The sequence below is a fragment of the Oncorhynchus clarkii genome, chromosome 31, assembly GCF_045791955.1.
Source record: "Oncorhynchus clarkii lewisi isolate Uvic-CL-2024 chromosome 31, UVic_Ocla_1.0, whole genome shotgun sequence".
Lineage (NCBI taxonomy): Eukaryota > Metazoa > Chordata > Actinopteri > Salmoniformes > Salmonidae > Oncorhynchus > Oncorhynchus clarkii.
The window spans coordinates 2,443,935-2,588,113 of record NC_092177.1 but is presented as its reverse complement, the minus strand read 5'-3'; the positions used below and the strand labels follow the sequence as shown (position 1 = coordinate 2,588,113).

General features: G+C 47.8%; 2 protein-coding genes across 2 annotated transcripts; both read right to left on the bottom strand.

The window, feature by feature from the left end:
• Nucleotides 1-24,255: 24,255 nt before the first annotated feature.
• LOC139391043 (vesicle-associated membrane protein 7-like) lies at nt 24,256-90,924 on the bottom strand. Its single transcript, XM_071138525.1, has 8 exons — nt 90,779-90,924; nt 90,574-90,631; nt 87,885-87,893; nt 28,851-28,979; nt 24,783-24,846; nt 24,597-24,664; nt 24,406-24,498; nt 24,256-24,331 (listed from the first exon to the last, which is right to left on the bottom strand). Exons 1-8 carry the CDS (start codon nt 90,922-90,924, stop codon nt 24,263-24,265), a joined length of 636 nt encoding a protein of 211 aa, XP_070994626.1. The 3' UTR covers nt 24,256-24,262.
• A 27,638-nt stretch (nt 90,925-118,562) lies between these two features.
• Nucleotides 118,563-125,888, bottom strand: LOC139391088 (cysteinyl leukotriene receptor 1-like). The gene is made up of 3 exons (XM_071138600.1): nt 125,808-125,888; nt 119,630-119,815; nt 118,563-119,396 (listed from the first exon to the last, which is right to left on the bottom strand). The coding sequence occupies exons 1-3, from the start codon at nt 125,886-125,888 to the stop codon at nt 118,563-118,565; spliced, it is 1,101 nt and encodes a 366-aa protein (XP_070994701.1).
• Nucleotides 125,889-144,179: the final 18,291 nt, after the last annotated feature.

The following is a 144,179-nucleotide window of genomic DNA, read 5'->3' as shown; positions in this document are numbered from 1 at the left end:
ATTTTCTCTTGTGGACCCGAATTTTGACCCAACCCAATTTTGATCTCCAACCTCCACAGGCAGGCAGTCGGGGTCCTCACCTAGTACCTCCTCCTGAGCTTTCCTAGTGTGAGAGTGCGTGAGATCTGACAATAGTAGTTCGCTCTTTCACGTACTCCCAAGTGTTCAACTTCAGCTAGTGAGGTCTATTTGTCTGTCAGTCATGGGTCTGTGTGCGGGAACATTCATGGGTCTTCCTGTCAACATTTCATGTGGTGTAACACCCCAGGCCTTTAATAACACCCCAGGCCTTTAATAACACCCCAGGCCTTTAATAACACCCCAGGCCTTTAATAATACCCCAGGCCTTTAATAACACCCCAGGCCTTTAATAACACCCCAGGCCTTTAATAACACCCAGGCCTTTACTAACACCCCAGGCCTTTAATAACACCCCAGGCCTTTAATACCACCAGCGGTAAACAATCCACCCAAGATGTCTTGGTGGATTGGCATGCCTTAGCTAAACCTTGTTTAATGGATTGGTTAGCTCTCTCGGTAACCCCATTACTCTGGGGGTGGTAGATGGACACAAATGTCTGGTCCAGTCCCATCATTATGGCTAACTGCTTGACTACATCACCAGTGGAGTGGGTAACATTGTCTGCAGATAAAACCTCAGGAACAACAAATCTAGGTATTATCTCCCTCACTAGTAGCTTTGCTACTGTCTTAGCATCACAGTGTGTGGTGAGAAATGCCTCCACCCACCTGGTGAACCTGTCAGTAAGGACTAAACAGTACCTTTTCTTTTCTCATCTTTCTGAAAGATCTATACAATCCATGGTAAGATGGGAGAATGGTCCTCTTGACGTAGGGACATGACCTGGTTTCAGAGGTGTCCCTTTGGCAATGTTAAATTGCATGCACATCGAAACAGAAACTGTTTCACATGCTGAGTCAAAATTTGGACAAAACAAATCCAAAGAAATTGCCTCTATCATATCCCCCCTTGACAAATAAGCCATACCATGTGCCATTTGGCAATCAGAGGCGATAAGACAAGCGGTCTGCCAGACAGAGTCTGTCTCAAATTTTTTTGAAACGGGGTCAAATTTCCCCGCTGTTGCCATACCAAATGAGAACCAACATCTAAAGCCTATTTAGATGCCAAATCATCAGTGTCTTTTCCAACAGTAGCAGAGAAGAACATGGAGTGGCTATGACACTTGAAGGCAGCCAATTTAGCAGCCTCATCTGCCATGGTGTTACCCATACTGACAAAATCTTTCCCCCCAGTGTGAGCAGCAACCCTGTCAAAGCAGAGGGCAGCATCATAGCCTCCAAGAGATCTAAAACCATAGTTCTATTACGAATAGGACTTTTACAAGAATTGTGAATACCCCCACTCTTCCACACACACCACACAGGAGAGGCAAACCCCCTACTCCTCCAGACACGACAACAGGAGAGACAAATCCAAAAGTCCTCCACATACCACACTAGGAGAGAGAAACCCTTACTCCTCTAGACACCACACCAGGAGAGACAAACCCCTACTCGACTAGACACCACACCAGGAGAGACAAACCCCCTACTCCTCCAGACACAACACCAGGAGAGACAAACCCCTACTCCTCCAGACACCACACCAGGAGAGACAAACCCCCTACTCCTCCAGACACAACACCAGGAGAGACAAACCCCCTACTCCTCCAGACACCAGGAGAGACAAACCCCTACTCCTCCAGGCACCACACCAGGAGAGAAAAACCCCTTACTCCCCCAGACACCACACCAGGAGAGACAAACCCCTACACCTCCAGAAACCACACCAGGAGAGACAAACCCCCTACTCCCCCAGACACAACAACAGGACAGACAAAACTCTACTCCTCTAGACACCACACCAGGAGAGACAAAAAACCTTACTCCTCTAGACACCACACCAGGAGAGACAAACCCCTACTCCTCCACACCAGGAGAGACAAACCCCCTACTCCTCAAGACACCACACCAGGAGAGACAACCACCTACTCCTCCAGACACCAGGAGAGAACATCCCCTTCTCTTCCACTCCAGGAGAGACAAACACCTACTCCTCCAGACACAACACCAGGAGAGACAAACCCCCTACTCATCCACACCAGGAGAGACACACCCCCTACTCCTCCAGACACCACACCAGGAGAGACAGACACCTACTCCTACAGACACCACACCAGGAGAGACAAACCCCTACTCCTCCAGACACCACACCAGGAGAGACAAACCCCTACTACTCCAGACACCACACCAACTCCTCCAGACACCACAGCATGAGAGACTAACCCCCATTCCTCCACACCAGGAGAGACACACACCCTACTCCTCCAGACACCACACCAGGAGAGACAGACATCTACTCCTCCAGACACCACGCCAGGAGAGACAAACCCCCTACTCCTCTAGACATAACAGCAGGAGAGACAAACCCCTACTCCTCTAGACACCACACCAGGAGAGAGGAACCCCTACTCCTCCAGACACCACACCAGGAGAGACAACCCCCTACTCCTCTAGACACCACACCAGGAGAGAAAAAAAACCCTACTCCTCTAGACACAACACCAGGAGAGAGAAAACCAACTCCTACACACCAGGAGAGACAAACCGCTTACTCCTCTAGACACCACACCAACTCCTCCAGACACCACACCATGAGAGACAAACCCCTATTCCTACAGACACCACACCAGGAGAGACAACCCCCCTACTCCTCTAGACACCACAACAGGAGAGAGAAACCCCTACTCCTCCAGACACCACACCAGGAGAGACAAACCCCTACTCCTCTAGACACCACACCAGGAGAGAGAAACCCCTACTCCTCCACACCAGGAGAGACAAACCCCTACTCCTCTAGACACCACACCAGGAGAGACAAACCCCTACTCCTCCACACCAGGAGAGAAAACCCCCCTACTCCTCCAGACACCACACCAGGAGAGACAACCAACTACTCCTCCAGACACCAGGAGAGACAATCCCCTTCTCTTCCACTCCAGGAGAGACAAACACCTACTCCTCCAGACACAACACCAGGAGAGACAAACCCCCTACTCCTCCACACCAGGAGAGACACACCCCCTACTCCTCCAGACACCACACCAGGAGAGACAATCCCCTACTCCTCCAGACACCACACCAGGAGAGACAAACCCCTACTCCTCCAGACACCACACCAACTCCTCCAGACACCACAGCACGAGAGACTAACCCCTATTCCTCCACACCAGGAGAGACACACACCCTACTCCTCCAGACACCACACCAGGAGAGACAGACACCTACTCCTCCAGACACCACACCAGGAGAGACAAACCCCCTACTCCTCTAGACATAACAGCAGGAGAGACAAACCTCTACTCCTCTAGACACCACACCAGGAGAGAGAAACCCCTACTCCTCCAGACACCACACCAGGAGAGACAACCCCCTACTCCTCTAGACACCACACCAGGAGAGACAAAAAAAAACTACTCCTCTAGACACAACACCAGGAGAGAGAAAACCCACTCCTACACACCAGGAGAGACGAAACCACTTACTCCTCTAGACACCACACCAACTCCTTCAGACACCACACCATGAGAGACAAACCCCTATTCCTCCAGACACCACACCATGAGAGACAAAACCCCTACTCCTCTAGACACCACACCAGGAGAGAGAAACCCCTACTCCTGCAGACACCAAACCAGGAGAGACAAACCCCTACTCCTCTAGACACCACACCAGGAGAGACAAACCCCTACTCCTCTAGACACCACACCAACTCCTCCAGACACCACACCAGGAGAGACAAACCCCTACTCCTCTAGACACCACACCAGGAGAGAGAAACCCCTACTCCTCCACACCAGGAGAGACAAACCCCCACTCCTCTAGACACCACACCAGGAGAGACAAACCCCTACTCCTCCACACCAGGAGAGAAAACCCCCCTACTCCTCCAGACACCACACCAGGAGAGACAACCACCTACTCCTCCAGACACCAGGAGAGACAATCTCCTTCTCTTCCACTCCAGGAGAGACAAACACCTACTCCTGCAGACACAACAGCAGGAGAGACAAACCCCCTACTCCTCCACACCTGGAGAGACACACCCCCTACTCCTCCAGACACCACACCAGGAGAGACAATCCCCTACTCCTCCAGACACCACACCAGGAGAGACAAACCCCTACTCCTCCAGACACCACACCAACTCCTCCAGACACCACAGCACGAGAGACTAACCCCTATTCCTCCACACCAGGAGAGACACACACCCTACTCCTCCAGACACCACACCAGGAGAGACAGACACCTACTCCTCCAGACACCACACCAGGAGAGACAAACCCCCTACTCCTCTAGACATAACAGCAGGAGAGACAAACCCCTACTCCTCTAGACACCACACCAGGAGAGAGAAACCCCTACTCCTCCAGACACCACACCAGGAGAGACAACCCCCTACTCCTCTAGACACCACACCAGGAGATACAAAAAAAAACTACTCCTCTAGACGCAACACCAGGAGAGAGAAAACCCACTCCTACACACCAGGAGAGACGAAACCACTTACTCCTCTAGACACCACACCAACTCCTTCAGACACCACACCATGAGAGACAAACCCCTATTCCTCCAGACACCACACCATGAGAGACAAACCCCCTACTCCTCTAGACACCACACCAGGAGAGAGAAACCCCTACTCCTGCAGACACCACACCAGGAGAGACAAACCCCTACTCCTCCACACCAGGAGAGACAAATCCCATACTCATCCAGACACCACACCAGGAGAGACAACCACCTACTCCTCCAGACAGCAGGAGAGACAAACCCCTACTCCTCCAGACACCAGGAGAGACAAACCCCTTCTCTTCCACTCCAGGAGTGACAAACACCTACTCCTCCAGACACAACACCAGGAGAGACAAACCCCCTACTCCTCCACACCAGGAGAGACACACCCCCTACTCCTCCAGACACCACACCAGGAGAGACAGACACCTACTTCTCCAGACACCACACCAGGAGAGACAAACCCCCTACTCCTCCAGACACAACACCAGGAGAGACAAACCCCTACTCCTCCAGACACCACACCAACTCCTCCAGTACTACACCAGGAGAGGCAAACCCCTACTCCTCCAGACACCACACCAGGAGAGACAAACCCCTACTCCTACAGACACCACACCAACTCCTCCAGACACCACACCAGGAGAGGCAAACCCCTATTCCTCCAGACACCACACCAGGAGAGACAAACCCCCTACTCCTCTAGACATAACACCAGGAGAGACAAACCCCTGCTCCTCTAGACACCACACCAGGAGAGAGAAACCCCACTCCTACACACCAGGAGAGACAAACCCCTTACTCCTCTAGACACAACACCAGGAGAGAGAAACCCCTACTCCTCCACACCAGGAGAGACAAACCCCTACACCTCCAGAAACCACACCAGGAGAGACAAACCCCCTACTCCTCCAGACACAACAACAGGACAGACAAACCCCTACTTCTCTAGACACCACACCAGGAGAGACAAACCCCTACTCCTCTAGACACCACACCAGGAGAGACAAACCCCTACTCCTCCAGACACCACACCAGGAGAGACAAACCCCTACTCCTCTAGACACCACACCAGGAGAGAGAAACCCCTACTCCTCCACACCAGGAGAGACAAACCCCTACTCCTCTAGACACCACAATAGGAGAGACAAAAAAAACCTACTCCTCCAGACACCACACCAGGAGAGACAAACCCCTACTCCTCCAGACACCACACCAACTCCTCCAGACACCACACCAGGAGAGGCAAACCCCTATTCCTCCAGACACCACACCGGGAGAGACAAACCCCCTACTCCTCTAGACACAACACCAGGAGAGACAAACCCCTGCTCCTCTAGACACCACACCAGGAGAGAGAAACTCCACTCCTACACACCAGGAGAGACAAACCCCTTACTCCTCTAGACACAACACCAGGGGAGAGAAACCCCTACTCCTCAACACCAGGAGAGACAAACCCCTACACCTCCAGAAACCACACCAGGAGAGACAAACCCCCTACTCCTCCAGACACAACAACAGGACAGACAAACCCCTACTTCTCTAGACACCAAAACCAGGAGAGACAAACCCCTACTCCTCTAGACACCACACCAGGAGAGACAAACCCCTACTCCTCCAGACACCACACCAGGAGAGACAAACCCCTACTCCTCTAGACACCACACCAGGAGAGAGAAACCCCTACTCCTCCACACCAGGAGAGACAAACCCCTACTCCTCTAGACACCACAATAGGATAGACAAAAACCCCTACTCCTCTAGACACCACACCATTAGAGACAAACCCCTACTCCTCTAGACACCACACCAGGAGAGAGAAACCCCTACTCCTCCACACCAGGAGAGACAAACCCCTACTCCTCCAGACACCACACCAGGAGACAAACCCCTACTCCTCCACACCAGGAGAGACAAACCCCTACTCCTCTAGACACCACACCAGGATAGACAAACCCCTACTCCTCCACACCAGGAGAGACAAACCCCTACTCCTCTAGACACCACACCAGGAGAGACAAACCCCTACTCCTCCAGACACCACACCAGGAGAGACAAACCCCTACTCCTCTAGACACCACACCAGGAGAGAGAAACCCCTACTCCTCCACACCAGGAGAGACAAACCCCTACTCCTCTAGACACCACACCAGGAGAGACAAACCCCTACTCCTCCAGACACCACACCAGGAGAGACAAACCCCTACTCCTCTAGACACCACACCAGGAGAGAGAAACCCCTACTCCGCAACACCAGGAGATACAAACCCCTACTAGTCTAGACACCACACCAGGAGAGAGAAACCCCTACTCCTCCACACCAGGAGAGACAAACCCCTACTCCTCCAGACACCACACCAGGAGAGACAAACCCCTACTCCTCCACACCAGGAGAGACAAACCCCTACTCCTCTAGACACCACACCAGGATAGACAAACCCCTACTCCTCCACACCAGGAGAGACAAACCCCTACTCCTCTAGACACCACACCAGGAGAGACAAACCCCTACTCCTCCAGACACCACACCAGGAGAGACAAACCCCTACTCCTCTAGACACCACACCAGGAGAGAGAAACCCCACTCCTACACACCAGGAGAGACAAACCCCTTACTCCTCTAGACACAACACCAGGAGAGAGAAACCCCTACTCCTCCACACCAGGAGATACAAACCCCTACACCTCCAGAAACCACACCAGGAGAGACAAACCCCCTACTCCTCCAGACACAACAACAGGACAGACAAACCCCTACTTCTCTAGACACCACACCAGGAGAGACAAACCCCTACTCCTCTAGACACCACACCAGGAGAGACAAACCCCTACTCCTCCAGACACCACACCAGGAGAGACAAACCCCTACTCCTCTAGACACCACACCAGGAGAGAGAAACCCCTACTCCTCCACACCAGGAGAGACAAACCCCTACTCCTCTAGACACCACAATAGGAGAGACAAAAAACCCTACTCCTCCAGACACCACACCAGGAGAGACAAACCCCTACTCCTCCAGACACCACACCAACTCCTCCAGACACCACACCAGGAGAGGCAAACCCCTATTCCTCCAGACACCACACCAGGAGAGACAAACCCCCCTACTCCTCTAGACATAGCACCAGGAGAGACAAACCCCTGCTCCTCTAGACACCACACCAGGAGAGAGAAACTCCACTCCTACACACCAGGAGAGACAAACCCCTTACTCCTCTAGACACAACACCAGGAGAGAGAAACCCCTACTCCTCCACAACCGGAGAGACAAACCCCTACACCTCAAGAAACCACACCAGGAGAGACAAACCCACTACTCCTCCAGACACAACAACAGGACAGACAAACCCCTACTTCTCTAGACACCAAAACCAGGAGAGACAAACCCCTACTCCTCTAGACACCACACCAGGAGAGACAAACCCCTACTCCTCCAGACACCACACCAGGAGAGACAAACCCCTACTCCTCTAGACACCACACCAGGAGAGAGAAACCCCTACTCCTCCACACCAGGAGAGACAAACCCCTACTCCTCTAGACACCACAATAGGAGAGACAAAAAAACCTACTCCTCTAGACACCACACCAGGAGAGACAAACCCCTAATCCTCTAGACACCACACCAGGAGAGAGAAACCCCTACTCCACAACACCAGGAGATACAAACCCCTACTCCTCTAGACACCACACTAGGAGAGACAAAAAACCCTACTCCTCTAGACACCACACCAGGAGAGAGAAACCCCACTCCTACACACCAGGAGAGACAAACCCCTTACTCCTCTAGACACAACACCAGGAGAGAGAAACCCCTACTCCTCCACACCAGGAGAGACAAACCCCTACACCTCCAGAAACCACACCAGGAGAGACAAACCCCCTACTCCTCCAGACACAACAACAGGACAGACAAACCCCTACTTCTCTAGACACCACACCAGGAGAGACAAACCCCTACTCCTCTAGACACCACACCAGGAGAGACAAACCCCTACTCCTCCAGACACCACACCAGGAGAGACAAACCCCTACTCCTCTAGACACCACACCAGGAGAGAGAAACCCCTACTCCTCCACACCAGGAGAGACAAACCCCTACTCCTCTAGACACCACAATAGGAGAGACAAAAAACCCTACTCCTCCAGACACCACACCAGGAGAGACAAACCCCTACTCCTCCAGACACCACACCAACTCCTCCAGACACCACACCAGGAGAGGCAAACCCCTATTCCTCCAGACACCACACCAGGAGAGACAAACCCCCTACTCCTCTAGACATAACACCAGGAGAGACAAACCCCTGCTCCTCTAGACACCACACCAGGAGAGAGAAACTCCACTCCTACACACCAGGAGAGACAAACCCCTTACTCCTCTAGACACAACACCAGGAGAGAGAAACCCCTACTCCTCCACACCAGGAGAGACAAACCCCTACACCTCAAGAAACCACACCAGGAGAGACAAACCCACTACTCCTCCAGACACAACAACAGGACAGACAAACCCCTACTTCTCTAGACACCAAAACCAGGAGAGACAAACCCCTACTCCTCTAGACACCACACCAGGAGAGACAAACCCCTACTCCTCCAGACACCACACCAGGAGAGACAAACCCCTACTCCTCTAGACACCACACCAGGAGAGACAAACCCCTACTCCTCCACACCAGGAGAGACAAACCCCTACTCCTCTAGACACCACAATAGGAGAGACAAAAAACCCTACTCCTCTAGGCACCACACCAGGAGAGACAAACCCCTACTCCTCTAGACACCACACCAGGAGAGAGAAACCCCTACTCCACAACACCAGGAGATACAAACCCCTACTACTCTAGACACCACACCAGGAGAGAGAAACCCCTACTCCTCCACACCAGGAGAGACAAACCCCTACTCCTCCAGACACCACACCAGGAGAGACAAACCCCTACTCCTCCACACCAGGAGAGACAAACCCCTACTCCTCTAGACACCACACCAGGATAGACAAACCCCTACTACTCCACACCAGGAGAGACAAAGCCCTACTCCTCTAGACACCACACCAGGAGAGACAAACCCCTACTCCTCCAGACACCACACCAGGAGAGACAAACCCCTACTCCTCTAGACACCACACCAGGAGAGAGAAACCCCTACTCCTCCACACCAGGAGAGACAAACCCCTACTCCTCTAGACACCACACCAGGAGAGACAAACCCCTACTCCTCCAGACACCACACCAGGAGAGACAAACCCCTACTCCTCTAGACACCACACCAGGAGAGAGAAACCCCTACTCCGCAACACCAGGAGATACAAACCCCTACTACTCTAGACACCACACCAGGAGAGAGAAACCCCTACTCCTCCACACCAGGAGAGACAAACCCCTACTCCTCTAGACACCACACCAGGAGAGAGAAACCCCTACTCCTCCACACCAGGAGAGACAAACCCCTACTCCTCTAGACACCACAATAGGAGAGACAAAAAACCCTACTCCTCTAGGCACCACACCAGGAGAGACAAACCCCTACTCCTCTAGACACCACACCAGGAGAGAGAAACCCCTACTCCACAACACCAGGAGATACAAACCCCTACTACTCTAGACACCACACCAGGAGAGAGAAACCCCTACTCCTCCACACCAGGAGAGACAAACCCCTACTCCTCCAGACACCACACCAGGAGAGACAAACCCCTACTCCTCCACACCAGGAGAGACAAACCCCTACTCCTCTAGACACCACACCAGGATAGACAAACCCCTACTACTCCACACCAGGAGAGACAAAGCCCTACTCCTCTAGACACCACACCAGGAGAGACAAACCCCTACTCCTCCAGACACCACACCAGGAGAGACAAACCCCTACTCCTCTAGACACCACACCAGGAGAGAGAAACCCCTACTCCTCCACACCAGGAGAGACAAACCCCTACTCCTCTAGACACCACACCAGGAGAGACAAACCCCTACTCCTCCAGACACCACACCAGGAGAGACAAACCCCTACTCCTCTAGACACCACACCAGGAGAGAGAAACCCCTACTCCGCAACACCAGGAGATACAAACCCCTACTACTCTAGACACCACACCAGGAGAGAGAAACCCCTACTCCTCCACACCAGGAGAGACAAACCCCTACTCCTCCAGACACCACACCAGGAGAGACAAACCCCTACTCCTCTAGACACCACACCAGGAGAGAGAAACCCCTACTCCTCCACACCAGGAGAGACAAACCCCTACTCCTCTAGACACCACACCAGGAGAGACAAACCCCTACTCCTCCAGACACCACACCAGGAGAGACAAACCCCTACTCCTCTAGACACCACACCAGGAGAGAGAAACCCCTACTCCTCCACACCAGGAGAGACAAACCCCTACTCCTCTAGACACCACACTAGGAGAGACAAAAAACCCTACTCCTCTAGACACCACACCAGGAGAGACAAACCCCTACTCCTCTAGACACCACAACAGGAGAGAGAAACCCCTACTCATCTAGACACCACACCAGGAGAGACAAAAAACCCTGCTCCTCTAGACACCACACCAGGAGAGAGAAACCCCACTCCTACACACCAGGAGAGACAAACCCCTTACTCCTCTAGATACAACACCAGGAGAGAGAAACCCCTACTCCTCCACACCAGGAGAGACAAACCCCTACACCTCCAGAAACCACACCAGGAGAGACAAACCCCCTACTCCTCCAGACACAACAACAGGACAGACAAACCCCTACTTCTCTAGACACCACACCAGGAGAGACAAACCCCTACTCCTCTAGACACCACACCAGGAGAGACAAACCCCTACTCCTCTAGACACCACACCAGGAGAGACAAACCCCTAATCCTCCAGACACCACACCAGGAGAGACAAACCCCTACTCCTATAGACACCACACCAGGAGAGAGAAACCCCTACTGCTCCACACCAGGAGAGACAAACCCCTACTCCTCTAGACACCACACTAGGAGAGACAAAAAACCCTACTCCTCTAGACACCACACCAGGAGAGAGAAACCCCTACTCCTCCACACCAGGAGAGACAAACCCCTACTCCTCTAGACACCACACTAGGAGAGACAAAAAACCCTACTCCTCTAGACACCACACCAGGAGAGAGAAACCCCACTCCTACACACCAGGAGAGACAAACCCCTTACTCCTCTAGATACAACACCAGGAGAGAGAAACCCCTACTCCTCCACACCAGGAGAGACAAACCCCTACACCTCCAGAAACCACACCAGGAGAGACAAACCCCCTACTCCTCCAGACACAACAACAGGACAGACAAACCCCTACTTCTCTAGACACCACACCAGGAGAGACAAACCCCTACTCCTCTAGACACCACACCAGGAGAGACAAACCCCTACTCCTCTAGACAACACCAGGAGAGACAAACCCCTACTCCTCCAGACACCACACCAGGAGAGACAAACCCCTACTCCTCTAGACACCACACCAGGAGAGAGAAACCCCTACTGCTCCACACCAGGAGAGACAAACCCCTACTCCTCTAGACACCACACTAGGAGAGACAAAAAACCCTACTCCTCTAGACACCACACCAGGAGAGACAAACCCCTACTCTGCAACACCAGGAGATACAAACCCCTACTACTCTAGACACCACACCAGGAGAGAGAAACCCCTACTCCTCCAAAAGGAGAGACAAACCCCTACTCCTCCATACACCACACCAGGAGAGACAAACCCCCTACTCCTCTAGACACCACACCAGGATAGACAAACCCCTACTCCTCCACACCAGGAGAGACAAACCCCTACTCCTCCAGACAACACACCAGGAGACAAAAACCACTATTGCATAAGCAGAATCAGAGAAAATTGTATTTTCCCTTCTCCCATTTTACAGGCAGTGGTTTGTGTCAGTATTTCAGCCTGTTGAGCTGAGAAAGTATCTGGTTGTTGTGTTTGAGTGGTTCTATCAACTGTCACAATACCAAACCCTGCAGTTTGATCTATATATATATATATATATCTATCTATCTTTCCATCTATCTCAGTATATTGACCTAGTGGTACTATCTATCTATCTATCTATTTATATATATATATATATATATATATATATATATATATATATATATATATATATATATATACATATATACACTGCTCAAAAAAATAAAGGGAACACTTAAACAACACAATGTAACTCCAAGTCAATCACACTGCTGTGAAATCAAACTGTCCACTTAGGAAGCAACACTGATTGACGATAAATTTCACATGCTGTTGTGCAAATGGAATAGACAACAGGTGAAAATTATAGGCATTTAGCAAGACACCCCCAATAAAGGGGTGGTTCTGCAGGTGGTGACCAGGCCACTTCTCAGTTCGTATGCTTCCTGGCTGATGTTTTGGTCGCTTTTGAATGCTGGCGGTGCTTTCACTCTAGTGGCAGCATGAGACGGAGTCTACAACCCACACAAGTGGCTCAGGTAGGGCAGCTCATCCAGGATGGAACATCAATGCGAGCTGTGGCAAGAAGGTTTGCTGTGTCTGTCAGCGCAGTGTCCAGAGCATGGAGGCGCTACCAGGAGAAAGGCCAGTACATCAGGAGACGTGGAGGAGGCCGTAGGAGGGCAACAACCCAGCAGCAGGACCGCTACCTCTGCCTTTGTGCAAGGAGGAGCAGGAGCACTGCCAGAGCCCTGCAAAATGACCTCCAGCAGGCCACAAATGTGCATGTGTCTGCTCAAACGGTCAGAAACAGACTCCATGAGGGTGGTATGAGGGCCCGACGTCCACAGGTGGGGGTTGTGCTTACAGCCCAACACCGTGCAGGATGTTTGGCATTTGCCAGAGAACACCACAATTGGCAAATTCGCCACTGGCGCCCTGTGCTCTTCACAGCTGAAAGCAGGTTCACACTGAGCACGTGACAGACGTGACAGAGTCTCGATACGCCATGGAGAACATTCTGCTGCCTGCAACATCCTCCAGCATGACCGGTTTGGCGGTTGGTCAGTCATGGTGTGGGGTGGCATTTCTTTGGGGGGCCGCACAGCCCTCCATGTGCTCGCCAGAGGTAGCCTGACTGCCATTAGGTACCGAGATGAGATCCTCAGACCCCTTGTGAGACCATATGCTGGTGCGGTTGGCCCTGGGTCCCTCCTAATGCAAGACAATGCTAGACCTCATGTGGCTGGAGTGTGTCAGCAGTTCCTGCAAGAGGAAGGCATTGATGCTATGGACTGGCCCGCCCGTTCCCCAGACCTGAATCAAATCAAATTCAAATCATCTCAAATGTATTTATATACAGTGCCTTGCGAAAGTATTCGGCCCCCTTGAACTTTGCGACCTTTTGCCACATTTCAGGCTTCAAACATAAAGATATAATTGTATTTTTTTGTGAAGAATCAACAACAACTGGGACACAATCATGAAGTGGAACGACATTTATTGGATATTTCAAACTTTTTTAACAAATCAAAAACTGAAAAATTGGGCGTGCAAAATTATTCAGCCCCTTTACTTTCAGTGCAGCAAACTCTCTCCAGAAGTTCAGTGAGGATCTCTGAATGATCCAATGTTGACCTAAATGACTAATGATGATAAATACAATCCACCTGTGTGTAATCAAGTCTCCGTATAAATGCACCTGCACTGTGATAGTCTCAGAGGTGACCGGGAGGTCCGTGGGGCGACGCACAATTGGCCTAGCGTCGTCCGGGTTAGGGAGGGCTTGGTCGGTAGGGATGTCCTTGTCTCATCGCACCCCAGCGACTCCTGTGGCGGGCCGGGCGCAGTGCGCGCTAACCAAGGTTGCCAGGTGCACGGTGTATCCTCCGACACATTGGTGTGGCTGGCTTCCGGGTTGGAAGCGCGCTGTGTTAAGAAGCAGTGCGGCTGGTTGGGTTGTGTATCGGAGGACACATGACTTTCAACCTTCGTCTCTCCCGAGCCCGTACGGGAGTTGTAGCGATGAGACAAGATAGTAGCTACTACAACAATTGGATACCACGAAATTGTGGAGAAAAAAGGGGTAAAATTTTATTTAAAAAAAAAATTAAAATTAAAAAAAAAAAAAAAAAAAAGCGCAGAGAACAAGGAACACACCAGGCAGGTCCGAGATACTGTTGTGAAGAAGTTTAAAGCCGGATTTGGATACAAAAAGATTTCCCAAGCTTTAAACATCCCAAGGAGCACTGTGCAAGCGATAATATTGAAATGGAAGGAGTATCAGACCACTGCAAATCTACCAAGACCTGGCCGTCCCTCTAAACTTTCAACTCATACAAGGAGAAGACTGATCAGAGATGCAGCCAAGAGGCCCATGATCACTCTGGATGAACTGCAGAGATCTACAGCTGAGGTGGGAGACTCTGTCCATAGGACAACAATCAGTCGTATATTGCACAAATCTGGCCTTTATGGAAGAGTGGCAAGAAGAAAGCCATTTCTTAAAGATATCCATAAAGTGTCGTTAAAGTTTGCCACAAGCCACCTGGGAGACACACCAAACATGTGGAAGAAGGTGCTCTGGTCAGATGAAACCAAAATTGAACTTTTTGGCAACAATGCAAAACGTTATGTTTGGCGTAAAAGCAACACAGCTGAACACACCATCCCCACTGTTAAACATGGTGGTGGCAGCATCATGGTTTGGGCCTGCTTTTCTTCAGCAGGGACAGGGAAGATGGTTAAAATTGATGGGAAGATGGATGGAGCCAAATACAGGACCATTCTGGAAGAAAACCTGATGGAGTCTGCAAAAGACCTGAGACTGGGACGGAGATTTGTCTTCCAACAAGACAATGATCCAAAACATAAAGCAAAATCTACAATGGAATGGTTCAAAAATAAACATATCCAGGTGTTAGAATGGCCAAGTCAAAGTCCAGACCTGAATCCAATCGAGAATCTGTGGAAAGAACTGAAAACTGCTGTTCACAAATGCTCTCCATCCAACCTCACTGAGCTCGAGCTGTTTTGCAAGGAGGAATGGGAAAAAATGTCAGTCTCTCGATGTGCAAAACTGATAGAGACATACCCCAAGCGACTTACAGCTGTAATCGCAGCAAAAGGTGGCGCTACAAAGTATTAACTTAAGGGGGCTAAATAATTTTGCACGGCCAATTTTTCAGTTTTTGATTTGTTAAAAAAGTTTGAAATATCCAATAAATGTCGTTCCACTTCATGATTGTGTCCCACTTGTTGTTGATTCTTCACAAAAAAATACAGTTTTATATCTTTATGTTTGAAGCCTGAAATGTGGCAAAAGGTCGCAAAGTTCAAAGGGGCCGAATACTTTCGCAAGGCACTGTATATATTTATCTATGTGTATCTATCTCAGTGTATCTATCTACCTCAGTATATAGACCTAGTGGTACTATCTATCTATCTATATATGAGGTCAGGCTGAGCAAAAACAGTGGGATCCAGTGTCAATGGGATAGTTCTTCCATGTACCTGAAGTTTGATTTTTGGGTCCATCTTTCCCATCTTTGAATATGTACATGGGGACGTTGGAGAAAAAGTTCCTGGCCTCTTCATTGCTGATCGTCAGGAAAATAGGAACTGTTGGTGTTCTGATTTCCTTGTGGCCAGACACCTCCTCTTCCCCCTCTCTGTGGTTGATTTCCTCTGTGTCCTTCTTGGTGGCCAGGACCAGGCTGGTAACCTCCTTGTGCCTGCTGGGGAGGTCCTCCATAGGTTAGGGTTGCTGCTGATATCCACCTTGTTGTTCTCCTCTATGTCCTACTCTGAAATTTCCTCTCCCTCTTCGGTTCACTCCAGGTGTTGTGGCCCATACTTGATATTGAGGATTTTGTGGACATTGATTCCTCATGTGTCCACACCCTCAACATTGCATAGGTGGCATTCTGGGTGAGCCCCGTGGTTGTGGGTTCCAATACGTCTGAGGGAGAAATTGTACATAAGGCACTGGCTGGCTGGCTGTGGACTCAGCGCAGGTCCACTTGGGGGCGCTGTAGGAGCAGGAGTGTTCATCACCATGTCAGGCTCACCTCCTTTATTCTATATTCTTGTTTGTTTGTAGACCCCTCCTTCATAAAACTCTTTAGTAATAAAACGCAATTGCAGACAGAGATTCACATACAGAGTAACTCAGTAGTCTAAAGTAAAGATCTGTGTGGTGAAACAGGAGACAACGCTCTTTATACAACCTACCGTCAATCATATCTTAACATTGTTGCATTGGATCAGAGACAAAGTATCTAAGTTGAGTAAAACATGTGCAGACTGGTTTCTCTCTCTGCTACCTCGTCCTTGAGGCTGGGTGACTATCAGCAGGTGCAGGCAGCTCTCAGCCTGAGAACTGAAGCAGTACATCTCCATTTCACAGTACTTTTCCACCATTGCAAGCATACAAATGTTATCACATTTACAGTTGAAGTCGGAAGTTTACATACACTTAGGTTGGAGTCATTAAATCTAGTTTTTCAACCACTCCACACATTTCTTGTTAACAAACTATAGTTTTGGCAAGTTGGTTAAGACATCTACTTTGTGCATGACACAAGTCATTTTTCCAACAATTGTTTACAGACTTATAATTCACTGTATCACAATTCTAGTGGGTCAGAAGTTTACATCTACAAAATTGACTATGCCTTTAAACAGCTTGGAAAATTCCAGAAAATGTCATGGCTTTAGAAGCTTCTGATAGGCCAATTGACATAATTTGACTCAATTGGAGGTGTTGGATGTATTTCAAGGCCTGCCTTCAAACTCAGTGCCTCCTTGCTTGACATCATGGGAAAATCCAAATAAATCAGCCAAGACCTCAGAAAAAAAAATTGTAGACCTCCACAAGTCTGGATCAATTTCCAAAAGCCTGAAGGTACCACATTGACCTGTACAAACAATAGTACGCAAGTATAAACACCATAGGACCATGCAGCCGTCATACCGCTCAGGAAGGAGACGCCTTCTGTCTCCTAGAGATGAACGTACTTTGCTGTGAAAAGTGCAAATCAATCCCAGAACAACAGCAAAGGACCTTGTGAAGATGCTGGAGGAAACAGGTACAAAAGTATCTATATCCACAGTAAAACAAGTCCTATAATCGACATAACCTGAAAGACAGCTCAGCAACGAAGAAGCCACTGCTCCAAAACCGCCATAAAAAAAAGCCAGACTACGGTTTGCAACTGCAGATGGGGACAAAGATCGTACAATTTGGAAAATGTCCTCTGGTCTGATAAAACAAAAATTGAACTGTTTTGCCATAATGACCATCGTTATGTTTGGAGGAAAAAGGGGGAGGCCTGCAAGCCGAAGAAAACCATCCCAACCGTGAAGCACGGGGGTGGCAGCATCATGTTGTGGGGGTGCTTTGCTACAGGAGGGACTGGTGCACTTCACAAAACAGATGGCATCATGGGGAAAGAAGATTATGTGGATATATTGAAGCAACATCTCAAGACATCAGACAGGAAGTTAAAGCTTGGTCGCAAATGGGTCTTCCAACTGGACATTGACCCCAAGCATACTTCCAAAGTTGTAGCAAAATGGCTTAAGGACAACAAAGTCAAGGTATTGGAGTGGCCATCACAAAGCCCTGACCTCAATCTTATAGAACATTTGTGGGCAGAACTGAAAAAGTGTGTGCGAGCAAGGAGGCCTACAAACCTGACTCAGTTACACCAGCTCTGTCAGGAGGAATGGGACAAAATTCACCCAACTTATTGTGGGAAGCTTGTGGAAGGCTACCCAAATAGCTTGACCCAAGTTAAACAATATAAAGGTAATGCTACCAAATACTAATTGAGTGTATGTAAACTTCTGACCCACTGGGAATGTGATGAAGGAAATAAAAGCTGAAATGAATCATTCTCTCTACTATTCTGACATTTCACATTCTTAAAATAAAGTGGTGATCCTAACTGACCTAAGACAGGGAATTCTTACTAGGATTACGTGTCAGGAATTGTGAAAAACTGAGTTTAAATGTAGTTGGCTAAGATGTATGTTCCGACTTCAACTGTATATAGCACATAAGACAGGCATGCTTCTCTGACATGTAGAGTAATGAAGCATGTCAGTTCTATTCAAGACATTTCTGTCAGTACGTTAAGCCTTTCCAACTGCGTGCCAGGTCCCACTGTCAAGACATTTATTTCAGTACGTTAAGCCTTTCCAACTGCGTGCCAGGTCCCACGGTCAAGCTCAGCTCTGTACAGTACTATTGCAGTCCTACAAGAGCAAAACTATAGTACCGTACTCCTGAGTCAAGGCCAGGTGGCTGAACCAGAATGGAGGCTGTGGACGAGATGCTGAGCTGAAGTGCCCTATCAGAGTAAGGGAAGGGTCAGCCTATCATAGAGGATGAAGGGAGACAGTAGCCTATCAGGGAAGAGGGAAGGATCTGGTTAGAAGTATAAACTATTTTATTTAACATAATTCAATATTGGCTATTGATTCGTAACAGACTTTTCTTCAATCAATCTTATTTCTAATCTAATTTCCTGTAACAACTGAACAGAGAGACATTGTAACTGTGTCTGGATAATAACTAAACAAGCCATCACAGCAGAGTGTGTATAGCACAGGGGAGATACACCTGTAATGTACCATGTCCTGATCTCCATGGTGATAAGACATTACAGGTGTAGTTTAGTATCACTAGGTATGTAGGTAGGTACAGACTGAACCTTACAGAGTAGGTACACAGAGACAGACAGACAGAGACATATTATACATGTCTCTGTCTGGGTACAGACTGAACCTTACAGAGTAGGTACACAGAGAACGACAGAGACATATTATACATGTCTCTGTCTGGGTACAGACTGAACCTTACAGAGTAGGTACACAGAGACGGACAGACAGAGACATATTATACATGTCTCTGTCTGGGTACAGACCTTACAGAGTAGGTACACAGAGACGGACAGAGAGATATTATACATGTCTCTGTCTGGATACAGACTGAACCTTACAGAGTAGGTACCCAGAGACAGACAGAGACATATTATACATTTCTCTGTCTGGGTACAGACTGAACCTTACAGAGTAGGTACCCAGAGACAGACAGAGACACATTATACATGTCTCTGTCTGAGTACAGACCTTACAGAGTAGGTACACAGAGACAGACAGACAGAGACATATTATACATGTCTCTGTCTGAGTACAGACCTTACAGAGTAGGTACACAGAGACAGACAGACAGAGACATATTATACATGTCTCTGTCTGGGTACAGACTGAACCTTACAGAGTAGGTACACAGAGACAGACAGACAGAGACATATTATACATGTCTCTGTCTGAGTACAGACCTTACAGAGTAGGTACACAGAGTTAGACAGAGACATATTATACATGTCTCTGTCTGGGTACAGACTGAACCTTACAGAGTAGGTACACAGAGACAGACAGAGACATATTATACATGTCTCTGTCTGGGTACAGACTGAACCTTACAGAGTAGGTACACAGAGACGGACAGAGACATATTATACATGTCTCTGTCTGAGTACAGACTGAAACTTACAGAGTAGGTACAGAGAGACAGACAGACAGAGACATATTATACATGTCTCTGTCTGGGTACAGACTGAACCTTACAGAGTAGGTACACAGAGACGGACAGAGACATATTATACATGTCTCTGTCTGAGTACAGACTGAAACTTACAGAGTAGGAACAGAGTAGGTCCGTCGACCATGCACATGGAGACACTTGTGATCAGTCTGCATGGTCGAAGCAGCACATGGAGACACTTGTGATCAGTCAGCATGGTCGACGCAGCACATGGAGACACGTGTGATCAGTCTGCATGGTCGACGCAGCACATGGAGGCACTTGTGATCAGTCTGCATGGTCGATGCAGCACATGGAGACACTTGTGATCAGTCTGCATGGTCAATGCAGCACATGGAGACACTTGTGATCAGTCTGCATGGTCAATGCAGCACATGGAGACACTTGTGATCAGTCTGCATAGTCAATGCAGCACATGGAGACACTTGTGATTAGTCTGCATGGTCAATGCAGCACATGGAGACACTTGTGATCAGTCTGCATGGTCGATGCAGCACATGGAGACACTTGTGATCAGTCTGCATGGTCGATGCAGCACATGGAGACACTTGTGATCAGTCTGCATGGTCGATGCAGCACATGGAGACACTTGTGATCAGTCTGCATGGTCGATGCAGCACATGGAGACACTTGTGATCAGTCTGCATGGTCAATGCAGCACATGGAGACACTTGTGATCAGTCTGCATGGTCGATGCAGCACATGCAGCTATTTTGATGACAACAATGTTGTATCTACTTTGATCTTAATATAAATCCACAAGCGTTCTATAATTACAATATTAGTTTGTGTTTCTTACATCTGCAAACAGCTAGTTTGTATTTTATTAGCAAGTTAAGCTAAATCGTGTTAGCCACTAATGCTACTCGCTAGTTAGCTGGCTAGAACCTGTTATGGATGATGCGAATTTTCGCAGCTTTTTGTAAAAAATCGCGCAACATTTCAAAGTCCTGCTACTCATGCCAGGAATATAGTATATGCATATGATAAGTATGTGTGTATAGAAAACACTCTGAAGTCTCTAAAACTGGTTAAATCGGGTCTGTGGCTATAACAGAACGTGTTTAGGAGTAAAAATCCCTGGTAAAACTGTTTACCAAAAACACAAAAAAAATATTTGTCCGCCATTCAGTGTATTGTTTAAAACCTCTTACTTCTACCCCCTCCTTTTTCGAACATTCTGTTAAAAATCGCGCAACTTTTCAGCGTCCTGCTACTCATGCCAGGAATATAGTATATGCATATGATTAGTATGTGTGGATAGAAAACACTCTGAAGTTTCTAAAACTGGTTAAATCACGGCTGTGACTATAACAGATCGTGTGTTTCATTGAAAAACGCAAGAAAAACTGCTCTCTGAAAGCTAAAAATAATTTCCATAAGTCACTTTCATGGGTTGTTAAAAGGGGACAAAATGTAATATCGACCTGCATGCAATTCATACAAATTCCACACGATGTCGCCATTGTCGTCATTTTCAATTGGATTTTTTGTTGGAAAATCCAACTATCTGGATTCCGTTTCTTCCGGTCTCCACCAGGATGTTTTCAATGTGGACATTGGCAGCCATTGATTTGCAGACGAGGAGCTATTGAATATACATCGCCCTGTAATCATTTTGATAGATTATAAACGTTTACTAATACCTAAAGTTGGATTTTTTAATTTTAAAAAATGACGCAGCGTTTAAAAACGATGTTTTTTTCTGAATGACACAGCTTCCATAGAAAGCTATTTTGGGTATATATGGACCGATTTAAACGAAAAAAAGACCCAATAGTGATGTTTATGGGGCATATAGGAGTGCCAAGAAAGAAGCTCGTCAAAGGTAATGAATGTTTTATATTTTATTTCTGCGTTTTGTGCTGCGTCGGATAAGCAGAGTCTTTGTTTACGTCGCATTCAGGCATTTTCAGGTGGTGCATGCTATCAGATAATAGCTTCTCATGCTTTCGCCGAAAAGCATTTTAAAAATCTGACTTGTTGGCTAGGTTCACAACGAGTGTAGCTTTAATTCAATACCCTGCTTGTGAATTTTGATGCACGTTTGAGTTTTAACGAGTACATTTAGCATTTAGCGTAGCGCATTTGCATTTCCAGGTGTCTACTTGAGACATCTGCGTCTCAAGTAGAAGAAAGAAGTTAAGGCGACCTAAAATAAATTTCTGACTCATTTATCCTTGGTTACAACACGAATAGACCCCTCCTTTCTTGAGGCGCACCACAGTATGCTGTGAAACTGAAAAAATGGACGATGATTTCCAGACTTGCTGCTATCGAATACAGATCGCCCCGTGATCAATTTGATACATCATTAACGTTTATTAATACCTAAAGTTGGTTTAGAAAAGTCGTTTGAAGTGATTTGTAAAAGTTTATAGGCGACTTTTGTAATTTTAAAAAGTGACGTTGCGTCTTGTAAATGGGCTTTTTGCAGCATCAGACTGGCCATCAGCAAATTACATTTTGGGTATACAATGACGGATTTAATCGGGAAAAAGACCCAATTGTGATGTTTATGGGACATATAGGAGTGCCAACAAAGAAGCTCGTCCAAGGTAATGAATGTTTTATATTTTATTTCTGCGTTTTGGGTAGCGCCGGCTACCGCAAAATCTGTTGTTTACGTGTCGTGCTGGTATTTTGGGGGGGTGCATGCTATCAGATAATAGCTTCTCATGCTTTCGCCGAAAAGCATTTTACAAATCTGACTTGGTGGCTAGATTCACAACGAGTGTAGCTTTAATTCAGTACCTTGCATGTGTATTTTTATGAAAGTTTGAGATTTATTGAGTACTATACTCGAGTACTATAGGTGGCGCTCTGAAATTTCCGCTGAGCTGTCCCTGTGCAGGGACCAACTCCGTAAGAAGTTAATAAAAGTAGTGAGTCAGAGCAAACATAGCTAGTTAATACAGCCTGATACCAGTACTGTAGAGGTTTAAATCAGCATGTTGTTTGTGCAACAGTATCTTTTAAATCAAAGAGGAATAGGCGAAGCATGAATATGTCGGCTATATGAATAAAGATTTAAATGTATGCAAATATTATAGGGTCCCCTAGGAAACACTGAACATCACTTTGGTTCCTACCCTGCCACAATAACTCCTCCATGGCATTTTCATTCATTGTCAAACATTGTAAACAAAGTGCCCACTATTATTTATAATATAACTATAGAATTATAAACATTCTACTTCCATGAAAAAAAGTACTTACTTACTTCCAAAAGTTCACCCAAGTGTTTTAATCTAAATCGCAATTTGGTTAAAAATAAAGCCTAGTATTTTTTCCCATATCGTGGCAATGTGGAAATGAGTGCAGGAAATGCAGAAATTGTTGGAAATTATTTTTGTTTGAAGTTGAATTGAACAGTATAAAACAATCTGAATGGAGAAAAACCTATTGAAATAATGTAGAATGTATGTGTTGCCACCCTAGGGTCACGCACTACTCATAAAGCACATGTACAACTTTTATTAATTAAAAACATTAAATACCGTCAAAAATGTGAAAAATACCATGCTATGATATATTGGCCATATCGCCCAGCCCTACTTAAATTAGGTACACAGAGAGAGACATATTACACACATCTAAATGTCTCTGTCTGGGTACAGATGCATGCTGGTCTAACGGCTTAATTTGCTGGACTGACTGGGGGGAGAATCTGTAGCTAGAGAGGGGTAAGGTTGGAGCAAAAGCCTGCACAGCCAGTATCTCTCCAGGAGCTGGGTTGGGTTGGCCATCCCTCTCCAGCACGATGAGAGGACCATGATCTGGACTGGAGGACAGTACTGAGGACTTTTTGAATTCCACAATATCTTCAGGCTGCATATCCAACAATCACACTTGATTCTCTTGTTTAGGAACAGAAAGCAAGACAATCACAACGTTGTTAAATCTCCACTATCTGGATGCCTTGTTGTGTCACCATTCTGTCCAATAGAGGACCTCTCCTCCCTGCTGACTGGAAGACAAGAGGGAGGAGAGGAGAGACAGGAGAGAAGAGTGATTTTTCCCCCCTGTGGGTCCGCTGTCTTGTCTTCTTTCTCTTGCTCCCTCTCCCCCCCCCCCCCCCCCCCCTCTCTTATTTCCTGATGCAGTTGGGCCAGCTGAGTCCTCCGCAGGCTGCAGACACAACTACATACAGGACCACCTGACGAGAACATACCACATAGTTCAGACTATTACACACACACACAGAGGGCTGAAAAGACAGACAGTACCTACCAGTGACACCACCACTACGACGACAGTCAGTTTGAGGTTCTTCATACACATGTCTCTGGCCAGGTTACGGCTGGTGGTCTTAAAACTCACAGACTGGAGGAGAGAGGAAGTTAGTGACGCTCTGAGCCGGGTTATAGGAACAGTAGTAGTAGGATAGTTGAGTAATTGTAGTAGATTAGAATGTGACTCACTGAGCCGACCAGGTTCTCCATTTTATCAATCAGCAACTCCAACATCTCTCCCCTCTGAGCCACCAAGTCTGTAGGAAACACAGAGTAAACACAAGACACTAAAATAAATCCTCAGACCCTAGACACTTCTCCCCTAGCCCCTAATACAGCGGTAGTGGTGGATGTAGGAGTGGAGTCTTATCTCACTGATGTTGCGTACCATGATGCTTTTCAGGTCGTCAACCTCTGATGGAGGAGAGGAATGGTGCTTCTAGAGAGACAGAAAGGGGGAGGGAGAGAGGGGAGAGAGAGAGGGGGGAGAGAGAGAGAAAGGAGAGAGAGAGGGGGGAGAGAGAGAGAAAGGAGAGAGAGAAAGGGGGGAGAGAGAGAGGAGAGAGAGATGCGGGGAGAGGGGGAGAGAGAAGGGGGGAGGGGAAGAGAGAGGGGGGAGAAGAGACAGAGAGGAGAGAGAGAGAGGAGGGAGAGAGAGGGGGGGAGAGACAGAAAGGAGAGAGAGAGATGGGGGAGAGAGAGAGAGAGAGAGAGAGAGAGAGAGAGAGAAAGAGGGGGGAGAGAGAGAGAGGAGAGAGGGAGAGAGAGGGGGGGGGAGAGACAGAGAGGATAGAGAGAGAGAGAGGAGAAGAGAGAGAGAGAGGAGAGAGGGAGAGGGGGGAGAGAGAGAGAGGGGGAGAGAGAAAGACAGAGAGGAGAGAGAGAGATGGAGGAGAGAGAGAGATGGGGGAGAGAGAGAGAAAGAGGAGGAGAGAGGAGACAGGGAGGGAGGGAGAGAGAGAGAGAGAGAGAGAGACAGAGAGAGAGAGAGAGAGATGGGGGAGAGAGAGAGAGAGAGGGGGGAGAGAATCAGAGAGGAGAGAGAGCGATGGGGGGAGAGAGAGAGAGAGAGGGGGGGGAGAGACAGAGAGGAGAGAGGGGGGAGAGAGAGAGACAGAGTGGAGAGAGAGAGAGAGGGGGGGAGAGAGAGAGAGAGAGAGAGAGAGAGAGTATATATATATATAATATGACATTTGTAATGTATTTACTGTTTTGAAACCTCTGTATGTGTAATGTTTACTGTTCATTTTTGTTGTTTTTCACTTTATATATTCACTTTGTATGTTGTCTACCTCACTTGCTTTGGCAATGTTAACACATGTTTCCCATGCCAATAAAGCCCCTGAATGTAATTGAATTGAATTGAGAGAGAGAGAGAGAGAGAGAGAGAGGGGAGAGAGGGGGAGGGAGATACAGAGAGGATAGAGAGCGAGAGGAGAAGAGAGAGAGAGGAGAGATAGAGAGGGGGGGAGAGAGAGAGGGGGAGAGAGAGAGAGAGAGACACACACACAGAAGGAGAGAGAGAGAGTATCAGTGGTATGGTGTTCATGTGACTAAAGGTAAACACAGTTGGTCCTCACTAACACACAGACAGTCCTCACTAAAACACACATTCCTCACTAAAACACAGACAGTCCTCACTAAAACACAGACAGTCCTCACTAAAACACAGACAGTCCTCACTAAAACACAGACAGTCCTCACTAAAACACAAATGGAGTGTATGTGTTTTCAGTGGTGTGGTCATGTGCTCAGAGTTCCCCCAGAGGCAGAGTTGTCATGTTCCCCTTACATGCCTTACACGCCTTACTCAACCTCCTTTCAGTCCAGTCTTTTATCCACTAACCCTTCCTCCAGCTTCCCCACAGCCATAATCCTTTCAGCCCCGTCGATGTAAGACCCCTGCTCTGGCCCCTTTAAGCTGGAGAATGTGTGTTCCTAATCGCCCCTGCCATTAGTGATGAGTCTTTTCAGTGAGCTCATTTGGCTCCTAAACGGCTCTTTGTTCAGTAGTGCTTAAAATGTACCTAAAACCATGTCAAATTAGCTCATCTCTAATGTAAAGCCTACAAAATACCTGGGATTGTGTCAGATGACTTACATTTTTAACAGACCAAATGTTTAGATGAGAGAGTGAAATAAGCAGGAAGAAGAAACCAGAAAGTTTGTTGTGGTGACACAGCACTTTAGTGTTTTATACGTTTTAAAAATACTTAGCTATACGATATATATGTCTAAGGCACTTACACATTTATAACCTTTTTTTTAAGTGTTTGACAGTGCATTCGGGAAGAATTTAAACCCCTTGACTTTTTCCACATTTTGTTACGTTACAGACTTATTCCACTCAGCCATTGCCTGTCACCAAGGGAGTACCACAAGGTTAAATCCTAGGCCCCACGCTCTTCTCAAATTTTCATCATCAACATATCTCAGGCAGTAGGAAACTCTCTCATCCATTTATATGCAGATGATACAGTCTTATACTCAGCTGGCCCCTCCCCGGATGTTGTGTTAAACGCTCTACAACAAAGCTTTCTTAGTGTTCAACAAGCTTTCTCTACCCTTAACCTTGTTCTGAACACCTCCAAAACAAAGGTCAAGTGGTTTGGTAAGAAGAATGCCCCTCTCCCCATCAGTGTGACTACTATCTCTGAGGGTTTAGGGCTTGAGGTAGTCACCTCATACAAGTACTTGGGAGTATGGCTAGACGGTGCACTGTCCTTCTCTCAGCACATATCAAATCTGCAGACTTAAGTTAAATCTAGACTTGGTTTCCTCCATCGTAATCGCTCCTCTTTCACCCCAGCTGCCAAATAAACCGATTCAGATGACCATCCTACCCATGCTAGATTACGGAGACATAATTTATAGATCGGCAAGTAAGGGTGCTCTCGAGCGGCTAGATGTTCTTTACCATCCAGCAATCAGATTTGCCACCAGTTCTCCTTATAGGACACATCACTGCAGAGGAGTATAGAGTGTAAACTGGTCATCTCTGTATACCCATCTCTAGACCCACTGGTTGATGCTTATTTATAAAACCCTCTTAGGCCTCACTCTCCCCTATCTGAGATATCTACTACCAGCCCTCATCCTCCACATACAACACCCGTTCTGACAGTCACATTCTGGTAATGGTCCCCAAAGCACACACATCCTGGGTCGCTCCTCTTTTCAGTTCACTGCAGCTAGCGACTGGAACGAGTTGCAACAAACACTCAAACTGGACAGTTTGAGCTCAATATCTTCATTCAAAGACTCAATCATGGACACTCTTACTGACAGAGGTGGCTGCTTAACATGATGTATTGTAGCTAGCTTTCTTGACCTTTGTGCTGTTGTCTGGCCCAATAATGTTTGTACCATGTTTTTGTGCTGCTACAATGTTGTGCTGCTACCATGTTGTGCTGCTACCATGTTGTGCTGCTACCATGTTGTGCTGCTACCACGTTGTGCTGCTGCTATGCTGTTGTCTTAGGTCTCTCTTTATGTAGTGTTATGTTGTCTCTCTTGTCGTGATGTGTGTTTTGTCCTATATTTTATTGATTGGTGGAGTGCTGCAGAGATGGTTGTCCTTCTAGAAGGTTCTCCCATCTCTACAGAGGAACTCTAGAGCTCTGTCAGAGTGCCCATCGGGATCTTGGCCACCTCCCTGACCAAGGCCCTTCACCCCCGATTGCTCAGTTTGGCCGGGCGGCCAGCTCTAGGAAGAGTGTTGGTGGTTCCAAACTTCTTCCATTTAAGAATGATGGAGGCCACTGTTTTTGGGTACCTTCAATGTTGTGCCTTTCCAAATCATGTCCAATCAATTTAAATTTACCACAGGTGGACTCCAATCAAGTTGTAGAAACAGGATGCACCTGAGCTCAATTTGGAGTCTCATAGCAAAGGGTTTGAATACTTATGTAAATAAGGTATTTCTGGGGGGTTAAAACCTGTTTCGATTTGTCATTATGGGGTATTGTGATGTCATTATGGGGTATTGTGTGTAGATGAGGATTTGTATTTATTTAATCCATTTCAGAATAAGGCTGTAATGTAACAAAATGTGGAAAAGAGGGAGGCAGGGAAGGGGGCAGGGAGGGAAGGGGGCAGGCAGGGAGGTGCAGCAGTCAGCCGAGTCACTTGAGTGAGAGGAGAGCAGCGTTATCAATGTGACTTGTGTTAATTGAGCCTTGCGGGCGGGTTTTTGATTGATCATTATTCTGGAAAATTCAGCTACACCTGGCAACCCTGTCTCACAGCCTGTTCTGACCACTCACTACCATACCAAGATATTACAGGATTGGTTCTCATCATCGGAGTAGCCAGAGTGGAGGATAACTAACTCACTATCTGATCAGGGAGTGTGTGTGTGTGTGTCTCACCATCTGAGCCATCAGAGTGGAGGAGAACTAACTCACCATCTGATCAGTGAGTGTGTGTGTGTCTGTGTCTCACCATCTGAGCCATCAGAGTGGAGGAGAACTCTGAGTTCATTGCGTAGGGAAGGGCTGTCTGAGCTCTGGAACCATACGTCACATGGAAACGCTTCTTCACCTCTCCCAGGAAGCTGAACGCACGTGACCGCTCAAAGTCGTAACTGACAGACAGCACACACTGCAGTCCCAACAGACAGACAGACAATACACACTGCAGTCCCAACAGACAGACAGCACACACGACAGTACCAACAGACAGACAGACAATACACACTACAGTCCCAACAGACAGACAGACAATACACACTAGTCCTTACAGACAGACAATACATTCTCAACAGACAGACTTAATCCTTAAGACTCCAGGGGGGGCGGTGGTTAATTTAGACACGTTAGGACTCTAGGGGGCGGTGGTTAATTTAGACCCTTTAGGACTCTAGGGGGCGATGGTTAATTTAGACCATTTAGGACTCTAGGGGGCGGTGGTTAATTTAGATCCTTTAGGACACTAGGGGGCGGTGGTTAATTTAGACCCTTTAGGACACTGGGGGGCGGAGGTTAATTTAGGGCCTTTAGGGCTCTACGGGGAGGAGGTTAATTTAGGCCCTTTAGGACTCCAGGGGGAGCGGTGGTTAATTTAGACCCTTTAGGACTCTAGGGGGAGCGGTGGTTAATTTAGACCCTTTAGGACTCTAGGGGGAGCGGTGGTTAATTTAGACCCTTTAGGACTCTAGGGGGGGGCGGTGGTTAATTTAGACCCTTTAGTACTCTAGGGGGCAGTGGTTAATTTAGACCCTTTAAGGCTCTATGGGGGGGCGGTGGTAAATTTAGCCCCTGTAGGACTCTAGGGGGGGTGGTGATTAATTTAGCCCCTTTAGGACTCTAGAGGGGGGGGGGGGCAGTGGTTAATTTAGACCCTTTAAGAATCTATGGGGGGCGGTGGTAAACTTAGACCCTTTAGGACTCTAGGGGGCGGTGGTTAATTTAGACCCTTTAAGAATCTATGGGGGGCGGTGGTAAATTTAGACCCTTTAGGACTCTAGGGGGCGGTGGTTAATTTAGACCCTTTAGGACACTAGGGGGCGGTGATTAATTTAGACCCTTTAGGACACTAGGGGGCGGTGTTTAAGTTAGACCCTTTAGGACACTAGGGGGCGGTGGTTAAGTTAGACCCTTTAGGACTCTAGTGGGCGGTGGTTAATTTAGACCCTTTAGGACACTAGGGGTTCATTTAGACCTTTTAGGACACTAGTGGGCGGTGGTTAATTTATACCCTTTAGGATTCTAGGGGGCGCTGGTTAATTTAGACCCTTTAGGACACTAGGGGGCGGTGATTAATTTAGACCCTTTAGGACACTAGGGGGCGGTGTTTAAGTTAGACCCTTTAGGACACTAGGGGGCGGTGGTTAATTTATACCCTTTAGGATTCTAGGGGGCGCTGGTTAAATAAGACCCTTTAGGACACTAGGGGGCGGTGATTAATTTAGACCCTTTAGGACTCTAGGGGGCGGTGTTTATTTAGACCCTTTAGGACACTAGTGGGCGGTGGTCAATTTATACCCTTTAGGACTCTAGGGGGCGGTGGTTAATTTAGACCCTTTAGGACACAAGGGGGCGGTGATTAATTTAGACAGTTTAGGACACTAGGGGGCGGTGGTTAAGTTAGACCCTTTAGGACTCTAGTAGGCGGTGGTTAATTTAGACCCTTTAGGACACTAGGGGTTAATTTAGACCCGTTAGGACTCTAGGGGGCGGTGGTTAAGTTAGACCCTTTAGGACTCTAGTAGGCGGTGGTTAATTTAGACCCTTTAGGACTCTAGGGGGTGGTGGTTAATTTAGGCCCCTTAGGACTCTAGGGGGTGGTGGTTAATTTAGGCCCCTTAGGACTCTAGGGGAAGGTGGTTTATTTAGACCCTTTAGGACAATAGGGAGCAGTGGTTAATTTAGACCCTTTAGGACTCTAGGGAGAGCGGTGGTTAATTTAGACCCTTTAGGATTCTAGGGGGAGCGGTGGTTAATTTAGACCCTTTAGGACTCAAGAGGGGGCGGGGGTTCATTTAGACCCTTTAGGACTCTAGCGGGCGGTGGTTAATTTAAAAACTCTAGGGGGGTGGTGGTTAATTTGGACCCTTTAGGACTCTAGGGGGCGGTGGTTAATGTATACCCTTTTCGACTCTAGGGGGGCGGTGGTTAATTTAGTACCCCTTTAGGACTCTGGGGGGGACGGTGGTAAATTTAGCCCCTTTAGGACTCTGGGGGGGAGGTGGTAAATTTAGCCCCTTTAGGACTCAAGGGGGGATGGGCGGTGATTAATTTAGCCCCTTTAGGACTCTAGGGGGGGGAAGTTGTTAATTTAGACCCTTTAGGACTCTAGGGGGCGGTTGTTAATTTAGACCGTTTAGGATTCTAGGGGGAGTGGTCGTTAATTTAGACCCTTTAGGACTCTAGGGAGAGCGGTGGTTAATTTAGACCCTTTAGGATTCTAGGGGGAGCGGTGGTTAATTTAGACCCTTTAGGACTCAAGAGGGGGCGGGGGTTCATTTAGACCCTTTAGGACTCTAGGGGGCGGTGGTTAATTTAAACACTATAGGGGGGTGGTGGTTAATTTGGACCCTTTAGGACTCTAGGGGGGCGGTGGTTAATTTAGTACCACTTTAGGACTCTGGGGGGGGGACGGTGGTAAATTTAGCCCCTTTAGGACTCTGGGGGGGGGACGGTGGTAAATTTAGCCCCTTTAGAACTCTAGGGGGGGTCGGTGATTAATTTCGCCCCTTTAGGACTCTAGGGGGGGGAAAGTTGTTAATTTAGACCCTTTAGGACTCTAGGGAGGGCAGTGGTTAATTTAGACCCTTTAGGACTCTAGGGGGCATTTGTTAATTTAGACCCCTTAGGACTCTAGGGGGGGGGGGGGTTAATTTAGACCCTTTAGGACTCTAGGGAGGGCAGTGGTTAATTTATACCCTATAGGACTCAAAGGGGGACGGGGGTTAATTTAGACCCTTTAGGACTCTAGCGGGCGGTGGTTAATTTAAAAACTCTAGGGGGGTGGTGGTTAATTTGGACCCTTTAGGACTCTAGGGGGCGGTGGTTAATGTATACCCTTTTCGACTCTAGGGGGGCGGTGGTTAATTTAGTACCCCTTTAGGACTCTGGGGGGGACGGTGGTAAATTTAGCCCCTTTAGGACTCTGGGGGGGAGGTGGTAAATTTAGCCCCTTTAGGACTCAAGGGGGGATGGGCGGTGATTAATTTAGCCCCTTTAGGACTCTAGGGGGGGGAAGTTGTTAATTTAGACCCTTTAGGACTCTAGGGGGCGGTTGTTAATTTAGACCGTTTAGGATTCTAGGGGGAGTGGTCGTTAATTTAGACCCTTTAGGACTCAAGGGGGAGCGGTGGTTAATGTAGACCCTTTAGGACTCAAGGGGGAGCGGTGGTTAATGTAGACCCTTTAGGTCTCTAGGGGGAGCGGTGGTTAATTTAGGCCCTTTAGGACTCTAGGAGGAGCGGTGGTTAATTTAGGCCCTTTATGACTGTAGGGGGAGCAGTGGTTAATTTAGACCCTTTAGGACTCTAGGGGGAGCTGTGGTTAATTTAGACCCTTTAGGACTCTAAGGGGGGGGGGGGAGTTGTTAATTTAGACCCTTTAGGATTCTAGGGGGAGCGGTGGTTAATTTAGGCCCTTTAGGACTCTAGGGAGCGGTGGTTAATTTAGGTCCTTTAGGACTGTAGGGGGAGCGGTGGTTGATTTAGACCCTTTAGGACTCAAGGGAGCGGTGGTTAATTTAGACCCTTTAGGACTCTAGGGGGGCGGGGGTTAATTTAGACCCTTAAGTACTCTAGGGGGAGCGTTGGTTAATTTAGACCCTTTAGGACTCTAGGGGGGCGGTGGTTAATTTAGACCCTTTAGGACTCTAGGGGGCGGTGGTTAATTTAGACCCTTTAGTACTCTAGGGGGAGCGTTGGTTAATTTTGACCCTTTAGGACTCTAGGGGGGCGGTGGTTAATTTAGACTCTTTAGGACTATAGGGGGCGGTGGTTAATGTATACCCTTTTCGACTCTAGGGGGGCGGTGGTTAATTTAGTACCCCTTTAGGACTCTGGGGGGGACGGTGGTAAATTTAGCCCCTTTAGGACTCTGGGGGGGGGGTGGTAAATTTAGCCCCTTTAGGACTCAAGGGTGGATGGGCGGTGATTAATTTAGCCCCTTTAGGACTCTAGGGGGGGGAAGTTGTTAATTTAGACCCTTTAGGACTCTAGGGGGCGGTTGTTAATTTAGACCGTTTAGGATTCTAGGGGGAGTGGTCGTTAATTTAGACCCTTTAGGACTCAAGGGGGAGCGGTGGTTAATGTAGACCCTTTAGGACTCAAGGGGGAGCGGTGGTTAATGTAGACCCTTTAGGTCTCTAGGGGGAGCGGTGGTTAATTTAGGCCCTTTAGGACTCTAGGAGGAGCGGTGGTTAATTTAGGCCCTTTATGACTGTAGGGGGAGCAGTGGTTAATTTAGACCCTTTAGGACTCTAGGGGGAGCTGTGGTTAATTTAGACCCTTTAGGACTCTAAGGGGGGGGGGGGGGGGAGTTGTTAATTTAGACCCTTTAGGATTCTAGGGGGAGCGGTGGTTAATTTAGGCCCTTTAGGACTCTAGGGAGCGGTGGTTAATTTAGGTCCTTTAGGACTGTAGGGGGAGCGGTGGTTAATTTAGAACCTTTAGGACTCTAGGGGGCGGTGGTTAATTTAGACCCTTTAGTACTCTAGGGGGAGCGGTGGTTAATTTAGACCCTTTAGGACTCTAGGGGGGCGGTGGTTAATTTAGACTCTTTAGGACTCTAGGGGGCGGTGGTTAATTTAAACCCTTTAGGACTCTAGGGGGCGGTGGTTGATTTAGACCCTTTAGTACTCTAGGGGGAGCGGTGGTTAATTTAGACCCTTTAGGACTCTAGGGGGGTGGTGGTTAATTTAGACCCTTTAGGACTCTAGGGGGCGGTGGTTAATTTAGACCCTTTAGTACTCTAGGGGGAGCGGTGGTTAATTTAGGCCCCTTAGGACTCTAGGAGGAGCGGTGGTTAATTTAGACATTTTATGACTCTAGGGGGAGCGATAGTTAATTTAGACCCTTTAGGACTCTGGTTAATTTAGACCCTTTAGGACTCTGGTTAATTTAGACCCTTTAGGACTCTAGGGGGCATTGGTTAATTTAGACCGTTTAGGACTCTAGCGGGCGGTTGTTAATTTAAACACTCTAGGGGGGTGGTGGTCAATTTGGACCCCTTTGGACTCTAGGGGGCGGTGGTTAATGTAGACCCTTTAGAACTCTAGGGGGGCGGTGGTTAATTTAGTACCCCTTTAGGACTCTGGGGGGGGGGGGGGGGGGGCGGTGGTCAATTTAGCCCCTTTAGGGCTCTGGGGGGGGGTAAATTTAGCCCCTTTAGGACTCTAGGGGGAGCGGTGGTTAATTTAGACCCTTTTGGACTCTTGGGGTGAGCGGTGGTTAATTTAGACCCTTTAGGACTCTAGGGGTGCGGTGGTTAATTTAGTACCACTTTAGGACTCTGGGGGGGGGACGGTGGTAAATTTAGCCCCTTTAGGACTCTGGGGGGGGGACGGTGGTAAATTTAGCCCCTTTAGAACTCTAGGGGGGGTCGGTGATTAATTTCGCCCCTTTAGGACTCTAGGGGGGGGAAAGTTGTTAATTTAGACCCTTTAGGACTCTAGGGAGGGCAGTGGTTAATTTAGACCCTTTAGGACTCTAGGGGGCATTTGTTAATTTAGACCCCTTAGGACTCTAGTGGGGGGGGGGTTAATTTAGACCCTTTAGGACTCTAGGGAGGGCAGTGGTTAATTTATACCCTATAGGACTCAAAGGGGGACGGGGGTTAATTTAGACCCTTTAAGACTCTAGCGGGCGGTGGTTAATTTAAAAACTCTAGGGGGGTGGTGGTTAATTTGGACCCTTTAGGACTCTAGGGGGCGGTGGTTAATGTATACCCTTTTCGACTCTTGGGGTGAGCGGTGGTTAATTTAGACCCTTTAGGACTCTAGGGGTGCGGTGGTTAATTTAGTACCCCTTTAGGACTCTGGGGGGGGCGGTGATTAATTTAGCCCCTTTAGGACTCTAAGGGGGGGGGGGGGGGGGGCGGTGATTAATTTAGCCCCTTTAGGACTCTAGGGGGCAGTGGTTAATTTTTACCCTTTAGGACTCTAGGGGGGCGGTGGTTAATTTAGTACCCCTTTAGGACTGGGGGGGCGGTGGTAAATTTAGCCCCTTTAGGACTCTGGGGGGGGGGAAGGTGGTAAATTTAGCCCCTTTAGGACTCTAGGGGGGGGGCAGTGATTAATTTAGCCCCTTTAGGACTCTAGGGGGGGGGGGGGGAGTTGTTAATTTAGACCCTTTAGGACTCTAGGGAGGGCAGTGGTTAATTTAGACCCTTTTGGACTCTAGGGGTGAGCGGTGGTTAATTTAGACCCTTTAGGACTCTAGGGGTGCGGTGGTTAATTTAGTACCCCTTTAGGACTCGGGGGGGCGGTGATTAATTTAGCCCCTTTAGGACTCTAAGGGGGGGGGGGGAGTTGTTAATTTAGACCCTTTAGGACTCTAGGGAGGGCGGTGGTGAATTTAGTACCCCTTTAGGACTCTGGGGGGGGGGGGGGGGCGGTGGTAAATTTAGCCCCTTTAGGACTCTGGGGGGGGGGGGGGGGTGGTAAATTTAGCCCCTTTAGGACTCTAGGGGGAGCGGTGGTTAATTTAGACCCTTTAGGACTCTAGGGAGGGCAGTGGTTAATTTAGACCCTTTAGGACTATAGGGGGGCGGTGGTTAATTTAGTACCCCTTTAGGACTCTGGGGGGGGGGGGGGGGCAGTGATTAATTTAGCCCCTTTAGGACTTTAGGGGGCGGTGGTTAATTTAGGCCCCTTAGGACTCTAGGGTTGAGCGGTGGTTAATTTAGACATTTTATGACTCTAGGGGGAGCGATGGTTAATTTAGACCCTTTAGGACTCTAGTTAATTTAGACCCTTTAGGACTTTGGTTAATTTAGACCCTTTAGGACTCTAGGGGGCATTGGTTAATTTAGACCGTTTAGGACTCTAGGGGGCGGTGGTTAATGTAGACCCTTTAGGACTCTAGGGGGGCGGTGGTTAATTTAGTACCCCTTTAGGACTCTGGGGGGGGCGGTGGTAAATGTAGCCCCTTTAGGACTCTGGGGGGGGGGGGGGGGGGGGGGGGTGGTAAATTTAGCCCCTTTAGGACTCTAGGGGAGCGGTGGTTAATTTAGACCATTTAGGACTCTAGGGGGAGCGTTGGTTAATTTAGTACCCCTTTAGGACTTTGGGGGGGGGGGCGGTGGTGAATTTAGCCCCTTTAGGACTCTAGGGGGAGCTGGTTAATTTAGACCCTTTTGACTCTAGGGGTGAGCGGTGGTTAATTTAGACCCTTTAGGACTCTAGGGGTGCGGTGGTTAATTTAGTACCCCTTTAGGACTCTGGGGGGGCGGTGATTAATTTAGCCCCTTTAGGACTCTAAGGGGGGGGGGGCGGTGATTCCTTTAGCCCCTTTAGGACTCTATGGGGCAGTGGTTAATTTAGACCCTTTAGGACTCTAGGGGGAGCGGTGGTTAATTTAGACCCTTTAGTACTCTAGGGGGAGAGTTGGTTAATTTAGACCCTTTTGGACTCTAGGGGTGAGCGGTGGTTAATTTAGACCCTTTAGGACTCTAGGGGTGCGGTGGTTAATTTAGTACCCCTTTAGGACTCTGGGGGGGCGGTGGTAAATTTTGCCCCTTAAGGACTCTTGGGGGGGGGGGGGTAAATTTAGCCCCTTTAGGACTCTAGGGGGAGAGGGCAGTGATTAATTTAGCCCCTTTAGGACTCTAGGGGGCGGTGGTTAATTTAGGCCCCTTAGGACTCTAGGGGGAGCGGTGGTTAATTTAGACCCTTTATGACTCTAGGGGGAGCGATGGTTAATTTAGACCCTTTAGGACTCTGGTTAATTTAGACCCTTTAGGACTCTGGTTAATTTAGACCCTTTAGGACTCTAGGGGGCATTGGTTAATTTAGACCGTTTAGGACTCTAGCGGGCGGTTGTTAATTTAAACACTCTAGAAGGGTGGTGGTCAATGTGGACCCCTTAGGACTCTAGGGGTGCGGTGGTTAATGTAGACCCTTTAGGACTCTAGGGGGGCGGTGGTTAATTTAGTACCCCTTTAGGACTCTGGGGGGGGGGGGGGGGGGCGGGGGTAAATTTATCCCCTTTAGGGCTCTGGGGGGGGGGGGGGGGGAGGTGGTAAAATTAGCCCCATTAGGGCTCTAGGGGGAGCGGTGGTTAATTTAGACCCTTTTGGACTCTAGGGGGAGCAGTGGTTAATTTAGACCCTTAAGGACTCTAGGGGGGCGGTGGTTAATTTAGACCCTTTAGGACTCTAGGGGTGCGGTGGTTATTTTAGTACCCCTTTAGGACTCTGGGGGGGCGGTGATTAATTTAGCCCCTTTAGGACTCTAGGGGGCATTGGTTAATTTAGACCGTTTAGGACTCTAGGGGGCGGTGGTTAATTTAGTACCCCTTTAGGACTCTGGGGGGGCGGTGGTAAATTTAGCCCCTTTCGGACTCTGGGGGGGGGGGGGGGGGGGGTAAATTTAGCCCCTTTAGGACTCTAGGGGGAGCGGTGGTTAATTTAGACCCTTTTGGACTCTAGGGGGGGGGGGGGGGGGTGGTTAATTTAGTACCCCTTTAGGACTTTGGGGGGGGGGGGGGGGCGGTGGTAAATTTAGCCCCTTTAGGACTCTGGGGGGGGGGGCTAAATTTAGCCCCTTTAGGACTCTAAGGGGGGGGGGGGGGGCGGTGATTCCTTTAGCCCCTTTAGGACTTTAGGGGGCGGTGGTAGATTTAGGCCCCTTAGTACTCTAGGGGGAGCGGTGGTTAATTTAGACCATTTAGGACTCTGGGGGGGGCGGTGGTAAATTTAGCCCCTTTCGGACTCTGGGGGGGGGGGGGGGGGCGGTGGTTAATTTAGTACCCCTTTAGGACTTTGGGGGGGGGGGGGGGGCGGTGGTAAATTTAGCCCCTTTAGGACTCTAAGGGGGGGGGGGGGGGGGGGGGGGGGGGCGGTGATTCCTTTAGCCCCTTTAGGACTTTAGGGGGAGCGGTGGTTAATTTAGACCATTTAGGACTCTGGTTAATTTAGTACCCCTTTAGGACTCTGGGGGGGCGGTGATTAATTTAGCCCCTTTAGGACTCTAAGGGGGGGGGGGGCGGTGATTCCTTTAGCCCCTTTAGGACTCTATGGGGCAGTGGTTAATTTAGACCCTTTAGGACTCTAGGGGGAGCGGTGGTTAATTTAGACCCTTTAGTACTCTAGGGGGAGAGTTGGTTAATTTAGACCCTTTTGGACTCTAGGGGTGAGCGGTGGTTAATTTAGACCCTTTAGGACTCTAGGGGTGCGGTGGTTAATTTAGTACCCCTTTAGGACTCTGGGGGGGCGGTGGTAAATTTAGCCCCTTTAGGACTCTTGGGGGGGGGGGTAAATTTAGCCCCTTTAGGACTCTAGGGGGAGAGGGCAGTGATTAATTTAGCCCCTTTAGGACTCTAGGGGGCGGTGGTTAATTTAGGCCCCTTAGGACTCTAGGGGGAGCGGTGGTTAATTTAGACCCTTTATGACTCTAGGGGGAGCGATGGTTAATTTAGACCCTTTAGGACTCTGGTTAATTTAGACCCTTTAGGACTCTGGTTAATTTAGACCCTTTAGGACTCTAGGGGGCATTGGTTAATTTAGACCGTTTAGGACTCTAGCGGGCGGTTGTTAATTTAAACACTCTAGAAGGGTGGTGGTCAATGTGGACCCCTTAGGACTCTAGGGGTGCGGTGGTTAATGTAGACCCTTTAGGACTCTAGGGGGGCGGTGGTTAATTTAGTACCCCTTTAGGACTCTGGGGGGGGGGGGGGGGGGGGGGGGGGGGTGGTAAATTTAGCCCCTTTAGGGCTCTGGGGGGGGGGGGGGAGGTGGTAAATTTAGCCCCTTTAGGACTCTAGGGGGAGCGGTGGTTAATTTAGACCCTTTTGGACTCTAGGGGGAGCAGTGGTTAATTTAGACCCTTAAGGACTCTAGGGGGGCGGTGGTTAATTTAGACCCTTTAGGACTCTAGGGGTGCGGTGGTTATTTTAGTACCCCTTTAGGACTCTGGGGGGGCGGTGATTAATTTAGCCCCTTTAGGACTCTAGGGGGCATTGGTTAATTTAGACCGTTTAGGACTCTAGGGGGCGGTGGTTAATGTAGACCCTTTAGGACTTTAGGGGGGCGGTGGTTAATTTAGTACCCCTTTAGGACTCTGGGGGGGCGGTGGTAAATTTAGCCCCTTTCGGACTCTGGGGGGGGGGGGGGGGGTAAATTTAGCCCCTTTAGGACTCTAGGGGGAGCGGTGGTTAATTTAGACCCTTTAGGACTCTAGGGGTGCGGTGGTTATTTTAGTACCCCTTTAGGACTCTGGGGGGGCGGTGATTAATTTAGCCCCTTTAGGACTCTAGGGGGCATTGGTTAATTTAGACCGTTTAGGACTCTAGGGGGCGGTGGTTAATGTAGACCCTTTAGGACTTTAGGGGGGTGGTGGTTAATTTAGTACCCCTTTAGGACTCTGGGGGGGCGGTGGTAAATTTAGCCCCTTTCGGACTCTGGGGGGGGGGGGGGGTAAATTTAGCCCCTTTAGGACTCTAGGGGGAGCGGTGGTTAATTTAGACCCTTTTGGACTCTAGGGGGGGGGGGGGGGCGGTGGTTAATTTAGTACCCCTTTAGGACTTTGGGGGGGGGGGGGCGGTGGTAAATTTAGCCCCTTTAGGACTCTGGGGGGGGGCTAAATTTAGCCCCTTTAGGACTCTAAGGGGGGGGGGGGGCGGTGATTCCTTTAGCCCCTTTAGGACTTTAGGGGGCGGTGGTAGATTTAGGCCCCTTAGTACTCTAGGGGGAGCGGTGGTTAATTTAGACCATTTAGGACTCTGGGGGGGGCGGTGGTAAATTTAGCCCCTTTCGGACTCTGGGGGGGGGGGGGGGCGGTGGTTAATTTAGTACCCCTTTAGGACTTTGGGGGGGGGGGGGGGGGGGCGGTGGTAAATTTAGCCCCTTTAGGACTCTAAGGGGGGGGGGGGGGGCGGTGATTCCTTTAGCCCCTTTAGGACTTTAGGGGGAGCGGTGGTTAATTTAGACCATTTAGGACTCTGGTTAATTTAGACCCTTTAGGACTCTGGTTAATTTAGACCCTTTAGGACTCTGGGGGGGGGGGGTGGTAAATTTTGCCAATTTAGGACTCTAAGAGGGGGGGGCAGTGATTAATTTAGCCCCTTTAGGACTTTAGGGGGCGGTGGTTAATTTAGGCCCCTTAGGACTCTAGGGGGAGCGGTGGTTAATTTAGACCATTTAGGACTCTGGTTAATTTAGACCCTTTAGGACTCTGGTTAATTTAGACCCTTTAGGACTCTAGGGGGCATTGGTTAATTTAGACCGTTTAGTACTCTAGGGGGCGGTGGTTAATGTAGACCCTTTAGGACTCTAGGGGGGCGGTGGTTAATTTAGTACCCCTTTAGGACTCTGGGGGGGGCGGTGGTCAATTTAGCCCCTTTAGGACTCTGGGGGGGGGGTGAGGTGGTACATTTAGCCCCTTTAGGACTCTAGGGGGAGCGGTGGTTAATTTAGACCCTTTTGGACTCTAGGGGGAGCGGTGGTTAATTTAGTACCCCTTTAGGACTTTGGGGGGGGGGGGGGGGGCGGTGGTAAATTTAGCCCCTTTAGGACTCTGGGGGGGGGGGGTCAATTTAGCCCCTTTAGGACTCTAGGGGGAGAGGGCAGTGATTAATTTAGCCCCTTTAGGACTCTAGGGGGCGGTGGTTAATTTAGGCCCCTTAGGACTCTAGGGGGAGCGGTGGTTAATTTAGACCCTTTATGACTCTAGGGGGAGCGATGGTTAATTTAGACCCTTTAGGACTCTGGTTAATTTAGACCCTTTAGGACTCTGGTTAATTTAGACCGTTTAGGACTCTAGCGGGCGGTTGTTAATTTAAACACTCTAGAAGGGTGGTGGTCAATGTGGACCCCTTAGGACTCTAGGGGTGCGGTGGTTAATGTAGACCCTTTAGGACTCTAGGGGGGCGGTGGTTAATTTAGTACCCCTTTAGGACTCTGGGGGGGGGGGGGGCGGTGGTAAATTTAGCCCCTTTAGGGCTCTGGGGGGGGGGGGGGGGGTGGTAAATTTAGCCCCTTTAGGACTCTAGGGGGAGCGGTGGTTAATTTAGACCCTTTTGGACTCTAGGGGGAGCAGTGGTTAATTTAGACCCTTAAGGACTCTAGGGGGGCGGTGGTTAATTTAGACCCTTTAGGACTCTAGGGGTGCGGTGGTTATTTTAGTACCCCTTTAGGACTCTGGGGGGGCGGTGATTAATTTAGCCCCTTTAGGACTCTAGGGGGCATTGGTTAATTTAGACCGTTTAGGACTCTAGGGGGCGGTGGTTAATGTAGACCCTTTAGGACTTTAGGGGGGCGGTGGTTAATTTAGTACCCCTTTAGGACTCTGGGGGGGCGGTGGTAAATTTAGCCCCTTTCGGACTCTGGGGGGGGGGGGGGTAAATTTAACCCCTTTAGGACTCTAGGGGGAGCGGTGGTTAATTTAGACCCTTTTGGACTCTAGGGGGGGGGGGGGCGGTGGTTAATTTAGTACCCCTTTAGGACTTTGGGGGGGGGGGGCGGTGGTAAATTTAGCCCCTTTAGGACTCTGGGGGGGGGGGCTAAATTTAGCCCCTTTAGGACTCTAAGGGGGGGGGGGGGCGGTGATTCCTTTAGCCCCTTTAGGACTTTAGGGGGCGGTGGTTAATTTAGGCCCCTTAGTACTCTAGGGGGAGCGGTGGTTAATTTAGACCATTTAGGACTCTGGGGGGGGCGGTGGTAAATTTAGCCCCTTTCGGACTCTGGGGGGGGGGGGGGGGCGGTGGTTAATTTAGTACCCCTTTAGGACTTTGGGGGGGGGGGGGGGGGGGGGGGGGGGGCGGTGGTAAATTTAGCCCCTTTAGGACTCTAAGGGGGGGGGGGGGGGGGCGGTGATTCTTTTAGCCCCTTTAGGACTTTAGGGGGAGCGGTGGTTAATTTAGACCATTTAGGACTCTGGTTAATTTAGACCCTTTAGGACTCTGGTTAATTTAGACCCTTTAGGACTCTGGGGGGGGGGGGGGGGGGGGGGGGGGTGGTAAATTTTGCCAATTTAGGACTCTAAGAGGGGGGGGCAGTGATTAATTTAGCCCCTTTAGGACTTTAGGGGGCGGTGGTTAATTTAGGCCCCTTAGGACTCTAGGGGGAGCGGTGGTTAATTTAGACCATTTAGGACTCTGGTTAATTTAGACCCTTTAGGACTCTAGGGGGCATTGGTTAATTTAGACCGTTTAGGACTCTAGGGGGCGGTGGTTAATGTAGACCCTTTAGGACTCTAGGGGGGCGGTGGTTAATTTAGTACCCCTTTAGGACTCTGGGGGGGGCGGTGGTCAATTTAGCCCCTTTAGGACTCTGGGGGGGGGGTGAGGTGGTAAATTTAGCCCCTTTAGGACTCTAGGGGGAGCGGTGGTTAATTTAGACCCTTTTGGACTCTAGGGGGAGCGGTGGTTAATTTAGTACCCCTTTAGGACTTTGGGGGGGGGGGGGGGGGCGGTGGTAAATTTAGCCCCTTTAGGACTCTGGGGGGGGGGGGTCAATTTAGCCCCTTTAGGACTCTAGGGGGAGAGGGCAGTGATTAATTTAGCCCCTTTAGGACTCTAGGGGGCGGTGGTTAATTTAGGCCCCTTAGGACTCTAGGGGGAGCGGTGGTTAATTTAGACCCTTTATGACTCTAGGGGGAGCGATGGTTAATTTAGACCCTTTAGGACTCTGGTTAATTTAGACCCTTTAGGACTCTGGTTAATTTAGACCCTTTAGGACTCTAGGGGGCATTGGTTAATTTAGACCGTTTAGGACTCTAGCGGGCGGTTGTTAATTTAAACACTCTCGAAGGGTGGTGGTCAATGTGGACCCCTTAGGACTCTAGGGGTGCGGTGGTTAATGTAGACCCTTTAGGACTCTAGGGGGGCGGTGGTTAATTTAGTACCCCTTTAGGACTCTGGGGGGGGGGGGGCGGGGGTAAATTTAGCCCCTTTAGGGCTCTGGGGGGGGGGGGGTGGTAAATTTAGCCCCTTTAGGACTCTAGGGGGAGCGGTGGTTAATTTAGACCCTTTTGGACTCTAGGGGGAGCAGTGGTTAATTTAGACCCTTAAGGGCTCTGGGGGGGGGGGAGGTGGTAAATTTAGCCCCTTTAGGACTCTAGGGGGAGCAGTGGTTAATTTAGACAATTTGGACTCTAGGGGGGGGGGGGGGGGCGGTGGTTAATTTAGTACCCCTTTAGGACTTTGGGGGGGGGGGGGGGCGGTGGTAAATTTAGCCCCTTTAGGACTCTGGGGGGGGGGGCTAAATTTAGCCCCTTTAGGACTCTAAGGGGGGGGGGGCGGTGATTCCTTTAGCCCCTTTAGGACTCTATGGGGCAGTGGTTAATTTAGACCCTTTAGGACTCTAGGGGGGCGGTGGTTAATTTAGTACCCCTTTAGGACATTAGGGGGCGGTGGTTAATTTAGGCTCCTTAGGACTCTAGGGGGAGCGGTGGTTAATTTAGACCCTTTAGGACTCTGGTTAATTTAGACCCTTTAGGACTCTAGGGGGCATTGGTTAATTTAGACCGTTTAGGACTCTAGGGGGCGGTGGTTAATGTAGACCCTTTAGGACTCTAGGGGGTCGGTGTTTAATTTAGTACCCCTTTAGGACTCTGGGGGGGGCGGTGGTAAATTTAGCCCCTTTAGGACTCTGGGGGGGGGGGGGGGTGGAAAATTTAGCCCCTTTAGGACTCTAGGGTGGAGCGGTGGTTAATTTAGACCCTTTTGGACTCTAGGGGGAGCGGTGGTTAATTTAGTACCCCTTTAGGACTCTGGGGGGGGCGGTGGTCAATTTAGCCCCTTTAGGACTCTGGGGGGGGGGGTGAGGTGGTACATTTAGCCCCTTTAGGACTCTAGGGGGCATTGGTTAATTTAGACCGTTTAGTACTCTAGGGGGCGGTGGTTAATGTAGACCCTTTAGGACTCTAGGGGGGCGGTGGTTAATTTAGTACCCCTTTAGGACTCTGGGGGGGGCGGTGGTCAATTTAGCCCCTTTAGGACTCTGGGGGGGGGGTGAGGTGGTACATTTAGCCCCTTTAGGACTCTAGGGGGAGCGGTGGTTAATTTAGACCCTTTTGGACTCTAGGGGGAGCGGTGGTTAATTTAGTACCCCTTTAGGACTTTGGGGGGGGGGGGGGGGGCGGTGGTAAATTTAGCCCCTTTAGGACTCTGGGGGGGGGGGGTCAATTTAGCCCCTTTAGGACTCTAGGGGGAGAGGGCAGTGATTAATTTAGCCCCTTTAGGACTCTAGGGGGCGGTGGTTAATTTAGGCCCCTTAGGACTCTAGGGGGAGCGGTGGTTAATTTAGACCCTTTATGACTCTAGGGGGAGCGATGGTTAATTTAGACCCTTTAGGACTCTGGTTAATTTAGACCCTTTAGGACTCTGGTTAATTTAGACCGTTTAGGACTCTAGCGGGCGGGTGTTAATTTAAACACTCTAGAAGGGTGGTGGTCAATGTGGACCCCTTAGGACTCTAGGGGTGCGGGGGTTAATGTAGACCCTTTAGGACTCTAGGGGGGCGGTGGTTAATTTAGTACCCCTTTAGGACTCTGGGGGGGGGGGGGGGGGGGCGGTGGTAAATTTAGCCCCTTTAGGGCTCTGGGGGGGGGGGGGAGGTGGTAAATTTAGCCCCGTTAGGACTCTAGGGGGAGCGGTGGTTAATTTAGACCCTTTTGGACTCTAGGGGGAGCAGTGGTTAATTTAGACCCTTAAGGACTCTAGGGGGGCGGTGTTTAATTTAGACCCTTTAGGACTCTAGGGGTGCGGTGGTTATTTTAGTACCCCTTTAGGACTCTGGGGGGGCGGTGATTAATTTAGCCCCTTTAGGACTCTAGGGGGCATTGGTTAATTTAGACCGTTTAGGACTCTAGGGGGCGGTGGTTAATGTAGACCCTTTAGGACTTTAGGGGGGTGGTGGTTAATTTAGTACCCCTTTAGGACTCTGGGGGGGCGGTGGTAAATTTAGCCCCTTTCGGACTCTGGGGGGGGGGGGGGGGTAAATTTAGCCCCTTTAGGACTCTAGGGGGAGCGGTGGTTAATTTAGACCCTTTTGGACTCTAGTACCCCTTTAGGACTTTGGGGGGGGGGGGGGGGGGGCGGTGGTAAATTTAGCCCCTTTAGGACTCTGGGGGGGGGGCTAAATTTAGCCCCTTTAGGACTCTAAGGGGGGGGGGCGGTGGTTAATTTAGTACCCCTTTAGGACTTTGGGGGGGGGGGCGGTGGTAAATTTAGCCCCTTTAGGACTCTGGGGGGGGGGCTAAATTTAGCCCCTTTAGGACTCTAAGGGGGGGGGGGGGCGGTGATTCCTTTAGCCCCTTTAGGACTTTAGGGGGCGGTGGTAGATTTAGGCCCCTTAGTACTCTAGGGGGAGCGGTGGTTAATTTAGACCATTTAGGACTCTGGGGGGGGCGGTGGTAAATTTAGCCCCTTTCGGACTCTGGGGGGGGGGGGGGGGGCGGTGGTTAATTTAGTACCCCTTTAGGACTTTGGGGGGGGGGGGGGGGCGGTGGTAAATTTAGCCCCTTTAGGACTCTAAGGGGGGGGGGGGGGGCGGTGATTCCTTTAGCCCCTTTAGGACTTTAGGGGGAGCGGTGGTTAATTTAGACCATTTAGGACTCTGGTTAATTTAGACCCTTTAGGACTCTGGTTAATTTAGACCCTTTAGGACTCTGGGGGGGGGGTGGTAAATTTTGCCAATTTAGGACTCTAAGAGGGGGGGGCAGTGATTAATTTAGCCCCTTTAGGACTTTAGGGGGCGGTGGTTAATTTAGGCCCCTTAGGACTCTAGGGGGAGCGGTGGTTAATTTAGACCATTTAGGACTCTGGTTAATTTAGACCCTTTAGGACTCTGGTTAATTTAGACCCTTTAGGACTCTAGGGGGCATTGGTTAATTTAGACCGTTTAGTACTCTAGGGGGCGGAAGTTAATGTAGACCCTTTAGGACTCTAGGGGGGCGGTGGTTAATTTAGTACCCCTTTAGGACTCTGGGGGGGGCGGTGGTCAATTTAGCCCCTTTAGGACTCTGGGGGGGGGGGTGAGGTGGTACATTTAGCCCCTTTAGGACTCTAGGGGGAGCGGTGGTTAATTTAGACCCTTTTGGACTCTAGGGGGAGCGGTGGTTAATTTAGTACCCCTTTAGGACTTTGGGGGGGGGGGGGGGGGGCGGTGGTAAATTTAGCCCCTTTAGGACTCTGGGGGGGGGGGTCAATTTAGCCCCTTTAGGACTCTAGGGGGAGAGGGCAGTGATTAATTTAGCCCCTTTAGGACTCTAGGGGGCGGTGGTTAATTTAGGCCCCTTAGGACTCTAGGGGGAGCGGTGGTTAATGTAGACCCTTTAGGACTCTAGGGGGGCGGTGGTTAATTTAGTACCCCTTTAGGACTCTGGGGGGGGGGGGGCGGTGGTAAATTTAGCCCCTTTAGTACTCTAGGGGGAGCAGTGGTTAATTTAGACCCTTTTGGACTCTAGGGGGGGGGGGGGGGGGCGGTGGTTAATTTAGTACCCCTTTAGGACTTTGGGGGGGGGGGGGGGGGGCGGTGGTAAATTTAGCCCCTTTAGGACTCTGGGGGGGGGGCTAAATTTAGCCCCTTTAGGACTCTAAGGGGGGGGGGCGGTGATTCCTTTAGCCCCTTTAGGACTCTATGGGGCAGTGGTTAATTTAGACCCTTTAGGACTCTAGGGGGGCGGTGGTTAATTTAGTAACCCTTTAGGACTCTGGGGGGCGCGGTGGTAGATTTAGCCCCTTTAGGACTCTGGGGGGGGGGGGGGGGTGGTACATTTTGCCCCTTTAGGACTCTAGGGGAGCGGTGGTTAATTTAGACCATTTAGGACTCTAGGGGGAGCGTTGGTTAATTTAGTACCCCTTTAGGACTTTGGGGGGGGGCGGTGGTAAATTTAGCCCCTTTAGGGCTCTGGGGGGGGGGGGAGGTGGTCAATTTAGCCCCTTTAGGACTCTAGGGGTAGCTGGTTAATTTAGACCCTTTTGACTCTAGGGGTGAGCGGTGCTTAATTTAGACCCTTTAGGACTAGGGGTGCGGTGGTTAATTTAGTACCCCTTTAGGACTCTGGGGGGGCGGTGATTAATTTAGCCCCTTTAGGACTCTAAGGGGGGGGAGGGCGGTGATTCCTTTAGCCCCTTTAGGACTCTATGGGGCAGTGGTTAATTTAGACCCTTTAGGACTCTAGGGGGAGCGGTGGTTAATTTAGACCCTTTAGTACTCTAGGGGGAGAGTTAGTTAATTTAGACCCTTTTGGACTCTAGGGGTGCGGTGGTTAATTTAGTACCCCTTTAGGACTCTGGGGGGGCGGTGGTAAATTTAGCCCCTTTAGGACTCTTGGGGGGGGGGGGGTAAATTTAGCCCCTTTAGGACTCTAGGGGGAGAGGGCAGTGATTAATTTAGCCCCTTTAGGACTCTAGGGGGCGGTGGTTAATTTAGGCCCCTTAGGACTCTAGGGGGAGCGGTGGTTAATTTAGACCCTTTATGACTCTAGGGGGAGCGATGGTTAATTTAGACCCTTTAGGACTCTGGTTAATTTAGACCCTTTAGGACTCTGGTTAATTTAGACCCTTTAGGACTCTAGGGGGCATTGGTTAATTTAGACCGTTTAGGACTCTAGCGGGCGGTTGTTAATTTAAACACTCTAGAAGGGTGGTGGTCAATGTGGACCCCTTAGGACTCTAGGGGTGCGGTGGTTAATGTAGACCCTTTAGGACTCTAGGGGGGCGGTGGTTAATTTAGTACCCCTTTAGGACTCTGGGGGGGGGGGGGGGGCGGTGGTAAATTTAGCCCCTTTAGGGCTCTGGGGGGGGGGGGGTGGTAAATTTAGCCCCTTTAGGACTCTAGGGGGAGCGGTGGTTAATTTAGACCCTTTTGGACTCTAGGGGGAGCAGTGGTTAATTTAGACCCTTAAGGACTCTAGGGGGGCGGTGGTTAATTTAGACCCTTTAGGACTCTAGGGGTGCGGTGGTTATTTTAGTACCCCTTTAGGACTCTGGGGGGGCGGTGATTAATTTAGCCCCTTTAGGACTCTAGGGGGCATTGGTTAATTTAGACCGTTTAGGACTCTAGGGGGCGGTGGTTAATGTAGACCCTTTAGGACTTTAGGGGGGCGGTGGTTAATTTAGTACCCCTTTAGGACTCTGGGGGGGCGGTGGTAAATTTAGCCCCTTTCGGACTCTGGGGGGGGGGGGGGGGTAAATTTAACCCCTTTAGGACTCTAGGGGGAGCGGTGGTTAATTTAGACCCTTTTGGACTCTAGGGGGGGGGGGGGGCGGTGGTTAATTTAGTACCCCTTTAGGACTTTGGGGGGGGGGGGCGGTGGTAAATTTAGCCCCTTTAGGACTCTGGGGGGGGGGGCTAAATTTAGCCCCTTTAGGACTCTAAGGGGGGGGGGGGGCGGTGATTCCTTTAGCCCCTTTAGGACTTTAGGGGGCGGTGGTTAATTTAGGCCCCTTAGTACTCTAGGGGGAGCGGTGGTTAATTTAGACCATTTAGGACTCTGGGGGGGGCGGTGGTAAATTTAGCCCCTTTCGGACTCTGGGGGGGGGGGGGGGCGGTGGTTAATTTAGTACCCCTTTAGGACTTTGGGGGGGGGGGGGGGGGGGGGGGGGGGGCGGTGGTAAATTTAGCCCCTTTAGGACTCTAAGGGGGGGGGGGGGGGCGGTGATTCTTTTAGCCCCTTTAGGACTTTAGGGGGAGCGGTGGTTAATTTAGACCATTTAGGACTCTGGTTAATTTAGACCCTTTAGGACTCTGGTTAATTTAGACCCTTTAGGACTCTGGGGGGGGGGGGGGGGGGGGGTGGTAAATTTTGCCAATTTAGGACTCTAAGAGGGGGGGGCAGTGATTAATTTAGCCCCTTTAGGACTTTAGGGGGCGGTGGTTAATTTAGGCCCCTTAGGACTCTAGGGGGAGCGGTGGTTAATTTAGACCATTTAGGACTCTAGGGGGGCGGTGGTTAATTTAGACCCTTTAGGACTCTAGGGGGCGGTGGTTAATGTAGACCTTTTAGGACTCTAGGGGTGCGGTGGTTAATTTAGTACCCCTTTAGGACTCTGGGGGGGGCGGTGATTAATTTAGACCCTTTAGGACTCTAGGGGGCATTGGTTAATTTAGACCGTTTAGGACTCTAGGGGGCGGTGGTTAATGTAGACCCTTTAGGACTCTAGGGGGGCGGTGGTTAATTTAGTACCCCTTTAGGACTCTGGGGGGGGCGGTGGTCAATTTAGCCCCTTTAGGACTCTGGGGGGGGGGGTGAGGTGGTAAATTTAGCCCCTTTAGGACTCTAGGGGGAGCGGTGGTTAATTTAGACCCTTTTGGACTCTAGGGGGAGCGGGGGTTAATTTAGTACCCCTTTAGGACTTTGGGGGGGGGGGGGGGGGGCGGTGGTAAATTTAGCCCCTTTAGGACTCTGGGGGGGGGGGTCAATTTAGCCCCTTTAGGACTCTAGGGGGAGAGGGCAGTGATTAATTTAGCCCCTTTAGGACTCTAGGGGGCGGTGGTTAATTTAGGCCCCTTAGGACTCTAGGGGGAGCGGTGGTTAATTTAGACCCTTTATGACTCTAGGGGGAGCGATGGTTAATTTAGACCCTTTAGGACTCTGGTTAATTTAGACCCTTTAGGACTCTGGTTAATTTAGACCCTTTAGGACTCTAGGGGGCATTGGTTAATTTAGACCGTTTAGGACTCTAGCGGGCGGTTGTTAATTTAAACACTCTCGAAGGGTGGTGGTCAATGTGGACCCCTTAGGACTCTAGGGGTGCGGTGGTTAATGTAGACCCTTTAGGACTCTAGGGGGGCGGTGGTTAATTTAGTACCCCTTTAGGACTCTGGGGGGGGGGGGGGGGCGGTGGTAAATTTAGCCCCTTTAGGGCTCTGGGGGGGGGGGGGGTGGTAAATTTAGCCCCTTTAGGACTCTAGGGGGAGCGGTGGTTAATTTAGACCCTTTTGGACTCTAGGGGGAGCAGTGGTTAATTTAGACCCTTAAGGGCTCTGGGGGGGGGGGGGAGGTGGTAAATTTAGCCCCTTTAGGACTCTAGGGGGAGCAGTGGTTAATTTAGACAATTTGGACTCTAGGGGGGGGGGGGGCGGTGGTTAATTTAGTACCCCTTTAGGACTTTGGGGGGGGGGGGGCGGTGGTAAATTTAGCCCCTTTAGGACTCTGGGGGGGGGGGCTAAATTTAGCCCCTTTAGGACTCTAAGGGGGGGGGGGGCGGTGATTCCTTTAGCCCCTTTAGGACTCTATGGGGCAGGGGTTAATTTAGACCCTTTAGGACTCTAGGGGGGCGGTGGTTAATTTAGTACCCCTTTAGGACATTAGGGGGCGGTGGTTAATTTAGGCTCCTTAGGACTCTAGGGGGAGCGGTGGTTAATTTAGACCCTTTAGGACTCTGGTTAATTTAGACCCTTTAGGACTCTAGGGGGCATTGGTTAATTTAGACCGTTTAGGACTCTAGGGGGCGGTGGTTAATGTAGACCCTTTAGGACTCTAGGGGGTCGGTGTTTAATTTAGTACCCCTTTAGGACTCTGGGGGGGGCGGTGGTAAATTTAGCCCCTTTAGGACTCTGGGGGGGGGGGGGGGGGTGGTAAATTTAGCCCCTTTAGGACTCTAGGGTGGAGCGGTGGTTAATTTAGACCCTTTTGGACTCTAGGGGGAGCGGTGGTTAATTTAGTACCCCTTTAGGACTCTGGGGGGGGGGTCAATTTAGCCCCTTTAGGACTCTAGGGGGAGAGGGCAGTGATTAATTTAGCCCCTTTAGGACTCTGGGGGGGGGGGGCGGTGGTAAATTTAGCCCCTTTAGGACTCTGGGGGGGGGGTCAATTTAGCCCCTTTAGGACTCTAGGGGGAGAGGGCAGTGATTAATTTAGCCCCTTTAGGACTCTAGGGGGCGGTGATTAATTTAGGCCCCTTAGGACTCTAGGGGGAGCGGTGGTTAATTTAGACCCTTTATGACTCTAGGGGGAGCGATGGTTAATTTAGACCCTTTAGAACTCTGGTTAATTTAGACCCTTTAGGACTCTGGTTAATTTAGACCCTTTAGGACTCTAGGGGGCATTGGTTAATTTAGACCGTTTAGGACTCTAGCGGGCGGTTGTTAATTTAAACACTCTAGAAGGGTGGTGGTCAATGTGGACCCCTTAGGACTCTAGGGGGGCGGTGGTTAATGTACACCCTTTAGGACTCTAGGGGGGCGGTGGTTAATTTAGTACCCCTTTAGGACTCTGGGGGGGGGGGGGGGGGTAAATTTAGCCCCTTTAGGGCTCTGGGGGGGGGGGGGGGGGGGGGTGTTAAATTTAGCCCCTTTAGGACTCTAGGGGGAGCGGCGGTTAATTTAGACCCTTTAGGACTCTAGGGGTGCGGTGGTTATTTTAGTACCCCTTTAGGACTCTGGGGGGGCGGTGATTAATTTAGCCCCTTTAGGACTCTAGGGGGCATTGGTTAATTTAGACCGTTTAGGACTCTAGGGGGCGGTGGTTAATGTAGACCCTTTAGGACTCTAGGGGGGCGGTGGTTAATTTAGTACCCCTTTAGGACTCTGGGGGGGCGTTGGTAAATTTAGCCACTTTAGGACTCTGGGGGGGGGGGGGGGGGGGTAAATTTAGCCCCTTTAGGACTCTAGGGGGAGCGGTGGTTAATTTAGACCCTTTTGGACTCTAGGGGGAGCGGTGGTTAATTTAGTACCCCTTTAGGACTTTGGGGGGGGGGGGGGGGCGGTGGTAAATTTAGCCCCTTTAGGACTCTGGGGGGGGGGGGGTAAATTTAGCCCCTTTAGGACTCTAGGGGGAGAGGGCAGTGATTAATTTAGCCCCTTTAGGACTCTAGGTGGGCGGTGGTTAATTTAGGCCCCTTAGGACTCTAGGGGGAGCGGTGGTTAATTTAGACCCTTTATGACTCTAGGGGGAGCGATGGTTAATTTAGACCCTTTAGGACTCTGGTTAATTTAGACCCTTTAGGACTCTGGTTAATTTAGACCCTTTAGGACTCTAGGGGGCATTGGTTAATTTAGACCGTTTAGGACTCTAGCGGGCGGTTGTTAATTTAAACACTCTAGAAGGGTGGTGGTCAATGTGGACCCCTTAGGACTCTAGGGGGGCGGTGGTTAATGTACACCCTTTAGGACTCTAGGGGGGCGGTGGTTAATTTAGTACCCCTTTAGGACTCTGGGGGGGGGGGGGGGGGGGGGGCGGTGGTAAATTTAGCCCCTTTAGGGCTCTGGGGGGGGGGGGGGGGGGGGGTAAATTTAGCCCCTTTCGGACTCTAGGGGGAGCGGTGGTTAATTTAGACCCTTTTGGACTCTAGGGGGAGCGGTGGTTAATTTAGACCCTTAAGGCCTCTAGGGGGGCGGTGGTTAATTTAGACCCTTTAGGACTCTAGGGGTGCGGTGGTTATTTTAGTACCCCTTTAGGACTCTGGGGGGGCGGTGATTAATTTAGCCCCTTTAGGACTCTAGGGGGGGGGGGGGTTGTTAATTTAGACCCTTTAGGGCTCTAGGGAGGGCAGTGGTTAATTTAGACCCTTTAGTACTCTAGGGGGAGCGTTGGTTAATTTAGACCCTTTAGGACTCTAGCGGGAGCGGTGGTTAATTTAGACCCTTTTGGACTCTAGAGGTGAGCGGTGGTTAATTTAGACCCTTTAGGACTCTAGGGGGCGGTGGTTAATGTAGACCCTTTAGGACTCTAGGGGTGCGGTTGTTAATTTAGACCCTTAAGGACTCTAGGGAGGACAGTGGTTAATTTAGACCCTTTAGGACTCTAGGGGGCAGTGGTTAATTTAGACCCTTTAGGACTCTGGGGGGGGGGAGGTGGTAAATTTAGCCCCTTTAGGACTCTAGGGGGGGGGGGGGCAGTGATTAATTTAGCCCCTTTAGGACTCTAGGGGGGGGGGGAGTTGTTCATTTAGACCCTTTAGGACTCTAGGGAGGGCAGTGGTAAATTTAGACCCTTTAGGACTCTAGCGGGAGCGGTGGTTAATTTAGACCCTTTAGTACTCTAGGGGGAGCGGTGGTTAATTTAGACCCTTTTGGACTCTAGGGGGAGCGGTGGTTAATTTAGACCCTTTAGGACTCTAGGGGGGCGGTGGTTAATTTAGACCCTTTAGTACTCTAGGGGGAGCGGTGGTTAATTTAGACCCTTTTGGACTCTAGGGGGAGCGGTTGTTAATGTAGTACCCCTTTAAGACTCTGGGGGGGGGGGGGGGGGCGGTGGTAAATTTAGCCCCTTTAGGACTCTGGGGGGGGGGGGAGTTGTTAATTTAGACCCTTTAGTACTCTAGGGGGAGCGGTGGTTAATTTAGACCCTTTTGGACTCTAGGGGGAGCAGTGGTTAATTTAGACCCTTTAGGACTCTAGGGGGGCGGTGGTTAATTTAGACCCTTTAGGACTCTAGGGGGCGGTGGTTAATGTAGACCTTTTAGGACTCTAGGGGTGCGGTGGTTAATTTAGTACCCCTTTAGGACTCTGGGGGGGGCGGTGATTAATTTAGACCCTTTAGTACTCTAGGGGGAGCGGTGGTTAATTTAGACCCTTTTGGACTCTAGGTGGAGCGGTGGTTAATGTAGTACCCCTGTAGGACTCTGGGGGGGGGGGGGGGGGAGTTGTTCATTTAGACCCTTTAGGACTCTAGGGAGGGCAGTGGTAAATTTAGACCCTTTAGGACTCTAGCGGGAGCGGTGGTTAATTTAGACCCTTTAGTACTCTAGGGGGAGCGGTGGTTAATTTAGACCCTTTTGGACTCTAGGGGGAGCGGTGGTTAATTTAGACCCTTTAGGACTCTAGGGGGGGGGGGGGCAGTGATTAATTTAGCCCCTTTAGGACTCTAGGGGGGGGGGGAGTTGTTCATTTAGACCCTTTAGGACTCTAGGGAGGGCAGTGGTAAATTTAGACCCTTTAGGACTCTAGCGGGAGCGGTGGTTAATTTAGACCCTTTAGTACTCTAGGGGGAGCGGTGGTTAATTTAGACCCTTTTGGACTCTAGGGGGAGCGGTGGTTAATTTAGACCCTTTAGGACTCTAGGGGGGCGGTGGTTAATTTAGACCCTTTAGGACTCTAGGGGGCGGTGGTTAATGTAGACCTTTTAGGACTCTAGGGGTGCGTTGGTTAATTTAGTACCCCTTTAGGACTCTGGGGGGGGCGGTGATTAATTTAGACCCTTTAGTACTCTAGGGGGAGCGGTGGTTAATTTAGACCCTTTTGGACTCTAGGGGGAGGGGTGGTTAATTTAGACCCTTTAGGACTCTAGGGGGGCGGTGGTTAATTTAGACCCTTTAGGACTCTAGGGGGCGGTGGTTAATGTAGACCTTTTAGGACTCTAGGGGTGCGGTGGTTAATTTAGTACCCCTTTAGGACTCTGGGGGGGGCGGTGATTAATTTAGACCCTTTAGTACTCTAGGGGGAGCAGTGGTTAATTTAGACCCTTTTGGACTCTAGGTGGAGCGGTGGTTAATGTAGTACCCCTGTAGGACTCTGGGGGGGGGGGGGGGGGGGGGGGGGGGGGGGGTGGTGGTATATTTAGCCCCTTTAGGACTCTGGGGGGGGGGGGGGGGTGGTAAATTTAGCCCCTTTAGGACTCTGGGGGGGGGGGGGGGGCGGTGGTAAATTTAGCCCCTTTAGGGCTCTGGGGGGGGGGTAAATTTAGCCCCTTTAGGACTCTAGGGGGAGCGGTGGTTAATTTAGACCCTTTGGACTCTAGGGGGAGCGGTGGTTAATTTAGACCCTTTAGGACTCTAGGGGGGCGGTGGTTAATTTAGTACCCCTTTAGGACTCTGGGGGGGGGGGGGGGGGGGGCGGTGGTAAATTTAGCCCCTTTAGGGCTCTGGGGGGGGGTAAATTTAGCCCCTTTAGGACTCTAGGGGGAGCGGTGGTTAATTTAGACCCTTAAGGACTCTAGGGGGGCGGTGGTTAATTTAGACCCTTTAGGACTCTAGGGGTGCGGTGGTTATTTTAGTACCCCTTTAGGACTCTGGGGGGGCGGTGATTAATTTAGCCCCTTTAGGACTCTAGGGGGGGGGGGGGGGGTTGTTAATTTAGACCCTTTAGGGCTCTAGGGAGGGCAGTGGTTAATTTAGACCCTTTAGTACTCTAGGGGGAGCGTTGGTTAATTTAGACCCTTTAGGACTCTAGCGGGAGCGGTGGTTAATTTAGACCCTTTTGGACTCTAGGGGGGGGGGTCAATTTAGCCCCTTTAGGACTCTAGGGGGAGAGGGCAGTGATTAATTTAGCCCCTTTAGGACTCTAGGGGGCGGTGATTAATTTAGGCCCCTTAGGACTCTAGGGGGAGCGGTGGTTCATTTAGACCCTTTATGACTCTAGGGGGAGCGATGGTTAATTTAGACCCTTTAGAACTCTGGTTAATTTAGACCCTTTAGGACTCTGGTTAATTTAGACCCTTTAGGACTCTAGGGGGCATTGGTTAATTTAGACCGTTTAGGACTCTAGCGGGCGGTTGTTAATTTAAACACTCTAGAAGGGTGGTGGTCAATGTGGACCCCTTAGGACTCTAGGGGGGCGGTGGTTAATGTACACCCTTTAGGACTCTAGGGGGGCGGTGGTTAATTTAGTACCCCTTTAGGACTCTGGGGGGGGGGGGGGGTAAATTTAGCCCCTTTAGGGCTCTGGGGGGGGGGGGGGGGGTGTTAAATTTAGCCCCTTTAGGACTCTAGGGGGAGCGGTGGTTAATTTAGACCCTTTTGGACTCTAGGGGGAGCGGTGGTTAATTTAGACCCTTAAGGACTCTAGGGGGGCGGTGGTTAATTTAGACCATTTAGGACTCTAGGGGTGCGGTGGTTATTTTAGTACCCCTTTAGGACTCTGGGGGGGCGGTGATTAATTTAGCCCCTTTAGGACTCTAGGGGGCATTGGTTAATTTAGACCGTTTAGGACTCTAGGGGGCGGTGGTTAATGTAGACCCTTTAGGACTCTAGGGGGGCGGTGGTTAATTTAGTACCCCTTTAGGACTCTGGGGGGGCGGTGGTAAATTTAGCCACTTTAGGACTCTGGGGGGGGGGGGGGGGGGGGGGTAAATTTAGACCCTTTAGGACTCTAGGGGGAGCGGTGGTTAATTTAGACCCTTTTGGACTCTAGGGGGAGCGGTGGTTAATTTAGTACCCCTTTAGGACTTTGGGGGGGGGGGGGGGGGGGGGCGGTGGTAAATTTAGCCCCTTTAGGACTCTGGGGGGGGGGGGTAAATTTAGCCCCTTTAGGACTCTAGGGGGAGAGGGCAGTGATTAATTTAGCCCCTTTAGGACTCTAGGGGGCGGTGGTTAATTTAGGCCCCTTAGGACTCTAGGGGGAGCGGTGGTTAATTTAGACCCTTTATGACTCTAGGGGGAGCGATGGTTAATTTAGACCCTTTAGGACTCTGGTTAATTTAGACCCTTTAGGACTCTGGTTAATTTAGACCCTTTAGGACTCTAGGGGGCATTGGTTAATTTAGACCGTTTAGGACTCTAGCGGGCGGTTGTTAATTTAAACACTCTAGAAGGGTGGTGGTCAATGTGGACCCCTTAGGACTCTAGGGGGGCGGTGGTTAATGTAGACCCTTTAGGACTCTAGGGGGGCGGTGGTTAATTTAGTACCCCTTTAGGACTCTGGGGGGGGGGGGGGGGGGGGGGGGGGTGGTAAATTTAGCCCCTTTAGGGCTCTGGGGGGGGGGGGGGGGTAAATTTAGCCCCTTTAGGGCTCTGGGGGGGGGGGGGTGTTAAATTTAGCCCCTTTAGGACTCTAGGGGGAGCGGTGGCTAATTTAGACCCTTTTGGACTCTAGGGGGAGCGGTGGTTAATTTAGACCCTTAAGGACTCTAGGGGGGCGGTGGTTAATTTAGACCCTTTAGGACTCTAGGGGTGCGGTGGTTATTTTAGTACCCCTTTAGGACTCTGGGGGGGCGGTGATTAATTTAGCCCCTTTAGGACTCTAGGGGGCATTGGTTAATTTAGACCGTTTAGGACTCTAGGGGGCGGTGGTTAATGTAGACCCTTTAGGACTCTAGGGGGGCGGTGGTTAATTTAGTACCCCTTTAGGACTCTGGGGGGGCGGTGGTAAATTTAGCCACTTTAGGACTCTGGGGGGGGGGGGGGGGGTAAATTTAGCCCCTTTAGGACTCTAGGGGGAGCGGTGGTTAATTTAGACCCTTTTGGACTCTAGGGGGAGCGGTGGTTAATTTAGTACCCCTTTAGGACTTTGGGGGGGGGGGGGGGGCGGTGGTAAATTTAGCCCCTTTAGGACTCTGGGGGGGGGGGGGGGGGGTAAATTTAGCCCCTTTAGGACTCTAGGGGGAGCGGTGGTTAATTTAGACCCTTTATGACTCTAGGGGGAGCGATGGTTAATTTAGACCCTTTAGGACTCTGGTTAATTTAGACCCTTTAGGACTCTGGTTAATTTAGACCCTTTAGGACTCTAGGGGGCATTGGTTAATTTAGACCGTTTAGGACTCTAGCGGGCGGTTGTTAATTTAAACACTCTAGAAGGGTGGTGGTCAATGTGGACCCCTTAGGACTCTAGGGGGGTGGTGGTTAATGTAGACCCTTTAGGACTCTAGGGGGGCGGTGGTTAATTTAGTACCCCTTTAGGACTCTAGGGGGAGCGGTGGTTAATTTAGACCCTTAAGGACTCTAGGGGGGCGGTGGTTAATTTAGACCCTTTAGGACTCTAGGGGTGCGGTGGTTATTTTAGTACCCCTTTAGGACTCTGGGGGGGCGGTGATTAATTTAGCCCCTTTAGGACTCTAGGGGGGGGGGGGGGGTTGTTAATTTAGACCCTTTAGGGCTCTAGGGAGGGCAGTGGTTAATTTAGACCCTTTAGTACTCTAGGGGGAGCGTTGGTTAATTTAGACCCTTTAGGACTCTAGCGGGAGCGGTGGTTAATTTAGACCCTTTTGGACTCTAGAGGTGAGCGGTGGTTAATTTAGACCCTTTAGGACTCTAGGGGGCGGTGGTTAATGTAGACCCTTTAGGACTCTAGGGGTGCGGTTGTTAATTTAGACCCTTTAGGACTCTAGGGAGGACAGTGGTTAATTTAGACCCTTTAGGACTCTAGGGGGCAGTGGTTAATTTAGACCCTTTAGGACTCTGGGGGGGGAAGGTGGTAAATTTAGCCCCTTTAGGACTCTAGGGGGGGGGGGGGCAGTGATTAATTTATCCCCTTTAGGACTCTAGGGGGGGGGGAGTTGTTCATTTAGACCCTTTAGGACTCTAGGGAGGGCAGTGGTAAATTTAGACCCTTTAGGACTCTAGCGGGAGCGGTGGTTAATTTAGACCCTTTAGTACTCTAGGGGGAGCGGTGGTTAATTTAGACCCTTTTGGACTCTAGGGGGAGCGGTGGTTAATTTAGACCCTTTAGGACTCTAGGGGGGGGGGGGCAGTGATTAATTTAGCCCCTTTAGGACTCTAGGGGGGGGGGAGTTGTTCATTTAGACCCTTTAGGACTCTAGGGAGGGCAGTGGTAAATTTAGACCCTTTAGGACTCTAGCGGGAGCGGTGGTTAATTTAGACCCTTTAGTACTCTAGGGGGAGCGGTGGTTAATTTAGACCCTTTTGGACTCTAGGGGGAGCGGTGGTTAATTTAGACCCTTTAGGACTCTAGGGGGGCGGTGGTTAATTTAGACCCTTTAGGACTCTAGGGGGCGGTGGTTAATGTAGACCTTTTAGGACTCTAGGGGTGCGGTGGTTAATTTAGTACCCCTTTAGGACTCTGGGGGGGGCGGTGATTAATTTAGACCCTTTAGTACTCTAGGGGGAGCGGTGGTTAATTTAGACCCTTTTGGACTCTAGGGGGAGCGGTGGTTAATGTAGTACCCCTTTAAGACTCTGGTGGGGGGGGGGGGGCGGTGGTAAATTTAGCCCCTTTAGGACTCTGGGGGGGGGGGGGAGTTGTTAATTTAGACCCTTTAGTACTCTAGGGGGAGCGGTGGTTAATTTAGACCCTTTTGGACTCTAGGGGGAGCGGTGGTTAATTTAGACCCTTTAGGACTCTAGGGGGGCGGTGGTTAATTTAGACCCTTTAGGACTCTAGGGGGCGGTGGTTAATGTAGACCTTTTAGGACTCTAGGGGTGCGGTGGTTAATTTAGTACCCCTTTAGGACTCTGGGGGGGGCGGTGATTAATTTAGACCCTTTAGTACTCTAGGGGGAGCAGTGGTTAATTTAGACCCTTTTGGACTCTAGGTGGAGCGGTGGTTAATGTAGCACCCCTGTAGGACTCTGGGGGGGGGGAGGTGGTAAATTTAGCCCCTTTAGGACTCTAGGGGGAGCGGTGGTTAATTTAGACCCTTTGGACTCTAGGGGGAGCGGTGGTTAATTTAGACCCTTTAGGACTCTAGGGGGGCGGTGGTAAATTTAGCCCCTTTAGGACTCTGGGGGGGGGGAGGTGGTAAATTTAGCCCCTTTAGGACTCTAGGGGGAGCGGTGGTTAATTTAGACCCTTTGGACTCTAGGGGGAGCGGTGGTTAATTTAGACCCTTTAGGACTCTAGGGGGGCGGTGGTTAATTTAGACCCTTTAGGACTCTAGGGGGGGGGTCAATTTAGCCCCTTTAAGACTCTAGGGGGAGAGGGCAGTGATTAATTTAGCCCCTTTAGGACTCTAGGGGGCGGTGATTAATTTAGGCCCCTTAGGACTCTAGGGGGAGCGGTGGTTAATTTAGACCCTTTATGACTCTAGGGGGAGCGATGGTTAATTTAGACCCTTTAGAACTCTGGTTAATTTAGACCCTTTAGGACTCTAGGGGGCATTGGTTAATTTAGACCGTTTAGGACTCTAGGGGGGCGGTGGTTAATTTAGTACCCCTTTAGGACTCTGGGGGGGCGGTGGTAAATTTAGCCACTTTAGGACTCTGGGGGGGGGGGGTAAATTTGGCCCCTTTAGGACTCTAGGGGGAGCGGTGGTTAATTTAGACCCTTTTGGACTCTAGGGGGAGCGGTGGTTAATTTAGTACCCCTTTAGGACTTTGGGGGGGGGGGGGGGGCGGTGGTAAATTTAGCCCCTTTAGGACTCTGGGGGGGGGGGGTAAATTTAGCCCCTTTAGGACTCTAGGGGGAGAGGGCAGTGATTAATTTAGCCCCTTTAGGACTCTAGGGGGCGGTGGTTAATTTAGGCCCCTTAGGACTCTAGGGGGAGCGGTGGTTAATTTAGACCCTTTATGACTCTAGGGGGAGCGATGGTTAATTTAGACCCTTTAGGACTCTGGTTAATTTAGACCCTTTAGGACTCTGGTTAATTTAGACCCTTTAGGACTCTGGTTAATTTAGACCCTTTAGGACTCTAGGGGGCATTGGTTAATTTAGACCCTTTAGGACTCTAGCGGGCAGTGGTTAATTTAAACACTCTAGGGGGGTGGTGGTTAATTTGGACCCTTTAGGATTCTAGGGGGGAAGAAGTTGTTAATTTAGACCACTTAGGACTCTAGGGAGGGCAGTGGTTAATTTAGACCCTTTAGGACTCTAGGGGGGGCGGGGTTAATTTAGACCCTTTAGGACACTAGGGGTGCGGTGGTTAATTTAGTACCCCTTTAGGACTCTGGGGGGGCGGTGATTAATTTAGACCCTTTTGGACTCTAGGGGGAGCGGTGGTTAATTTAGACCCTTTAGTACTCTGGTTAATTTAGACCCTTTAGGACTCTAGGGGGCGGTGGTAAATTTAGCCCCTTTGGGACTCTGGGGGGTGGGGGGCGGTGGTTAATTTAGACCCTTTAGGACTCTAGGGGGGGCGGTGGTTAATTTAGACCATTTAGTACTCTGGTTAATTTAGACCCTTTAGGACTCTAGGGGGCGGTGGTTAATTTAAACACTCTAGGGGGGTGGTGGGTAATTTAGACCCTTTAGGACTCTAGGGGGCGGTTGTTAATTTAGACCCTTAAGGACTCTAGGGGGGGCGGTGGTTAATTTAGACCCTTTAGGACTCTAGGGGGCGGTGGTTAATGTAGACCCTTTAGGACTCTAGGAGGGCGGTGGTTAATTTAGTACCCCTTTAGGACTCTAGGGGGGGCGGTGGTAAATTTAGCCCCTTTAGGACTCTGGGGGGGGGGGTGGTTAATGTAGACCCTTTAGGACTCTAGGGGGGGCGGGGGTTAATTTAGACCCTTTAGGACTCTAGGGGGGGTGGTTAATGTAGACCCTTTAGGACTCTAGGGGGGGCGGGGGTTAATTTAGACCCTTTAGGACTCTAGGGGGGGTGGCGGTTAATTTGGACCCTTTATGACTCTAGGGAGCGTTGGTTAATTTAGACCCTTTAGGACTCAAGGGGGAGCGGTTGTTAATGTAGACCCTTTAGGACTCTAGGGGGAGCGGTGGTTAATATAGACCCTTTAGGACTCTGGTTAATTTAGACCCTTTAGGACTCTAGGGGGCATTGGTTAATTTAGACCCTTTAGGACTATAGCGGGCGTTGGTTAATTTAAACACTCTAGGGGGGTGGTGGTTAATTTGGACCCTTTAGGACTCTAGGGGGGAAGAAGTTGTTAATTTAGACCCTTTAGGACTCTAGGGGGGGCGGGGGTTCATTTAGACCCTTTAGGACTCTGTGGGGGGCGGTGGTTAATTTAGACCCTTTAGGACTCTAGGGGTGCGGTGGTTAATTTAGACCATTTAGGACTCTAGGGGGCGGTGGTTAATTTAGACCCTTTAGGACTCTAGGGGGGGCGGGCCAGCACGACACGTAAACAACAGATTTTGCGGCAGCCGGCGCTACCCAAAACGCAGAAATAAAATATAAAACATTCATTACCTTTGACGAGCTTCTTTCTTGGCACTCCTATATGCCCCATAAACATCACTATTGGGTCTTTTTTTCGTTTAAATCGGTCCATATATACCCAAAATAGCTTTGTATGGAAGCTGTCATTCAGAAAAAAACATCGTTTTTAAACGCTGCGTAATTTTTTTAAATTAAAAAAGTCGACGATAAACTTTCACAAAACACTTCGAAATCCTTTTGTAATCCAACTTTAGGTATTAGTAAACGTTTATAATCTATCAAAATGATTACAGGGCGATGTATTTTCAATAGGTCTTCGCTTGCAAATGAATGGCTGCTAATGTCTTCATCAACTACATCCGGGTGAAGACTGGGAAAATGGATGCCAGATAGATGGGTTTTCCAACAATTAATTCAATTGAAAATGAGGACAATGGCGACATCGTGTGGAATTTGTATGAATTGCAGGCAGGTCGATATTAAATTCTGTTCTCTTTTAACAACTCGTGGAAGTGACTTATGGAAATTATTTTTAGCTTTCAGAGAGCAGTTTTTCTTGCGTTTTTCAATGAAACACACGATCTGTTATAGTCACAGCCGTGATTTAACCAGTTTTATAAACTTCAGAGTGTTTTCTATCCACACATACTAATCATATGCATATACTGTATTCCTGGCATGAGTAGCAGGACGCTGAAAAGTTGCGCGATTTTTAACAGAATTTTCGAAAAAGGAGGGGGTAGAAGTAAGTTAACCACCGCTCCCCCTAGAATCCTAAAGGGTCTAAATTAACCACCGCTCCCTAGAGTCCTAAAGGGTCTAAATTAACCAGAGTACTAAAGGGTCTAAATTAACCACTGCCCCCTAGAGTCCTAAAGGGGTACTAAATTAACCACCTCCCCCTTAGAGTCCTAAAGGGCTAAATTTAACACCGCCCCCCCCCCCCCCCAGAGTCCTAAAGGGGTACTAAATTAACCACCTCCCCCTTAGAGTCCTAAAGGGTCTACATTAACCACCGCCCCCTAGAGTCCTAAAGGGTCTAAATTAACCAGAGTATTAAAAGGTCTAAATTAACCACCGCTCCCTAGAGTCCTAAAGTGCCTAAATTAACCACCGCTCCCCCTAGAATCCTAAAGGGTCTAAATTAACCACCGCTCCCTAGAGTCCTAAAGGGTCTAAATTAACCACCGCCCCCTAGAGTCCTAAAGGGTCTAAATTAAGCACCGCTCCCCCTAGAGTACTAAAGGGTCTACATTTACCACTGCCCCCTAGAGTCCTACAGGGTCTAAATTAACCACCCCCGCCTAGAGTCCTAAGGGTCTCAATTAACCACCACCTCCCTAGAGTGTTTAAATTAACCACCGCCCCCTAGAGTCCTAAAGGGTCTAAATTAACCAGAGTACTAAATGGTCTAAATTAACCACCGCCCCCCCTAGAGTCCTAAAGGGTCTAAATTAACCACCGCCCCCTAGAGTCCTAAAGGGTCTAAATTAACCAGAGTACTATAAAGGGTCTAAATTAAACACCGCCCCCCTTAGTGTCCTAAAGGGTCTAAATTAACCACCGCCCCCTAGAGTCCTAAAGGGTCTAAATTAAGCACCGCTCCCCCTAGAGTCCTAAAGGGCCTAAATCAACCACTGCCTCCTAGAGACCTAAAGGGTCTAAATTAACCACAGCTCCCCCTAGAGTCCTAAAGGGTCTAAATTAACCACCGCTCCCCCTAGAGTCCTAAAGGGTCTAAATTAACCCCCGCCCCCTCTAGAGTCCTAAAGGGTCTAAATTTACAACCGCCCCCTAGAGTCCTAAAGGGTCTAAATTTACCACTGCCCTCCCTAGAGTCCGAAAGGGTCTAAATTAACCACCGCTCCCTAGAGTCCTAAAGGGTCTAAATTAACCACTGCCCCCCCTAGAGTCCTACAGGGGCTAAATTTACCACCGACACCCTAGAGTCCTAAAGGGGTACTAAATTAACCACCTCCCCATAGGGTACTAAAGGGTCTACATTAACCACCGCCCCCTAGAGTCCTAAAAGGTCTAAATTAACCAGAGTACTAAAGGGTCTAAATTAACCACCGCTCCCCCTAGAGTCCTAAAGGGTCTAAATTAACCACCACCCCCTAGAGTACTAAAGGGTGTAAATTAACCACGGCCACCTAGAGTCCTAAAGGGGCTAAATGAATCACCGCCCCCCCTAGAGTCCTAAAGGGTCTAAAATAACCCCGCTCCCCACTAGAGTCCTAAAGGGGCTAAATTAATCACCGCCCCCCCTAGAGTCCTAAAGGGTCTACATTAACCACCACCCCTCTAGAGTGTTTAAATTAACAACCGCCCGCTAGAGTCCTAAACGGTCTAAATTAACCAATGCCCCCTAGATTGCTAAAGGGTCTAAATTAACCAGAGTCCTAAAGGGTCTAAATTAACCAGAGACCTAAAGGGTCTAAATTAACCACTCTTGAGTCCTAAAGGGGCTAAATTAATCACCGCCCCCCCTAGAGTCCTACAAGGGCTAAATTTACCACCGCCCCCCCCCCCCCCCCCAGAGTCCTAAAGGGGCTAACTTTACAACCGACACCCCAGAGTCCTAAAGGGGTACTAAATTAACCACCTCCCCCCTAGAGTCCTAAAGGGTCTACATTAACCACCGCCCCCTAGAGTCCTAAAGTGTCTAAATTTACCACTGCCCTCCCTAGAGTCCTAAAGGGTCTAAATTAACCACTGCCCCCCCTAGAAGCCTACAGGGGCTAAATTTACCACCGCCCCCCCCCCCCCCCCAAAGTCCTAAAGGGGCTAAATTTACCACCGACACCCCAGAGTCCTAAAGGGGTACTAAATTAACCACCTCCCCATAGAGTACTAAAGGGTCTACATTAACCACCGCCCCCTAGAGTCCTAAAGGGTCTAAATTAACCAGAGTACTGAAGGGTCTAAATTAATCACTGCCCCCCCCCCCCCCCCCCAGAGTCCTAAAGGGGCTAAATTAATCACCGCCCCCACAGAGTCCTAAAGGGGTACTAAATTAAACACCACTCCTTAGAGTCCTAAAGGTTCTAAATTGACCACCGCTCCCCCTAGAGTCCTAAAGGGTCTAAATTAACCACCGCTCCCTAGAGTCCTAAAGTGCCTATATTAACCACCGCTCCCCCTAGAATCCTAAAGGGTCTAAATTAACCACCGCCCCCTAGTGTCCTAAAGGGTATAAATTAATTTAGGCACTTTAGGACTCTAGGGAGCGGTGGTTAATTTAGACCCTTTAATACTCTGGTTAATTTAGACCCTTTAGGACTCTAAGGGGGACTCTAAGGGGGTTAATTTAGTACCCCTTTAGGACTCTAGGGGGGGGCAGTAGTTAATTTAGACCCTTTAGGACTCTAGGGGGCAATGGTTAATTTAGACCCTTTTTGATTCTAGGGAGCGGTGGTTAATTTAGACCCTTTAGGACTCAAGGGGGAGCGGTGGTTAATTGAGACCCTTTAGGACTCTAGGGGGAGTGGTGGTTAATTTAGACCCTTTAGGATTCTAGGGGGAGCGGTAGTCAATTTATACCCTTTAGGACTCTAGGGAGCGGTGGTTAATTTAGCCCTTTTAGGACTCTAGAGGGGGGCAGTGGTTAATTTAGACCTTTTAGGACTCTAGGGGGCAGTGGTTAATTTAGACCCTTTAGGACTCTAGGGGGAGCGGTGCTTAATTTAGACCCTTTAGGACTCTAGGGGGGGCGGTGGTTAATTTAGACCCTTTAGTACTCTGGTTAATGTAGACCCTTTAGGACTCTAGGGGGCGGTGGTTAATTTAGACTCTTTAGGACACTAGTGGGCGGTGGTTAATTTAGACCCTTTAGGACTCTAGGGGGCGGTGGTTAATTTAGACCCTTTAGGACTCTAGGGGGGGCGGGGGTTAATTTAGACCCTTTAGGACTCTAGGGGGAGCGGTGGTTAATTTAGACCCTTTAGGACTCTAGCAGGAGCGGTGGTTAATTTAGACCCTTTAGGACTCTAGGGGGGGCGGGGGTTAATTTAGACCCTTTAGGAATCTAGGGGGAGCAGTGGTTAATTTAGACCCTTTAGGACTCTAGGGGGCGGTGGTAAATTTAGACCCTTTAGGACTCTAGCAGGAGCGGTGGTTAATTTAGACCCTTTAGGACTCTAGGGGGGGCGGGGGTTAATTTAGACCCTTTAGGAATCTAAATTAACCACCTCCCCCTTAGAGTCCAAAAGGGTCTACATTAACCACCGCCCCCTAGAGTCCTAAAGGGTCTAAATTAACCAGAGTATTAAAGGGTCTAAATTAACCACCGCTCCCTAGAGTCCTAAAGTGCCTAAATTAACCACCGCTCCCCCTAGAATCCTAAAGGGTCTAAATTAACCACCGCTCCCTAGAGTCCTAAAGGGTCTAAATTAACCACCGCCCCCTAGAGTCCTAAAGGGTCTAAATTAAGCACCGCTCCCCCTAGAGTACTAAAGGGTCTACATTTACCACTGCCCCCTAGAGTCCTACAGGGTCTAAATTAACCACCCCCGCCTAGAGTCCTAAGGGTCTCAATTAACCACCACCTCCCTAGAGTGTTTAAATTAACCACCGCCCCCTAGAGTCCTAAAGGGTCTAAATTAACCAGAGTACTAAAGGGTCTAAATTAACCACCGTCCCCCCTAGAGTCCTAAAGGGTCTAAATTAACCACTGCCCCCTAGAGTCCTAAAGGGTCTAAAATAACCCCGCTCCCCACTAGAGTCCTAAAGGGGCTAAATTAATCACCGCCCCCCCTAGAGTCCTAAAGGGTCTACATTAACCACCACCCCTCTAGAGTGTTTAAATTAACAACCGCCCGCTAGAGTCCTAAACGGTCTAAATTAACCAATGCCCCCTAGATTCCTAAAGGGTCTAAATTAACCAGAGTCCTAAAGCGTCTAAATTAACCAGAGACCTAAAGGGTCTAAATTAACCACTCTTGAGTCCTAAAGGGACTAAATTAATCACCGCCCCCCCCTAGAGTCCTACAGGGGCTAAATTTACCACCGCCCCCCCCCCCCCCCCAGAGTCCTAAAGGGGCTAAATTTACAACCGACACCCCAGAGTCCTAAAGGGGTACTAAATTAACCACCTCCCCCCTAGAGTCCTAAAGGGTCTACATTAGCCACCGCCCCCTAGAGTCCTAAAGTGACTAAATTTACCACTGCCCTCCCTAGAGTCCGAAAGGGTCTAAATTAACCACCGCTCCCTAGAGTCCTAAAGGGTCTAAATTAACCACTGCCCCCCCTAGAAGCCTACAGGGGCTAAATTTACCACCGCCCCCCCCCCCCCCCAAAGTCCTAAAGGGGCTAAATTTACCACCGACACCCCAGAGTCCTAAAGGGGTCCTAAATTAACCACCTCCCCATAGAGTACTAAAGGGTCTACATTAACCACCGCCCCCTAGAGTCCTAAAGGGTCTAAATTAACCAGAGTACTGAAGGGTCTAAATTAATCACTGCCCCCCCCCCCCCCCCCCTAGAGTCCTAAAGGGGCTAAATTAATCACCGCCCCCACAGAGTCCTAAAGGGGTACTAAATTAACCACCACTCCTTAGAGTCCTAAAGGTTCTAAATTAACCACCGCTCCCCCTAGAGTCCTAAAGGGTCTAAATTAACCACCGCTCCCTAGAGTCCTAAAGTGCCTATATTAACCACCGCTCCCCCTAGAATCCTAAAGGGTCTAAATTAACCACCGCCCCCTAGTGTCCTAAAGGGTATAAATTAATTTAGGCACTTTAGGACTCTAGGGAGCGGTGGTTAATTTAGACCCTTTAATACTCTGGTTAATTTAGACCCTTTAGGACTCTAAGGGGGACTCTAAGGGGGTTAATTTAGTACCCCTTTAGGACTCTAGGGGGGGGTAGTAGTTAATTTAGACCCTTTAGGACTCTAGGGGGCAATGGTTAATTTAGACCCTTTTTGATTCTAGGGAGCGGTGGTTAATTTAGACCCTTTAGGACTCAAGGGGGAGCGGTGGTTAATTGAGACCCTTTAGGACTCTAGGGGGAGTGGTGGTTAATTTAGACCCTTTAGGATTCTAGGGGGAGCGGTAGTCAATTTATACCCTTTAGGACTCTAGGGAGCGGTGGTTAATTTAGCCCTTTTAGGACTCTAGAGGGGGGCAGTGGTTAATTTAGACCTTTTAGGACTCTAGGGGGCAGTGGTTAATTTAGACCCTTTAGGACTCTAGGGGGAGCGGTGCTTAATTTAGACCCTTTAGGACTCTAGGGGGGGCGGTGGTTAATTTAGACCCTTTAGTACTCTGGTTAATGTAGACCCTTTAGGACTCTTTAATTTAGACTCTTTAGGACACTAGTGGGCGGTGGTTAATTTAGACCCTTTAGGACTCTAGGGGGCGGTGGTTAATTTAGACCCTTTAGGACTCTAGGGGGCGGTGGTTAATTTAGACCCTTTAGGACTCTAGGGGGGGCGGGGGTTAATTTAGACCCTTTAGGACTCTAGGGGGAGCGGTGGTTAATTTAGACCTTTTAGGACTCTAGCCGGAGCGGTGGTTAATTTAGACCCTTGAGGACTCTCGGGGGGGCGGGGGTTAATTTAGACCCTTTAGGAATCTAAATTAACCACCTCCCCCTTAGAGTCCTAAAGGGCTAAATTTAACACCGCCCGCCCCCCCCAGAGTCCTAAAGGGGTACTAAATTAACCACCTCCCCCTTAGAGTCCTAAAGGGTCTACATTAACCACCGCCCCCTAGAGTCCTAAAGGGTCTAAATTAACCAGAGTATTAAAGGGTCTAAATTAACCACCGCTCCCTAGAGTCCTAAAGTGCCTAAATTAACCACCGCTCCCCCTAGAATCCTAAAGGGTCTAAATTAACCACCGCTCCCTAGAGTCCTAAAGGGTCTAAATTAACCACCGCCCCCTAGAGTCCTAAAGGGTCTAAATTAAGCACCGCTCCCCCTAGAGTACTAAAGGGTCTACATTTACCACTGCCCCCTAGAGTCCTACAGGGTCTAAATTAACCACCCCCGCCTAGAGTCCTAAGGGTCTCAATTAACCACCACCTCCCTAGAGTGTTTAAATTAACCACCGCCCCCTAGAGTCCTAAAGGGTCTAAATTAACCAGAGTACTAAAGGGTCTAAATTAACCACCGTCCCCCCTAGAGTCCTAAAGGGTCTAAATTAACCACTGCCCCCTAGAGTCCTAAAGGGTCTAAAATAACCCCGCTCCCCACTAGAGTCCTAAAGGGGCTAAATTAATCACCGCCCCCCCTAGAGTCCTAAAGGGTCTACATTAACCACCACCCCTCTAGAGTGTTTAAATTAACCACTGCCCCCTAGAGTCCTAAAGGGTCTAAAATAACCCCGCTCCCCACTAGAGTCCTAAACGGTCTAAATTAACCAATGCCCCCTAGATTCCTAAAGGGTCTAAATTAACCAGAGTCCTAAAGGGTCTAAATTAACCAGAGACCTAAAGGGTCTAAATTAACCACTCTTGAGTCCTAAAGGGACTAAATTAATCACCGCCCCCCCTAGAGTCCTACAGGGCCCCCCCCCCCCCAGAGTCCTAAAGGGGCTAAATTTACAACCGACACCCCAGAGTCCTAAAGGGGTACTAAATTAACCACCTCCCCCCTAGAGTCCTAAAGGGTCTACATTAACCACCGCCCCCTAGAGTCCTAAAGTGTCTAAATTTACCACTGCCCTCCCTAGAGTCCGAAAGGGTCTAAATTAACCACCGCTCCCTAGAGTCCTAAAGGGTCTAAATTAACCACTGCCCCCCCTAGAAGCCTACAGGGGCTAAATTTACCACCGCCCCCCCCCCCCCCCCCAAAGTCCTAAAGGGGCTAAATTTACCACCGACACCCCAGAGTCCTAAAGGGGTACTAAATTAACCACCTCCCCATAGAGTACTAAAGGGTCTACATTAACCACCGCCCCCTAGAGTCCTAAAGGGTCTAAATTAACCAGAGTACTGAAGGGTCTAAATTAATCACTGCCCCCCCCCCCCCCCCCCTAGAGTCCTAAAGGGGCTAAATTAATCACCGCCCCCACAGAGTCCTAAAGGGGTACTAAATTAACCACCACTCCTTAGAGTCCTAAAGGGTCTAAATTAACCACCGCTCCCTAGAGTCCTAAAGTGCCTATATTAACCACCGCTCCCCTTAGAATCCTAAAGGGTCTAAATTAACCACCGCCCTGTAGTGTCCTAAAGGGTATAAATTAATTTAGGCACTTTAGGACTCTAGGGAGCGGTGGTTAATTTAGACCCTTTAATACTCTGGTTAATTTAGACCCTTTAGGACTCTAAGGGGGACTCTAAGGGGGTTAATTTAGTACCCCTTTAGGACTCTAGGGGGGGTAGTAGTTAATTTAGACCCTTTAGGACTCTAGGGGGCAATGGTTAATTTAGACCCTTTTTGATTCTAGGCCGCGGTGTTAAATTTAGACCCTTTAGGACTCTAGGGGGAGCGGTGCTTAATTTAGACCCTATAGGACTCTAGGGTGGTTAATTTAGACCCTTTAGTACTCTGGTTAATGTAGACCCTTTAGGACTCTAGGGGGCGGTGGTTAATTTAGACTCTTTAGGACACTAGTGGGCGGTGGTTAATTTAGACCCTTTAGGACTCTAGGGGGCGGTGGTTAATTTAGACCCTTTAGGACTCTAGGGGGCGGTGGTTAATTTAGACCCTTTAGGACTCTAGGGGGGGCGGGGGTTAATTTAGACCCTTTAGGACTCTAGGGGGAGCGGTGGTTAATTTAGACCCTTTAGGACTCTAGCAGGAGCGGTGGTTAATTTAGACCCTTTAGGACTCTAGGGGGGGCGGGGGTTAATTTAGACCCTTTAGGAATCTAGGGGGAGCAGTGGTTAATTTAGACCCTTTAGGACTCTAGGGGGCGGTGGTAAATTTAGACCCTTTAGGACTCTAGGGGGAGCGGTGCTTAATTTAGACCCTTTAGGACTCTAGGGGGGGCGGTGGTTAATTTAGACCCTTTAGTACTCTGGTTAATGTAGACCCTTTAGGACTCTAGGGGGCGGTGGTTAATTTAGACTCTTTAGGACACTAGTGGGCGGTGGTTAATTTAGACCCTTTAGGACTCTAGGGGGCGGTGGTTAATTTAGACCCTTTAGGACTCTAGGGGGCGTTGGTTAATTTAGACCCTTTAGGACTCTAGGGGGGGCGGGGGTTAATTTAGACCCTTTAGGACTCTAGGGGGAGCGGTGGTTAATTTAGACCCTTTAGTACTCTAGCAGGAGCGGTGGTTAATTTAGACCCTTTAGGACTCTAGGGGGGGCGGGGGTTAATTTAGACTCTTTGGGACTCTAGGGGGCATCGGTTAATTTAGACCCTTTAGGACTCTAGGGGGGGCGGGGGTTAATTTACACCCTTTAGGACTCTAGGGGGCGGTGGTTAATTTAAACACTCTAGGGAGGTGGTGGTTAATTTAGACCCTTAGGACTCTAGGGGACGGTGGTTAATTTAGACCCTTTAGGACTCTAGGGAGTGGTGGTTAATGTAGACCCTTTAGGACTCTAGGGGGAGCGGTGGTTAATTTAGACCCTTTAGGATTCTAGGGGGAGCGGTGGTTAATTTAGGCACTTTAGGACTCTAGGGAGCAGTGGTTAATGTAGACCCTTTAGGACTCTAGGAGGGCGGTGGTTAATTTAGTACCCCTTTAGGACTCTAGGGGGGGCGGTGGTAAATTTAGCCCCTTTAGGACTCTGGGGGGGGGGGGGTGGTTAATGTAGACCCTTTAGGACTCTAGGGGGGGCGGGGGTTAATTTAGACCCTTTAGGACTCTAGGGGGGGTGGTTAATGTAGACCCTTTAGAACTCTAGGGGGGGCGGGGGTTAATTTAGACCCTTTAGGACTCTAGGGGGGGTGGCGGTTAATTTGGACCCTTTATGACTCTAGGGAGCGTTGGTTAATTTAGACCCTTTAGGACTCAAGGGGGAGCGGTTGTTAATGTAGACCCTTTAGGACTCTAGGGGGAGCGGTGGTTAATATAGACCCTTTAGGACTCTGGTTAATTTAGACCCTTTAGGACTCTAGGGGGCATTGGTTAATTTAGACCCTTTAGGACTATAGCGGGCGTTGGTTAATTTAAACACTCTAGGGGGGTGGTGGTTAATTTGGACCCTTTAGGACTCTAGGGGGGAAGAAGTTGTTAATTTAGACCCTTTAGGACTCTAGGGGGGGCGGGGGTTCATTTAGACCCTTTAGGACTCTGTGGGGGGCGGTGGTTAATTTAGACCCTTTAGGACTCTAGGGGTGCGGTGGTTAATTTAGACCATTTAGGACTCTAGGGGGCGGTGGTTAATTTAGACCCTTTAGGACTCTAGGGGGGGCGGGGGTTAATTTAGACCCTTTAGGAATCTAAATTAACCACCTCCCCCTTAGAGTCCAAAAGGGTCTACATTAACCACCGCCCCCTAGAGTCCTAAAGGGTCTAAATTAACCAGAGTATTAAAGGGTCTAAATTAACCACCGCTCCCTAGAGTCCTAAAGTGCCTAAATTAACCACCGCTCCCCCTAGAATCCTAAAGGGTCTAAATTAACCACCGCTCCCTAGAGTCCTAAAGGGTCTAAATTAACCACCGCCCCCTAGAGTCCTAAAGGGTCTAAATTAAGCACCGCTCCCCCTAGAGTACTAAAGGGTCTACATTTACCACTGCCCCCTAGAGTCCTACAGGGTCTAAATTAACCACCCCCGCCTAGAGTCCTAAGGGTCTCAATTAACCACCACCTCCCTAGAGTGTTTAAATTAACCACCGCCCCCTAGAGTCCTAAAGGGTCTACATTAACCAGAGTACTAAAGGGTCTAAATTAACCACCCTAGAGTCCTATAGGGTCTAAATTAAGCACCGCTCCCCCTAGAGTCCTAAAGGGTCTAAATTAACCACTGCCCCCCCTAGAGTCCTACAGGGGCTAAATTTACCACCGCCCCCCCCCTCCCCCCAAAGTCCTAAAGGGGCTAAATTTACCACCGACACCCCAGAGTCCTAAAGGGGTACTAAATTAACCACCTCCCCATAGAGTACTGAAGGGTCTACATTAACCACCGCCCCCTAGAGTCCTAAAGGGTCTAAATTAACCAGAGTACTAAAGGGTCTAAATTAACCACCGCTCCCCCTAGAGTCCTAAAGGGTCTAAATTAACCACCACCCCCTAGAGTACTAAAGGGTCTAAATTAACCACGGCCACCTAGAGTCCCAAAGGGGCTAAATGAATCACCGCCCCCCCTAGAGTCCTAAAGGGTCTAAAATAACCCCGCTCCCCACTAGAGTCCTAAAGGGGCTAAATTAATCACCGCCCCCCCTAGAGTCCTAAAGGGTCTACATTAACCACCACCCCTCTAGAGTGTTTAAATTAACAACCGCCCGCTTGAGTCCTAAACGGTCTAAATTAACCAATGCCCCCTAGATTCCTAAAGGGTCTAAATTAACCAGAGTCCTAAAGGGTCTAAATTAACCAGAGACCTAAAGGGTCTAAATTAACCACTCTTGAGTCCTAAAGGGACTAAATTAATCACCGCCCCCCCCTAGAGTCCTACAGGGGCTAAATTTACCACCGCCCCCCCCCCCCCAGAGTCCTAAAGGGGCTAAATTTACAACCGACACCCCAGAGTCCTAAAGGGGTACTAAATTAACCACCTCCCCCCTAGAGTCCTAAAGGGTCTACATTAACCACCGCCCCCTAGAGTCCTAAAGTGACTAAATTTACCACTGCCCTCCCTAGAGTCCGAAAGGGTCTAAATTAACCACCGCTCCCTAGAGTCCTAAAGGGTCTAAATTAACCACTGCCCCCCCTAGAAGCCTACAGGGGCTAAATTTACCACCGCCCCCCCCCCCCCCCCCAAAGTCCTAAAGGGGCTAAATTTACCACCGACACCCCAGAGTCCTAAAGGGGTCCTAAATTAACCACCTCCCCATAGAGTACTAAAGGGTCTACATTAACCACCGCCCCCTAGAGTCCTAAAGGGTCTAAATTAACCAGAGTACTGAAGGGTCTAAATTAATCACTGCCCCCCCCCCCCCCCCCCCTAGAGTCCTAAAGGGGCTAAATTAATCACCGCCCCCACAGAGTCCTAAAGGGGTACTAAATTAACCACCACTCCTTAGAGTCCTAAAGGTTCTAAATTAACCACCGCTCCCCCTAGAGTCCTAAAGGGTCTAAATTAACCACCGCTCCCTAGAGTCCTAAAGTGCCTATATTAACCACCGCTCCCCCTAGAATCCTAAAGGGTCTAAATTAACCACCGCCCCCTAGTGTCCTAAAGGGTATAAATTAATTTAGGCACTTTAGGACTCTAGGGAGCGGTGGTTAATTTAGACCCTTTAATACTCTGGTTAATTTAGACCCTTTAGGACTCTAAGGGGGACTCTAAGGGGGTTAATTTAGTACCCCTTTAGGACTCTAGGGGGGGGTAGTAGTTAATTTAGACCCTTTAGGACTCTAGGGGGCAATGGTTAATTTAGACCCTTTTTGATTCTAGGGAGCGGTGGTTAATTTAGACCCTTTAGGACTCAAGGGGGAGCGGTGGTTAATTGAGACCCTTTAGGACTCTAGGGGGAGTGGTGGTTAATTTAGACCCTTTAGGATTCTAGGGGGAGCGGTAGTCAATTTATACCCTTTAGGACTCTAGGGAGCGGTGGTTAATTTAGCCCTTTTAGGACTCTAGAGGGGGGCAGTGGTTAATTTAGACCTTTTAGGACTCTAGGGGGCAGTGGTTAATTTAGACCCTTTAGGACTCTAGGGGGAGCGGTGCTTAATTTAGACCCTTTAGGACTCTAGGGGGGGCGGTGGTTAATTTAGACCCTTTAGTACTCTGGTTAATGTAGACCCTTTAGGACTCTAGGGGGCGGTGGTTAATTTAGACTCTTTAGGACACTAGTGGGCGGTGGTTAATTTAGACCCTTTAGGACTCTAGGGGGCGGTGGTTAATTTAGACCCTTTAGGACTCTAGGGGGCGGTGGTTAATTTAGACCCTTTAGGACTCTAGGGGGGGCGGGGGTTAATTTAGACCCTTTAGGACTCTAGGGGGAGCGGTGGTTAATTTAGACCTTTTAGGACTCTAGCAGGAGCGGTGGTTAATTTAGACCCTTTAGGACTCTAGGGGGGGCGGGGGTTAATTTAGACCCTTTAGGAATCTAAATTAACCACCTCCCCCTTAGAGTCCTAAAGGGCTAAATTTAACACCGCCCGCCCCCCCCAGAGTCCTATAGGGGTACTAAATTAACCACCTCCCCCTTAGAGTCCTAAAGGGTCTACATTAACCACCGCCCCCTAGAGTCCTAAAGGGTCTAAATTAACCAGAGTATTAAAGGGTCTAAATTAACCACCGCTCCCTAGAGTCCTAAAGTGCCTAAATTAACCACCGCTCCCCCTAGAATCCTAAAGGGTCTAAATTAACCACCGCTCCCTAGAGTCCTAAAGGGTCTAAATTAACCACCGCCCCCTAGAGTCCTAAAGGGTCTAAATTAAGCACCGCTCCCCCTAGAGTACTAAAGGGTCTACATTTACCACTGCCCCCTAGAGTCCTACAGGGTCTAAATTAACCACCCCCGCCTAGAGTCCTAAGGGTCTCAATTAACCACCACCTCCCTAGAGTGTTTAAATTAACCACCGCCCCCTAGAGTCCTAAAGGGTCTAAATTAACCAGAGTACTAAAGGGTCTAAATTAACCACCGTCCCCCCTAGAGTCCTAAAGGGTCTAAATTAACCACTGCCCCCTAGAGTCCTAAAGGGTCTAAAATAACCCCGCTCCCCACTAGAGTCCTAAAGGGGCTAAATTAATCACCGCCCCCCCTAGAGTCCTAAAGGGTCTACATTAACCACCACCCCTCTAGAGTGTTTAAATTAACAACCGCCCTCTAGAGTCCTAAACGGTCTAAATTAACCAATGCCCCCTAGATTCCTAAAGGGTCTAAATTAACCAGAGTCCTAAAGGGTCTAAATTAACCAGAGACCTAAAGGGTCTAAATTAACCACTCTTGAGTCCTAAAGGGACTAAATTAATCACCGCCCCCCCTAGAGTCCTACAGGGGCTAAATTTACCACCGCCCCCCCCCCCCCCCAGAGTCCTAAAGGGGCTAAATTTACAACCGACACCCCAGAGTCCTAAAGGGGTACTAAATTAACCACCTCCCCCCTAGAGTCCTAAAGGGTCTACATTAACCACCGCCCCCTAGAGTCCTAAAGTGTCTAAATTTACCACTGCCCTCCCTAGAGTCCGAAAGGGTCTAAATTAACCACCGCTCCCTAGAGTCCTAAAGGGTCTAAATTAACCACTGCCCCCCCTAGAAGCCTACAGGGGCTAAATTTACCACCGCCCCCCCCCCCCCCCCCCCCCCCAAAGTCCTAAAGGGGCTAAATTTACCACCGACACCCCAGAGTCCTAAAGGGGTACTAAATTAACCACCTCCCCATAGAGTACTAAAGGGTCTACATTAACCACCGCCCCCTAGAGTCCTAAAGGGTCTAAATTAACCAGAGTACTGAAGGGTCTAAATTAATCACTGCCCCCCCCCCCCCCCCCTAGAGTCCTAAAGGGGCTAAATTAATCACCGCCCCCACAGAGTCCTAAAGGGGTACTAAATTAACCACCACTCCTTAGAGTCCTAAAGGGTCTAAATTAACCACCGCTCCCTAGAGTCCTAAAGTGCCTATATTAACCACCGCTCCCCTTAGAATCCTAAAGGGTCTAAATTAACCACCGCCCTGTAGTGTCCTAAAGGGTATAAATTAATTTAGGCACTTTAGGACTCTAGGGAGCGGTGGTTAATTTAGACCCTTTAATACTCTGGTTAATTTAGACCCTTTAGGACTCTAAGGGGGACTCTAAGGGGGTTAATTTAGTACCCCTTTAGGACTCTAGGGGGGGTAGTAGTTAATTTAGACCCTTTAGGACTCTAGGGGGCAATGGTTAATTTAGACCCTTTTTGATTCTAGGCCGCGGTGTTAAATTTAGACCCTTTAGGACTCTAGGGGGAGCGGTGCTTAATTTAGACCCTATAGGACTCTAGGGTGGTTAATTTAGACCCTTTAGTACTCTGGTTAATGTAGACCCTTTAGGACTCTAGGGGGCGGTGGTTAATTTAGACTCTTTAGGACACTAGTGGGCGGTGGTTAATTTAGACCCTTTAGGACTCTAGGGGGCGGTGGTTAATTTAGACCCTTTAGGACTCTAGGGGGCGGTGGTTAATTTAGACCCTTTAGGACTCTAGGGGGGGCGGGGGTTAATTTAGACCCTTTAGGACTCTAGGGGGAGCGGTGGTTAATTTAGACCCTTTAGGACTCTAGCAGGAGCGGTGGTTAATTTAGACCCTTTAGGACTCTAGGGGGGGCGGGGGTTAATTTAGACCCTTTAGGAATCTAGGGGGAGCAGTGGTTAATTTAGACCCTTTAGGACTCTAGGGGGCGGTGGTAAATTTAGACCCTTTAGGACTCTAGGGGGAGCGGTGCTTAATTTAGACCCTTTAGGACTCTAGGGGGGGCGGTGGTTAATTTAGACCCTTTAGTACTCTGGTTAATGTAGACCCTTTAGGACTCTAGGGGGCGGTGGTTAATTTAGACTCTTTAGGACACTAGTGGGCGGTGGTTAATTTAGACCCTTTAGGACTCTAGGGGGCGGTGGTTAATTTAGACCCTTTAGGACTCTAGGGGGCGTTGGTTAATTTAGACCCTTTAGGACTCTAGGGGGGGCGGGGGTTAATTTAGACCCTTTAGGACTCTAGGGGGAGCGGTGGTTAATTTAGACCCTTTAGGACTCTAGCAGGAGCGGTGGTTAATTTAGACCCTTTAGGACTCTAGGGGGGGCGGGGGTTAATTTAGACTCTTTGGGACTCTAGGGGGCATCGGTTAATTTAGACCCTTTAGGACTCTAGGGGGGGCGGGGGTTAATTTACACCCTTTAGGACTCTAGGGGGCGGTGGTTAATTTAAACACTCTAGGGAGGTGGTGGTTAATTTAGACCCTTAGGACTCTAGGGGACGGTGGTTAATTTAGACCCTTTAGGACTCTAGGGAGTGGTGGTTAATGTAGACCCTTTAGGACTCTAGGGGGAGCGGTGGTTAATTTAGACCCTTTAGGATTCTAGGGGGAGCGGTGGTTAATTTAGGCACTTTAGGACTCTAGGGAGCAGTGGTTAATGTAGACCCTTTAGGACTCTAGGGGGGAGGTGGTTAATTTAGTACCCCTTTAGGACTCTGAGGGGGGCGGTGGTAAATTTAGCCCTTTTAGGACTCTGGGGGGGGGGCGTTGGTAAATTTAGCCCCTGTAGGACTCAAGGGGGAGCGGTGGTTAATTTAGACCCTTTAGGACTCTAGGGGGAGCGGTGGTCAATTTAGACCCTTTAGGACTCTGGGGGGGGGCAGTGGTTAATTTAGACCCTTTTTGACTCTAGGGAGCGGTGGTTAATTTAGACCCTTTAGGACTCAAGGGGGAGCGGTGGTCAATTTAGACCCTTTAGGACTCTTGGGAGTGGTGGTTAATTTAGACCCTTTAGGACTCTATGGGGAGGTGGTTAATTTAGTACCCCTTTAGGACTCTGGGGTGTCGGTGGTAAATTTAGCCCCTTTAGGACTCTGGGGGGGGGGGGGCGGTGATTCATTTAGCCCCTTTAGGACTCTGGGGGGCAGTGGTTAATTTAGACCCTTTAGGACTCTAGGGGGCAGTGGTTAATTTAGACCCTTTAGGACTCTAGGGGGAGCGGTGGTTAATTTAGACCCTTTAGGATTCTAGGGGGAGCGGTGGTTAACCTCTTTGATCTCTAGGGGCGCTATTTCATTTTTGGATAAAAAACGTTCCCGTTTTAAGCGCGATATTTTGTCACAAAAAGATGCTCGACTATGCATATTCTTGACAGTTTTTGAAAGAAAACACTCTGAAGTTTCAGAATCTGCAAAGATATTGTCTGTAAGTGCCCCAGAACTCATTCTACAGGCGAAACCAAGATGATGCTTCAACCAGGAAATGAGCAGATTTCTGAAGCTCTGTTTTCCATTGTCTCCTTATATGGCTGTGATTGCGCAAGTATTGAGCCTACACTTTCTGTCGTTCTCCCAAGGCGTTAGCAGCATTGTGACGTATTTGTAGGCATATCATTGGAAGATTGACCATAAGAGACTACATTTTCCAAGTGTCCGCCTGGTGTCCCTGCGTCGAAATTGGAGCGTAAAGCCAGGTGCAATTATTTTTCCATTTGAGAGCAAGGAGAAACCAGGCTTCCAGGAAGGATATATCATTGAAGAGATATGTGGAAAAACACCTTGAGAATTGATTCTAAACCACGTTTGCCATGTTTCAGTCGATATTATGGAGTTAATTTGGAAAAAAGTTCGCGTTTTGAGGGCTGAATTTTCGTTTTTTTTTTTTTTTTTTTTTGGTATCCAAATGTGATGTACAAAACGGAGCTATTTCTAATACACAAAGGATCTTTTTGGAAAAACTGAGCATCTGCTATCTAACTGAGAGTCTCCTCATTGAAAACATCAGAAGTTCTTCAAAGGTAAGTTATTTTATTTGAAGGCTTTACTTGTTTTTGTGATAGTTGCCTGCTAAATGCTAACGCTAATGCTAACGCTAAATGCTACGCTAGCTAGCTACTGTTACACGAATGATTGTTTTCCTATGGTTGAAAAGCATATTTTGAAAATCTGAGATGACAGTGTTGTTAACAAAAGGCTAAGCTTGAGAGATAGCATATTTATTTCATTTCATTTGCGATTTTCATGAATAGTTAACGTTGCGTTATGGTAATGAGCTTAGGTCTATAAATAGAATCCCGGATCCGGGTTTCGTCGTCGCAACAGGTTAATTTAGACCCTTTAGGACTCTAGGGGGAGCAGTGGTTAATTTAGACCCTTTAGGACTCTAGGGGGGGGGGGGCAGTGGTTAATTTAGACCCTTTAGGACTCTAGGGGGAGCGGTGGTTAATTTATACCCGTTAGGACTCTAGGGGTGGGCGGTGGTTAATTTAGACCCTTTAGGACTCTAGTTAATTTAGACCCTTTAGGACTCTAGGGGGCGGTGGTAAATTTAGCCCCTGTAGGACTCTAGGGGGGGTGGTGATTCATTTAGCCCCTTTAGGACTCTAGGGGAGGGGGGCAGTGGTTAATTTAGACCCTTTATGACACTAGGGTGCGGTGGTTAATTTAGACCCGTTAGGACTCTAGGGAGCGGTGGTTAATTTAGACCCTTTAGGACTCTAGAGGGAGGTGGTAAATTTAGACCCTTTAGGACTCTAGGGGGAGAGGTGATTCATTTAGCCCCTTTAGGACTCTAGGGGGGGCAGTGGTTAATTCAGACCATTCAGGACTCTAGGGGGCAGTGGTTAATTTAGACCCCTTAGGACACTAGGGGGCGGTGGTTAATTTAGACCCTTTAGGACTCTAGGGTGCAGTGGGTAATTTAGGCCCTTTAGGAATCTAGGGGGGGTGGTTAATTTAGACCCGTTAGGACTCTAGGGGGCGGTGGTAAATTTAGACCCTTTAGGACTCTAGGGGGAGCAGTGCTTAATTTAGACCCTTTAGGACTCTAGGGGGTGGTGGTTAATTTAGACCCTTTATAGTACTCTGGTTAATTTAGACCCTTTAGGACTCTAGGGGGCGGTGGTTAATTTAGACCCTTTAGGACACTAGTGGGCGGTGGTTAATTTAGAACCTTTAGGACTCTAGGGGCGGTGGTTAATTTAGACCCTTTAGGACTCTAGGGGGGGCGGGGGTTAATTTAGACCCTTTAGGACTCTAGGGGGAGCGGTGGTTAATTTAGACCCTTTAGGACTCTAGCGGGAGCGGTGGTTAATTTAGACCCTTTAGGACTCTAGGTGGGGCGGGGGTTAATTTAGACCCTTTGGGACACTAGGGGGCATCGGTTAATTTAGACCCTTTAGGACTCTAGGGGGCGGTTGTTAATTTAGACCCTTTAGGACTCTAGGGGGGTTGGGGGTTAATTTACACCCTTTAGGACTCTAGGGGGCGGTGGTTAATGTAGACCCTTTAGGACTAGGGGGGAGGCGGTTAATTTAGTACCCCTTTTAGGACTCTGGGGGGGGCGGTGGTAGATTTAGCCCTTTTAGGACTCTGGGGGGGGGGTGGTAGATTTAGCCCTTTTAGGACTCTGGGGGGGGGGAGCGGTGGTTAATGTAGACCCTTTTTGACTCTAGGGAGCGGTGGTTAATTTAGACCCTTTAGGACTCAAGGGGGAGCGGTGGTTAATTTAGACCCTTTAGGACTCTAGGGGGAGCGGTGGTTAATTTAGACCCTTTAGGACTCTAGGGGGGGCAGTGGTTAATTTAGACCCTTTAGGACTCTAGGGAGGGCAGTGGTTTCACTCTGATGGGAGGACTAGGGTATGGAGAATACCATGAGTACATGTATCCATCATGTTGTTCACTCTGATGGGAGGACTAGGGTATAGAGAATACCATGAGTACATCATGTTGTTATGGGAGGACTAAGGTATGGAGAATACCATGAGTACATCATGTTTTTATGGGAGGACTAGGGTATGGAGAATACCATGAGTACATGTATCCATCATGTTGTGATGGGAGGACTAGGGTATGGAGAATACCATGAGTACATCACGTTGTTATGGGAGGACTAGGGTATGGAGAATACCATGAGTACATGTATCCATCATGTTGTGATGGAAGGACTAGGGTATGGAGAATACCATGAGTACATCATGTTGTTATGGGAGGACTAGGGTATGGAGAATACCACGAGTACATGTATCCATCATGTTATGATGGGAGGACTAGGGTATGGAGAATACCATGAGTACATCATGTTGTTATGGGAGGACTAGGGTATGGAGAATACCACGAGTACATGTATCCATCATATTGTGATGGGAGGACTAGGGTATGGAGAATACCATGAGTACATCACGTTGTTATGGGAGGACTAGGGTATGGAGAATGCCATGAGTACATGTATCCATCATGCCACGTGTCAACATTGCAGGCTGGTGGTGTGTTTTCATGGCACACATTGGGCCCCTTGATAAAAGTGGAGCAACCTTTGAATGACACAAGATATCTGATCAATGCCAATCAGCTGCGTCCCTTCATGGCAGCAGTGTATCCATCTGCAAATAGATTTTTTCAACAGGATAATGCCCCATGCCACAAGGCGAGGACTATACAGGAATGGTTCCACAAGCATGACAGTGAATTCTGCTTACAGCAGTGGCCTGCCCAGTCACCAGATGTCAATACAATTGATCATCTGTGGGATGAGATGGAACGAGCTATTTGGAGTAGAGATCCACTGCCAACCAACTTGACACAACTATGGGAAGCATTGGAGTCAACATGGGCCAGCATCCCTGTGGAGCACTTTCGACACCTTGTAGAGTGCATGCCCTCAACAAATTGAGGCTGTTCTGAGGGCATAAGGGGGTGCAACTCAATATTAGGAAGGTTTTCCTCATGTCTTGTACACTCAGTTTATACTTCCATTCCGAGCTACCTTCAGACGAGGCTTGTGGGTGTTCTAGATCAAACCAACCAACGGGTTCGTGAGAATATCACCTTTCCATAGTAAGGGAATACCCCCCTGAATTGGACAAAAATGAATGGCAAGATATTGGCATTGGACAAACCATATACCGATATAACCATATACCGATGTCCAATACCACCCAAAGCGGCGTTGATTTGTGCAAAGTATATGGCAAATGCCATATGGCAATTGCCAATTGTAACACTTCAAAAATCCAACAGGGGGCGAGTGCGCTCCACCTGGGTTTTTCATATTGGAAATGCAACCCAAGTCAACATCCAAAAGCAAAATTTTGAAAAAAGGATTTAAAAAAAAAAAACTTTTCACCCCTTAAAAAAGTGCTTTCTGGGCCTTTTTTCGAAATTCTTTCGATTTTTTTGTCAATTACACATGTGTAAGAACTGTATGAATATACTTTTGTCCAATTTTGTTATCATATTTTTTTTTTTTTAATTACATGCGCATAAGGCATAGGTTTTGTCCATTTGCAATATGATTTCATAGGAAGTCAAAAGTCAAAAGTCAAAAATGTCAAAATTTGGTAAAAAACTTCACACATCCTTAAAAAAGTGCTTTCTGGACCGTTTTTCAAAATTCTTTCAATTTTTGTGTCAATTACACATGTATAAGAACTTTATCAACATACTTTAGTCATACTTTATTATCATTTTTTTTTTTTTTTTTTACTTGTGCATAAGGCATATGTTTTCTCCATTTGGAATGTGATTTCATAGGAAGTCAAAAGTCAAAAGTCAAAAATGTCAACATTTTATGAAAAACTTCACACACCCTTAAAAAAGTGCTTTCTGGACCGTTTTTCAAAATTCTTTCAATTTTTGTGTCAATTACACACGTATAAGAACTGTATCAACATACTTTATTCGTATTTTATTATCATAATTTTTTTTTTTTTTTTTTTTACTTGTGCATAAGGCATATGTTTTGTCCATTTGCAATATGATTTAATAGGATGTCAAAAGTCGAAAATTTGATTTTTTTTTTAAACTTTAAAAACTAAAAAAAAGTGCTTTCTGGACCGTTTTTCGAAATTGTTTCGATTTTAAGACAATTAATCATGTGTAAGAAGTGTATGAATATACTTTTGTAGAATGTTATTATCATAATTTTTTTTTTTTTACTTGTGCATAAGGAATATGATTTGTCCATTTGCAATATGATTTCATAGGAAGTCAAAAGTCAAAGTCAAAAGTCAATTTTTTTGGGGCCAAAATTGACTGAACTGATGAACTCGGGACGGCCGGGCAGTGATAGTTGTTCATTTCCATCACTCGTTGTGTTGATTTCATCATGTCCATTTGGTGATGTTTTTTCACTATAGAATCATATTGCAAATGCGCGTGCAACTGGTAACCGAAAAAAAAAATGATGATTTCATTATGTCCATTTGTTTATGTTTCCTTACTTTTTCAAAGTCACTGTGCATTTGCAATATGTTTTAATGGGCAGGTACCATCACGAATTTGTCATGCTCAAAATTCAAACTATACTTTGCTCAAACTATACCTTTGTCAACTTGTATTATCATAATTATTTTTTGTTTTACTTGTGCATAAGGCATATGTTTTGTCCATTTGCAATATGATGTCATAGGAAGTCAAAAGTCAAAGTCAAAAGTAACGATTTTCCTCCGTGCAACTGGTGATCTGAAATGTGCAACTGGTGATCTGAAATGTGCAACTGGTGATCTGAAATGTGCAACTGGTAACCCCCAAAAAAAAAAAATTTGTTTATGTTTCCTTACTTTTTCAAAGTCACTGTGCATTTGCAATATGTTTCAATGGGCAGGTACCATCACGAATTTGTCATGCTATAAAAATCCTGCAGGAATGTGAAATTGACTGGCCCGATGAACTCGGGATGGCTTTGCAGTGATTCTGGGTCATCTCAATCGCTCGTTTGGGTTGATTTCAGAATGTCGCTTTTGGTGATGTTTTTTCACTATAGAATCATATTGCAAATGCACGTGCAACTGGTCACCCAAAAATAAAAAAAATGTTGATTTCATTATGTCCATTTGTTTATGTTTCCTTACTTTTTCAAAGTCACTGTGCATTTGCAATATGTTTCAATGGGCAGGTACCATCACGAATTGGTCATGCTATAAAAATCCTGCAGGAATGTGAAATTGACTGGCCCGATGAACTCGGGATGGCTTTGCAGTGATTCTGGGTCATCTCAATCGCTCGTTTGGGTTGATTTCAGAATGTCGCTTTTGGTGATGTTTTTTCACTATAGAATCATATTGCAAATGCACGTGCAACTGGTCACCCAAAAATAAAATAAATGTTGATTTCATTATGTCCATTTGTTTATGTTTCCTTACTTTTTCAAAGTCACTGTGCATTTGCAATATGTTTCAATGGGCAGGTACCATCACGAATTGGTCATGCTATAAAAATCCTGCAGGAATGTGAAATTGACTGGCCCGATGAACTCGGGATGGCTTTGCAGTGATTCTGGGTCATCTCAATCGCTCGTTTGGGTTGATTTCAGAATGTCGCTTTTGGTGATGTTTTTTCACTATAGAATCATATTGCAAATGCACGTGCAACTGGTCACCCAAAAATAAAAAAAATGTTGATTTCATTATGTCCATTTGTTTATGTTTCCTTACTTTTTCAAAGTCACTGTGCATTTGCAATATGTTTCAATGGGCAGGTACCATCACGAATTGGTCATGCTATAAAAATCCTGCAGGAATGTGAAATTGACTGGCCCGATGAACTCGGGATGGCTTTGCAGTGATTCTGGGTCATCTCAATCGCTCGTTAGGGTAGATTTCAGAATGTCGCTTTTGGTGATGGTACCTCACTGTTTAAACATATTGCAAATGTACAAGAGTCAAGTGGACAAGAGTCCATCAGTCAATTAGATATCATTCTGACACCAAACTGATACAAACTGACACCAAACCCACTTTTTCCAACTCGTTTAGTAGCCAACTATTACATACTTCAGAGCTGGCCCAAAATTCACAACGCCTTCGGTTCAAACCATAAAAAAAACATAAAACACGTAGTTACGTTCTAGCTGCGGGTCCATTTCTTATGTTATGTGTTGGCCTAGCTGAGGCGACCCCGAATCCCAAGTTTCGGCTCGATAGGTCATTTGGTGTCCAAGAAAAACCCTAATTGGTGCTGAAAATCCACTATTTTCCATGACTTGCTACGGGGTCCTTGAACGAGCTATCGGACAGAAACGTTGGGGTCCGTCTCTATGGGCCGAGCCGGTTTCAATGCACCTAGCCTTGCGTCTCTGAGACTTTTCTAAACGTCGTCATTTTCGTGATGGTCAAAATGAATTGAAGGTATTGCAAATGTACGAGGCTGTTTCTCGGTCCGAGAACCGTCTAGAGCCACGTAACTCACCACGCACCATCGACCGGAGGTCTAGAACAGGTTTCTAATGTTTCGGAACTCTAGGTTTAATGGTTCTTTTTTAGCTCCAACAAAGCTAACTATTGCAGCCACTGTCTGTGTCTACGCACCCCAATACGTCCCTCTTTCCAAGTTGTGTTTTAGTGTGATTTTTTTTTCCTTTGAATTTTTTGGGGAAAAATGACTGATTTACAGTTCATGGGGGTTGCCTAATCACATATATGAAGTTTTGGACAGATCTGACTTTCTTAACCCTTCGAAACAGCCCCTGAGACACCAATTATGGCACTTCCGGTTGGCACAGGAAGCTATAAATCAACACATATCCTCATTCGGGTATGCTGTTACAGAATCCTGAGTTTTAAGTCCTTACGTTAAGAATTGACTGATTTACACAGGGTTGAATGCACTATGTCTATCAAACTGCAGGCAGGGTATGGGTAAACACTTTTAGGGTGATTTTAACCACTTCCGGTTGGTCCAGGAAGCTTAGAATCAACACAGGTAGACCTCATAGTGGCCTGATGGACTGGTACCGAAGACAGGTTCATACGGCATTCATAACCCATATAGACTTCAGGTTGAAATTAGGGGTGCAGGCAATGTATTCCTATGGGGAGAGATGACACTGTAATCTGTGAGATCAAAAAACACTGTTTTACTGTTAAGGGTTAATGCCACACGGTCAAGGTTAGGCTTGCACGGATCGGGAGGACCTTAGGAACATTCCTGTGGTGGAATTTTTCTTCTCACCCTAACGGTTCTCTCACTCTCACCCAAAATCAAATGACATTGTGGGGCAGGCTTCATTTTGGGCCTACTATTCTAATGGTCACTGCGCCTAGACCGAGCGAGCTACGGTCAAGCGGGATATCTCGTTGAACTCGGCACGGCCTAGGGATTATGGTAATGCCATTTCCTGCTCTCTGTGTCTTTAAGCACCGCACTTTATCACTCCATCCTTCCTGTGTGTGTGTGAGGGAGCTTTTCTTTGACATCTGTTGGGAGAAATGACTGATTTACAGTTCAGAAGGGTTACCTAGTCAAACATATGACATTTTGGAGAGATCAGACTTTTTTAACCCCTCGAAACAGCCCCTGAGACACAAATTATGGCACTTCCGGTTGGCACAGGAAGCTATAAGTCAACACATATCTTGATTGACATAGCCACTTACAGAATCCTGAGTTTTAAGTCTTTACGTTAAGAATTGACTGATCTACACAGGGTTGAATGCACTATGTCTATCAAACTGCAGGCAGTGTATGGGTATACACTTTTAGGGTGATTTTAACCACTTCCGGTTGCTCCAGGAAGCTTAGATTCGACACAGGTAGACCTCATAGTGGTCTGATGGACTGTCATAGAAGACAGGTTCATAAGGCATTCATAACCCACATAGGCTTCAGGTTGAATTTAGAGGTGCAGGCAATGTATTCCTATGGGGAGAGAAGTCAAAGCAAGCTGTTTCAAGTAAACACCTTCTTTTTACTGTTAAGGGTTAATGCAACACGGTCAAGGTTAGGCTTGCACGGATCGGGAGGACCTCAGGAACGTACCTGAGGTCGAATTGTGCTTCTCACCCTAACGGTTCTCTCACTGCCACCCAAAATCAAATGACATTATGGAGCAGGCTTCATTTTGGGCCTTCTTTTTTTCAAGTTCGCTGCACTCAGAACGAGCTACGGTCAAGCGGGGCGTCTCGTTGAACTCGGCACAGTCTGGAGACTATGGTGATGCCATTTTTTGTGTTGATTTCAGAATGACATTTTGGTAATGGTCCCTCTCCGTTTAACTTCTTGCTCCTACTTGAGACGCATATGTCCCAAGTAGGCACCTGGAAATGCAAATGCGCTACGCTAAATGCTAAATGTACTCGTTAAAACTCAAACCTTGATCAAAATTCACAAGCAGGGTATTGAATTAAAGCTACACTCGTTGTGAACCTAGCCAGCAAGTCAGATTTTTAAAATGCTTTTCGGCGAAAGCATCAGAAGCTATTATCTGATAGCATGCACCCCCCAAAATGCCAGCTCGACACGTAAACAACAGATTTTGCGATAGCCGGCGCTACCCAAAACGCAGAAATAAAATATAAAACATTCATTACCTTAGACGAGCTTCTTTCTTGGCACTCCTATATGCCCCATAAACATCACTATTGGGTCTTTTTTTCGTTTAAATCGGTCCATATATACCCAAAATAGCTTTGTATAGAAGTAGTGTCATTCAGAAAAATTCATCGTTTTTAAACGCTGCGTAATTTTTTAAAATTAAAAAAGTCGACGATAAACTTTCACAAAACACTTCGAAATCCTTTTGTAATCCAACTTTAGGTATTAGTAAACGTTTATAATCTATCAAAACGATTACAGGGCGATGTCTCTTCAATAGGTCCTCACTTCAACAACAATGCAATCTGATCTCTCGCTAAACTGCATCCGGGTGAAGACTGGAGAACTTGGGGTCAGACAGATGGATTTTCCAACAATTAATTCGATTGAAAATTAGTACAATGGCGCCATCGTGCGGAATTTGTAGACGGTGCAGGCAAATTCCCATTAAATTCTGTTCTCCTTTAACAACTGGTGGAAGTGACTTATGGAAATTATTTTTTGCTTTCAGAGAGCAGTTTTTCTTGCGTTTTTCAATGAAACACACGCTCTGTTATAGTCACAGCCGTGATTTAACCAGTTTTATAAACTTCAGAGTGTTTTCTATCCACACATACTAATCATATGCATATACTATATTCCTGGCATGAGTAGCAGGACGCTGAAAAGTTGCGCGATTTTTAACAGAATTTTCAAAAAAGGAGGGGGTAGGATGAAGAGGTTTTAAACATATTGCAAATGCACAAAAGTCAACTAGCAAGTCAGTGTCCATCAGTCAATTAGATGTCATTATGACACCAAACGGATATCAATTGACACCAAACCCACTTTTTCCTACTCATTTAGAAGCCAACTATCACATATGTCAGAGCAGGCCCATAATTCACAGCGCCTTTAGTTTAAAACATAATAAAAAGGTAAAACACATAGTTACGTTCTAGCTGCGGGTCCAGTTCGGACATTATGTGAAGGCCTATGTGAGGCGACCCCGAATCCCGAGTTTCGGCTCGATAGGTCATTTGGTGTCCGAGAAAAACCCTAATTGGTGCTGAAAATCCACTTTTTTCCATGCCTTGCTACGGGGTCCTTGAACGAGCTATCGGACAGAAATGTTGGGGTCCGTCTCTATGGGCAGAGCCGGTTTCAATGCACCTAGCCTTGCGTCTCTGAGACTTTTCTAAACGTCGTCATTTTCGTAATGGTCAAAATGAATTGAAGGTATTGCAAATGTACGAGGCTGTTTCTCGGTCCGAGAACCGTCTAGAGCCACGTAACTCACCACGCACCATCGACCGGAGGTCTAGAACAGGTTTCTAAAGTTTCGGAACTCTAGGTCTGACGGTTCTTTTTTAGCTCCAACAAAGCTAACTATTGCAGCCACTGTCTGTCTCTACGCACCCCAATACGTCCCTCCATCCAAGTTGTGTTTTAGTGTGATTTTTTTTTCCTTTGAATTTTTTGGGGAAAAATGACTGATTTACAGTTCATGGGGGTTGCCTAATCACATATATGAAGTTTTGGACAGATCTGACCTTTTTAAGCCTTCGAAACAGCCCCTGAGACACCAATTATGGCACTTCCGGTTGGCACAGGAAGCTACAAGTCACCACATATCCTCATTGGGGTATGCTTTTACATAATACTGAGTTTTAAGTCTTTACGTTAAGAACTGAGTTATTTACGGAGGGTTTAGTATGTGTGTGTTATTTCAGAAAATCATAGAAAATCACAGAAATCTCGCAGAGCTCCGCAGCACACTTTAAAAAGATTCGTATGAACACCCTGCAACTGGATCTGTAACCGTTGAAGAAAAAAAAACGCCTATTTGTGAACATCACCAAGTTGTCATTGTTCTGTTTCTCTTAAATGACGATAGATAAATGGCTGGTTCTTTTTTTATTGACACCGGAGGCTCCTTGACTTTGACCTGAAGGGGAAAAATAATTTCTCTATTTCCATTTTGGACCTTTAATCCCAGAAAAATGGCCATAACTCAAAAACCGTCGAGGCCTAGACGTCATCTTGTTCGGGGCCAACTGCCCATTATGCCAAACCTACGCTCACCAAGTTTCGGCTTCGAAATATTTTCCGTTTTCGAGATAAGGCCCCGTCGTGATTCGTGATGTTTTGCCAAATTGCCATATGATTCCGTATGCCCTCTTGTGGGAATTTCCGGGATAGCGGAAAAACGGTCAAAAACTTGTTTATTTTATAAAACGGAAACCGAATGTCCGACAAAGTTCATTTGATGACTTCCCGGTAGGTCCGGCCCTACCGCACGGCCCGACGCCGACCGCGAATTTTACAAACGATTTCGGACGTCTAGTAAGGGACCGTACATTTGCAATATGGACTTTTTCACTGATCATACACGAAATGCCGAAATGTTCCCTTAATGTATGTGGGGTCATATTATTGTGTAGTGCAAACTGTTCTGACGCTACAGATTGAAGTTGGCAGATCGGTGGTACCGACTTCAGACATGGGGGTCGTAGAGTAAAATGGAGAACACTATAGTGTTTGTAAGAGTCTCATCTTTCCATATTGTGGTCATTATTTTCTAGGCCAAACCGTTCGGATGCTACAGACGTTTTTGTGAGAAAACTGATTTTCAGGAAGTCTCATGCACTGACAAACACCACTGTGGCTTTGCCACCTTTCACCGCAGATGCGGAAGGCCGCAACTTAAAGCCTGATGTTGATGTGATGTATTATGCTAACTAGATGTCAGTGGGTGCGCGGACATCAACTCTAGGGGGTTAACGGTTGACAACAAAAAGATCTTGCAGCACATCCATATAGAATTGCAAATTACTCAGATACAGAGATACACCAAAGCACACTACATACTCACACATTAAAACTAAAGCCTGTATACTCACGTCGTCAGTGATACAGATATATATGATTCTGTCATGGCAGATGTAGTGGAAGAGATAGCTGAAGGAGAAGACAACATGCTCAGTCAGATAGATACTCAGTCTGATTTGATCTTCACGGTCACATTAACATACATACACTACAAGTAGAACAGGACTATTCAACTCCAGGCGGATATGTGTGTGGCTGTCTGAGTGTTTTCCCTACCTGCCATGGCTGTAGGTGAGCTTGTTGTTCTCGGATGGTATCTTAGCTAGGATCTGTTCTGTCACCTCCAGGAAATTACCGCCACACCACGCATGTTTCGCCAGGATGGTGCTGCTGCGGGCAACCACTGCAAACAGGATCGCCATGGTTGTGGACAGGGTCAGGGAGGAAAGCTGGTCAGGGATTCACTGAGAGTGAAGGGAGAAAAAATGGAGATAGGGATAGAGTGAAATGGTGGGTTAAGATATTTTCACCACTAAGCTAGTGGCAAGGTAGGCAATGAATAGTAGCCAAGTCAACAACAACATTGTTAAGATCAACAACACTGGTGAACATCTGGTGACATCGGCAAGAGACTCATCCCCGTGGCTAACTTTACATTACTGTTTTTATTTTGGATAAAAGTACTGTAGCTAAGTAACGTTATGTTGATGGCTGGTCAGTATAACTTACAAAAATGATGTTAACAAAATACTAAATTTATAGCATCCTGGGTACCTAAGATTACGATCACCATTGTACCTCATCGTTAGAGATAATACGACCATATAAAATGTTTTGTTAGCAGTAATAAACAATTAAACATCATTATACACACCTGCGAGGCTCTGCAGTCTTCAAAACGATGTGTTTTCAACATTTAAACATAGGTTTCGATAATCCTTCGAATGACTTCTGCTTTCCAGATCCTTCATTAGAATCTTTCTCCGGTTCCATCTTGGGAAATGTGGTTATTTTTTACTAGGAACTACTGCTTACAATGAATATGCATGAGAAATATTTGAACTACGCTTCTTTGTGTACAACTTCTTTCTGGTTGTGTCTCTTACTAACGTCACATGTTTTTCAATATACGTCACATTTACGCAACGAAACAGGAAGCGTTGCAGTTGAGAGATGCAACCAAAGATTTATATCTAAACCAAGATAGACCACTGCCTGTCGTTTCCAATAAGAAAACATTAGTCATAGTGGGCAGAAGCAAGGAGATGGGCAGAGCCAAGCACGCTAGCGAGATCGTAATTGCCAATGGAAGGCTCAAATCGTCTTACCCGGAACACGTTTTAACACTTGTAATGATCATTTTTCACTTTCTTTTTTCAAGTGTCAAATGTCGTTTTTGGTACATGGGATTTTTTCACAGGTGATTTGAACACTTATTATGGTCATTGTTACATGCATTCATTAGACCTGTTCGGTGTGCATTAGACCTGTTCAGTGGGCATTTACAGGTGATGTTAACTTCTTGGTGACAGGGGGCAGTATTTTCACGTCCGGATGAAATGCATGCCCAAATTCAACTGCCTGCTACTCATCCCCAGAAGATAAGATATGCATATTATTAGTAGATTCGGATAGAAAACACTCTGAAGTTTCTAAAACTGTTTGAATCATGTCTGATTATAACAACTTATTTAGCAGGCGAAAACCCGAGGACAAACCATTCAGATTGTTTTTTTTAGGTAACTCTTTCAATGGGTTTCATTGGGAATCCAGATTTCTAAGGGACCTTCTTGCAGTTCCTATCGCTTCCACTGGATGTCAATAGTCTTTAGAAATTGGTTGAGGTTTTTCCTTTGTGTAATGAAGAAGTACGGCTATCTTGAACGACGGTAACTTGAAGTGTACTGTTAGATAGAGGCGCGTGACCAGAAAGCATGCTACAGTTTGTTTTCCTCCTGTATTGAACACAGATCATCCAGTCTTCAATTTTATTGATATATACGTAAAAAAATACCTAAAGTTATATTACAAAAGTAGTTTGAAATGTTTTGGCAAAGTTTACAGGTAACTTTTGAGATATTTTGTAGTCACGTCGCGCCAAATAAATTGACAATTTGGACATATATTGACGGAATTAATCAAACAAAATGACCATTTGTGATGTTTATGGGACATGTTGGAGTGCCAACAAAAGAAGCTCGTCAAAGGTAAGGCATGAATTATATTTTTATTTCTGCGTTTTGTGTCGCGCCTGCAGGGTTGAAATATGCTTTTCTCTCTTTGTTTACTATGGTGCTATCCTCAGATAATAGAATCGTTTGCTTTTGCCGAAAAGCCTTTTTGAAATCTGACATGTTGGCTGGATTCACAACAAGTTTAGCTTTAATTTGCTATCTTGCATGTGTGATTTCATGAAAGTTAGATTTTTATAGTAATTTATTTGAATTTGGTGCTCTGCATTTTCTCTGGCTGTTGGCCAGGTGGGACACATATCCCAGATAGGTTAATGCTCTAACTCAGAGACTCTTGTCTCGCTCCAGGGACTGGGCGGATCCTCTATTTGGTCCACCAACCAGGACAATGGATCGGATCCCAGCAGGTGACCCAAAACAACGACGCCGCAGACGGGGCAGACGGAAGGGGAAGGGGCAGCGGTCTTCTGGTTAGGCTCCATAGACGGGCACATCGCCCACCGCTCCTGAGTATACTACTCGCCAATGTCCAGTCTCTTGACAGCAAGGTAGACGAAATCCAAGCAAGGGTTGCCTTCCAGAGAGACATCAGAGATTGTAACATGGCTCACTCGTGATACGTTATCAGAGTCGGTACAGCCACCTTGTTTCTTCACGCATCGCGCTGACAGAAACAAACATATCTCTTGTAAGAAGAAGGGTGGGGATGTATGCCTTATGATTAACGAGTCGTGGTGTGATCATAACAACATACAGGAACTCAAGTCCTTTTGTTCACCTGACCTAGAATTCCTTACAATCAAATGCCGACCGCATTATCTACCAAGAGAATTGTCTTCGATTATAATCACAGTCGTGTATATCCCCCCCCCCCCCCCCGCCCAAGCAGACACATCGACGGCCCTGAAAGAACTTCATTGGACTCTATGTAAACTGGAAACCACATATCCTGAGGCTGCATTTATTCTATCTGGGGATTTTAGCGAGTCCCATTGCTTTGAGACTTGGTCAGGTGGTTTAAGCATGTCCACGTCCAAAACCAGCAAATTAAATTGTTTGGGGACAGACTTAGTGGAGATGGGCCAGGGTGTACATATACATTTCCCGATATTATACGCAGTAATACAATCTAGGCACTGTAGAGGACAGGGAGAGTTCTTCAGTGCTGATTTATGACATCTGAATGTGCATTAGATGGCAACAAGATCATATTGTACAGCAATTTATTCAGGTAACATGCCAGCGAGAGGTGGTTAGAATAGGATGGGAGGCCAAAAGTCTGTGTAACCAATAGTCCCGAGGGCGGGAACAAATATAGTCTGTCCCACGTTTGGGTAAAGAAGGTTTGTAGTCAACAAAGTATGCAGGAGTCATGAGGCAAATAGCAAAATACACAATCATTAAAAAAAAATATATATAACGAATTGGGGCTATTGTAAGTTCAGAGTCACTCACCCCAACAGTGCGCATGTGCTGGAGGAGAGCGAAAGCTCGGGAGAGAGGGGGTAGTGTGATGGGGGTGCCTGTACCAGACAGAGGAAGACAGACCAGGGAGAGAGGGGGGAGTGTGGTGGATGTACCTGTACCAGACAGGGGGAGACAGGCCAGGGAGAGAGGGGGGAGTGTGGTGGAGGTACCTGTACCAGACAGGGGAAGACAGGCCAGGGAGAGAGGGGGGAGTGTGGTGGAGGTACCTGTACCAGACAGGGGGAGACAGGCCAGGGAGAGAGGGGGGAGTGTGGTGGGGGTACCTGTACCAGACAGAGGAAGACAGACCAGGGGGAGAGGGGGGAGTGTAGTGGAGGTACCTGTACCAGACAGGGGGAGACAGGCCAGGGAGAGAGGGGTGAGTGTGGTGGAGGTACCTGTACCAGACAGGGGGAGACAGGCCAGGGAGAGAGGGGTGAGTGTGGTGGAGGTACCTGTACCAGACAGGGGGAGACAGGCCAGGCCAGACGGTGAACAGATCACCAGATGGAATCCAAGCAGCAGTTCAGCAGGCAACAGGAGCAGGTGTCACACCCACTTGGGAGAAGCTTTTATTTCTGGAGGCAGATTTCTTATAGAAAATGACAGTGACTGGTCTTTGAACAGCAGGAGGGGGGCTTCAGAGGACGCTTCAAATACTCCTGACACTAGTTGGGCCCAAAGGCCTTTTACGTCACACCTCAGTGCTAAATAAAATTTTATCTGGCATGTCCTTGCAAGCCTGGCAGCCTCAACTCAGCATTCAGTCCCAATTAAGTAAAATATATCATTGTAATGTACTTTCATTTAGCTTTTTCTTCTTGGCTTTCAAAATAGCATCAGACCAAACACTACTCACTCAGTTCCAGGTTGGATGGTGTCCTCAGGTCTCTGCTTTGTTTGTTGCTAGAGCACCCTTCATGTAACTTGGAAAAATAAAATATTGGTAGCAGTAATCTCTCCTGATAATTTTGGTCAAAATCAGGTTGTTGGTTTGGAGTTTTGATCTGGAGCGGCCATGCTGTGGAGGGTAGCATCCTGCATATGTCCCTGCCCCAAAAAATCTAAATCTATCCTTTTGTAAAAAAACATGTTAAATAATGTGAGAGCATTAAGCTGTGTATGATCCTGCTGTAGTCTTCCTCTATCCATCTATACCTGCTCTCCTCACCGTGACCTCTGACCCATTCTTCTGTCCTCACCATGACCTTTGACCTCCGACCCATTCTTCTGTACTCACCGTGTTCTCTGACCACTGAGGGAATTAAAGACTTCTATATGCTGACTGACTGGTGTGTACACTGTAGACTACTATGAGTTAGTGGTTGTTACATGCAGTGTCATACGCTGGCCACTAGATGTCCCCAAACATTCATATGATGATAGTTACCAGACAGTTCAGGTCAAACTTTATTCACATACTGGTATAAGACACTGTCCAATAATAAATACATATCATCAGAACGCACGCGCGCGCACACACACAACACACACACACACACACACACACACACACACACACACACACACACACACACACACACACACACACACACCTCCATTATATACAGTATGCATACTCAGTTTATTAGGTACACCACCCCTTTCACGATTTCATTTCACGATAATGAAATTGCTGCTACAGACAGTGAGTCACGTGGTCGTGGCTTGCTATATAAAGCAGGCAGGCATTGAGGCATTCAGTTACTGTTCGATTGAGGTGACCTAAGCGATTTTGAGCGTGGTATGATTGTCGGTGCCATGCGTGCAGGTTCCAGTTTCCGACCTCTTGGGATTTTCAGGCACGCCAGCGTCTAGGGTTTACAGAGAAGGGTGCGACAAACAAAAAACAGCATAGAGTCAGCGGCAGTCCGGAGGGAAAAAACAGCATAGAGTTAGTCCGGAGGGCAAAAACAGCATAGAGTCAGTCTGGAGGGCAAAAACAGCATAGAGGCAGTCCGGAGGGCAAAAACAGCATAGAGTCAGTCCGGAGGGCAAAAACAGCATAGAGGCAGTCCGGAGGGCAAAAACAGCATAGAGTCAGTCCGGAGGGCAAAAACAGCATAGAGGCAGTCCGGAGGGCAAAAACAGCATAGAGTCAGTCCGGAGGGCAAAAACAGCATAGAGTCAGTCCGGAGGGCAAAAACAGCATAGAGGCAGTCCGGAGGGCAAAAACAGCATAGAGGCAGTCCGGAGGGCAAAAACAGCATAGAGGCAGTCCGGAGGGTAAAAACAGCATAGAGTCAGTCCGGAGGGTAAAAACAGCATAGAGTCAGTCCGGAGGGCAAAAACAGCATAGAGTCAGTCCGGAGGGCAAAAACAGCATAGAGTCAGTCCGGAGGGCAAAAACAGCATAGAGGCAGTCCGGAGGGCAAAAACAGCATAGAGTCAGTCCGGAGGGCAAAAACAGCATAGAGTCAGTCCGGAGGGCAAAAACAGCATAGAGTCAGTCTGGAGGGTAAAAACAGCATAGAGTCAGTCCGGAGGGCAAAAACAGCATAGAGTCAGCGGCAGTCCGGAGGGCAAAAACAGCATAGAGTCAGTACGGAGGGCAAAAACAGCATAGAGTCAGTCCGGAGGGCAAAAACAGCATAGAGTCAGTCCGGAGGGCAAAAACAGCATAGAGTCAGCGGCAGTACAGAGGGCAAAAACAGCATAGAGTCAGTCCGGAGGGCAAAAACAGCATAGAGTCAGTCCGGAGGGCAAAAACAGCATAGAGTCAGTCCGGAGGGCAAAAACAGCATAGAGTCAGTCCGGAGGGCAAAAACAGAATAGAGGCAGTCCGGAGGGCAAAAACAGCATAGAGGCAGTCCGGAGGGCAAAAACAGCATAGAGTCAGTCTGGAGGGCAAAAACAGCATAGAGTCAGTCCGGAGGGCAAAAACAGCATAGAGTCAGTCCGGAGGGCAAAAACAGCATAGAGTCAGTCTGGAGGGTAAAAACAGCATAGAGTAAGTCCGGAGGGCAAAAACAGCATAGAGTCAGCGGCAGTCCGGAGGGCAAAAACAGCATAGAGTCAGTACGGAGGGCAAAAACAGCATAGAGTCAGTCCGGAGGGCAAAAACAGCAAAGAGTCAGTCCGGAGGGCAAAAACAGCATAGAGTCAGCGGCAGTACAGAGGGCAAAAACAGCATAGAGTCAGTCCGGAGGGCAAAAACAGCATAGAGGCAGTCCGGAGGGCAAAAACAGCATAGAGGCAGTCCGGAGGGCAAAAACAGCATAGAGTCAGTCCGGAGGGCAAAAACAGCATAGAGTCAGTCTGTAGGGCAAAAACAGCATAGAGTCAGTCCGGAGGGCAAAAACAGCATAGAGTCAGTCCGGAGGGTAAAAACAGCATAGAGTCAGTCCGGAGGGCAAAAACAGCATAGAGTCAGTCCGGAGGGCAAAAACAGCATAGAGGCAGTCCGGAGGGCAAAAACAGCATAGAGTCAGTCCGGAGGGCAAAAACAGCATAGAGTCAGTCCGGAGGGCAAAAACAGCATAGAGTCAGTCTGGAGGGTAAAAACAGCATAGAGTCAGTCCGGAGGGCAAAAACAGCATAGAGTCAGCGGCAGTCCGGAGGGCAAAAACAGCATAGAGTCAGTACGGAGGGCAAAAACAGCATAGAGTCAGTCCGGAGGGCAAAAACAGCATAGAGTCAGTCCGGAGGGCAAAAAAAGCATAGAGTCAGCGGCAGTACAGAGGGCAAAAACAGCATAGAGTCAGTCCGGAGGGCAAAAACAGCATAGAGTCAGTCCGGAGGGCAAAAACAGCATAGAGTCAGTCCGGAGGGCAAAAACAGCATAGAGTCAGTCCGGAGGGCAAAAACAGAATAGAGGCAGTCCGGAGGGCAAAAACAGCATAGAGGCAGTCCGGAGGGCAAAAACAGCATAGAGTCAGTCTGGAGGGCAAAAACAGCATAGAGTCAGTCCGGAGGGCAAAAACAGCATAGAGTCAGTCCGGAGGGCAAAAACAGCATAGAGTCAGTCTGGAGGGTAAAAACAGCATAGAGTCAGTCCGGAGGGCAAAAACAGCATAGAGTCAGCGGCAGTCCGGAGGGCAAAAACAGCATAGAGTCAGTACGGAGGGCAAAAACAGCATAGAGTCAGTCCGGAGGGCAAAAACAGCATAGAGTCAGTCCGGAGGGCAAAAACAGCATAGAGTCAGCGGCAGTACAGAGGGCAAAAACAGCATAGAGTCAGTACGGAGGGCAAAAACAGCATAGAGTCAGTCCGGAGGGCAAAAACAGCATAGAGTCAGTCCGGAGGGCAAAAACAGCATAGAGTCAGTCCGGAGGGCAAAAACAGCATAGAGGCAGTCCGGAGGGCAAAAACAGCATAGAGTCAGTCCGGAGGGCAAAAACAGCATAGAGGCAGTCCGGAGGGCAAAAACAGCATAGAGTCAGTCCGGAGGGCAAAAACAGCATAGAGTCAGTCCGGAGGGCAAAAACAGCATAGAGGCAGTCCGGAGGGCAAAAACAGCATAGAGGCAGTCCGGAGGGCAAAAACAGCATAGAGGCAGTCCGGAGGGTAAAAACAGCATAGAGTCAGTCCGGAGGGTAAAAACAGCATAGAGTCAGTCCGGAGGGCAAAAACAGCTTAGAGTCAGTCCGGAGGGCAAAAACAGCATAGAGTCAGTCCGGAGGGCAAAAACAGCATAGAGGCAGTCCGGAGGGCAAAAACAGCATAGAGTCAGTCCGGAGGGCAAAAACAGCATAGAGTCAGTCCGGAGGGCAAAAACAGCATAGAGTCAGTCTGGAGGGTAAAAACAGCATAGAGTCAGTCCGGAGGGCAAAAACAGCATAGAGTCAGCGGCAGTCCGGAGGGCAAAAACAGCATAGAGTCAGTACGGAGGGCAAAAACAGCATAGAGTCAGTCCGGAGGGCAAAAACAGCATAGAGTCAGTCCGGAGGGCAAAAACAGCATAGAGTCAGCGGCAGTACAGAGGGCAAAAACAGCATAGAGTCAGTCCGGAGGGCAAAAACAGCATAGAGTCAGTCCGGAGGGCAAAAACAGCATAGAGTCAGTCCGGAGGGCAAAAACAGCATAGAGTCAGTCCGGAGGGCAAAAACAGAATAGAGGCAGTCCGGAGGGCAAAAACAGCATAGAGGCAGTCCGGAGGGCAAAAACAGCATAGAGTCAGTCTGGAGGGCAAAAACAGCATAGAGTCAGTCCGGAGGGCAAAAACAGCATAGAGTCAGTCCGGAGGGCAAAAACAGCATAGAGTCAGTCTGGAGGGTAAAAACAGCATAGAGTAAGTCCGGAGGGCAAAAACAGCATAGAGTCAGCGGCAGTCCGGAGGGCAAAAACAGCATAGAGTCAGTACGGAGGGCAAAAACAGCATAGAGTCAGTCCGGAGGGCAAAAACAGCAAAGAGTCAGTCCGGAGGGCAAAAACAGCATAGAGTCAGCGGCAGTACAGAGGGCAAAAACAGCATAGAGTCAGTCCGGAGGGCAAAAACAGCATAGAGGCAGTCCGGAGGGCAAAAACAGCATAGAGGCAGTCCGGAGGGCAAAAACAGCATAGAGTCAGTCCGGAGGGCAAAAACAGCATAGAGTCAGTCTGTAGGGCAAAAACAGCATAGAGTCAGTCCGGAGGGCAAAAACAGCATAGAGTCAGTCCGGAGGGTAAAAACAGCATAGAGTCAGTCCGGAGGGCAAAAACAGCATAGAGTCAGTCCGGAGGGCAAAAACAGCATAGAGGCAGTCCGGAGGGCAAAAACAGCATAGAGTCAGTCCGGAGGGCAAAAACAGCATAGAGTCAGTCCGGAGGGCAAAAACAGCATAGAGTCAGTCTGGAGGGTAAAAACAGCATAGAGTCAGTCCGGAGGGCAAAAACAGCATAGAGTCAGCGGCAGTCCGGAGGGCAAAAACAGCATAGAGTCAGTACGGAGGGCAAAAACAGCATAGAGTCAGTCCGGAGGGCAAAAACAGCATAGAGTCAGTCCGGAGGGCAAAAACAGCATAGAGTCAGCGGCAGTACAGAGGGCAAAAACAGCATAGAGTCAGTCCGGAGGGCAAAAACAGCATAGAGTCAGTCCGGAGGGCAAAAACAGCATAGAGTCAGTCCGGAGGGCAAAAACAGCATAGAGTCAGTCCGGAGGGCAAAAACAGAATAGAGGCAGTCCGGAGGGCAAAAACAGCATATAGGCAGTCCGGAGGGCAAAAACAGCATAGAGTCAGTCTGGAGGGCAAAAACAGCATAGAGTCAGTCCGGAGGGCAAAAACAGCATAGAGTCAGTCCGGAGGGCAAAAACAGCATAGAGTCAGTCTGGAGGGTAAAAACAGCATAGAGTCAGTCCGGAGGGCAAAAACAGCATAGAGTCAGCGGCAGTCCGGAGGGCAAAAACAGCATAGAGTCAGTACGGAGGGCAAAAACAGCATAGAGTCAGTCCGGAGGGCAAAAACAGCAAAGAGTCAGTCCGGAGGGCAAAAACAGCATAGAGTCAGCGGCAGTACAGAGGGCAAAAACAGCATAGAGTCAGTACGGAGGGCAAAAACAGCATAGAGTCAGTCCGGAGGGCAAAAACAGCATAGAGTCAGTCCGGAGGGCAAAAACAGCATAGAGTCAGTCCGGAGGGCAAAAACAGCATAGAGGCAGTCCGGAGGGCAAAAACAGCATAGAGTCAGCGGCAGTCCGGAGGGCAAAAACAGCATAGAGGCAGTCCGGAGGGCAAAAACAGCATAGAGTCAGTCCGGAGGGCAAAAACAGCATAGAGTCAGTCCGGAGGGCAAAAACAGCATAGAGTCAGTCCGGAGGGCAAAAACAGCATAGAGTCAGTCTGGAGGGTAAAAACAGCATAGAGTCAGTCCGGAGGGCAAAAACAGCATAGAGTCAGCGACAGTCCGGAGGGCAAAAACAGCATAGAATCAGTCCGGAGGGCAAAAACAGCATAGAGTCAGCGGCAGTACAGAGGGCAAAAACAGCATAGAGTCAGTCCGGAGGGCAAAAACAGCATAGAGTCAGTCTGGAGGGCAAAAACAGCATAGAGTCAGTCTGGAGGGCAAGAACAGCATAGAGTCAGTCCGGAGGGCAAAAACAGCATAGAGTCAGCGGCAGTACAGAGGGCAAAAACAGCATAGAGTCAGTCCGGAGGGCAAAAACAGCATAGAGGCAGTCCGGAGGGCAAAAACAGCATAGAGGCAGTCTGGAGGGCAAAAACAGCATAGAGTCAGTCTGGAGGGCAAAAACAGCATAGAGTCAGTCCGGAGGGCAAAAACAGCATAGAGTCAGTCCGGAGGGCAAAAACAGCATAGAGTCAGTCTGGAGGGTAAAAACAGCATAGAGTAAGTCCGGAGGGCAAAAACAGCATAGAGTCAGCGGCAGTCCGGAGGGCAAAAACAGCATAGAGTCAGTACGGAGGGCAAAAACAGCATAGAGTCAGTCCGGAGGGCAAAAACAGCAAAGAGTCAGTCCGGAGGGCAAAAACAGCATAGAGTCAGTCTGGAGGGCAAAAACAGCATAGAGTCAGTCCGGAGGGCAAAAACAGCATAGAGTCAGTCCGGAGTGCAAAAACAGCATAGAGGCAGTCTGGAGGGCAAAAACAGCATAGAGTCAGTACGGAGGGCAAAAACAGCATAGAGTCAGTCCGGAGGGCAAAAACAGCACAGAGTCAGTCCGGAGGGCAAAAACAGCATAGAGTCAGTCCGGAGGGCAAAAACAGCATAGAGGCAGTCTGGAGGGCAAAAACAGCATAGAGGCAATCCGGAGGGCAAAAACAGCATAGAGTCAGTCCGGAGGCCAAAAACAGCATAGAGTCAGTCCGGAGGGCAAAAACAGCATAGAGGCAGTTCGGAGGGCAAAAACAGCATAGAGGCAGTCCGGAGGGCAAAAACAGCATAGAGTCAGTCCGGAGGGCAAAAACAGCATAGAGGCAGTCCGGAGGGCAAAAACAGCATAGAGGCAGTCCGGAGGGCAAAAACAGCATAGAGGCAGTCCGGAGGGCAAAAACAGCATAGAGGCAGTCCGGAGGGCAAAAACAGCATAGAGTCAGTCTGGAGGGCAAAAACAGCATAGAGTCAGTCCGGAGGGCAAAAACAGCATAGAGTCAGTCCGGAGGGCAAAAACAGCATAGAGTCAGTCTGGAGGGTAAAAACAGCATAGAGTCAGTCCGGAGGGCAAAAACAGCATAGAGTCAGCGGCAGTCCGGAGGGCAAAAACAGCATAGAGTCAGTACGGAGGGCAAAAACAGCATAGAGTCAGTCCGGAGGGCAAAAACAGCATAGAGTCAGTCCGGAGGGCAAAAACAGCATAGAGTCAGCGGCAGTACAGAGGGCAAAAACAGCATAGAGTCAGTCCGGAGGGCAAAAACAGCATAGAGTCAGTCCGGAGGGCAAAAACAGCATAGAGTCAGTCCGGAGGGCAAAAACAGCATAGAGTCAGTCCGGAGGGCAAAAACAGAATAGAGGCAGTCCGGAGGGCAAAAACAGCATAGAGGCAGTCCGGAGGGCAAAAACAGCATAGAGTCAGTCTGGAGGGCAAAAACAGCATAGAGTCAGTCCGGAGGGCAAAAACAGCATAGAGTCAGTCCGGAGGGCAAAAACAGCATAGAGTCAGTCTGGAGGGTAAAAACAGCATAGAGTCAGTCCGGAGGGCAAAAACAGCATAGAGTCAGCGGCAGTCCGGAGGGCAAAAACAGCATAGAGTCAGTACGGAGGGCAAAAACAGCATAGAGTCAGTCCGGAGGGCAAAAACAGCAAAGAGTCAGTCCGGAGGGCAAAAACAGCATAGAGTCAGCGGCAGTACAGAGGGCAAAAACAGCATAGAGTCAGTACGGAGGGAAAAAACAGCATAGAGTCAGTCCGGAGGGCAAAAACAGCATAGAGTCAGTCCGGAGGGCAAAAACAGCATAGAGTCAGTCCGGAGGGCAAAAACAGCATAGAGGCAGTCCGGAGGGCAAAAACAGCATAGAGTCAGCGGCAGTCCGGAGGGCAAAAACAGCATAGAGGCAGTCCGGAGGGCAAAAACAGCATAGAGTCAGTCTGGAGGGCAAAAACAGCATAGAGTCAGTCCGGAGGGCAAAAACAGCATAGAGTCAGTCCGGAGGGCAAAAACAGCATAGAGTCAGTCCGGAGGGCAAAAACAGCATAGAGGCAGTCCGGAGGGCAAAAACAGCATAGAGTCAGTCCGGAGGGCAAAAACAGCATAGAGGCAGTCCGGAGGGCAAAAACAGCATAGAGTCAGTCCGGAGGGCAAAAACAGCATAGAGTCAGTCCGGAGGGCAAAAACAGCATAGAGGCAGTCCGGAGGGCAAAAACAGCATAGAGGCAGTCCGGAGGGCAAAAACAGCATAGAGGCAGTCCGGAGGGTAAAAACAGCATAGAGTCAGTCCGGAGGGTAAAAACAGCATAGAGTCAGTCCGGAGGGCAAAAACAGCATAGAGTCAGTCCGGAGGGCAAAAACAGCATAGAGTCAGTCCGGAGGGCAAAAACAGCATAGAGGCAGTCCGGAGGGCAAAAACAGCATAGAGTCAGTCCGGAGGGCAAAAACAGCATAGAGTCAGTCCGGAGGGCAAAAACAGCATAGAGTCAGTCTGGAGGGTAAAAACAGCATAGAGTCAGTCCGGAGGGCAAAAACAGCATAGAGTCAGCGGCAGTCCGGAGGGCAAAAACAGCATAGAGTCAGTACGGAGGGCAAAAACAGCATAGAGTCAGTCCGGAGGGCAAAAACAGCATAGAGTCAGTCCGGAGGGCAAAAACAGCATAGAGTCAGCGGCAGTACAGAGGGCAAAAACAGCATAGAGTCAGTCCGGAGGGCAAAAACAGCATAGAGTCAGTCCGGAGGGCAAAAACAGCATAGAGTCAGTCCGGAGGGCAAAAACAGCATAGAGTCAGTCCGGAGGGCAAAAACAGAATAGAGGCAGTCCGGAGGGCAAAAACAGCATAGAGGCAGTCCGGAGGGCAAAAACAGCATAGAGTCAGTCTGGAGGGCAAAAACAGCATAGAGTCAGTCCGGAGGGCAAAAACAGCATAGAGTCAGTCCGGAGGGCAAAAACAGCATAGAGTCAGTCTGGAGGGTAAAAACAGCATAGAGTAAGTCCGGAGGGCAAAAACAGCATAGAGTCAGCGGCAGTCCGGAGGGCAAAAACAGCATAGAGTCAGTACGGAGGGCAAAAACAGCATAGAGTCAGTCCGGAGGGCAAAAACAGCAAAGAGTCAGTCCGGAGGGCAAAAACAGCATAGAGTCAGCGGCAGTACAGAGGGCAAAAACAGCATAGAGTCAGTCCGGAGGGCAAAAACAGCATAGAGGCAGTCCGGAGGGCAAAAACAGCATAGAGGCAGTCCGGAGGGCAAAAACAGCATAGAGTCAGTCCGGAGGGCAAAAACAGCATAGAGTCAGTCTGTAGGGCAAAAACAGCATAGAGTCAGTCCGGAGGGCAAAAACAGCATAGAGTCAGTCCGGAGGGTAAAAACAGCATAGAGTCAGTCCGGAGGGCAAAAACAGCATAGAGTCAGTCCGGAGGGCAAAAACAGCATAGAGGCAGTCCGGAGGGCAAAAACAGCATAGAGTCAGTCCGGAGGGCAAAAACAGCATAGAGTCAGTCCGGAGGGCAAAAACAGCATAGAGTCAGTCTGGAGGGTAAAAACAGCATAGAGTCAGTCCGGAGGGCAAAAACAGCATAGAGTCAGCGGCAGTCCGGAGGGCAAAAACAGCATAGAGTCAGTACGGAGGGCAAAAACAGCATAGAGTCAGTCCGGAGGGCAAAAACAGCATAGAGTCAGTCCGGAGGGCAAAAACAGCATAGAGTCAGCGGCAGTACAGAGGGCAAAAACAGCATAGAGTCAGTCCGGAGGGCAAAAACAGCATAGAGTCAGTCCGGAGGGCAAAAACAGCATAGAGTCAGTCCGGAGGGCAAAAACAGCATAGAGTCAGTCCGGAGGGCAAAAACAGAATAGAGGCAGTCCGGAGGGCAAAAACAGCATAGAGGCAGTCCGGAGGGCAAAAACAGCATAGAGTCAGTCTGGAGGGCAAAAACAGCATAGAGTCAGTCCGGAGGGCAAAAACAGCATAGAGTCAGTCCGGAGGGCAAAAACAGCATAGAGTCAGTCTGGAGGGTAAAAACAGCATAGAGTCAGTCCGGAGGGCAAAAACAGCATAGAGTCAGCGGCAGTCCGGAGGGCAAAAACAGCATAGAGTCAGTACGGAGGGCAAAAACAGCATAGAGTCAGTCCGGAGGGCAAAAACAGCAAAGAGTCAGTCCGGAGGGCAAAAACAGCATAGAGTCAGCGGCAGTACAGAGGGCAAAAACAGCATAGAGTCAGTACGGAGGGCAAAAACAGCATAGAGTCAGTCCGGAGGGCAAAAACAGCATAGAGTCAGTCCGGAGGGCAAAAACAGCATAGAGTCAGTCCGGAGGGCAAAAACAGCATAGAGGCAGTCCGGAGGGCAAAAACAGCATAGAGTCAGCGGCAGTCCGGAGGGCAAAAACAGCATAGAGGCAGTCCGGAGGGCAAAAACAGCATAGAGTCAGTCCGGAGGGCAAAAACAGCATAGAGTCAGTCCGGAGGGCAAAAACAGCATAGAGTCAGTCCGGAGGGCAAAAACAGCATAGAGTCAGTCTGGAGGGTAAAAACAGCATAGAGTCAGTCCGGAGGGCAAAAACAGCATAGAGTCAGCGACAGTCCGGAGGGCAAAAACAGCATAGAATCAGTCCGGAGGGCAAAAACAGCATAGAGTCAGCGGCAGTACAGAGGGCAAAAACAGCATAGAGTCAGTCCGGAGGGCAAAAACAGCATAGAGTCAGTCTGGAGGGCAAAAACAGCATAGAGTCAGTCTGGAGGGCAAGAACAGCATAGAGTCAGTCCGGAGGGCAAAAACAGCATAGAGTCAGCGGCAGTACAGAGGGCAAAAACAGCATAGAGTCAGTCCGGAGGGCAAAAACAGCATAGAGGCAGTCCGGAGGGCAAAAACAGCATAGAGGCAGTCTGGAGGGCAAAAACAGCATAGAGTCAGTCTGGAGGGCAAAAACAGCATAGAGTCAGTCCGGAGGGCAAAAACAGCATAGAGTCAGTCCGGAGGGCAAAAACAGCATAGAGTCAGTCTGGAGGGTAAAAACAGCATAGAGTAAGTCCGGAGGGCAAAAACAGCATAGAGTCAGCGGCAGTCCGGAGGGCAAAAACAGCATAGAGTCAGTACGGAGGGCAAAAACAGCATAGAGTCAGTCCGGAGGGCAAAAACAGCAAAGAGTCAGTCCGGAGGGCAAAAACAGCATAGAGTCAGTCTGGAGGGCAAAAACAGCATAGAGTCAGTCCGGAGGGCAAAAACAGCATAGAGTCAGTCCGGAGGGCAAAAACAGCATAGAGGCAGTCTGGAGGGCAAAAACAGCATAGAGTCAGTACGGAGGGCAAAAACAGCATAGAGTCAGTCCGGAGGGCAAAAACAGCATAGAGTCAGTCCGGAGGGCAAAAACAGCATAGAGTCAGTCCGGAGGGCAAAAACAGCATAGAGGCAGTCTGGAGGGCAAAAACAGCATAGAGGCAATCCGGAGGGCAAAAACAGCATAGAGTCAGTCCGGAGGCCAAAAACAGCATAGAGTCAGTCCGGAGGGCAAAAACAGCATAGAGGCAGTTCGGAGGGCAAAAACAGCATAGAGGCAGTCCGGAGGGCAAAAACAGCATAGAGTCAGTCCGGAGGGCAAAAACAGCATAGAGGCAGTCCGGAGGGCAAAAACAGCATAGAGGCAGTCCGGAGGGCAAAAACAGCATAGAGGCAGTCCGGAGGGCAAAAACAGCATAGAGGCAGTCCGGAGGGCAAAAACAGCATAGAGTCAGTCTGGAGGGCAAAAACAGCATAGAGTCAGTCCGGAGGGCAAAAACAGCATAGAGTCAGTCCGGAGGGCAAAAACAGCATAGAGTCAGTCTGGAGGGTAAAAACAGCATAGAGTCAGTCCGGAGGGCAAAAACAGCATAGAGTCAGCGGCAGTCCGGAGGGCAAAAACAGCATAGAGTCAGTACGGAGGGCAAAAACAGCATAGAGTCAGTCCGGAGGGCAAAAACAGCATAGAGTCAGTCCGGAGGGCAAAAACAGCATAGAGTCAGCGGCAGTACAGAGGGCAAAAACAGCATAGAGTCAGTCCGGAGGGCAAAAACAGCATAGAGTCAGTCCGGAGGGCAAAAACAGCATAGAGTCAGTCCGGAGGGCAAAAACAGCATAGAGTCAGTCCGGAGGGCAAAAACAGAATAGAGGCAGTCCGGAGGGCAAAAACAGCATAGAGGCAGTCCGGAGGGCAAAAACAGCATAGAGTCAGTCTGGAGGGCAAAAACAGCATAGAGTCAGTCCGGAGGGCAAAAACAGCATAGAGTCAGTCCGGAGGGCAAAAACAGCATAGAGTCAGTCTGGAGGGTAAAAACAGCATAGAGTCAGTCCGGAGGGCAAAAACAGCATAGAGTCAGCGGCAGTCCGGAGGGCAAAAACAGCATAGAGTCAGTACGGAGGGCAAAAACAGCATAGAGTCAGTCCGGAGGGCAAAAACAGCAAAGAGTCAGTCCGGAGGGCAAAAACAGCATAGAGTCAGCGGCAGTACAGAGGGCAAAAACAGCATAGAGTCAGTACGGAGGGAAAAAACAGCATAGAGTCAGTCCGGAGGGCAAAAACAGCATAGAGTCAGTCCGGAGGGCAAAAACAGCATAGAGTCAGTCCGGAGGGCAAAAACAGCATAGAGGCAGTCCGGAGGGCAAAAACAGCATAGAGTCAGCGGCAGTCCGGAGGGCAAAAACAGCATAGAGGCAGTCCGGAGGGCAAAAACAGCATAGAGTCAGTCTGGAGGGCAAAAACAGCATAGAGTCAGTCCGGAGGGCAAAAACAGCATAGAGTCAGTCCGGAGGGCAAAAACAGCATAGAGTCAGTCTGGAGGGTAAAAACAGCATAGAGTCAGTCCGGAGGGCAAAAACAGCATAGAGTCAGCGGCAGTCCGGAGGGCAAAAACAGCATAGAATCAGTCCGGAGGGCAAAAACAGCATAGAGTCAGCGGCAGTACAGAGGGCAAAAACAGCATAGAGTCAGTCCGGAGGGCAAAAACAGCATAGAGTCAGTCTGGAGGGCAAAAACAGCATAGAGTCAGTCTGGAGGGCAAGAACAGCATAGAGTCAGTCCGGAGGGCAAAAACAGCATAGAGTCAGCGGCAGTACAGAGGGCAAAAACAGCATAGAGTCAGTCCGGAGGGTAAAAACAGCATAGATTCAGTCCGGAGGGCAAAAACAGCATAGAGTCAGTCCGGAGGGCAAAAACAGCATAGAGTCAGTCCGGAGGGCAAAAACAGCATAGAGGCAGTCCGGAGGGCAAAAACAGCATAGAGGCAGTCTGGAGGGCAAAAACAGCATAGAGTCAGTCTGGAGGGCAAAAACAGCATAGAGTCAGTCCGGAGGGCAAAAACAGCATAGAGTCAGTCCGGAGGGCAAAAACAGCATAGAGTCAGTCTGGAGGGTAAAAACAGCATAGAGTCAGTCCGGAGGGCAAAAACAGCATAGAGTCAGCGGCAGTCCGGAGGGCAAAAACAGCATAGAGTCAGTACGGAGGGCAAAAACAGCATAGAGTCAGTCCGGAGGGCAAAAACAGCAAAGAGTCAGTCCGGAGGGCAAAAACAGCATAGAGTCAGCGGCAGTACAGAGGGCAAAAACAGCATAGAGTCAGTACGGAGGGCAAAAACAGCATAGAGTCAGTCCGGAGGGCAAAAACAGCATAGAGTCAGTCCGGAGGGCAAAAACAGCATAGAGTCAGTCCGGAGGGCAAAAACAGCATAGAGGCAGTCTGGAGGGCAAAAACAGCATAGAGGCAATCCGGAGGGCAAAAACAGCATAGAGTCAGTCCGGAGGGCAAAAACAGCATAGAGTCAGTCCGGAGGGCAAAAACAGCATAGAGGCAGTCCGGAGGGCAAAAACAGCATAGAGGCAGTCCGGAGGGCAAAAACAGCATAGAGTCAGTCCGGAGGGCAAAAACAGCATAGAGGCAGTCCGGAGGGCAAAAACAGCATAGAGGCAGTCCGGAGGGCAAAAACAGCATAGAGGCAGTCCGGAGGGCAAAAACAGCATAGAGGCAGTCCGGAGGGCAAAAACAGCATAGAGTCAGTCCGGAGGGCAAAAACAGCATAGAGTCAGTCCGGAGGGCAAAAACAGCATAGAGTCAGTCCGGAGGGCAAAAACAGCATAGAGTCAGTCCGGAGGGCAAAAACAGCATAGAGTCAGTCTGGAGGGTAAAAACAGCATAGAGTCAGTCCGGAGGGCAAAAACAGCATAGAGTCAGCGGCAGTCCGGAGGTCAAAAACAGCATAGAGTCAGTACGGAGGGCAAAAACAGCATAGAGTCAGTCCGGAGGGCAAAAACAGCAAAGAGTCAGTCCGGAGGGCAAAAACAGCATAGAGTCAGCGGCAGTACAGAGGGCAAAAACAGCATAGAGTCAGTACGGAGGGCAAAAACAGCATAGAGTCAGTCCGGAGGGCAAAAACAGCATAGAGTCAGTCCGGAGGGCAAAAACAGCATAGAGTCAGTCTGGAGGGTAAAAACAGCATAGAGTCAGTCCGGAGGGCAAAAACAGCATAGAGTCAGCGGCAGTCCGGAGGGCAAAAACAGCATAGAGTCAGTACGGAGGGCAAAAACAGCATAGAGTCAGTCCGGAGGGCAAAAACAGCAAAGAGTCAGTCCGGAGGGCAAAAACAGCATAGAGTCAGCGGCAGTACAGAGGGCAAAAACAGCATAGAGTCAGTACGGAGGGCAAAAACAGCATAGAGTCAGTCCGGAGGGCAAAAACAGCATAGAGTCAGTCCGGAGGGCAAAAACAGCATAGAGTCAGTCCGGAGGGCAAAAACAGCATAGAGGCAGTCTGGAGGGCAAAAACAGCATAGAGGCAATCCGGAGGGCAAAAACAGCATAGAGTCAGTCCGGAGGGCAAAAACAGCATAGAGTCAGTCCGGAGGGCAAAAACAGCATAGAGGCAGTCCGGAGGGCAAAAACAGCATAGAGGCAGTCCGGAGGGCAAAAACAGCCTAGAGTCAGTCCGGAGGGCAAAAACAGCATAGAGGCAGTCCGGAGGGCAAAAACAGCATAGAGGCAGTCCGGAGGGCAAAAACAGCATAGAGGCAGTCCGGAGGGCAAAAACAGCATAGAGGCAGTCCGGAGGGCAAAAACAGCATAGAGTCAGTCTGGAGGGCAAAAACAGCATAGAGTCAGTCCGGAGGGCAAAAACAGCATAGAGTCAGTCCGGAGGGCAAAAACAGCATAGAGTCAGTCCGGAGGGCAAAAACAGCATAGAGTCAGTCTGGAGGGTAAAAACAGCATAGAGTCAGTCCGGAGGGCAAAAACAGCATAGAGTCAGCGGCAGTCCGGAGGGCAAAAACAGCATAGAGTCAGTACGGAGGGCAAAAACAGCATAGAGTCAGTCCGGAGGGCAAAAACAGCAAAGAGTCAGTCCGGAGGGCAAAAACAGCATAGAGTCAGCGGCAGTACAGAGGGCAAAAACAGCATAGAGTCAGTACGGAGGGCAAAAACAGCATAGAGTCAGTCTGGAGGGCAAAAACAGCATAGAGTCAGTCCGGAGGGCAAAAACAGCATAGAGTCAGTCCGGAGGGCAAAAACAGCATAGAGTCAGTCCGGAGGGCAAAAACAGCATAGAGTCAGTCTGGAGGGTAAAAACAGCATAGAGTCAGTCCGGAGGGCAAAAACAGCATAGAGTCAGCGGCAGTCCGGAGGGCAAAAACAGCATAGAGTCAGTACGGAGGGCAAAAACAGCATAGAGTCAGTCCGGAGGGCAAAAACAGCAAAGAGTCAGTCCGGAGGGCAAAAACAGCATAGAGTCAGCGGCAGTACAGAGGGCAAAAACAGCATAGAGTCAGTACGGAGGGCAAAAACAGCATAGAGTCAGTCCGGAGGGCAAAAACAGCATAGAGTCAGTCCGGAGGGCAAAAACAGCATAGAGTCAGTCCGGAGGGCAAAAACAGCATAGAGGCAGTCTGGAGGGCAAAAACAGCATAGAGGCAATCCGGAGGGCAAAAACAGCATAGAGTCAGTCCGGAGGGCAAAAACAGCATAGAGTCAGTCCGGAGGGCAAAAACAGCATAGAGGCAGTCCGGAGGGCAAAAACAGCATAGAGGCAGTCCGGAGGGCAAAAACAGCATAGAGGCAGTCCGGAGGGCAAAAACAGCATAGAGTCAGTCCGGAGGGCAAAAACAGCATAGAGGCAGTCCGGAGGGCAAAAACAGCATAGAGGCAGTCCGGAGGGCAAAAACAGCATAGAGGCAGTCCGGAGGGCAAAAACAGCATAGAGTCAGTCTGGAGGGCAAAAACAGCATAGAGTCAGTCCGGAGGGCAAAAACAGCATAGAGTCAGTCCGGAGGGCAAAAACAGCATAGAGTCAGTCTGGAGGGTAAAAACAGCATAGAGTCAGTCCGGAGGGCAAAAACAGCATAGAGTCAGCGGCAGTCCGGAGGGCAAAAACAGCATAGAGTCAGTCCGGAGGGCAAAAACAGCATAGAGTCAGCGGCAGTACAGAGGGCAAAAACAGCATAGAGTCAGTCCGGAGGGCAAAAACAGCATAGAGTCAGTCCGGAGGGCAAAAACAGCATAGAGTCAGTCCGGAGGGCAAAAACAGCATAGAGTCAGTCCGGAGGGCAAAAACAGCATAGAGTCAGCGGCAGATTTGTACTGTGTGTGCAAACCAAATTGATGGATTCTTTACACACCACAGTAAAACAGTATCCCATTACGCCTTTTAAAACCTTGTCATGCGTCTTTTGTATTAAATGAAAGCAACCTTTGCTTTTGTACTTACAATACCATCAGGCTTTATTGATCTGTATTTGTCTTGTAAAGCAGTGCATGCCTGTAATTTCCTTAAAACTTTACTTAAAAAAAAAAATATGTAATTGAGAAAAATGATCAGAATAACATATATTTCTGGGGTCAGTAAGTAACAACATGTGTTGGACACAGTAGCTCAGATAAAGAGCCTGATTTATGGAACTGGTAGCTGTGGAATATTCACATAAGCTCAGAACCACTTGTTTCAAACATGGTCCACTTGTGTTTCAAACATGGTCCTGTTTTATCAACTGCTGTGCTGACCAATGGACAGTCCATTACTTCCTGTCAAAATAATACTTAGCTTAAAATTGTTTGTACTTGTATTTATTGTTGAAATAAAGAGAGTGACGCAACAACATTTACAATAGGCCGATATCTAAAAATACGTACAGCCAAATTACTGATATATACATGTAATGAACACGATGGGTGACAGAGAGCTGGTTTCAAGCCCAGGGTGCAGCAGGTGTTTATTGCAAAGGACCACAGGAGGAGGCAGGTAGCTGGGTCCAGGGGCAGTCAGAAGGTCATACACAGGGGGTCCAAACAGGCAACAGTACAGGCAGGGAAAAAGGTTAGTAATGTAGTCCGGGAGATCAGGTCATAAGGTTGATAACAGGAAATCCAATAGGCTAAAGTACAGGCAGGAATTAGGGAACAGGCATCGTTAGTGAGGCAGGTAAAAACTATCATACACGGGAGGAGTAAATCACAGGAAACCCAGTGCTCTGAAAGCCATGTGTCACAAAACAAATAATACCTCACAGTGATGGGGTGCAAAGAACTGAAGTAAATAGTGTGTGATAATGACATACAGGTGTGTGAACAGGTGATCAGAATTCAAGTGATTGGGATCTGCAAAGTGAGCTGCGTTCAGGGGATCTATGTGTTGGAGAGTGAGCTGCGTTCAGGGGATCTATGTGTTGCAGAGTGAGCTGCGTTCAGGAGGTCTATTTGTTGCAGAGTGAGCTGCGTTCAGGGGATCTATGTGTTGGAGAGTGAGCTGCGTTCAGGGGATCTATGTGTTGCAGAGTGAGCTGCGTTCAGGAGGTCTATTTGTTGCAGAGTGAGCTGCGTTCAGGGGATCTATGTGTTGGAGAGTGAGCTGCGTTCAGGGGATCTATGTGTTGCAGAGTGAGCTGCGTTCAGGAGGTCTATTTGTTGCAGAGTGAGCTGCGTTCAGGGGATCTATGTGTTGGAGAGTGAGCTGCGTTCAGGGGATCTATGTGTTGGAGAGTGAGCTGCGTTCATGGGATCTATGTGTTGGAGAGTGAGCTGCGTTCAGGGGATCTATGTGTGGCGGAGTGAGCTGCGTTCAGGGGATCTGTGTGTTGCAGACTGAGCTGTGTTCAGGGGATCTAGGTGTTGCAGAGTGAGCTGCGTTCAGGGGATCTATGTGTTGCAGAGTGAGCTGCGTTCAGGGGATCTATGTGTTGCAGAGTGAGCTGTGATCCGAGGATCTATGTGTTGCAGAGAGAGCTGCTTTCAGGGGATCTAGGTGTTGGAGAGTGAGCTGCGTTCAGGGGATCTATGTGTTGGAGAGTGAGCTGCGTTCAGGAGATCTATTTGTTGCAGAGTGAGCTGCGTTCAGGGGATCTATGTGTTGGAGAGTGAGCTGCATTCAGGGGATCTATGTGTTGGAGAGTGAGCTGCGTTCAGGGGATCTATGTGTTGGAGAGTGAGCTGCGTTCAGGGGATCTATGTGTTGGGGAGTGAGCTAGGTTCAGGGGATCTATGTGTTGGAGAGTGAGCTGCGTTCAGGGGATCTATGTGTTGGAGAGTGAGCTGCGTTCAGGGGATCTATGTGTTGGGGAGTGATCTGCGTTCAGGGGATCTATGTGTTGCAGAGTGAGCTGCGTTCAGGAGATCTGTGTGTTGCGGAGTGAGCTGCGTTCAGAGGATCTATGTGTTTGAGAGTGAGCTGTGTTCAGGGGATCTGTGTTGCAGAGTGAGCTGCGTTTATGGGATCTATGTGTTGTAGAGTTAGCTGCGTTCAGGGGATCTATGTGTTGCAGAGTGAGCTATGTTCAGGGGATCTATGTGTTGCGGAGTGAGCTATGTTCAGGGGATCTGTGTGTTGCAGACTGAGCTGTGTTCAGGGGATCTAGGTGTTGCAGAGTGAGCTGTATTCAGGGGATCTATGTGTTGCAAAGTGAGCTGCGTTCAGGGGATCTATGTGTTGTAGAGTTAGCTGCGTTCATGGGATCTATGTGTTGGGGAGTGAGCTGCGTTCAGGGGATCTATGTGTTGCGGAGTGAGCTGCGTTCAGAGGATCTATGTGTTTGAGAGTGAGCTGTGTTCAGGGGATCTATGTGTTGGAGAGTGAGCTGCGTTCAGGAGATCTATGTGTTGGAGAGTGAGCTGCGTTCAGGGGATCTATGTGTTGCAGAGTGAGCTGCGTTTGGGGGATCTATGTGTTGGAGAGTGAGCTGCGTTCAAGGGATCTAGGTGTTGGAGAGTGAGCTGCGTTCAGGGGATCTAGGTGTTGGAGAGTGAGCTGCGTTCAGGGGATCTATGTGTTGCAGACTGAGCTGCGTTCAGGAGATCTATGTGTTGGAGAGTGAGCTGCGTTCAGGGGATCTATGTGTTGCAGAGTGATCTGCGTTCAGGGGATCTATGTGTTGCAGAGTGATCTGCGTTCAGGGGATCTATGTGTTGCAGAGTGAGCTGCGTTCAGGGGATCTAGGTGTTGGAGAGTGAGCTGCGTTCAGGGGATCTAGGTGTTGGAGAGTGACTTGCGTTCAGGGGATATATGTGTTGCAGAGTGAGCTGCTTTCAGGGGATCTATGTGTTGCAGAGTGAGCTGCTTTCTAGGGATCTATGTGTTTGAGAGTGAGCTGCGTTCAGGAGATATATGTTTTGGAGAGTGAGCTGCGTTCAGGGGATCTATGTGTTGGAGAGTGAGCTGCGTTCAGGTGATCTATGTGTTCGAGAGTGAGCTGCGTTCAGGAGATCTATGTGTTGCAGACTAAGCTGCGTTCAGGAGATCTATGTGTTGGAGAGTGAGCTGCGTTCAGGGGATCTATGTGTTGGAGAGTGAGCTGCGTTCAGGGGATCTATGTGTTGGAGAGTGAGCTGCGTTCAGGTGATCTATGTGTTTGAGAGTGAGCTGCGTTCAGGGGATCTATGTGTTGGGGAGTGAGCTGTGTTCAGGAGATCTATGTGTTGCGGAGTGAGCTGCGTTCAGAGGATCTATGTGTTTGAGAGTGAGCTGTGTTCAGGGGATCTGTGTTGCAGAGTGAGCTGCGTTCATGGGATCTATGTGTTGTAGAGTTAGCTGCGTTCAGGGGATCTATGTGTTGCAGAGTGAGCTATGTTCAGGGGATCTATGTGTTGCGGAGTGAGCTATGTTCAGGGGATCTGTGTGTTGCAGACTGAGCTATGTTCAGGGGATCTATGTGTTTGAGAGTGAGCTGCGTTCGGGGGATCTATGTTTTGCAGAGTGAGCTGCGTTCGGGGGATCTATGTGTTGTAGAGTTAGCTGCGTTCAGGGGATCTATGTGTTGGGGAGTGAGCTGCGTTCAGGGGATCTATGTGTTGCGGAGTGAGCTGCGTTCAGAGGATCTATGTGTTTGAGAGTGAGCTGTGTTCAGGGGATCTATGTGTTGGAGAGTGAGCTGCGTTTAGGAGATCTATGTGTTGGAGAGTGAGCTGCGTTCAGGGGATCTATGTGTTGCAGAGTGAGCTGCGTTTGGGGGATCTATGTGTTGGAGAGTGAGCTGTGTTCAAGGGATCTAGGTGTTGGAGAGTGAGCTGCGTTCAGGGGATCTAGGTGTTGGAGAGTGAGCTGCGTTCAGGGGATCTATGTGTTGCAGACTGAGCTGCGTTCAGGAGATCTATGTGTTGGAGAGTGAGCTGCGTTCAGGGGATCTATGTGTTGCAGAGTGATCTGCGTTCAGGGGATCTATGTGTTGCAGAGTGATCTGCGTTCAGGGGATCTATGTGTTGCAGAGTGAGCTGCGTTCAGGGGATCTAGGTGTTGGAGAGTGAGCTGCGTTCAGGGGATCTAGGTGTTGGAGAGTGACCTGCGTTCAGGGGATATATGTGTTGCAGAGTGAGCTGCTTTCAGGGGATCTATGTGTTGCAGAGTGAGCTGCTTTCTAGGGATCTATGTGTTTGAGAGTGAGCTGCGTTCAGGAGATATATGTTTTGGAGAGTGAGCTGCGTTCAGGGGATCTATGTGTTGGAGAGTGAGCTGCGTTCAGGTGATCTATGTGTTCGAGAGTGAGCTGCGTTCAGGAGATCTATGTGTTGCAGACTAAGCTGCGTTCAGGAGATCTATGTGTTGGAGAGTGAGCTGCATTCAGGGGATCTATGTGTTGGAGAGTGAGCTGCGTTCAGGGGATTTATGTGTTGGAGAGTGAGCTGCGTTCAGGTGATCTATGTGTTTGAGAGTGAGCTGCGTTCAGGAGATCTATGTGTTGCAGACTGAGCTGTGTTCAGGAGATCTATGTGTTGGAGAGTGAGCTGCGTTCAGGGGATCTATGTGTTGCAGAGTGATCTGCGTTCAGGCGATCTATGTGTTGCAGAGAGAGCTGCGTTCAGGGGATCTAGGTGTTGGAGAGTGAGCTGCGTTCAGGGGATCTAGGTGTTGGAGAGTGAGCTGCGTTCAGGGGATCTATGTGTTGCAGAGTGAGCTGCTTTCAGGGGATCTATGTGTTGTAGAGTGAGATGCTTTCTAGGGATCTATGTGTTTGAGAGTGAGCTGCATTCAGGGGATCTATGTGTTGGAGAGTGAGCTGCGTTCAGGAAATCTATGTGTTGCAGACTGAGCTGCGTTCAGGGGATCTATGTGTTGGAGAGTGTTTTGCGTTCAGAGGATCTATGTGTTGGAGAGTGAGCTGCGTTCAGGAGATCTATGTGTTGCGTAGTGAGCTATGTTCAGGGGATCTTTGTGTTGCAGAGTTAGCTGCGTTCAGGGGATCTATGTGCTGGAGAGTGAGCTGCGTTCGGGGGATCTTTGTGTTGCAGAGTGAGCTGCGTTCAGGGGATCTGTGTGTTGGAGAGTGTCCTGCGTTCAGGGGATCTAGGTGTTGGAGAGTGAGCTGCTTTCAGGGGATCTATGTGTTGCAGAATGTGAGTTGGAAGCAGACGTTACAATACACCACCATTCAAAAGTTTGGGGTCACTTAGAAATGTCCTAGTTTTTTAAATAAAATAACTTTTTTTACCATTAAAATAAACATCAAATTGATCGGAAATACAGTGTAGACATTGTTAATGTTGTAAATGACTATTGTAGCTGGAAATGGCAGATTTTTTATGGAATATCTACATAGGCGTACAGAGGCCCATTATCAGCAACCATCACTCCTGTGTTCCAATGGCACATTGTGTTAGCTAATCCAAGCGTATAATTTTAAATGGCTAATTGATCATTAGAAAACCGTTTTGCAATTCTGTTAGCACAGCTGAAAACTGTTGTTCTGATTAAAGAAGCAATAAAACTGGGTTTCTTTAGACTAGTTGAGTATCTGTAGCATCAGCATTTTTGGGTTCGATTACAGACAAAAAATGGCCAGAATCAAAGACCTTTCTACTGAAACTTGTCAGTCTATACTTGTTCTGGGAAATGAAGGCTATTCCATGTGAGAAATTGCCAAGAAACTGACGATCTCGTACAACGCCATGTACTACTCCCTTCACAAGGAGTAGGTCTCTGTCCAGTGATTTTCTCATTGGGAAACGATATTTCTTAGGAACTTGTTTTCAGTTCCTACCGCTTCCACTGGATGTCACCAGTCTTTGGAATTTGGTTGAGGTTATTCCTTTGTGCAATGAAGAAGTACGGCCATCTAGGAACTGCGTAACACTGTTGAGAGTTGCGCAAGACTTGAAAAGTAGCTTGGTTTGTTGTCTTCCTGTATTGAACACTGATAGACCCGTCTTCAATTTGAACGATTATTAACGATTATTAATACCTAAAGTTGTATTACAAAAGTAGTTTGAAATGTTTTGGCAAAGTTTACAGGCAACTTTTTAAATATTTTGTAGTGATGTTGCGCTAATTTGGAAGCAGTTTTTTTCTGGATCAAATGCGCCAAATAAAATTGACATTTTGGATATATATGGACGGGAATTAATCCATCAAAAGGACAATTTGTGATGTTTATGGGACATATTGGAGTGCCAACAAAAGAAGCCCCTCAAAGGTAAGGCATGTTTTATATTTTATTTCTGCTTTTTGTGTAGCGCCTGCAGGGTTGAAATATGCTACCCTCTTTGTTTACTGTTGTACTATCATCAGATAATAGCTTCTTATGCTTTCGCGGAAAAGCCATTTTAAAATCTGACATGTTGGCTGGATTCACAACGAGTGTAGCTTTAATTTAGTATCTTACATGTGTGATTTAATGTTAGATTTTTATATAATTTTATTTGAATTTGCCGCTCTGCATTTTCCCTGGCTTTTGGCCAAGTGGGACGCAAGCGTCCCCTAAACCATAAGAAGTTTTAAATAGTACCCACAAAACACCAGTCTCAATGTCAACAGTGAAGAGGCGACTCCGGGATGCTGGCCTTCTAGGCAGAGTTGCAAAGAAAAAGCCATATCTCAGACTGGCCAATAAAAATAAAATATTAAGATGGGCAAAAGAACACAGACACTGGACAGATTAACTCTCTTTCTTTCTCCTCTATAGCTTGTTCCCCTCCCCAGGGGTGGCTGTGCCCTTTGTCTCTGCTGTGCTGGGTAGGACCGGTTCTCTCTCTCTCTTTGTTCCCCTCCCCAGCGGTGGCTGTGCCCCCTGTCTCTGCGGTTGTCTCTGTGTCCTGATAGTGGACCTGAAGCTTGACAGGCGTCGTCTGAAGCCCTCTCCAGAGAAGAAGTAGAGGAGGGGGTCGAAACAGGAGTTGGAGGCAGCCAGACAGAGTGTCACCACCACACTCTTCTGCATGTACACCAGCTCTGAACAGGAAGTGGCAGTCTGGGACAGGAAGCTGAGGTGGACGGAGCGCTGGATGTGGTACGGCATGAAGCACAGCAGGAACGCCAGCATCACAATGACGATCATTCGGATAGCCTTAGACCCCGCCCCCTTCTGGCGCTGTGCAGTATGTTGCCGTGACAGCAGGGCCCGAATGATCCCGACGTAGCACAGCAGGATGACCAGGAAGGGAAGGACGAAGCCCACAGCCAATGATAAGTAGTTGAGCATGATGAGCTTCTTAAGCCCGCCCCCTGTTCTGCGCTCTGGAGGCTCGAAGCACTTGGTCTTATTGGTGGCTGGGTGGAGGTGTTGACCAGTCATGAGGAAGGGGGAGGAGACAGTGCAGATGAACACCCAGATACAGACACACACCAGACGGGCACGACGCTCTGAGACCAGGCGCAGGTTCTGCACGGGGAACACGATGGCGAGGAAGCGTGTGACGGACATGGCAGTCATGAAGAACACGCTGCAGTAGAGGTTCACGTAGAGGGCATAGGACGAAAGTCTGCACAGGAAGTCTCCCAGGTTCCAATGACCCTGAGGGAGAGGGTCAACCACAACAATCATTTATTTTAATAGCATCTTAAAGACCGGGATTCATTCAAAGGTGCATTGTTGAAAATGTTTCCCCGAAGTAAAATACCTGTAAAAGTCAAGTGAAATGCGCATGTCGACAACTCACCTTTGATTGCGTTTGGCCAAAACTATGTTACAGAGCACAACCCCCCCCCCCCCCCCCCCCCGGAAACAAGAGGTAGAAATAGTCCTACCTTATTAACGTAGTAGAGGACCCGTAGGGGCAGCGTGGAGACACACAGCAGGTCGGACACGGCCAGGTTCAACATGTAGATGTGGAACGCAGAACGCTGACGGAACGTTTTAACCAGAACCAACAAGGCGAACCCATTACCGGCCAGGCCGAACACGGTGATGATAGAGTACACCGTAGAGTACACCTGGAGAGACAGAAACACCTGGTAACAAACAGATACACAAACAGATACACCTGGAGAGACAGAAACACCTGGTAACAAACAGATACACAAATAGATGCACCTGGAGTGACAAACACCTGGTAACAAACAGATAAACAATTAGATGCACCTGGAGAGACAAACACCTGGTAACAAACAGATACACAAATAGATGCACCTGGAGAGACAAACACCTGGTAACAAACAGATACACAAATAGATGCACCTGGAGAGAAAAACACCTGGTAACAAATATATACACAAATAGATGCACCTGGAGTGACAAACACCTGGTAACAAATAGATACACCTGGAGAGACAAACACCTTGTAACAAATAGATACACCTGGAGAGACAAACACCTGGTAACAAATAGATACACAAATAGATACACCTGGAGAGACAGAAACACCTGGTAACAAATAGATACACAAATAGATACACCTGGAGAGACAGAAACACCTGGTAACAAATATATACACAAATAGATGCACCTGGAGAGACAAACACCTGGTAACAAACAGATAAACAAATTGATACACCTGTAGAGACAAACACCTGGTAACAAATAGATGCACCTGGAGAGACAGAAACACCTGGTAACAAATAGATACACAAATAGATGCACCTGGAGAGACAAACACCTGGTAACAAACAGATACACAAATAGATACACCTGGTGAGACAAATACCTGGTAACAAACAGATACACAAATAGATACACCTGGTGAGACAAATACCTGGTAACAAATAGATACACAAATAGATGCACCTGGAGAGACAAACACCTGGTAACAAACATATACACAAATAGATGCACCTGGAGAGACAAACACCTGGTAACAAATAGATAAACCTGGAGAGAGAATCACCTGGTAACAAAAATGTTTTTGTGCCTCTACACAAGCCTGTCTCAGGAGTTCTACAGGCAATTCGTTTGACCTCATGTCTTTGTTTTTGCACTGACATGCACTGTAAACTGTGGGGCCTTTAAGAGACAGGTGTGTGCCTTTCCAAATCATATCAAATCAACTGAATTTACCACAGGTGGACTCCAAGTTGTAGAAACATCTCAAGGATGATCAATGGAAACATGATGCTCCTGAGCTCGATTGAGTCTCATAGCAAAGGGTCTGAATACTTACAGTACCAGTCATAGTTTTGGACACACCGACTCATTCAAGGGTTTTTCTTTATTTTGACTATTTTCTATATTGTAGAATAATAGTGAAGACATCAAAACTATCAAATAACACATATGGAATCATGTAGTAACCAGGCAGAAGAAAAATCTAAAAAGTACCATAAAAGTTCGTAGAAACATGTCAAACGATGTTTATAATCAATCCTCAGGTTGTTTATGTCATAAATAATCGATCATATTTCAACCGGACAATAGCTTCGTCAATAGAAAAGAAAAAAAAAGAAAGGCGTGCTCTCGGTCACACGCAGGACTCATGTCTGGAAATTTCCACTGTCCTGAAAGTGGTGTTTCGCCCTCAGTTTTCAGAGTAAAAGCCTGAAACAATGCCTAAAGACTGGTCGCATGTAGTGGAAGCCACAGAGCTCTTGAACTGGGTCATAAGGCTTTGTATGTTGGATAGGCTTTCAATGGAAAAACAGCCATTTCAATATAATAGCATTTCCTGGATAGATTTTCCTCAGGTTTTCGCCTGCCATATCAGTCCTGTTATACTCACAGACATTATTTTAACAGTTTTGGAAACTTCAGAGTGTTTTCTATCCAAATTATATGCATATCCTAGCTTCTGGGCCTGAGTAGCAGGCAGTTTACTTTGGGCACGCTTTTCATCCAAAATTCTGAATGCTGCCTCCTATCCCAAAAACGTTTTTAAAAAGGGGGAGATCCAACTGTTTGGAATAATTATAGGCCAATCGCAAAGCTGTCACCCCTGGTGAAAATACTTGAAACCCTTCTTAGTTCCACAGCCAGAAGAGGACTGGCCAAACCTTATAGCCTGGTTCCTCTCTAGGTTTCTTCCTAGGTTTTGGCCTTTCTAGGGAGTTTTTCCAAGCCACCGTGCCACCTACACCTGCATTGCTTGCTGTTTGGGGTTTTAGGCTGGGTTTCTGTACAGCACTTTGAGAAATCTGCTGATGAAAGAAGGGCTATATAAATAAATTTGATTTGATTTTGATTTGATTTGAACAGCTAAAATAGTTTCTCTGAACAATATGGGAGAAATCGGACTCATGCGCTTACGTGTCAGGACTGTTCTCTTGGTACTTAACCATGTCTCTGGACTTCATACATCTCCTGAAATATGTGGCGTTAAAGACTCTGGATTCGCGTTCAACTGCTGTCTGTAAATCCATATGTTGTAACCCTCAATCTAGACTTGCCATTATCTTTCTGCTTCCATTGTCTGGAAATGTCCAGTCTAAACCAGGTCCTGACATTCTTACTCAAAATAAGTAGTCAGAGTGGCCTGAAGTTTTTGCATATAAATGTAAGAATTCTTCTGCCGAAGCTTGATTTTGTGAATATATGGATAAAAACTGCCGACCCTGATGTACAGTATTTATGCTTTCTGAAACCTTGCTTAAAAAATCTATTACTGACAAAAATATTGGCATAAATGGTTACAATGTGTTTCGTACAGATCGTAAATCTAAGGGTGGTGGTGCTGTATATGTAAATATTGTTGTATCTTGTTGTTATAGAGTATCTGTCTTTGAACCTAAACCTTGGCTCAACTTTAAATATTGTTGTATCTTGTTGTTATAGACCTCCATCTGCTACTGTTGGCTCTCTGGATTGCATTTTTAAATTGTTATCACAGAATGTCAATTCTGAGTTTGTCCTGATGGGTGATCTGAATCAGGACTGGTTAACATCTAGCGCTGATCAACTTAAATTCTGTGCAATATCTATAATCTCACTCAGATTGTCAACAGTGTAACGAGGTTGAATACAAAATATCAAATTACATAAGTGAGAGATGGTAAAATTCCTAAGAAATCTCCACGTGTACGAAAAGAAACTGGAAGCGGTTTGACATTCCAGGTTTTTTACATGATGTATCAAGCATTGAATGGAATAGAATGGAATTAATCCCTGATGTTGAACTATCCTTTTCTTACTTCCACAACGCATTCCAGGATGCATGCAATAGGCCCCTTTAAATAAATTCAGGATTAAGGGCAGAGAGAACCCTTGGTTTACTAAGGAACTTACAAAAAATCATAAGGGAACAAAATGCTATGTGGGCTAAAGCAAGAGGGACTAGATTGGCAGATGATTGAATGACTTTTAAACGTCTTCGAAATATGGGTGTGGCTATGATCCGTAAATTGAAAGCAGACCACTACCTGAAATCTATTTCACAAAATGTAAATAATCCATCCAAATTTTGGCAAGTAATGAAGGGTTTGGAGTGCAAAAAAGATACACAGCTTCCCAAACAATTGTTGGTAGACACACAGATTGTAACTGAGAGAACCTCCATTCTGAAAGCCTTGAATACGCATTTCTTAGATGCAGGCAGTTTTTTTGAAAAGGTCAAAGGTATAATTGAGCCACCTATGAATTTACCTGACACCCCTGTGTACTCCTTCACCAGGTTCTCCTTTTCATCTTTCTCTGTTTCAGAAGTGTGTAAAGCCCTGAAAGAAATTGATAAAAAATAATCCCCTGGTCCTGATGATCTAGACCCTACACCTAGCTGCAGACATCATTGCTCCCCCTTAACATGTATTTTTAACCTCACGCTTGATGTAAAGGAAATCCCCAAGTTATGGAAATCTGCTTTTGTACGGCCTCTCCTGAAAGGTGGAGATCCTTCGCTACTTGACAACTATTGACCCATATCAAAATTGTCTGTACTGTTAAAGGTACTGGAGTCCTTAGTTAGTAGGCAGCTAAAGGTCTTCTTCTGAGAAAACAACATCTTAAATGGAATGCAATCAGGTTTTAGGTCTGGCCACAGCACTGTTTCAGCAACATTGAAGGTTTTAAATAACATCCACTGTGCTCTTGATAAGAAGTTACATTGTGTGTCTGTTTTTATTGATTTGTCAAAGGCTTTTGACACCGTGGACCATGCTGTGTTAGTGCAAAAGTTAAAATGTTGTTGAATTACTTGCACTAGATTGGTTTATAAATAACCTATAAAATTGTACACAATGTGTAATGGTGGATGGTTATAAATCTGAGTCCACAGAGATGTGCTCAGGTGTTCCGCAAGGTTCTATTTTGGGCCCACTGTTGTTCATTTTGTATATCAACAACATTGGGGATCTTATTGAAACAGCGGATGTTCATTTTTATGCAGATGATACTGTTCTTTATTCAAGTGGTAGTAATTTATCTTTAGCTTTGAAAATACCCAACGAGCATTTAACATCATACAACAGAATCTGTATGATTTAAAGCTGATTCTAAATTCGGGTAAAACAAAATGCATGGCATTTTCACATGCCAGGCATGTTACAAATCATGTCATTGCCACATTGGCTGGACATACTATAGAGCAAGTTAAAGTGTACACATATTTGGGTGTGTGGGTTGATGATAAGCTGAGCTTCACTGTGTATGTAGAGAACTTGATAAGGAAGCTCAAGCTGAAAATAGGATTTTATTACCGGCATAAGGCTTGTTTTTCTCTGGAGGCCAGGAAGGAGCTGGTATGATGTACATCACTGTCGGTTTTAGATTTTAGTGATGTTATATATATGCAGGCCTCAGCCACTACCCTGAGAGCACTTGATTCAGTGTATCATGCAGCCCTCAGGTTCATTACAAATCAGAAACGTCTAACACATCATTGTGATTTCTATAGCGCTGTTGGCTGGTCGTCATTGACCTTGCGTTGTCTTAAACACTGGTATACACTGATTTATAAGGCCATATTGTAGGCTTAAACACTGGTATACACTGATTTATAAGGCCATATTGTAGGCTTAAACACTGGTATACACTGATTTATAAGGCCATATTGTAGGCTTAAACACTGGTATACACTGATTTATAAGGCCATATTGGGTAAAATGCCATTTTATTTCTGTTCTTTTTTAGTCAGGTCAGTAAATACATATCTATTACGGTCCCATTCTCATTTGCTTCTAACAGTACCAAAAATTAGGACAGGTCATGGTAGTTTTAGTTACTTAGTGCCGTGGTCCTGGAATTCTCTCCTGAACATTTTAAAATGTGATGATCTAGTTTCGTTGGTGGAGTTTAAACACTTGATCGATGTATATATCATAGAAGATTGTATTTGTTTTTAGGCCAGCTGTTTTTAGTCAAGACGTTTGTGTTTTTAATGTAAAATGTTATTGTTGTACTGTATGTGTGTTTATAGTTTTGTTTAATGTTGTGTTAGTGTATGTAAATAGTTTTGTCTGAAACGTTGTTCCCCCTGCTGCTATTGGACCAGGTCTCTCTTGGAAAAGAGATGTTATCTCAATGAGAAAAACCTGGATAAATAAAGGTAAAATAAATCCTAATAAAACCTACGATCACACACCTTTTCCACTCCATGGAGAGTTGAGTTGTAGCAGGGTGTTGCGTTCCCTCCGCCAAGAGGCGTACATATCAGAGATGTCCAGGGCCAGTTTATTACTGGCCACCCATTCCAAAACAGATCAACTCTTTGTTAAGGGTTTCAGTGAGGGTCATCCATTTTCAGATAAGAGGTCTGATTTTTCTCCATGTAATGACTATATGGTAGCTATGTCATTTTGCAGACACTTATGCAAAGCGATGTACAGTCATCCTCATTCCAAATACTGTACAGTTCCTTATATATATATATATATATATATATATATATATATATATATATGTGTATAGACCCATGGACCATGGTTACTCTGAACATGCTGCTTCTGTTAGATTGATTGGCTAGTGGTATCTCTCATTGCACAGCCATAGAATAGAAGCATATCAATGAGTGGGCATCTGGCCTATGCATGGGGGGGGGGGGGGTCAGATAGGGAGACAGATGGTTACCTGGTTACGGAATTCATCGATAGATGGACAGTTGGTGACGTTGTACCTCAGAGTCACGTTGTCAAACTCCTCTAGATCCATATCTGTAACACAGACAGAGAGCATAAAGAGAGAGGAAGACAGACAGTATGAGAAAACATGTTTCTACAGAGTTCAGGTAGGCCTCCGCACATCATGAAAGAAAGTTGGAGGTGTTTTCAACAATGACAGGAATCCCATACTAGGGCATAACCAGGAAACACTTTCAGTTTTCCAGTCATATTCAGTGGTTTTATGTTTGCTTTGACCAAATGGAGCCAGCTGCATACCACCCTGCATACCACTGCTGGCTTGCTTCTGAAGCAGGTTTGGTCCTGGTCAGTCCCTGAATGGGAGACCAGATGCTGCTGGAAGTGGTGTTGGAAGGCCAGTAGGAAGCACTCTTTCCTCTGGTCTAAAAAAATATTCCAATGCCCCAAGGCAATGATTGGGGACACTGCCCTGTGTAGGGGGATGTTAAATGGGTGTTCTGACTCTCTAAGGTCATTAAAGATCCCATGGCACTTATCATTAGAATAGAGGTAAGAGTAGAGTAAGGGTGTTAACCCTGGTGTCCTGGTTAAATTCCCAATCTGGCCCTCAAACCATCACGGTCACCTAATAATCCCCAGTTTACATTTGGCTCATTCATCCCCCTCCTCTCCCCTGTAACTATTCCCAGGTTGTTGCTGTAAATGAGAATGTGTTCTCAGTCAATTTACCTGGTAAAATAACATAAATGTGATATTTAAAAGCTCTGGTGATTTTGAAGTAGATACACAAGACCAAAAGTATGTGGAAACCTGCTCATCAAATATCTCATTCCAAAATCATTAATATGAATTTGGTCCCCACCTTTGCTGCTATAACAGCCCCCACTGTCTAGTTGTCGGAACGTTGCTGCAGGCTCTTGCTTCCATTCAGCGACAAGAGCATTAGTGAGGTCGGGCACTGATAAGGCCTGGTTCACAGACAGCGTTCCAATTCATCCAAAAGGTGTTTGATGGGGTTGAGGTCAGGGCTCTGTGCAGACCAGTCAAGTTCTTCCACACTGATCTCGACAAACTATTTCTGTATGGACCTCGCTTCGTCCACAGGGGCATTGTCATGCTGAAACAGGAAAGGGCCTAATCCAAACTGTTGCCACAAAGTTGGAAGTGTATAACTTTAAACAGTATAACTTTAAACCGTCCCCTCACCCATACCCGGGCTCAAACCAGGGACCCTCTGCACACATCAACAACAGTCACCCACGAAGCATCGTTACCCATCGCTCCACAAAAGCCGCGGCCCTTGCAGAGCAAGGGGAACTACTACTTCAAGGTCTCAGAGCAAGTGACGTCACCGATTGAAACGCTATTTAGCGCGCACCACCGCTAACTAAGCTAGCCATTTCACATCCGTTACAGAAGCACAGAATTGTTTACAATGTAATTGTATGCTTTAGTGTTAATATTTCCCTTCAATGGAACTAAGGGGCCCAAACCATGAAAAACAGCCCCACCAAACTTTACAGTTGGCACTATGCATTGGGGCAGGTAACGTTCTCCTGGCATCTGCAAATCCCAGAATTGTCCATCAGACTGCCAGATGGTGAAGCGTTTATTCATCATACCAGAGAAAGTGTTTCCACAGCTCCAGAGTCCAATGGCGTAAGCTTTACACCACTCCAGACGACGCTTGGCATTGTGTCAGTTCCGAGGAGAAGAGAACAGCTATTGAGTCAGGACTGTTCTGTTCTGACAGTAACATTTATTGGGTCAGTACTGTTCTGTTCTGACAGTAACATCTATTGAGTCAGTACTGTTCTGTTCTGACAGTAACATCTATTGAGTCAGTACTGTTCTGTTCTGACAGTAACATCTATTTAGTCAGTACTGTTCTGTTCTAACAGTAACATCTATTGGGTCAGTAATGTTCTGTTCTGACAGTAACATCTATTGAGTCAGGTCTGTTCTGTTCTGACAGTAACATCTATTGGGTCAGTACTGTTCTGTTCTGACAGTAACATCTATTGAGTCAGGTCTGTTCTGTTCTGAGAGTAACATCTATTGGGTCAGTACTGTTCTGTTCTGACAGTAACATCTATTGGGTCAGTACTGTTCTGTTCTGACAGTAACATCTATTGAGTAAGGTCTGTTCTGTTCTGACAGTAACATCTATTGGGTCAGGTATGTTCTGTTCTGACAGTAACATCTATTGAGTCAGGTCTGTTCTGTTCTGACAGTAACATCTATTGGATCAGTACTGTTCTGTTCTGACAGTAACATCTATTGAGTCAGGTCTGTTCTGTTCTGACAGTAACATCTATTGGGTCAGTACTGTTCTGTTCTGACAGTAACATCTGTTGGGTCAGTACTGTTCTGTTCTGACAGTAACATCTATTGGGTCAGTACTGTTCTGTTCTGACAGTAACATCTGTTGGGTCAGTACTGTTCTGTTCTGACAGTAACATCTATTGAGTCAGGTCTGTTCTGTTCTGACAGTAACATCTATTGGGTCAGTACTGTTCTGTTCTGACAGTAACATCTGTTGGGTCAGTACTGTTCTGTTCTGACAGTAACATCTATTGGGTCAGTACTGTTCTGTTCTGACAGTAACATCTGTTGGGTCAGTACTGTTCTGTTCTGACAGTAACATCTATTGAGTCAGGTCTGTTCTGTTCTGACAGTAACATCTATTGGGTCAGTACTGTTCTGTTCTGACAGTAACATCTATTGAGTCAGGTCTGTTCTGTTCTGACAGTAACATCTATTGGGTCAGTACTGTTCTGTTCTGACAGTACCGTCTATTGAGTCAGGTCTGTTCTGTTCTGACAGTAACATCTATTGAGTAAGGTCTGTTCTGTTCTGACAGTAACATCTATTGAGTCAGGTCTGTTCTGTTCTGACAGTAACATCTATTGGGTCAGTACTGTTCTGTTCTGACAGTAACATCTACTGAGTCAGGTCTGTTCTGTTCTGACAGTAACATCTATTGAGTCAGGTCTGTTCTGTTCTGACAGTAACATCTATTGAGTCAGGTCTGTTGTTGAGTCATGGAAATAGTAAAAAATAATAAGCTCCTTATGGAAAAATCAAGACACTTCTTGATGACTGCCATAGAAATGGGACAATCCTGTACAATTCTGTAACAGTAATGGTATTGGGGAACCCCAAACATTTTCATCTAGACTTTCACATAATCAAAGAGAGAGCTCAGCAGGATATGCTCTCTATTGAGAAAGATACACACATCCTGAGCATATCAGACCAGACCTCTTCATTATACAACTCCAAAGATGAGTCAACCTCCCAGCACAGAGCACTACTAACTCATTGAAATTAAGGATACATTCACCCAGCTGGAGGTAAGGCAGGTGGAGCTGGACCAGCAGGTGAACACACTCCAGTCAGCACCAAAACAATTAGTCCAGCTAAACATCATCCTTTCAACCAGACCTGCAGAGCTGGAGCTGGAGAGAGACATGTCTGCACTCTGGACAGAGCAGGTGAAAGTGCTCGAGGAGAAGGTTAGAACACCTACGTGTGACAGAACAACCCATTAGAGAGCTGGCCACCCCCACAGAAAAGCCAGCAGAACAGCCCAATCCAAACCCTGACCATAGCCTCCACATCCCAGCAGGACAGACAAATGAAGAACCCCAAGCCCAGGGGATCCCACTCACCCCTGAGTACCCCCCATCAGCCACTTAATAAAACACACAAATGACCCAGACGGAAACTGGGCTCTCAGGTAGTCCCATCCACCAAACTACCAAGTGTGAAACAGGGAAGGGACTCAGGTGGTATGCTAATTTGGTATAGAGCAGACCTAACTCACTCTATTAAATTAGTCAAAACAGGAGCATTTTACATTTGGCTAGAAAATTAAAAGGCGATGATCTCAAAAGAGAAAAATTTCCTCCTCTGTACTACCTATATCCCACCACTAGAATCCCCATACTTTAATGAAGACAGCTTCTCCATCCTGGACTGGGAAATCAATCATTTCCAGGCCCAGGGACATGCACTAGTCTGTGGCGATTGAAATGCCAGAACTGGACAAGAACCCGACACCCTCAGCACACAGTGGAACAAACACCTACATGGAGGTGACATCATTCCCTCCCCCATATGTCCCCCTAGACACAAAAATGGGTCACAACTCCTGCTTCTGAGACTCGTACTATCCACCTCTTGCATCTTAGCCTGAGTCCTGGTAACAGGACAAAATACAAACCCAACCCCAAAATAACTGTGGTGTTGATTGTATCGTCAATGACATGATTAAATATACAAACCACAAATTCCAATTGGCTATAATTTAACTCTTTAATTTTTACTTTAGCTCTGGCATGTTCCCCAATGTTTGGAACCAAGGACTGATCACCCAACTCCACAAAAGTGGAGACAAATTTGACCCCAATAATTACTGTGGGATATGCATCAACAGCAACCTTGCGAAAATCCTCTGCTTTATAATTAACAGCAGACTCGTACATTTCCTCATGAAAATAATGTATTGAGCAAATGTCAAATGGGCTTTTTACCAAATTACCGTATGACAGCCCACATATTCACCATGCACACCCTAACTGACAAACAAACCAAAGCCAAGGCAAATTCTTCTCATGCTTGGTTGATTTCAAAAAATATTTTGACTCAATTTGTCATAAGGGTCTGTAATACAAATTGATGGAAAGTGTTGTTGGGGGACAAACATATAAAATTAATGTACACAAACAAGTGTGTGGTTATATTTGGCAAAAAACACAACAAAGCTATCACCTACAGAGAGATGAACCTGGAGAAGAGGCCCCTAAGCAAGCTGGTCCTGGGGCTCTGTTCACAAACACAAACAGACCCCACAGAGCCCCAGGACAGCAACACAGTTAGACCCAACCAAATCATGAGAAAACAAAAAGAGAATTACTTGACATATTGGATAGAATCAACAAAAAAAACTGAGCAAACTAGAATGCTATTTGTTAAACACGTGACCTGACAGACATCCTGTTAGTAGCTATGTTCAACACCTGACCTGACAGACATCCTGTTAGTAGCTATGTTAAACACCTGACAGACATCCTGCTAGTAGCTATGTTAACCACCTGACCTGACATACATCCTGTTAGTAGCTATGTTAAACACCTGACAGACATCCTGTTAGTAGCTATGTTAAACACCTGACAGACATCCTGTTAGTAGCTATGTTAAACACCTGACAGACATCCTGCTAGTATCTATGTTAAACACCTGACCTGACAGACATCCTGCTAGTAGCTATGTTAAACACCTGACCTGACAGACATCCTGCTAGTAGCTATGTTAAACACCTGACAGACATCCTGTTAGTAGCTATGTTAAACACCTGACCTGACAGACATCCTTCTAGTAGCTATGTTAAACACCTAACCTGACCTGACATCCTGCTAGTAGCTATGTTAAACACCTGACAGACATCCTATTAGTTGCTATGTTAAACACCTGACCTGACTGACATCCTGCTAGTAGCTATGTTAAACACCTGACAGACATCCTGCTAGTAGCTATGTTAAACACCTGACAGACATCCTGCTAGTAGCTATGTTAAACACCTGACCTGACAGATATCCTGCTAGTAGCTATGTTAAACACCTAACAGATATCCTGCTAGTAGCTATGTTAAACACCTGACCTGACAGATGTCCTGTTAGTAGCTATGTTAAACACCTGACAGACATCCTGCTAGTAGCTATGTTAAACACCTGACAGACATCCTGCTAGTAGCTATGTTAAACACCTGACAGACATCCTGTTAGTAGCTATGTTAAACACCTGACCTGACAGACATCCTGATAGTAGCTATGTTAAACACCTGACCTGACAGACATCCTGATAGTAGCTATGTTAAACACCTGACCTGACAGACATCCTTCTAGTAGCTATGTTAAACACCTGACAGACATCCTGCTAGTAGCTATGTTAAACACCTAACCTGACCTGACATCCTGCTAGTAGCTATGTTAAACACCTGACAGACATCCTGCTAGTAGCTATGTTAAACACCTGACAGACATCCTGCTAGTAACTATGTTAAACACCTGACAGACATCCTGCTAGTAGCTATGTTAAACACCTGACAGACATCCTGCTAGTAGCTATGTTAAACACCTGACAGACATCCTGCTAGTAGCTATGTTAAACACCTGACAGACATCCTGCTAGTAGCTATATTAAACACCTGACAGACATCCTGTTAGTAGCTATGTTAAACACCTGACCTGGCAGACATCCTGTTAGTAGCTATGTTAAACACCTGACCTGACAGACATCCTGCTAGTAGCTATGTTAAACACCTGACCTGACATCCTTCTAGTAGCTATGTTAAACACCTGACCTGACAGACATCCTGTTAGTAGCTATGTTAAACACCTGACCTGACAGACATCCTGTTAGTAGCTATGTTAAACACCTGACAGACATCCTGCTAGTAGCTATGTTAAACACCTGACCTGACAGACATCCTGTTAGTAGCTATGTTAAACACCTGACACCTCACTTTTCATTTTGTTTCACCTCTGAGATTACAGTTTTTCAGTAAACAGCTGGGAAATATAAGACATAGACAAACATCCTGCTCAGGTACAAGGAAGTGTGTGTGTGCGTGTGTGTGTGTGCGTGCGTGTGTGTGCGTGTGTTAGTGTGTTTGTCCAGGCCCCAGGTTGAATAGAGTGCCCATTCTCTTCATAGTAGACTAGTGTTTTCCAGGGTGCCATTTGGGACACACTTAAGATGTTTGTAGGCAGAGGACATGTACAATACATCTAGATAGATGTTGTCATTCATGATCATCTGTCCACTAAATAAGCTATACAAGTAATTCAAACAATATAAACTACATTTAAACAATATAAACTATATACCTCCTGGTGGTTCAACTACAATGTTAGCTGGAGGCCAGACCACTGGTCCTCCTGGTAGTTTAACTACAATGTTAGCTGTAGTCCAGAACACTGGTCCTCTTGGTAGTTTAACTAGAATGTAAGCTGTAGTCCAGAACACTGGTCCTCCTGGTAGTTTAACTACAATGTTAGCTGTAGTCCAGAACACTGGTCCTCCTGGTGCCCACTGGTCCTCCTGGTAGTTTAACTACAATGTTAGCTGTAGTCCAGAACACTGGTCCTCCTGGTAGTTTAACTACAATGTTAGCTGTAGTCCAGAACACTGGTCCTCCTGGTAGTTTAACTACAATGTTAGCTGTAGTCCAGAACACTGGTTCTACTGGTAGTTTAACTAAAATGTAAGCTGTAGGCCAGAACACTGGTCCTCCTGGTAGTTTAACTACAATGTTAGCTGGAGGCCAGAACAGTGGTCCTCCTGGTAGTTTAACTACAAAGTTAGCTGTAGTCCAGAACACTGGTCCTCCTGGTAGTTTAACTAGTATGTTAGCTGTAGTCCAGAACACTGGTCCTCCTGGTAGTTTAACTACAATGTTAGCTGTAGGCCAGAACACTGGTCCTCCTGGTAGTTTAACTACAATGTTAGCTGTAGGCCAGAACACTGGTCCTCCTGGTAGTTTAACTACAATATTAGCTGGAGGCCAGAATACTGGTCCTCCTGGTAGTTTAACTACAATGTAAGCTGTAGTCCAGAACATTGGTCCTCCTGGTAGTTTAACTACAGTGTTAGTTGGAGGCCAGAACAGTGGTCCTCCTGGTAGTTTAACTACAATGTTAGCTGTAGTCCAGAACACTGGTCCTCCTGGTAGTTTAACTACAATGTTAGCTGTAGTCCAGAACACTGGTCCTCCTGGTAGTTTAACTACAATGTTAGCTATAGTCCAGAATACTGGTCCTCCTGGTAGTTTAACTACAATGTTAGCTGTAGTCCAGAACACTGGTCCTCCTGGTAGTTTAACTACAATGTAAGCTGTCGTCCAGAACACTGGTCCTCCTGGTAGTTGAACTACAATGTTAGCTGTAGTCCAGAACACTGGTCCTCCTGGTAGTTCAACTACAATTGATTGTTTGGCCCCATTTAATTTGTGCCCTTGTTCCCTGTAACGTTGCCCCAAGGGGTATAGCTCGACCTCTTGATGAAGAATATGTCTGAGGTCCATCGGTACCTTGTGAGCTTTTGTGAAGGCTCTTACAATACACATGACTTCCAGACGTGTCTGCTTGTCCCCTAACATCTTACTAGAAAAGCTGAAACTTTTTCTTAACAAATAACAAAAAGAAAACCAGGCCCATCGTGGACACCGACGTCTTGCTCCCAGACAAATTAAACAACTTCTTTGCACGCTTTGAGGACAATACAGTGCCACCGACATGGCCAGCGACCAAAGACTGTGGGCTCTCCTTCTCCATGGCCGACGTGAGTAAAGCATTTAAACGTGTTAACCCTCTGAAGGCTGCCGGGGAAGACGGCATCCCTAACCGCGTCCTCAGAGCATGCGCAGACCAGCTGGCTGGTGTGTTTATGGACATTTTCAATCAATCCCTATCCCGGTCTGTTGTCCCCACATGCTTCAAGAGGGCCACCATTGTTCCTGTTCCCAGAAAGCAAACGTAACTGAACTAAATGACTATCGCGTGCTATGGGGATAGCACTCACTTCTGTCATCATGAAGTGCTTTGAGAGACTAGTCAAGGATCATATCACCACCCTACCTGATACCCTCGACCCACTCCAATTTGATTACCGCCCCAATAGGTCCACAGACGATGCAATCGGCTGCACACTGCCCTATCCCATCTGGACAAGAAGAATACCTATGTAAGAATGCTGTTCATTGACCACAGCTCAGTATTTAAAACCATAGTACCCTCCAAACTCATCAAGCTTGAGTCTCTGGGTCTTGGCCCCGCCATGTGCAACTGGGTCCTGGACTTTTTCGACAGACCACTCCCAGGTGGTGAAGGTAGGAAACAACATCTCCACCCCACTGATCCTCAACACTGGGGCCCCACAAGGGTGCGTTCTCAGCCATCTCCTGTACTCCCTGTTCACCCATGACTGCGTGGCCATGCACACCTCCAACTCAAATCATCAAGTTTGCAGATTACACTACAGTGATAGGCTTGATTACCAACAACGAGACAGGAGGAGGTGAGGGTCAGGAAAATAACCTCTCACCCAATGTCAACAAAACAAAGGAGATGATCGTGGACTTCAGGAAACAGCAGAGGGTCCACCCCCTCCTATACACATTGGCGGGACAGTAGTGGAGAAAGTGTAAAGTTTTAAGTTCCTTGGCGTACACATCAAGAACAAACTGAAATGGTCCACCCACACAGATATCGTGGTGAAGAAGGCGCAATAGCGCCTCTTCGACCTCAGGAGGCTGAAGAAATTTGGCCTGTCACCTAAAACCCTCACAAAAAACCCTCACCCTCACTCGCCTGTCAAGTAAACATAAAAAAATTATTCAGGAGACAGGCGCAGGAATGCGTAATAGGAGTTTTTATTTTACCAAATTACAGAGTGCCGAGTAAAGGCACAGGGACAAAGACCAAACAAACACCTATACAAAACACAGGGTTGAGACCCAAACAGAAGAGCTAGGAGTACCTCGAATAAATAACATAATCGCACAATGATTATCACACGGGACAAGACCTGTAATCATCTGCGCAATCCACAATGGCACTAAAGCCAAAACACACAGCACAGGTACAAGACCAACGGACATAGTAACAATAATCGACAGGACAATGGTAAACCAAGGACACACTTATTCAATCACTCGGAATGTGCGTAATGAAAGTTCCAGAGAGATCATGACACTGTCGGCTGTAACACCGCCTGGTAAGGCAACTGCACTGCCCTCAACCGCAAGGCTCTCCGGAGGATAGTGTGGTCTGCACAACGCATCACCGGGGGAGGGGCAAACTACCTGCCCTCCAGGACACCTACACCACCCGATGTCACAGGAAGGACAAAAAGATCATCAAGGCCTGTTCACCCCGTTATCATCCAGAAGGCGAGGTCAGTACAGGTGCATCAAAGTAGGGACAGAGAGACTGAAAAACAGCTTCTATCTCAAGGCCATCAGACTGTTAAACAGTCACCACTAACACAGAGAGGCTGCTGTCTACATAGAGATTCATATCACTGGCCACTTTAATAATGGATTTAATAAAGGTATCACTAGCCACTTTAAATAATGCCACTTTAATAACGTTTACATACCTTACATTACTCATCTCATATGTATATACTGTATTCTATACCATCTAATGCATCTTGCCTATGCCGCACAGCCATCGCTCATCCATTTATTTATATGTACATATTCTTATTCCATCCCCTTACATTGTGTGTATAATTTGTTAGATTACTTGTTAGCTATTACTGCACTGTCAGAACTAGAAGCACAAGCATTTTGCTACACTCGCATTAACATCTGCTAACCATGTGTATGTGACCAATAAAATTTGATTTGATTTGGTGTATAGACATAATGACATTTTAAATGTCTTTATTCTTTTGGAACTTCTGTGAGTGTAATGTTTACTGTTAATTTTAATTGTTTATTTCACTTTTGTTTATTATCTATTTCACTTGTTAACATGTTTCCCATTCCAATAAAGCCCTTGAATTGAATTAAATTGAGCGAGAGAGAGCAAGTGAGAAAGCCTCACTTATCCTGCTGGATGTCTAAGAGAGAGAGTTCCAGCTTGAGAGGTCCAGGTGGATTTCTTTATTTTATTTCACCTTTATTTAACCAGGTAGGCTAGTTGAGAACAAGTTCTCATTTACACCTGCGACCTGGCCAAGATAAAGCATAGCAGTGTGAACAGCCAACAACACAGAGTTACACATGGAGTAAACAATAAACAAGTCAATAACACAGTAGAAAGAAAAAAAAGAGTCTATATACATTGTGTGCAAAAGGCATGAGGAGGTAGGCGGATAATTACATAATTACTGGTGTACAAAGATACTGGTGTGCAAAAGAGCAGAAAAGTAAATAAATATAAACAGTATGGGGATGAGGTAGGTAAATTGGGTGGGCTATTTACAGATGGACTATGTACAGCTGCAGCGATCGGTTAGCTGCTCAGATAGCAGATGTTTAAAGTTGGTGAGGGAGATAAAAGTCTCCAACTTCAGCGATCTTTGAAATTCGTTCCAGTCACAGGCAGCAGAGAACTGTAATGAAAAGCGGACAAATGAGGTGTTGACTTTAGGGATGATCAGTGAGATACACCTGCTGGAGCGCGTGCTACGGGTGGGTGTTGCCATCGTGACCAGTGAACTGAGATAAGGCGGCGCTTTACCTAGCATGAACTTGTAGATGACCTGGAGCCAGTGGGTCTGGCGATGAATATGTAGCGAGGGCCAGCCGACTAGAGCATACAGGTCGCAGTGGTGGGTGGTATAAGGTGCTTTAGTAACAAAACGGATGGCACTGTGATAAACTGCATCTAGTTTGCTGTGTAGAGTATTGGAAGCTATTTTGTAGATGACATCGCCGAAGTCGAGGAGCGGTAGGATAGTCAGTTTTACTAGGGTAAGTTTGGCGCCGTGAGTGAAGGAGGCTTTGTTGCGGAATAGAAAGCCGACTCTAGATTTGGTTTTAGATTGGAGATGTTTGATATGAGTCTGGAAGGAGAGTTTACAGTCTAGCCAGACACCTAGGTACTTATAAATTTCCACATATTCTAGGTCGGAACCATCCAGGGTGGTGATGCTAGTCGGGCGTGCGGGTACAGGCAGCGAATGGTTGAAAAGCATGCATTCGGTTTTACTAGCGTTTAAGAGCAGTTGGAGGCCATGGAAGGCATTGAAGCTTGTTTGAAGGTTAGATAGCACAGTGTCCAAGGAAGGGACAGAAGTATACAGAATGGTGTCGTCTGCGTAGAGGTGGATCATGAATCGCCCGCAGCAAGAGCAACATCATTGATATATACAGAGAAAAGAGTCGGCCCGAGAATTGAACCCTGTGGCACCCCCATAGGACCAGACAACATGCCCTCCGATTTGACACACTGAACTCTGTCTGCAACGTAGTTGGTGAACCAGGCAAGGCATTCATTAGAAAAACCGAGGCTACTGATTCTGCCGATAAGAATATGGTGATTGACAAGAGTCGAAAGCCTTGGCCAGGTCGATGAAGACGGCTGCACAGTACTGTCTTTTATCGATGGCGGTTATATCGTTTAGTACCTTGAGTGTGCCTGAGGTGCACCCGAGACCGGCTCGGAAACCAGATTGCACAGCGGAGAAGGTAAGGTGAGATTCGAGATGGTCAGTGTTCTGTTTGTTGACTTGGCTTTCGAAGACCTTAGATAGGCAGGGCAGGATGGATATAGGTCTGTAACAGTTTGGGTCCAGGGTGTCTCCCCCTTTGAAGAGGGGGATGACTGCGGCAGCTTTCCAATCCTTGGGGATCTCAGACGATATGAAAGAGAGGTTGAACAGGCTGGTAATACGGGTTGCGACAATGGCGGCGGATAGTTTCAGAAATAGAGGGTCCAGATTGTCAAGCCCAGCTGATTTGTACGGGTCAAGGTTTTGCAGCTCTTCCAGAACATCTGCTATCTGGATTTGGGTAAAGGGGAAGCTGCGGAGGCTTGGGCGAGTAGCTGCGGGGGGGGCGGAGCTGTTGGCCGAGGTTGGAGTAGCCGGGAGGAAGGCATGGCCAGCCGTTGAGAAATGCTTGTTGAAGTTTTCGATCAGGTCTGGAGTGAACCAAGGGCTATATCTGTTCTTCGTTCTGCATTTTTTGAACGGAGCATGCTTATCTAAGATGGTGAGGAAGTTACTTTTAAAGAATTACCAGGCATCCTCAACTGACGGGATGAGGTCAATATCCTTCCAGGATACCCGGGCCAGGTCGATTAGAAAGGCCTGCTCGCAGAAGTGTTTTAGGGAGCGTTTGACAGTGATGAGGGGTGGTCGTTTGACTGCGGACCCGTAGTGGATACAGGCAATGAGGCAGTGATCGCTGAGATCCTGGTTGAAGACAGCGGAGGTTTATTTGGAGGGCCAGTTGGTCAGTATAATGTCTATGAGGGTGCACTTATTTACAGATTTAGGGTTGTACCTGGTGGGTTCCTTGATGATTTGTGTGAGATTGAGGGCATCTAGCTTAGATTGTAGGACTGCCGGGGTGTTAAGCATATCCCAGTTTAGGTCACCTAACATAACAAACTCTGAAGCTAGATGGGGGAGAGAGAGAGAGAGAGAGAGAGAGAGAGAGAGAGATACAGAGGGAGAGAGCGAGAGAAAGGGAGAGAGAGAGAGACGTGATTTTCTAGTCCAGTGAGGTCAGATGGTATCGTGTGAAGGGCCACTTTTATTATTATTTTATTTCACCTTTATTTAACCAGGTAGGCCAGTTGAGAACAGGTTATCATTTGCAACTGCGACCTGACCAAGATAAAGCAAAGCAGTGCGACAAAAACAACACAGAGTTACACATTGGATAAACAAATGTACAATCAATAACACAATAGAAAAATCTATGTACAGCAAAGGCAGTAAGATTAAGATTTATGACACTTTCTCTTGGTTTGACAATGTCAACATGATCACCATGCCAATAAAGTCCTTTGAATTATTTTATTTTATTTAACTTGGCAAGTCAGTTAAGAATACATTTTTATTTACAATGACGGCCTAGGAACAGTGGGTTAACTGCCTTGTTCAGGGGCAGTACAAAATATTTTTACCTTGTCAGCTAGGGGATTCAATCCAGCAACCTTCTGGTTACTGGCCCAATGCTCTAACCACCAGGCTACCTGCCGCCCCAAAAATATTAAATGAACACCTGTAGTGTTATAGTAAATCCTTTTGTGGTGTTGTTCTGCACTCTAGTTATGAATTTGTCTCCCTCTGCCTTATGGATGCATTGTATGATAAACCTGACCCCAGACTGGATGCATTGTATGATAAATCTGACCCCAGACTGACCCCATACTGGAAGCATTGTATGATAAACCTGACCCCAGACTGACCCCAGACTGGATGCATTGTATGATAAACCTGACCCCAGACTGGATGCATTGTATGATACACCTGACCCCAGACTGACCCCAGACTGGATGCATTGTATGATAAATCTGACCCAAGACTGACCCCAGACTGACCCCAGACTGGATGCATTGTATGATAAACCGAGAGCAACTGGCGGCAAAAGAGCTGAGCACAGAACTCAGATCTACTGCAGCAGGTAACTTTGATTGTAAACTACATCAAACCACATCCAGCGTGCTCACACCTGCTGGCAAAACTATGTGGAGATCTGAAATCAGAGCAGTGGTAATTTTAGCATGTATATCTTGGTGCCCCCCCCCCAAAATAATTGGGATGCATGCCAGCAAAGCCCACAAACTGTTAGGGCCAACATAAAGTCCCAACAGCAGAGTCCCAACACCTTACCACTGCTACACCTGGCTATCAGCAGAGTCCCAACAGCAGAGTCCCAACACCTTACCACTGTCACACCTGGCTTTCAGCGGATCCTTGTCTGGCAGCCAAACACTTCATTCAGCCTCATTTACTGCCTTAAAAAAATAGCTGATATGGCTGACTTGCTTTAACAAATGTGGTTTCTACTGACAATTGAGATGTACAAACTATGGCATAAGGCTACGACAAACAGATAAGAGGCAATCCGAAATTTCGATTAAGACATTAATGAGCAAGCGAGAATGGACGTAGTCAATATAGCTATTTGTTCAGCACTTTTGAAATGTATAGCGACAGAATTCAGAACATGGGCCATTCTTACAGTGTTCTCCCTGTACACCAAGTCAGAACCGTAGGATAAATAAAGGGGGCATATAAGCAGAAAATTAAAGCTCTTACAATATTCAATGATTACATTTCTCTAAAACAGGTTATAGGCTACATGTGCACCACCAAGCTAGAACAGTATGCGAAATTAAGAGGGGTAAATAGACTAAATTATTAAGGTGAGGCACATTGAACGCCGTTTAATTTGACACGTCAAATAACACAATTCTATTATATAATGTTGTGTGTGCTGAATTAGCACGTGCAAGCCAAGCGCCACCACTACTATCAGAAGCACTGTCAAAGCTGTACAAAAAAGTTGGCAAACAATCAAACACCGGCCACGAACGATGTGTTTACAATACTGTGTTGGTGAAAATAGACCAAATTATTAGGGTGAGGCATATGAGCTACTAACAGCTTTGTCACGATCGTCGTATGGAGTGGACCAAAGTGCAGCGTGGTTAGAATACATTCCTCTTTATTGTAGGGTGGGCCTCTTTCACGGCGGCGGCTCGGGTGCTGGACGTGGACCCCACTCCACCATAGTCCAACCTAGGACTGGCAACCCTACTAAAGGGCCCCACTGGACTGAGGGGCAGCTCCGGACTGAAGGGTAGCTCAGGACTGAGGGGTAAGCTCAGGACTGAGGGGTAAGCTGAGGACTGAGGGGTAAGCTCAGGACTGAGGGGTAAGCTCAGGACTGAGGGGTAGCTCAGGACTGAGGGGTAGCTCAGGACTGAGGGGTAGCTCTGGACTGAGGGGTAGCTCTGGACTGAGGGGTAGCTCCTGGCTGGCTGACGGCCCTGGCAGCTCCTGGCTGGCTGACGGCCCTGGCAGCTCCTGGCTGGCTGACGGCCCTGGCAGCTCCTGGCTGGCTGACGGCTCTGGACTGACTGGGAGACTCTGGCGGCTCAGGGCTGACTGGGAGACTCTGGCGGCTCAGGGCTGACTGGGAGACTCTGGCGGCTCAGGGCTGACTTGGAGACTCTGGCGGCTCAGGGCTGACTGGGAGACTCTGGCGGCTCAGGGCTGACTGGGAGACTCTGGCGGCTCAGGGCTGACTGGGAGACTCTGGCGGCTCAGGGCTGACTGGGAGACTCTGGCGGCTCAGGGCTGACTGGGAGACTCTGGCGGCTCAGGGCTGACTGGAAGCTGTTTTCAGTCTCTCGGTCCCAGCTTTGATGCACCTGTACTGACCTCGCCTTCTGGATGATAGCGGGGTGAACAGGCAGTTGCTCGGGTGGTTGTTGTCCTTGATGATCTTTATGGCTTTCCTGTGACATCGGGTGGTGTAGGTATCCTGGAGGACAGGTAGTTTGCCCCCGGTGATGCGTTGTGCAGACCTCACTACCCTCTGGAGAGCCTTACGGTTGTAGGGCGGAGCAGTTGCCGTACCAGGCGGTGATACAGCCCGACAGGATGCTCTCGATTGTGCATCTGTAGAAGTTTGTGAGTGCTTTTGGTGACAAGCCGAATTTCTTCAGCCTCCTGAGGTTGAAGAGGCGCTGCTGCGCATTCTTCACAATGCTGTCTGTGTGGGTGGACCAATTCAGTTTGTCTGTGATGTGTACGCCGAGGAACTTAAAACTTACTACCCTCTCCACTACTGTTCCATTGATGTGGATAGGGGGGTGTTCCCTCTGCTGTTTCCTGAAGTCCACAATCATCTCCTTAGTTTTGTTGACGTTGAGTGTGAGGTTATTTTCCTGACACCACACTCCGAGGGCCCTCACCTCCTCCCTGTAGGCCGTCTCGTCGTTGTTGGTAATCAAGCCTACCACTGTTGTGTCGTCCGCAAACTTGATGATTGAGTTGGAGGCGTGCGTGGCCACGCAGTCGTGGGTGAATAGGAGGTACAGGAGAGGGCTCAGAACGCACCCTTGTGGGGCCCCAGTGTTGAGGATCAGCGGGGTGGAAATGTTGTTGCCTACCCTCACCACCTGGGGGCGGCCCGTCAGGAAGTCCAGTACCCAGTTGCACAGGGCGGGGTCGAGACCCAGTGTCTTGAGCTTGATGACGAGCTTGGAGGGCACTATGGTGTTAAATGCCGAGCTGTAGTCGATGAACAGCATTCTCACATAGGTATTCCTCTTGTCCAGATGGGTTAGGGCAGTGTGCAGTGTGGTTGAGATTGCATCGTCTGTGGACCTATTTGGGAGGTAAGCAAATTGGAGTGGGTCTAGCGTGTCAGGTAGGGTGGAGGTGATATGGTCCTTGACTAGTCTCTCAAAGCACTTCATGATAACGGAAGTGAGTGCTACGGGGTGGTAGTCGTTTAGCTCAGTTACCTTAGCTTTCTTGGGAACAGGAACAATGGAGGCCCTCTTGAAGCATGTGGGAACAACAGACTGGGATAGGGATTGATTGAATATGTCCGTAAACACACCAGCCAGCTGGTCTGCGCATGCTCCGAGGGCGCGGCTGGGGATGCCGTCTGGGCCTGCAGCCTTGCGAGGGTTGACACGTTTAAATGTTTTCCTCACGTCGGCTGCAGTGAAGGAGAGTCTGCATGTTTTAGTTGCGGGCCGTGTCAGTGGCACTGTATTGTCCTCAAAGCGGGCAAAAAAGTTATTTAGTCTGCCTGGGAACAAGACATCCTGGTCCGTGACAGGGCTGGTTTTCTTTTTGTAATCCGTGATTGACGGTAGACCCTGCCACATACCTCTTGTGTCTGAGCCGTTGAATTGAGATTCTACTTTGTCTCTATACTGACGCTTAGCTTGTTTGATTGCCTTGCGGAGGGAATAGTTACACTGTTTGTATTCGGTCATGTTTCCGGTCACCTTGCCCTGATGAAAAGCAGTGGTTCGGGCTTTCAGTTTCACGCGAATGCTGCCATCAATCCACGGTTTCTGGTTTGGGAATGTTTTAATCGTTGCTATGGGAACGACATCTTCAACGCACGTTCTAATGAACTCGCTCACCGAATCAGCGTATTCGTCAATGTTGTTGTCTGACGCAATACGAAACATATCCCAGTCCACGTGATGGAAGCAGTCTTGGAGTGTGGAATCAGATTGGTCGGACCAGCGTTGAACAGACCTCAGCGCGGGAGCTTCTTGTTTTAGTTTCTGTCTGTAGGCAGGGATCAACAAAATGGAGTCGTGGTCAGCTTTTCTGAAAGGAGGGCGGGGCAGGGCCTTATATGCGTCGCGGAAGTTAGAATAGCAGTGATCCAAGGTTTTTCCAGCCCTGGTTGCGCAATTGATATGCTGATAAAATTTAGGGAGTCTTGTTTTCAGATTAGCCTTGTTAAAATCCCCAGCTACAATGAATGCAGCCTCCGGATAAATGGATTCCAGTTTGCAAAGAGTCAAATAAAGTTTGTTCAGAGCCATCGATGTGTCTGCTTGGGGGGGGAATATATACGGCTGTGATTATAATCGAAGAGAATTCCCTTGGTAGATAATGCGGTCGACATTTGATTGTGAGTAATTCTAAATCAGGTGAACAGAAGGACTTGAGTACCTCTATGTTGTTATGATCACACCATGTCACGTTAACCATGAAGCATAGCCCCTCTTCTTACCAGGAAGATGTTTGTTTCTGTCGGCGCGATGCGTGGAGAAACCAGTTGGCTGCACCGACTCCGATAGCGTCTCTCCAGTGAGCCATGTTTCCGTGAAGCAAAGAACGTTAC

Coding starts and splice junctions, on each gene's coding strand:
- LOC139391043 (XM_071138525.1), bottom strand. CDS start 90,924: ATGGCGATCCTGTTTGCAGTGGTTGCCCGCAGCAGCACCATCCTGGCG. Junction 90,632..90,778: donor CTCACCTACAGCCATGGCAG/GTAGGGAAAACA, acceptor CTTCTCCTTCAG/CTATCTCTTCCACTACATCT. Junction 24,499..24,596: donor TGGAGAACCTGGTCGGCTCA/GTGAGTCACATT, acceptor TCTCTCCTCCAG/TCTGTGAGTTTTAAGACCAC.
- LOC139391088 (XM_071138600.1), bottom strand. CDS start 125,888: ATGGATCTAGAGGAGTTTGACAACGTGACTCTGAGGTACAACGTCACC. Junction 119,816..125,807: donor TCGATGAATTCCGTAACCAG/GTAACCATCTGT, acceptor CTGTCTCTCCAG/GTGTACTCTACGGTGTACTC. Junction 119,397..119,629: donor TCCTCTACTACGTTAATAAG/GTAGGACTATTT, acceptor CCTCTCCCTCAG/GGTCATTGGAACCTGGGAGA.